The 144,179-nt window shown below is 38.1% G+C and overlaps 2 protein-coding genes across 7 annotated transcripts; one reads left to right on the top strand and one right to left on the bottom strand.

Moving 5' to 3' along the window:
* Positions 1-41,416: 41,416 nt before the first annotated feature.
* On the bottom strand, positions 41,417-103,860 carry METTL25 (methyltransferase like 25). Of its 3 annotated transcripts, none has more exons than XM_074574340.1 (12): positions 103,590-103,860; positions 97,554-97,718; positions 92,540-92,640; positions 86,424-87,056; positions 83,691-83,835; positions 64,519-64,613; positions 62,088-62,117; positions 60,890-60,963; positions 58,130-58,223; positions 44,281-44,355; positions 43,589-43,660; positions 41,417-42,017 (listed from the first exon to the last, which is right to left on the bottom strand). In XM_074574340.1, the coding sequence occupies exons 1-12, from the start codon at positions 103,840-103,842 to the stop codon at positions 41,919-41,921; spliced, it is 1,836 nt and encodes a 611-aa protein (XP_074430441.1). In that variant the 5' UTR covers positions 103,843-103,860; the 3' UTR covers positions 41,417-41,918. The 3 variants fall into 3 exon arrangements, 2 of the variants coding, with proteins under 2 accessions (XP_074430441.1, XP_074430457.1); XR_012585436.1 differs by lacking the exon at positions 41,417-42,017 and adding an exon at positions 51,434-51,590 and having other exon boundaries at positions 43,601-43,660; positions 103,590-103,842; XM_074574356.1 differs by lacking the exons at positions 41,417-42,017; positions 43,589-43,660; positions 44,281-44,355 and adding an exon at positions 45,674-45,820 and having other exon boundaries at positions 103,590-103,842.
* Positions 103,837-124,935, top strand: CCDC59 (coiled-coil domain containing 59). 4 transcript variants are annotated; one of them, XR_012585442.1, is made up of 6 exons: positions 103,837-104,110; positions 105,299-105,524; positions 107,786-107,885; positions 110,451-110,633; positions 114,564-114,610; positions 123,933-124,935. XR_012585442.1 is itself a non-coding variant. In XM_074574379.1 (5 exons), exons 1-4 carry the CDS (start codon positions 103,981-103,983, stop codon positions 110,610-110,612), a joined length of 618 nt encoding a protein of 205 aa, XP_074430480.1. In that variant the 5' UTR covers positions 103,837-103,980; the 3' UTR covers positions 110,613-110,633; positions 114,564-117,206. The 4 variants fall into 4 exon arrangements, 2 of the variants coding, with proteins under 2 accessions (XP_074430480.1, XP_074430472.1); XR_012585441.1 differs by lacking the exon at positions 123,933-124,935 and adding an exon at positions 114,808-117,206; XM_074574379.1 differs by lacking the exon at positions 123,933-124,935 and having other exon boundaries at positions 114,564-117,206.
* Positions 124,936-144,179: the final 19,244 nt, after the last annotated feature.

The raw sequence follows: 144,179 nt of genomic DNA, 5'->3' as shown, positions 1-144,179 counted from the left end.
AGAGCTGGGTGTGTTTTCATGAGTCTCAGCCTCATTACAAGCTTTCAGGAATGTGCAGGAACTGCTAAGGTTTCTGCTACATGAAACATTTTCCTATGTCCCTGCCCAGGAGTGGGCGAACATCTGGATAGCAAGCGACAGTCTGTTCAATCAGGGTGTTGGGCTCTTGGGCCCTGTAATGGAGGGTGGAGAAAAAGAACCCTTCCGGCTTTGGCATGGAGCAATGATGGGAACTGACATTTCAGGACATTTGTAGACTCAGTAAGGACTCTCCCTATCTATTTTAGCTCCTTGTCAGGACTTTGTCCTTAACTGGGCTGTCAGCTTCTCACAGAAGATGTGCACCTCTGTGCACCATTCTCCCACGGGAGCAACCTTCCTATGGACTAAGAGACATGGAAGAAAACAGTTAGGATAGGCCCATAAGGGAACTAAGCAAGTGGACAGGTATGAAAGTCTGTCCTGGAGCCTGGGATGGACATCTGCATGTCTAAGTCCTGTTAGAGCTGACAACAGAGCACGGGACTGCTATTGGTGCTGGGGGTTGCCTCATGGACCAAAAGTGTGCAAGCAGCTGCCTCAACACATCATTTCTGCCTTGCCACTGTGGCCACAGAACTTGGCACTGGCCAGGGCAGTGAAAGACAAACTAGAGCTTTGGGTACAAAGAGCCCTATGGCAGTTTGGTGATAGATTGTTCTAAAAACATACTTTAAAAAAAATCTACAATAAGTTAAAAACTTTACCAAGTGTTCCTATACTGACAGTACTGACTGGTAAGTGTGTCAGAAGGACTGCAGTGGGATTCTCACAGAGCTGGGAAAGGGTGTGAATCTGGTGGCCCTGACAGAGAATGGCTGTAGGTGATGACAGAGGAAGAAAATCCCTGTTTGCTGCAGCTGGAGAAGGACAATGATTTTAAGAGTCAGGGACATTCCAGGTTCATCTGCAGGTGACCAGTAGGCAGATACTTTGCGTCAAATAAATACAAATGATTGCTCAGAAGATGAATCGACCTCAGGAGCTCACACAAAGAGAGGGGAAGAGTCTGAGACTGTGCAAAGGCTAAGGCTTAATCATTGCAAGACACCTCAGTCTGTACACTTTCCCAAAGAGGTCCTTGATGAAGACCCCACAGTAGAAGTCCCTGTAAAACTAATGGTGGGAATACAAGGTAGGGACAATGAATTAATCAGAAGTATTTTACTGCCAGATTAAGCTTTTATACAATGCTAAGACAGCTGTCAATCAAATAAGAATGTCATTCATTTGTTGTGTTTCATGATATAATGAATAAGGTGTTATTGGTGTGACTTCAGAAGGCTGCAAAAGAGAAATGCAGCCTAAATCCAATAATGTTCAAACTAAGATATATAAAGGTATAAATTCAAAATGCTAACCAGAAGGCTTTGGGAACTGGGGAAAAGGAAGAAAAGACAAACGGAAAAGAAATAGGATAATCCTCTGCAATCTCATAGTGTGCCCTAGAGTTTAGTTATAAGAAATAAAAAAAGCAAAGTCTTAAGAGAGATGTATCAAGGCTAAGGTGTACCTGCCAGGGACAGAAACAGCGAAGAGCTGCAAGTCATCTGGAAGAGCGCTATACAAAGTTATCTACCCTCCCAGAGTGAAACTGGCTGAAACAACTCCCCACTAATCCTCACAGTGTCTACAATGGTCACAGGTGGTCACATAGCGGGGTTTTTTTTTGCCCAAGCTGGTTTTGAGCCAGTTTTGATGGCAGCACCAACACTGCTAGGCAGTAAGCCTGAAGGCATGGTCCACAAATCCCTGTTGGGCTTTCAGGACACAGATGGTTTCCTCATGAGCACGTGCCTAATCAGCCAAAGTCAGTAGATGCACAAAGCCAGTACTTAACAGCAGTGAAGTTGGACACCTTGCCCTCCCCTTGCCCCCAGCCAGAGATGTGCAAGTCACTGAAAAAGGAAGGAGGGCAGAAGTCCCCCAAGAGCAAAAAGACTTCAAGCTAGAGCAGAAGCAGGGCTACATCTACTAATATGGCTAGAAAACATGCAGGTAATAGATCTTGATATGCTTAAATCCATTCTCAGGTTCTGAGGTTTAAGTTACAGATATGATTCTGAGCTTGTGTCCTTCCTGAAAAGCCTGGACCGGTATTCAGTAAATATTAAGAAGGTTTCCTTGCAGAGGTGTAACCGTGGCTTTGCAATACCTGGATAATGGGGAGTTTTGCGATGCCTCTGTGAAGCACTGACTTTCTGATGCTCTCTGAGGTTACAGAGCTCTCCAATACCTCTCATAGTAATTCTTTTCTCAATAGAAGAGTATTATTCTGTACTGCATCAATTGCCTGAGGCTATGCAGACTGAAAATACAAGACTACCCTTTGTGCAAGGAAAAACAGAAATGAAAGAAGAAATTTTTGAGACAGTTCTTTCACTGCAGATTCTTTTATAACAGTTTCTTGACAAACCAAAACTGACCATGAATGTTGGAGACCTGAGATGTACACATCTACACTGGCATCATAGATGAGACTGCAACATAATGTTGAGGTAGGCAAGCTAACTTTAAATTAAATAGCTGAGATACTGGAGTAGCACTGAGAGTGAAGAATCATCAGCTTCCAAACAAATCCTTGGCCAAGAATCACCAGACTCAGAGGAGGTTAGAATAAAATTAGCATAATGGACCAGTTTTGCATTGAAGTTGTTTTCCTTTACTATTTCTTCACATTACAGCCTTATGTACGCAAACCATCATGCTCACTTTTACTCTTCTTTGTTCAAAACCTCCAAATAAATAAGAACACTGATTTACATTCATTAGGGATGCAACCTAGTTTTCTAACCTTTATTTTTCAACAGTCACTGGAGCTACTTCAGTGTAACTGAAGGATTGGTGTTCCATCCCACCACTCCCCAGCCCCTAAAGCCCCATTTCCTGCTTCTTTGCTGTGGCATTCTCACTGGACCCGTAAAGCTGCTTTCTTTAGTCCCAGAGAGATATCATGCCAGGCCTGTTCCCAGGGCAATCTGGTGCTCCATGGCTGTCATAACTGAGGCATGGCTGGTTCTGCAGTGCGGAGTCACAGTATCAAGTCGTACCACCCATGTCAGATCAGGCTGCATTCTCCAGAGCGGTGGCAGCCCTTGTCACTTCGTGGTTACTCCCATAACTAAGACTTTTAACTGAGAAAACAGAACAGGCTTGAAAACTGAGAACAAAGTGCATTTGTTTCATCATATATAAATAGTGTCATGTGTAATAATCAGATAATGGGTATAACAATAACATGAATATTATTTGAGAAACTAATTTTTCAGCCCATCTGTGCACTTTATACTAGCTCAGTTGCTTTACTAAATTTTGCTAAGATTATTATCAATTTGTCATTTCTTAAGATGACTGCCGTGACACAGGAGTGGATACCTAGGTCAGGGGAAACTCATTCTCTAGAGACTATAAGAAAATGTCTGCTAATGCAGTCCACAGTTTCCACAGACTGTAGTATACCTTCACTGGGAAAGATGCGAATTAATGCCTCAGATTACCCTCCACATGTTCAGGAAAGGATGATTCATGCAGCTTATCTAAGTTCGGCTCCTTGCTCTCCAGGATCACTATTGCATGTGGAAAGGGATTCACAGTCATAGAAGCAGTTCCACATATACTTTCCTTTCCTGCCATTGTTCAAAATGCCTGTGCTGTGTTCTGCTCCTCAGGTGGAAAAGGCTTGCCTCAGGAAATGTCTGAATACAGCCAAATAGAAACCAAAATGGGAGTGGAAATTAGGTCTATGTCAAGGAACTTTTCAACTGTCTTTCCTGTAGCTCATCAGCCTGACAACCAAAAATTTAGAATAAAGACCGAGTAAGATAATCACAGAAACTTTATAAGGTCTATTAACACAGCAACTCAGTCAGATCTGCTGACGTGAAACAGCTGGAGGTGCTGAAGCTCTTAATAAATGGACCCTCCTGATGAGATTTACAAGAGCTCTTGATCTGTCATCGTGCTGGTTGCATCTGTCACTTGCACCTGGTATAAATATCTTAGTTAGCTATCACATATCGCTTTCATGTGGTCCAGCAGGACAGCTGGAATTACTTCACCTTTGTGTTGAGGCCTTTAATAGTAAAATCTGGTTTATAAGATTCACTTGTGCCATTGCCAGTGTTGTTTAGTGCTGAATTCTACAACAGTAGGTCTGCAGCGGTCTCATCCACTGGTGGCGCTCAGCTCACAACCAGCATTGTAAAATTGATCTGTGTTTCTTTCCTCCCTTTTACAGGCTGTCACATACAGAGCTGGTTCTAGGAAAGGGGATCCTCAGGGGACCTATTTAAGCCATTATCTGAAGGCTGTATTTTGATTTAAGCATTTTATATGCATCTCTCTGTGGACCACCGGCATTTCACAGGAGGCCATTCCTTTACAGGTGTTAGGCTAGATCAGCATATGACCTGAGATTTCCGTTATATATTATCACTTTCTTTATTCTGATGTGACTGTCACTACAAATATGTGATTGCTCAGGGGCTTTTATCAAATATCAGTACCCTGAAGCAACAAAACTGCTCAGTTTCAAAACCATAGCTCAGCCTGTGTCAGCTTGACCTCCTTCCTCAGAGACAGCTCTGTCCCCCATCAATGTCCACACGAAAGTCAGGAGGCTGGTGAAGTGCCTCTCACTCAGCTATGATCCAAAGGAGAGCAGCTCGGACAGGAGCAGTCGCATAACTTCACCAAGACCAGTAGTTAGCACTACTGGGGTAACTTTCTGCGAATGGAAAAGCACACAGTTGTCAACGTGACCCAAGGTTTGGTCCTTTCTGTTCAAGGCTTTTTCATGCCGTTTGAGAGGTTCTCCACAAACACAGTTGGACTGTCCAGTTGGACTGGACCACAGCTTGTTATATGGTACAATATTGTGAACTGCCCACTTTAATTTAAGCAGAATTAAAATTGAAGAGCTTTTATTTCCACGTTAAAAATAATGGTATTCACTTCTAAATCATAATTTCTCACTGAAGTTATTTGCCGCAATGTATGATACAACTGATTTTTAATACTTGATGCAGATCCTCAAAACAGCAACTTTCACAAACTTATAGCAAGTCTCCTGGTCTCTGATTTTGGGAGAGTGACATTACCATGATTTTCTCCCCAGATTTATGAAGCACTTACAGTTTAACATAACAAAATTACCAGGCATGTCACTTGCAGTCGAGTAATCAATACAATCCTCTATAAAGCACAATCGGTGGATCTAAATCACCTGCACCTCTCTCACTTTCCTTTGAAAATTATATTTCAGATATAATATTTACATCCTTGCAAAAATGCTATTGAAATTCTTTATCTAGAAATATTCTCAGACAAATAATTTTTCTGTAATGTGTCACATACTAGGTCAGAGTCTAATGGCAAAAGATTAAAGGCATTATTCTTCCAGGTGAATAACGCCCTTATCACGTTCCCTTTTCCCATATTCATATGCCCTTAATATGCCTTTAAATTTATGTTCCCTCAACAGAAATTACTGATTCAGTCCTCCGGGTAGTATTATACACCAGTCTTTGACAATGAAGTGCTGAATTTTCCCCCTCATATTGAGTTTTTTCTCCTCTTGCTTCCCAGTTTGAATTATTTCAGTGTCTCCTGTCTTCCTGCACGCTAGCTTAGTGAAGTCAGAAAAGGGATTTGGGGGTATTTTTGCTTCTATCATGCCTTGTTCTAGCTTTCCTTGTTCTTTACTTGTCATTTTCTCACCTCACTGTCTCTTGTGTACATGCATTCAGGTATTCATTTTTATTCACAAAGTGAATCCTTTATTTTGCCAGGGGAAATGTGAAGAGGAGTTTGTGTCAATGAGAATAACATCTTTGGTATAAACGAAGCATGGGGCAAACAGAACGGGAGGAAGGGGAAACTGAAGAAAGGGGCAGCCTGAAGCAAAGGGTGAGCTGTGAAGGGAGACAGCTGCTCCATGGAGGTGATGGTGCACATGGGCCAAGGCAGATTGAGGACAACCAGAAGGGGCAAAGGTGGCTAAGGCTTGCTGGCTTCTGCTGCTCAAGGAAAAAGTGGCAGTGGCTGGAAAGAGCCCAAGGAAAAAGGCGGGATAGCTGGAGGAGGTGGGGAGAGGGAAGAGTGATGACAGTGGGCTTGAAAATCTCCCGCTAAAGCTTTTGGCTGTGGAAGGGCCTGACTAACCCCTTCCATCTTCCCACTCGCATGGGCTGATCCTGGCGCCCTCTTCCAGCTGGCCTTTTGCACTGGCCGGAAGTTTTATTGAGATGAGTACTCTGCAGCTTAAGCCTTTTCACGAGTAATTTAAATTTAATTTTCAAGATGTCTTCCCCTTATCTCTCTCCAAAGAACATCTGTGAAAGAGTGAACAAACTCTTTGATGTATGTTTCATTAGGAAACCTACTCACCTCACAGTCAACATCAAAGGAAAACATCCATAAAAATACAAATGTCAGTGTAATGAGGCCCAACAAAAGTGCATCAAATAAGACAGCTTGGGCCACAGGTGAACTAAAGGAGGAAAAAGGAAGAGGGAGAGATGTAATAAAGCACTCAAGCATACATAGAAAACATGTGCAGCTCAAAAACCTGCATGCAATAAGTCTTCAAAAAAGGAATATTTTGCATCTTTACTGAGTGTTTCCAAACCACTTGAAAATGATATGTGATGAAATAGAAAGGAGGAAGGGGCATCCGTGCTCAAAATGATTATAAAGCTGACAATCTTAAATCGCTATAGTGTTGAGAAGAGGAGGAAAAGAAGTCAAAGAAAGAAGAAATTTTTCAGAGAAGATATTCCGATTACTCTTTTAACTAACCATACCCAGTTTGCAAAAGTTGAGAAAATAAATGAGCTAGGACCATTTTCATGTCCAGAACCCAAGCAGGATATTGTGGCAGCCTGCAAGTTTAACTTGTCACTAACAAAAATTGTAGGAAAAGAGTGAATATTCCCACGTGGCCCCAGAAAACCTAATGAAGAAACCTTAACAATGAAAAGTTACAAGAAGTTAGCCTTGACAACATGTTTCATTTGAATAAAATAAGAGACATTCATATACTGGAAAAACTAATAAAATATTATTAAGCAGAGCGCCAGCTGTGAGGCTGTTCTTTCCACAGTCACCTGTCTTTTTGGCGTGTCCCACTGAACTTCTCCAGAATGTATATGTAGTAATTCTTATATCCTTTTATTGAAAAGACGAAAAATAGATAACAGGGTGACTTCTAAAATGTAGCTCTATGATATCAGTTTGAGGATGAAGCAAATGAAACAGAAGCATGGTTACTGACAAATTTAAAATATTTTGAGTAAGGGTCTATTTGAAAAATATGCAAAACCTGTTGTTACATGAGCAAATTAACCCTTAAATTGTATTGACTGCATAAAGCAGAAAGAATGCATCGGTCTCCTTTCCTTTGACCATGCTTGTATGTCCCAGCTCCTCTAGCTCTTCATCATTCAAGGTACTGTAGGTATCTCAACTGACAGCAGTTTTCCATACTATAAACCTCAATAGTGTGTGTGTGTTCTCTATGTAACCAGTATAAATAATAGTCACAACAAGCAAGAGTAATAACAATAATTATAAATTAATTAATCCTTTAAACTTGGAAAGAATTTTGCCTTTGAGAGACAAAAGATAAACGGAGAACTAATGACTTTCTTTTTTACTGAGCAGAGCAGGGGTGGTCACTTATTAAAGCAACATGTTCAACGGCTCTTGCTGAACTAGTAAGCCTGGCAAACTTTAAGAAAAGAATATTTTCCCAAACCCTCACAAATCTAGTTAACTTGTTAAAAATGCTTTCTATAAAACACGTATAGCTCCTTATCAAAATGATTTCAAAGTGAATGCATTCTCTGGAGCTTTCCTCAATACCTATGTAGAAAAATACTTATAGTCTAAAAGATTCCAACTTAAGCCCCTTTATCCATGATTTCAGCTAGAGGATAAGAGCTCTTCAGTATGCAGTTTTCCTGCCATAGAAACTCAATGATGAAATGTGATGGCAGGGAGAGCGGTTCTGTTGTGTCAGGAAAGATTAAAATGTGAAAAGCATAACTATCCTGAAATCTTTTGAAATCTGGGTCTCTCTTAGATTTCTTTTTACTATTGCCAGGAGATACTTCCGCACTGAGTAGCTGGCTTTGACGTGGGATTCAAATGGGACTTTGGCTCATGCTTTCTAGGGCTTACACCAAATGCAGTGTGCGTTCTTTCTTAGGGCGATACCGATGGCAAATTAGTATAAGAATATGACTTCTGGAAAGTACTCCATTCCAGCATTAGAACATTGCCGGCAGGTTCGTTCACTCTTTACAAGGAAAACATTTTTTACCGAACATTAGTCCTTTGGATAGCCAGGCTTCCTGATGGTGGAGTCACCTTTTTCAGCCACACCATATGGGCTGCTAAAAGGGAAAAGGCACCTTCCATGCCTTTTGGTTTTTCTTTTGTTTTTTGTTTGGTTTGTTCTTTTTAATGACCTGTCTCCAAAGCACCATGAAGGGATTTGGTTTCATAGGATTTCAGACCAAAAAAGGAAACTCCAGAACTACCTGGTCGAGTCTCCTTTGGATCTTGCATTTCATGTGCTTATCCCTGGGTCAAACTCAGTAAGTGCAGCTTAACACAAGCCTATCTTCCAGACACAAATTGCTCTTGTGTTTACGACTTCCATTTTGCTGTCACTTGCTTCATATCAAAAGAACCACAGAATAAGAGTGGATTTCCATATGACTCTTGCCTCCCTTTCCTAACTAGAAGAAAAGATCATAAGGTGACAGTCATGTCGAAAACCACAGATGAGGAGATGATAAGTTTTTAAGTGTAGTTTAAGGAAGTGTCTGTCTTCTAATTCTATTCACAAACCTGCCTAGCACTAAACCTACCTATGTTGTGGACCTGAATTAAAGCAGTCAAAGTCCAGGGACTTCATGGAGTTCTTCCATAATACAAGGGATTTGTTTTATATTTAATTTTGCAGAAGTTATTTCTAGTACCAGTCGAAAAGAGAATAAGTGTGAAAGAGGGGAGTGTATGCAAACTTAGCACAAACATAGCAAACAAAAATTATTATCTTTATTATTCTAATCATCTATACAAGACTGGAGAGATGAGCTAAGTATGTCCTATAGAAATGGACATGGAAGATATCAACAAAATCAAAATCAGCTGACAGCAAGGGTGCAATTAAAAGACACTACCAAGAAATAGTTGAATAAATAGCCACTGTTTTTAAAAAGGTGAACACATAGATAAAAAAGTCCCTTTCCTATCTAATGCACATGTTTAATGTTGTCAAGAATACAGATTTTTTTTCCCAAGGTCTAGTGAACTGTAAGGGTTATAAGATTAGGTTCACAGGTTTTTCTGCTTGCCCTGAGTAGCTAGATCATATAGAGGTTTCTCTGGGGTATTTTCACTAGGAAAACAAACTCATGATGGATCCAGGTATTTCTTTATAAGCAATATCCATTAACAAAGAGCATGCTGTCACGCAGGTTTGCTCAAAAGGTTTTTTTTTCTCTCTCCTCTTCTAGCTTTTCCTCAGAGCTCTGCGTTTGAGCCTATTTCATCTTCAGATTTGATCTTCGACTGATTCTTCGGTATTTATTATGCTTCTTTCTTCCCTTTGTCTCTCTCTCTCATCACAATGACAGAGACAGACAAACACGTGGCACGTGACAAACAGGTACACAGAGCTGTAACTGGTCCTGTGTCTCTCCCTTCTCTCCCTCCCCAGCCCACACCTCTTAAATTCAGACTCTCCTGGACCTGCCGAAAATAGTCTTCCATTTTTCTTCTTTTGTTAGAGGAAAAATGAGGCAGCTGCTGACCCTCTCATTTACTCAAAAGAGGGCATAATTTTCCTCCCTGAATGTCTCAGCGTGGCAATGTGCTGCCCAGCATCCCCTCGGTGCTAAATGCGTTGCTTCGCTTCTGCGAGCTAGCCGTAACTTCAGGAACCTCGACTGCACTGCAGTTTCTGTCTGATGCTAATTTATTAAAATTATTAAGAAATTGGGTTATTAAAATAAGCCGTGTTATGTCTTTTTAAACAAATATGTTTAATCTTAGAGAAAAAGCTGGTTTAAGATAAAGATAACGTGATAATATTAAGATGAAGGTATTCGAGCTAAAAAGAACCAGAAACCACCATGTCCTTATCTTATGTAAATGCTACTTTGTGAAAATGCGCTCAGGCTTAGTCTGACTTAGCCTGTGTAACATTTCAGCTGTTATATTTCAACTGTAATAACAAGCAAAATGTAATCTTAACAGATCTTATCAAATCACCACAATCCTTCCACACTCAAGGACAAAAAATCTCATCAATGTTATGTTCTCTATATGTAAGGGGTTCTTTTGGGGTTTGGGACTTCTCTCTTCCCTTTCCTTTCCTTTCTGAAGGAACAAGAAGAGTATTTGCTAAGAAATAGCCCAGTCTATGTTCCTAGGAGCCTAAGAATTCTGTCTCCTTGTGGATTACAGCTGGCAGCTGTAAGGTGTAAAGTTTTACAATTTACAGTGCTGGGATTTCTTCTTCTTTTTAATCTCTGCTACTCAAAAACCTTTCGTTTCTTGGCGAAACGTGAAACTTTAGATTGCTAGTTAAACAGAATGTTCTGCCTGCAAATATTATAATGTGTATATGGGCTAGAGGGAATGTATAGTAAATGAATGCAGGATGCATTAATATTGTCTAGTTTGGGGAGAAAGGGTAAAGCTATAGTAAATTTTAAGCAGCTACACGAACTGTCATAAGGATGAAGGATCATTTCAGATGTGAACTAAACTTTTTCTATTTATAGAAAAATTCTGTTAGAGTCAGTGTAGAATTAGCATACACTTTTAGCAGAACCGACATATTTCTCCGTTAAATTCTTTATATTGATTGTAGATACCGTTATAAATTATTTCTATAATATTTTAAAATACTAATTTTATCAGAAAGAGTAATTTAATTTCCATGGCATTCCACTGCATTTGTCTCATTAGATTCATAATAATTATTTTTTAAAAATTATGTTTTACAACAGCTGGACTACATCATCCCCTTCTGTGCTACAGTCCTCAGAAGAGAGTTCTAGAAGAAGACAACTTGATGAGGACCTCTTTGCTCTCCCACTGGAGGGCCCAGGTTTTCCTCAGTCCAAAATGGGCACAGCACTATTGATTTGTTCAAATTCTGAAGCAGCTGACTTTGTCTATTCCTGCTTGCTTTGGCCTCAGGCAAGCCTTCTGGCTTATTGGCAACGTTGCTGTATTGTACCTGCGCTGTATGGGATTTCCTCTGGCTCTGCCTGACCCTAATAAAAGCCCAAAGAGGCAGAGCAGAAATAATAATACCAGAACCCTAAAGCAATTGTGGCTAGAATGGATGCTTGCCATTTCCCTAAGCCCCAACCAATTCTCCTCTCCTTTAGCCTTGTCCTATCTTTCTTTAATCCCCACCTAGGAACCATGTCTCCTCTTGTCAACCCTGTCAACAAATGAGCGTGTAGGACAACCCATCACTTAAAGAAGAAAACCTCTGTGTGGAGATCCCACATGCACACAGTAGGTATCCAATCAGAGTTTTTCAGTGGAAAAACAGACGTGTTCCTCCCCCTTCCTTTTTTAGGAGAGAGATCCCACTAGCTAATTTCTACAAGTCTAAACTGATTGTTAACAGACTTTGCGCTGATCCCAGCTTTACCTTCATTTAAAGGAATGTTTCAGCGGCGTGCAACCTGGGGTTACTGCAATGGCCAAACAAAAAACGCTGGAGACAGGGGTTCAGAGAAGCTGAAACCAAACTGTTACCAGCCATTAGGTTTTGCATCCGTCTGCTCTCAGCCGTAAAATAGATATGAAGCAGCCACTGTCTTTGTTAAAAAACGTCACTCACAAACCGTTTTTAAAATACCTTTTGTAAATTAGCCGTGGCTACGAATCTCAAAGTTAATCTCTGTGTCTCTGCAACCACTCCCTCAAGGCTCCTCACTGCCGCGTGCGTGGTCACTCCCTCCTCCTCCTCAGCCTGACTGCTGAGCTGCTGCGCCAGTGTCAAAACACAACCTAACCCAAGGACAGAATTTCAGCTGTGCTTGCAATTTCCTTGTCTTTATGAGATGCAGCCACACCTTGACTTCAGTTTAAAGCTAGAACTGCTCTCATCTTATGCTCGTTTAAAAAACCTCAGAGAAGCCTCATCAACCAAAAGAATTAGAAGAGATAACATACAAAATGCTTCACTCCAGTATTTTCAGAGAACACTTGGACAACTTAGTGTTAACAACATTTTCGTGGCTATTGAATTTAAATTATTGAATTCTTCCCCCTCAAACAAAACATAATGAAAACAGTATATTGGACATTATACCTTAACAACTGGCATAATATCAAAATCAGGAATTATTGCATAACATAAGACTAAAGGAAATAAAGCGCAGCTACGATGATTTAACCTTCCTTTCCTACTCGTTGTTTCTTAAAATTGCCAAACTCATTTTATGTAATTTTAGGGGAAAAATTCTTTCTGTGCTCAAACTACTCAAAGTTACTCAAAACTGTTGAGTATGTGTTTCAGTCCATTTACATGGTACCACAAAGAATGTTCTAATGTTGAAATAATGACTGTGAAAGGAGAATAATAAAGGTTTAATACAAATGTATCATCCATGCAAAGAATAAGGTTGAAATTGCAGTTCTGTTAAGTCAATAAAGCTTCTATTGACTTCGGAGTAGCTCAAGATGCCATCCTATTCATTTTATAAATAAACCCAAATGCTTTTTACCGTTGTTATGGATGTGACAGCAGCAAAGCACAATTTATAATGGAAGGTATGAAGGCATGAATTTTTCCTATAATTTGTAGATATATTAAAGTCCTATGGTTACTGTTGTCCTTTATCTGAGAACTTCTACAGACTGTCCATGGAAATATCCAAACGCAGCTGAGTACATCACGGTATCAGCAGGAAGTTGTACACTGTTCAGAAGGCAAGATACAATGGGAGAAGTCTTAAGTTTTAAACTTTGTGAGCATATGTACTAGTGAACATAGTTTCCCCTCTTCTTCACCAGCTGGACGGCTATACTTAGCATCACGCTAGTTCATATATTATTTGTAATTGTGCTCGGCATGGAGCTTGAGCTTTGCTTCAGAGCTAAAATGAAACATTTGGATTTCACTTTATTATTAAAGAGCTTTAAAGGGCACGGATCAGTCATTTTACAATTTCTTTCAGAGCACTGGACAAATTACAGGAACTAGTACAGGATGATTAGTTAAGCAGGGTAGTTTTCAAAAAAGTTTCAAATTAATGGCAAGCATCTTGAAATGATTATTAATTACAAATACTTTAATGTTTGTATTCTTTCTCCTGAAGTCAGTTTTTGCTGCAAGCACTTATAATGTTCCTCCCACCATATGCGGCCATTTGCTCTCTAGAACTCTTCGAGTTTTGGATCGGTCTGAGCCAACGTTATGGGAATTGATGCCCAGCCCAGTTCCTAGCAGAAGTGCTTGAGGCTGGTGGAGCTGGGTGCATGGTGACCTCTGCTGCTTGTGCAATGCTATAGTCATAGAAGGCTCCATAAAAGCAGATGACTGCAACAACTATACGTGTTTCACTGTGGAAACGTAGACAGAATACTTTTTCTGCAATGCTAGCTTGGGCTGCTTTGGGACAGTCTCAGATAACCATCTGCACAAGTCACTTGAGTCTAGGAAAAACAGTGTATATCAAAGGATGTGTGTCTCTTACAAACTTATAATGGCGCTATATAATTTCAGTTGAAATGCTATTTATTGTAACTCCAGATGTTTGGCTGCTTCTCCCGTTTACCAGGATGAACACTTTGCATATTAATTGAAATACACTATCTGTCATTTCATTTTGTGCAATAAATTTGCATTTAATATTAATTTCTAAATTATAAATGCCAAGATTTAGCGTGCTAGGAAGTTTTTTCTCTTTGCAAAATGCTATCAACACCTCAACAGCAACCCGCAGATCCTCCATACAGCCCTCATTCTTACTTCACAATATTACCATAGAAAGAAAATTGTATCAGTACAAAATGAGGAGACCAAGGGTCTGACCCAAAGTAAGGTGACGTTGGCCAGATCCATGACTTGCGCCCACATATGTTCTGTTGTAATTTTTAGACTTTTATTTTTTTAAAAAAACTGAAATGACAGCTACATTACACGATAGGAGTATCCCCATCAATATAAACAGTAGTACCATTTCCATCCTCTTCCTGGAACAAAAGAATTTTCCCAGGCTACCTTTTTTTCTCATCCAGTTAGTAAAGCTATTTATATCCTTTCCCCGAAGGTATGCTTCCACCCAATGTTGAGCCAGATTCAGTGGCTGGGACTGTGACGTTTGTCTAGGACCCTTTGATAGATTCATGGTTAAAAACCATGTTGTATCTCTTCCAGGCAGTTTTTATGTCATACAAGGCCTGGACAATGTCATTTGGTGTTTGGTAGAGCACCAGAAATAAAAAGAATTGGATAAAATTCGGTTCAAATCAAAATATTGTGAAGAATTGATGTTGCCTTTAAATTCCCAGCTTTGACGTTTGCCAGCTTTCTTCTTCTACCTGTTCCTTTCCCCCTTTTAAGAGACAAAACAGAAAATCAAGAGAGCCAGGGAAAGAAGGGGAAAAAGACAAGAACATTTCTAAATCCTGAAACTCCCAGCCTGGCTAAGAGCCTGAGATGCCTGAATGTTTCCACAACTTGGCTGCAGGTTAGTCCTTCATCTGTGCTTTAGCTTCAACCCTACTTCATCCAGTACAGAATAATGCTCGAGGATTACAACAAGGGCACCTCAAGACTCTTGTAAGACCCCAAAGGAGGTTTCAAATGTGCAAAAGGGTGTCTGGAACAAAGCTGCATCCCACAGATGATTCCAGGCTGCTCATGGTTCATGAGCCCTGGCCCTGCGCGTGCTGTGGCACAGCCTGCTCAAGCTGTGTGTGCTATGGCACAACTGAGCGACCCAGGGATGAGAGCACATAGAGACAACGTTTCAAGGTATGTACCATACCCAGAGCTTGCTGATGGGTTTGTTCGCTTGATTGGGTGTGGGGTTTTTTTGGAAAGAAAGTGTTCACAGTAGGGGAGAGATAAGGAAATGTTTCCTTTAGAGAACCTGTAAGGAGGTTTTAGTGGAAGAAAGGAGTGTTTTTTCAGCACTTTTTTCTGCCCACAGATTTGGTATGCGCAGGGTGTATCACATTGTGAGACTTATAGGAGAAAAAAAGGTGTTTTGCCCCAGTACAGAGGTATAACTGAGAAGAAACTGCTCCCACCGAGATACCTTCTGAGCAACAGCTGAAAATGAAAACTGGCCAAGAAATCTTGTTGTATTCAAACCTATCAGAAACATACAGGATCACGACTAGACGATAAATAGTCTAACCCGGATACAAAGCAAAATTATGTATGATTGTTATTGCCTCCGCCTTTCAGAATACAAGCCAAAGTTCTTTAGAGCTTTCCATGTAACATTGTACAAGTCAATGCAAAAGCACTGCTCTAAGGCACTGCAGTTACTTTTGATTAATAGGCTTAAACCAGGAAAAAAGCCCAAGCTTGGGAACATACAGTTATAATACAAGTACTCATTGTTAAATTCAACAAAGAGGTTTTCTTAAAGAGAATTTTAACTCACTTTTAAATAAAAACACTTTTAAAATAATAATTTAAAAAAAAAAAAGAGATAGCAAGACTGTTCCTGCTAAGCTTCCCATTCAGACTTCTTCAGGTCTGCTACTGTTTAGGCAATGAATATTCATGAACATAAACATGATTTGTAACATCTGTATACCAGTGGTAGAGTGTTAGCAAGACATTTACACTCCTTTGTTTGGGATATATACATGTACACAAAAAGAGAAACTTTGCCTTGTGATCTTCTCCAGAGATGATTTCACAGTCCAAAGTCTGGCCTTAAAAAATCATAATGTATATCATATGATTCTGCAGAAACAGAAATGGAAGCAGAGTGTCTCTCAGCCCACAGCCAAACCTTTCTACCTTGCCAGAAAACAGAAATAAAAGTTTAGCCTGTGAATCCCTTTAGCAGCCTTCACTCCTCTTAAAAAAATAAAAAAATTAAAAAAAAGTAGACTGCATCTGGGTTTGTCAGTACACACAAAACTCCATCTTTTCAGTTAAAATTCCCCTTATAGATGTAATTTCTGTATTTCAGTTAGCCTAGCTGAGTTAGATGAGGTGGCGGGGCTTGTCACATGAGAAAGTCACACTGATTTACTCAATCATTCTTTAACCCATGTGAAGTCTATTATTGCAGCTTCCCACTCCTTGTTTTGCTTCATCTTAAATTAACTCAAAATTGTAAACTTAATTCACCATTTTAAATTAACTCCTACCCTTTTGTGACAGGTTCCCACAGGTTTAAATTTGTACTTTCTGTTAAACTAAGAGCCTATCTAAATGGAAAGTTCCTCGAGGTAGAAATCTAATTTAAACCAATTAGTTAACAATAGCTAGGAAGGGTTGTGCAACGCTTCATAGTGTGAGGTGTGTTCTGTGATGAACAGTTCTAATAAAGACTAAGAAAACAACCACCTGTGAACCGACCGCAGTATCTTTCTGGGCATCTGGTTCCCAGCTAAACCTCTTAGAAAGTTTTATCATCTAGATAATATCCTTCCCAAATGTAGGCGTGCAGACACATACCACAACATCTCATCTGCTGAAGGGTTATTTAAAGCTACCTGTACAGAACAGCAGAACAGCATCTTGGCTTCAACACACTTCCTTACCTTCTGGTCACTTTGTTCCTCTGCAATGTTTGCATGTAAAAGCAGCATAAATAATTTCGATAATTGTTTTCCTCCAACTTACCACTTCCCAATTTTTCTTTTCTGGGCTATAATAGAGAGCAAAGAATTACATATTCATGTGACACCCAAGTTTCATAAATGGGAGTTAAACTGGTCTTGAGTGAGCTGCATGGCTCAGGTTCCTACCCAATATAGAATTCCTTACATGTAAGTCACCCAGCAGTTCAAAAGAAGATCTAAGATTCAGGATTCATGGAAACTGAAATGTACGGAGTTATAAAATACTGGTGGCAGAAGGCACAGGATTACAGAATAGTGAAATGCCTTTTATCACTTGCCTGTGTAGGATGCAATATAGTCTGTGATGCACCAAAAGGCTTCCATGAGCGATTTGAAGATGTACTGCAAATGTATGTCCGTGAGATAAAAAGCAGTCTCCCCGTGGTTGTTTTGTTTGATTTTTTTTAAACCAGACTGTGCCTTGTGTTATTGTGGTCTGCTATGTGATTCTGCAATCAACGTATCCAACAGTCTAACCAACTTCTTTGGAAGGAGAATTCTTTATTGAGCATTAGTCTTTAACCAGTATCTGAAGCATTCCTCTTCTGGGATGAGGGCTGTTGCCAATGTGCTGAAAAACTCTATTAAAAATTTCATCTGTCATATTCCTAAATCTTAATCTGAGAAATTGTCACATTCAGACACTTCTCAGTCAGCATGAAACCAATCCATCTCAGTCTCTGTATAGATAAGGTAGGCAGGCTTGAGTGGAACATTACGTCTTTTTCTGGTCCTTAAGTGTTGCTACATACAAAATACAGATTCTTTGCTAGATATAACTACATGCTATGAAGAGTCAAATGGCTCCAGTTATCCTACTGTGTCCACATTTCAGATTGACTCAAACCTCCTCTTCTGGAAAGCCTGTAAAAGAAGGATTAATGGCAAATAAGAAGCTTTAGAAAACACAGACATCTGGAAGCAAAGATATCATAGTGGTGTAAGCCACAGTGGAATAAAACATTTGTTTAATTCAACCTTTATACTCAAAAGCCATTCAATAGGGAAAGAGAGCCAACAATTTAATGGCACACATTTGTTTATGTAAGGTCTGCTGTGCAGAAGAGCCATCCAATTTAGTTTGCAAACTCTCCAAAACAGCAGGTGCTGGGTGTGCTGAGCTGTCAGAGCACCCAGTTCCCGGGGGTAAATACACGTCATCACTCACATAATCCTTGCACCTCTTCTCTCTGGCTGATGACCTTTGTCACCTGCATAAGCCCCTTCTTGCTCAGCCTCCTGCAGCAGTGCCAGGAAGGAAACCAGCAGCACTGATTCCATAGGGATGACCCACGTCTACTCCCCACTCCTGCCCAACACAAATCCTACAGCATATCTCATCTGGATGTGCAGCTGCTGCACTACAGCAATAGCTGGCATAGGTTGCCGCAAAAATTCAAGTGTGGATATGCAGTAGTGTTAATATAAAAAGTTAGTAATTTTGAATATTGTGAGCTATTTTACTGGTGATGTTTACATTGTGCTGATTTTAATTTCCCACTCAGCAGGTTGAAATACTTTCTTCCAGACTGTCTTTCTCCTTAACTGTATAAGTCTGTTTCTAATTGAAGCTGGTATTAAAATAAAGTGATTTCTTTTCCTTAATGTCATTTCATGCAGTGCATTAGTATTCTCAAACATCTTTGCTTGTACAGTAGCATTGTCAATAGGTAACAGAACAGCTGTAAGGACAATATTTCTTAGCATCCCGGCTTGCAACCAGCACTACACCATAAGAATAATCTCCAAACTCGTGTGTACAATGTGATCCTTTAGTGAAGAACAGGTTGAGCTCAGTATTTTGTAGACTTTCTAAAAATGAAAAGATTTTATCTAGTAGACGACTTGGTAATAGAAGGTACATTAGAACATCAATAAATCACACTGATGGATGGAACCTTGTCATTTAACTTGTACTAAAGTTAAATCCAATTTAACTGTGTGTATAGACAAGGTTTGAGAGACCAGCTGTGAATCACCAAATATTGGTCACAATTCTCTAATGTAGCGAGTCACCTTCATTTACATTCAAGTCAATATGAGTCAAGAGTATTTAACTCTTTGCAGAATTGAATGATATGATAAAGGATTATTATATTAGGAAAGAAAATTAACTGTTGCATAATAGCCAGATATAGGAGTTTCAGGGGTTTAAAACTCATGAGTCTTTTCAAGAAGATTCAATACCGCCTTGCATCTTCACTATAACCCCTTTGATTAGGACATATTCCTATAAAAAAAAAATCTTTATTTACTGTCAGAGACATAAAAACACTCCTTTCCTAAATCCAAATCAAGGGTGAGGAACAGCAACTCTTTTAGTCATTGCTGCTGAGTACTATAAGATTATGGATCAAAAGATTATGGCCATTCTGGCATCCTTATATAAAGAAATAGAGAAACAACTGTGGAGCAACTGTGGAGCTTGGTACGATAAACAAGCCAAAAAAATCTCTTTGCAAGGCATCTTTACATATATGAAAGAACCACAGCAGAGTCTATTTCTTTTTGAGATGAAGACTGACAAACTAGAATCATTCAAGGTTTCTTCTTGCAAAAGATGTCTGTCACACAGCAGTCCTACAGCAGTCAGGGAGCATCAGCTCCAGTCTCATAAAGCCAATTGCAAGCTTATGATTAATTAAGCTAAACTGTAATGTGTGTTTTCAGGTTGGGAGGGAGAGAGGGTACAAATACACAAAAAGAGGAAGGATACAACAAAATTGCGTAGGGGGAATGTTGGATGGGCAGCAATTTTCTAGACTGAAGTTTGCAACAGAAGTTAGCAAATTTCCAGTGTAAGAGTGCAACATAGACATAAAGTCTCATTTCCTTTGTTCAAAATCCTCCCAGCTGATTCGACACTTTTCTTCTTATTTATTTAATTAGAAGGAAAAAAAATTAGACTACCAATAGCAATTAAACAGTTTAGCAACCTAAACAAGTCCTACTTTACCTGAGAGAATGAGATTTTTTTTTGTTCAAGAAAAGTATTTCATTCCAGAATATAACAGAAGCAGCAAGTGGTAAAAAATAACAAGGTTCAAAAAGTATTAGGACAGGCTGTAAATGATTTGTTATTTTACACTGAGCAATGACAGGTTTCTCAAAAGCTTTGAGAACTTCCCAGTAAATGAAAGCCAAGTATCACGCACACAGAAACCAATGTACTGTAACTTATCCCTCTCAGCCACTACATGCTTCAAACCATGGATGGAGTCAATTTAGCAGAATTTCTGAAAGACTGAAACAACATCTTCCTGAGACTTTATGTACACCGCACACTTCTAGGGTAGCACATGGTTAAATTATAAAATGTCTCGGTGTTACCCATTTCTTTGAGAAACAGTGCTAGAAGGAATGTGGTACGTTTCCATTGTAAAGGCTCAAGAATCTCTTTGTTTTTTTTTACTTTGCTGAAAGGACAGTCCTCACCCTCACTGTGGGACTGTGGGACCCAGCCTGCAAGGAATGAGTTGCAGCAAGAAAAGTCTCTTCTGCTGTCAAGCCGTCGAAAACCTTCTTTTGGAAGGAAGTCAAAAGTGCAATTGATAAATCAGATAATGTCACGATCTCAGTAGAAATGTAATTGCCAGTCTTCTCTGCTGAGTAAAAAGTCCAGTTTTACCTCCTTACACAAAGACATAGTGAATAGATTCTCCCCTCCATAAACTGGTTTCTCACAGAAGTTCAGCTGAGATTGCTGTAAACTAGAAAAAGTAGCACATTCATTTAGAAATTATTTTTAAATTTCCTCTTGCTTCATTCCCCTTCCCTTCTGTAACATTTCTATTTGCATGAAAGTCTTTCACCATCTCTTGAGAGCTATTCTTGGGCTTTATCTTTCCAGAAGTGCTTATATCACATGCTAATTGGCTTAATTAACTACAAGTCATAGCTCCAACAAAAGCATTTCCTATCTAGTCAATGTGACCATTAAAAAGTGATTTGCATTACATTTGGAGCAGCAGACATTTAGCTTGTGAAAAGGGCTAATGAAGCATGTGTTCTGGGCACACAAATCAGGTGCTAGAGGTGTAGAAAGCAATACACAATTCCTTTGCAGAAGTAATTTAAAAGACTTTAACTACTTGTTTTCCCATAAAGACTGATATAATTTTTTGCAATGATAAAATAATTAAGAAAAATGGAGAACATCTTCCTCAAGCAATTTGACAATTAGAAGAAAAAACGCAGTTGTTATTTGTAGTAACTCACAGAAGTGATTCGGCGTATACTAGGCCAGAAAGATGCTCTGTAAGTTATATTTTGAAAACAGAATTTGGCAGGGCAAGTGCAGCGTTCAAGTGTTGCTAATGACCTGCAGAGACAAATCTGCACAAACACAGGGCTCTGCTCTTATGTTCAGTAACGATGCAGCACTGCAGACACCAAAAAAGGGCACTGTTTCAAGTGAAATTTAGGTCACGTATAAGTGCCAATATACAAAAATATAATCTTGTAAATCTCTGCACAGCTGCTAACAGACCTTGGACTTGCTTAAGCTCTGTAGGCACTCTTGTTTTCAACACAGACGTTCCATCGATATCTGTAGCTCTTATTCTTGGCATGTGAGTATGTATTTCATGTTGGCAGGGCTGAGCAGCATTGCATGCGCCTGGTGCTAGATCTAAATTAGGATTGGAGGGATGGGATTCAGAGCCCCCGCCCTAGGCTCCGGCACTGGTCTGGGAGGCGTTCTCAGAGCACATCTGAAATGTTTGCACTCCACACAGCATGCAGGTGAAGCAGGAAACTCTTCAGAATATGGCCGGCAGAAAGAAGCGTTTGATTGTCTCTCCCTCCTCTTCTCTTTTTGCCGTTGTTTTGTGGTTGCTGCAGCCCTGCAGATGTGAGAAAAGCTAGACTGAATTCTCCCCAGCTCCTGTGGGACTCAAGCATTCTGGCCACTCACCTTACAAATGGAGACTGCTGTGTCTTCTTCACCTTAGCTTGTATCTGACTTCAGAGTGATCCCTGCTTTGGGGGTTGACCTCCAGAGGTTCTAGCCTAAATTATTACATGATTATGTCATCTGCTACTTGCATTTTGAAAAACAGCAGTAGCCCTTGCTAATTTTCTGCAAGAAAAACTGTACACCTATGTTGGGATGCGTATCCATAATGAATAAGGGGTAAATATGAATAAAGAATAAGAAAGAATAAGGAAAGTAAATCCTGTCCATGGAGTTTTCCCACTGGTGAGATGTAGATTTTTCTCTGTGTAGATGGGTGTATGATTCTGGCACCCCTTAACTTTCTCAGTTACTGCTTTGGCACCCAGACCTCCTAAATTTGTTCACGAGCCAAAATTTCAGTCCCTAAAATTCAGACATGACACCAAGAGGATTGCCTCTGAGGAAAGGGAACTCCAACTCTGTCTGCTCTGGTACCAGCTAATGCAGCTCCATTTCTCACAGAGGTCCATTATTCAGCAAGTCCTTCTCCAATTTTGCAGTGAAGTCTGGCAGAGTGCTCTTTCATTCCTGCCCCATTTCGAGCCGAGCAGCAAGCCGTGAACCAAGTCCCCGTGCCCAGAGGTTACGGCTCTGGTTATAAAAGAGTTAACAGAAGTTTTAACTTTCCACCTCTCTTCTTCCTCAGTTGAACATAAACTGAAAATCATGTTAATCCAGCAGAAAATTTCAAATTATTGCCCAGCCTACCTGTAAACTATCAGCAGAGTGTGACTAGACTGGAGATCATGTCTTTATGAATAGGCGGCAGCAAGAGGATGTAGGTTCAAGCTAAACTCTGAACGAAGCAGCCCTGGCGCGGTGTTAGACTGTGCCAGCCATGATGGTTTCAGGGGCTGCTCAGGGTGCCAGGGTGCAGTGGGACACCCGGGGTCCCGGGGTGGCAGGGCAGGGCCTGGCGCCGGGGCCTGTCACAGCCCCAGCCAGGCTCAGGGCAGCTGGGGGACACCGGGGCACCCGCAGTCCCGGGCCTTGGGCACCTCCATGGTGCTGAGGCCTGGACATGGGCCTGCGGGTGGGCCTGGCTTAGCAGGGCCCATGGCAGGGCGGGGCAGGGCAGGGCTGTGGGGAGCTGGAGACTGGCCCTGCTGCGGCGCTGGTGGGGCAGGGGCTGACAGCCCTGGGGGGCTGATGTGGGGTCCTGGGATGGGGACAGGGTGAGGGGAGCCCTGGGGAGGGGGTCAGGACCCTGAAGACCCTGAGACAGGGCCATGGACGGTTCCAAATAAGAAAGGATGGGTTGGGGTTGTTTCTTTCAGAGCAGAAGAGAAGTTAGCCTCTGGCTACAGGCTTTCCAAACCTTCTACCCAGGCCCGAGCTCTCCCTTTTCACTAGAATGAAAAATAAACAGACATAGTTTGAGAGATCATGTGGACATGTCCTGTGACAACAGCTGTTGCCTGTTGTAAGTTTACCCCCTCATACATACAAACGGATGATCTTGTCTTAATCATCTTTGGGCAGTTCAAAGGTTTTTGCTCATAGCCTCATAGCACCTTAGGCCAGGGTCTTTAACAGTTTTTCTGACGCATTATTCAGATGTGCCTCTTGCATAGCCACCTCAAACACCATGCTTTTAATCCCTGCAGCTGTAGAGACCAGATTTCCCCTTGGCCATTGGGCATTTCACTTGGCCAGTGTGGCCCAGCTGCAGCTTGGGGTTGGGGCTCTGAGCGCTGAGCAGGCACAGGCTGCCCTGCTGACCCCCACACGCCGCTGGCAGCTACAGGAGACCGATGGCACCTCACAGGGCCTTGCAAGGCTTTACCTCGTTCATTTGTGTGTGCTTTACCCTTCATTCTTTGCTTCTGTTCCTTATGCTCAATTTAAATTGGGGGGTTTTAGATCTGTATCATCTTTGGAACTGTCTGGAACAATACAGAGCTTATGGTCTTGCTCACATGTTTATTTCTGCCGGCTGAGAGGTCTTGTGTGGATCCCTAACAGTAAGCAGAACTTTGCTGGAGGTGTGAACTGTCAGTTCTGCCAGACCTGGCATGTACTCCTTTGAGAAATACATTATCTCCTGGAAAGCATCCTTAAAATCTTCCTCAATATTTTGTTTCTCTCCAGAATGCATCTTCTCGAGAAGATAATTTAAAAGAAGGAAAACTTTTTTTTTTTACAGAAATTGTGAGGTTTCCAAGTTATTTTTACCTTCATACTTAGTTTTCTTCCTTTCTTTATAGGGGAAAGATCATTCCTGTAAAAACCTCAATCTAACCATTTAACTTCTACTAACTGTGGCTTTCCTTTCAGTGATAATATCATGGTTTCTGGCAGCACACAGTCTTGTGCACCTGTGTCCAACTTAAAATGAAAAAATGTTTTGTTGGCTTTTTGACTGGTGGATAATTCATTTTGTGTTGCAATGATGTCCAAAAATTCCTTTTTCTTCATTCTCTCTTCAGACTCTCCTGGTACTGGTAAACTCTTAGAAAGTGATGTAATTACTTACAGTTACTTACTGCATTTTCTTCTGAAGGCTAGGCATTGTTTTGTTTATTGCAATGCATGGAACTATTTCATGTATGCTGATTTTGATCTCCACATGCTTTCCTTCTCCCTTATTGCGGTAATTATGTTGGAGCCCCCAACAAAAGAAGGACATGGACCTGTTAGAGTGAGTCCAGAGGAGGGCCACAAAGATGATCAGGGGGCTGGAACACCTCCCGTAATAAGACAGGCTGAGAGAGTTGGTGTTGTTCAGCCTGGACAAGACAAGGCTCCAGGGAGACCTTATAACAGTACTTAAAGGGGCCCTACAGGAGAGATGGGGAGGGACTCTTTGTCAGGGAGTGTAGTGACAGGACAAGAGGTAACAGTTTTAAACTGAAAGAGGGTACATTTAGATATTAAGAAGAAATTCTTTACTGCGAGGGTGGCGAGGCATTGGAACAGGTTGCCCAGGGAAATTGTGGCTGCCCCATCCCTGGAGGTGTTCAAGGCCAGGCTGGATGGGGCTTTGAGTCTCCTGGTCTAGTGGGAGGTGTCCCTGCCCATGGCAGGGGGGTTGAAAGTAGATGATCTTCAAGGTCCCTTCCAACTCTAACCATTCTATGATTTTAATTCATCTTCTTTCGCATCTTCTGCGTCAAAATTGCCTTCACTTCTTAGAAGTAAAAATTTGAGTAAATTTTTAAAGAGTTGAAACTGGATCTCCTTTCAATTACTGTCTTCTAATTCGGACTTCAAACCTGATTTTCTCTGTAGAAACTTAACCTCCAAGATTTGAAGTGTTTCAACCCTCTGTAAATCAGAAAGTTTTGTATCTTCTCTTTTCATTCTGTGATTAAGAACACCTCTCATTTCATGTAACATGGAGCAGAGCATTCCTCCAGGTCTGTGGAAGAGTTTCAGAGCCTGCTTTCTCTGTGTCATTGTTTGTGAGGACAGTCAAGTTCTGCTCAAAGTACTCCGCAACTCTCTACGGTTTCAGATATTTTCAAATCATTGTATTTATTATTCAAGCACTTTTTTTCAGTTTGCTTCCCGCCTGGCATCCTGCATCAATTAGGAATCATAAGAATCAAAGCGCTTGACAAATGTCTGGTTTAGGCTGTAATATCTCAGTCATTAACACTTGATCGATGTATTTCCAGATCACCCAGTAATATACTTTTGATCCGGATCAGGTGTGGGCACACAACCACTGTTCCGTAAAATTAGGAGCACACAACTTGGTGTTAATGCTGTCTTTAACACTGCGGGATTTTTGATCTTGCACTGTAGGCTCTAAACCTGGCTTTAATGTGTAGTCAGACCATGACCTCAGTGCCTGAGTTGTAAGCTAACAGCCCGGCGTAACGTGAGCCTCAGCAGAACACAATGCATTCCCTGTGGCTTTCGCAAGGGCACCTGAAGTGTATAACTCCTCACCAGTTTAGGTGAGTTACATGAAGGAACTATGGTCAAAGACGTAGATGTGCAACAGTGCATTTTCGTCCATAGTCAATGATATAGCATCTCCTGATACTAAATTTAAGCCTTTGTTAAATTTTTTGATTTTCTATTATGTTTTTCATCAGTCTGTCAATTTCTTCCCTGCCTACATGTTTCAGAGTCCGAAATCGCATCATCACAATAAGCTTTGGGTCTGAACACCAATTTAAATATACATTTAATGAATGTCAGTATATATTTTAATTGACTTTCAAACCCAAATACTTGAAATGCACTTTAAATATTACTAATTTACTCTTTCCTGTGAGGTATGCCTTTAACTTATACTGTAGCTTTAATCTATGAAGTCACTGTTGTAGACAGGGAGAAAGCTGCAAGTTAACGAAAGAACATTTTACTTCAGAAATCCTGGCATGAAAAGGTGAATGTAATTGTCCTCAAAGATGACATGTTGGAGGAGAGGGCCTATTTCTTCTTTGCCTCTTCTTCACAGAACAGTTTGTTATATTCGTCTTTATTCTCTTATTTACAAAAGAGGTGTGGAAATGTATTTGAATATGCTTAGGGTCAGAATATGGGAGGAAACACCCTATGAGCATATTCTTTATGTCACTGTGAATTCCAGTACTAACCTTATTTCATAATTTGTGAAAGTCCTCAGTGGTTGATTGGGGGATTGGGAAGATTTGAAAACTGACATTGTGGAAATTGCTGTTTTCAGCTTCGACAAGGGAAGTAAAACTTACGTAAGACGATACACTGGGATAGAGACATAAAAATATGGGTCTGGAAAGACCTTTGAGGGATCATTCAGCCCATTTGTTTCTAGAGGGTGAAGGTCACCTATTAGATTGGATATTGAGCTTACCCAGAGTTATGTCGGCTCTGTGCCAACTTATCACCTTCAGTGCCAGCATTTTTGCGCAAGAGCATCCCAATGCAGGGAAGCCTGAGTGCCCTTGGATGCACAGGCAATGGATTCAGTGGTGGATGAGGATGAAGGAGTGGCAGTCTCATGGGCGGAGGGAAAGTGGCAAGCAGGATGCAGAGACAATGCTGAATTGGAAAAGGGTGAAGTGAGCACTCGTCCCATATTAGTGCTCATCTTCCCACCAGCTTTGTGCTCGTTACTGTATTCATTGAAAGGCTGTATGCTGTGAGTCACTGTGGATAGGGCTGGAAGAAAATCTCATGAAATATGGGAAGGGAGGTGTGGAACCCTGTGCCTTTGGAGCCAGACTGCATATAGAGACATGGAAAGCCTGGGGGGTAGCATAAAAAAAGCTGATTATCTATGATGATCAATGATCTATCACACACATCACTATAAAAATCATTCTTTCCATCCCCTGTTAGATGGTCCTGCAACATCTCCCTTCCTTACTCTCAGAGGAGAGCTCTGCCGATTTTCTCTGAACCTTCACAGGTATTCTGCCTGAATTTTGGGGAGAGAATCTGTGGATTTTGAACAGGAAACTTTCAGTTTTGAACTAAATCCAGGGGCAAATGCTAAAATTTATATTCTGTGGGGAGCTAAATGGATTTCTGAGGTCTGCAAGCTTAGAAGGCTGGAAAATTACCAGAAACCTGGCAAGGTGACGTCGTCATCATTCTGTAATTACAGTGGTATAACATAACCTAAGCTTTCTTGAGGGGAAAACAACCCATACTGATCTTGTACAATAAGCCTCTGTCAAGCACTTCCATTTTTGGGAAGCTACAGTGTAGATGCTGCTTTGAACTGGAGTAAGTCAGGAGGTTAACAGAGGGCTCCATGGAACCTGAGACCATAACTGAACAAATTCCAGTGGACCAAGAGCAACCTCTAGTTCAACACTTTGAATTCATAATTTTCTTTTCCAGTAGGACTTTTAAAGTGCAGGTAGGACTTTAAAAATATATAAAAATACCGCACATGGTTACACGTACATAAGCACAAATGTGAAGTCTGAAAGAAGGGAAACCCAGGAGACAGAATCTAAGCTTCTTTTCCTGGCGCATGCAAGGATTTTACTTTTCTTTTAAGATAACTGTAACATTCCTTAGTTAATATGGAGGGAGTGACTTTAAAAGTTGATGCCTTGAAGGCTTGATGCTCTGACATTCGAAATTTCTTTTATATGGTGAAAAAGAGACTGTGCCAACGGGTTGATTTTGTACTTTCTTCTGCTTATCATGGCAATAAAAGGAGCATTTGTATTAAAAAAAAAATCCTTAATTTAACTCTATGGGAAAAATGTATGAGAACTCGACTAGATTGTTGATAGTTGTTTGTATTAGAAAATGTGCTGTTGTCCCAGCTACATGCTGTATAAGAGGCATTAAGGAAAATTCCTTATATTTTCCACTGAGTAAAGGAGGTTTTGTTTATACGTCACACAGAGAAGAACTATGTCCTCATCAATTCACTTTTTCCTTTTCCATAGGCTGTACAGGAAATCCTGGACTGGTAGGAATACAGGTCGGAATGCTGATTATTTGGCTGGTAATTAATTTTCATACCAACAAAGGAAAATCTAAAAATATTTCAAGAAAACGCTTAACAAATTCTTAAAGAACAGCATGCACACAAAACTACATGAAATGAACATCTTTCATAAGGTTCAGAAAATCCCCTGCAGGAGGAACCTGAACTGAGGAATTCAACCGCTTGTCTCTGTTTCCCCAAAAAATTGCAAAAATGTTTGTATCTGGTCAAAACTTTGAAACTCACATGTATCTATCATGCATCCTTGGTAGAAGTGGTTATAAAATATTACCACAAAGATTCTTGTCTACAACTTGCTAACATGCAACGCTTCATACATCAGGAAAGTCAAGGTGACTTTCCTGGTGCACAGAAGTTTTTTAGCACAGGAGAAGACAGAGCCAGAGACCCTGTGAACTCCATCCCTTTCTTCCTCTGCCACTGTTTTCTGCATTGAGGTGCAGCACTATGAAATCACATTTGGCAGTTTTCCTTGAAATGCCAGTACTTGCAGTCAGGTGGTTACAAGAAAATCTCTTCTACTTTTTTAACAAGTATTGCCCGACTTAAACAGCGACTGAGCTGAACCATGCAGTTCAGATGCAGAAGATACATTAAAACAAAGAAAGAAATAAATAACGTCTTTGTTCTCACCATTAAAATTATTGACTTCTGAATGCCTGATAGTCAGAAAGAGAAGGTAGGATGGAAACAGTCTCTGCTCAGACGTGAGGGGGAACAGCTCCTCCCTGGGTGTTTCACATTGCTGGCGCAGAAGGGCAATATGAAAGGACTCTCGCATGCCCAATAAATACAAAAAAAAAAAGCATACTCAGATGCTAGGCCTGGATTTGTCACAGGAGTTATTAGGAAAAACAGCAGACAGAAAATACATTTGAAGAAAACCCAACAGGCATTTTCAACACTGCTCCTTCCCTGAGCATTCCAGTATTAAAATAGGCTTGCATAAGGGGATGGGAAATGGGAAGAAAAAGGCTCCTGAGGTTATTATGTAATGACTTTTAGATTCATGTTAATGAGTGATATAATGGATTGAAATTGAGAAGAGATTCCTTGCATGGCAGTATTACCTCATCGCATATTCAATAGAGAGCAGTGGGAATATTTACTAAAACAATGCAAAAAGACAAGGTGACTTTCTTTTCCAGGAATCAAAAAATGAAATTGAAAATGAAAATAGAGAGACGTGGGAAAACTTAATGGAAACATTACTACGACTTTGCCTAAATTGCGACTTTGATCAAATCCTGACATATTTATAAAAGCCATGAAATATACATCTACACACAGTAGAATCAATGACAGAAATTCATTATTCTGTGCTATTCAAAGCGCCGTGCTGCAAGGTATGTATTTATACACCACGACAGTACAAGCACAATAATTTTTGTAAATCAAACAGTTATATTCAAGCAGATTTCAGTCAAACTTGTTTCTTCACATCTTTAACACCCACTGAGTTGGCTTAGAGTTTTCCCATTAGAGATAATTATTTGTAAAACTTTGTGTGTGTTGAGCATACAATGTGTAAAAATAGATACACTAACTGGAAACAATTCTCGTTTCCATTCTGCTCAATTATTTTGGTTTACATTTGCTGTGTTCCAAATGGTCAACATCTTTTTTTCATTAATTAATTAAATTAGTCTTGCTTTTGTTTTCTGTTCTAGCTAAACAAAGTCTAAAAAGTTTCCATTGTTGCTGTTGCTGTGTTTCCAAAACATCCCATGGTATGTCCAATTCACTATACATTTGGCTATTTTTCGTGCGCTTGCTTTGCATGTTCAGCCTGCATATCATGCAATGTTCTTTCTGGCATCAAATGTCTGAATTTCCTTCCTAGCCTCTCTGCTATTGGTTCATAGCATACTAATTTGATCATGGTATGAATATAAATATTAAATGTGTATATTACACATACCAAATTTATCTTGCAGAGAAGTCTGGGGTAAATATGTTTCAGAAATGTTTACTTTAACTATTGATTTTATTTTTAAAATTATATTTCTTTGGCTTTGTTTGTGCCTATTTTGTGTACGTGTTCCATAAATACTTTCCTAAATGATCTTCATTAAATGAGTAGTTACAACTGCTAATTTTGATCAGATGCTCTAATAGTTGCCAGAAATATAGTTCATCATTTATATTCCATCATTAATCCCTCCCTTCGATTTCCCATTCTTGCTGTTCTAGCTCATGATCCTCTAAGATGTTCCCCACTTATTTTTCCTACAATGAAGTGCCTCGTGACCCAAACCGGACTGGAGCAGTGAGGCTAAGCAGATGAACCAGCGTCTGCAGGAACAGATCTTGCCTTGCTGCAGAAATTACCCAGTCAGAAAACAAAGCCGTGGAAAATGTAAATAATCATTCCATACCATTTGTGAACCATCTGCAGGCCAACAGTTATTCCCTGAAGAAATTAATGTATATTTCAAGACAACAAATACGAGAGATAAATATGATCTGCTAGTACAATTCACATCGGGGGGAACTCAGCAGCAAGCAAGGAGACAGAATCAGGTAGGCATCTTGCAGGCTGAGTTTTAACTCTTCAAATAAGGTTTAAATTAGATATAAGTAGTTCATGTATTTTATACCTAGGAGCAGAATTCACATGAACCAAGTAAAAAGTTAAATTAATCAATTAATCTGTCACGATCTTTTTCTGTTCTTCTATGTGGCACATACACACTCAATGAAAAATATTCTTTTTATAAAGAAAGATGACATTCAGTCCAGAAAATGGGAATGCTTTGTATTATTCTTCTGATAGTGTTTACTGAAGCATGCTTGTTTTGTTATGGGAAGCAATTTATTACGTGTGTGCTTTTTAGGGCATCTTCTTAGCAACAAATTGCAGAGGCAAAAAACCTGGCATTTTAAAACCCCAGACGAAATACAGAATTTTTCAGGAACTGAATGTAAATGCTTCTAAAATCACTTTCAACAGAAGATACATTGATTAGACACAAAAAGGATGGAAAACAACTTCAAAATATTACTAGGGCTGTAGCTAACTTTCATGACAAACATCAGGGATTTCAGGTTTTCATTGGTAAGTTACATCTTACATAAAACTGCCTGTCTAGAATAATCTGCCTTGGATTTTGGGAGAGCAGACCACTGGAATTCGTGTTGCTCAGTACATCACCGGTTTGTTTCTGTAAGCCATACAAATTGAAGGAAGTGACTGCGTACATTGGCATTGGAACTTTGTAAGTCTAAAAATGTTTGTAATAGGCACAGATGTTCTCAGCATCTACAGAAGAAATTTCAGATTTGTTCTCTGCATGAAAGCTTATTTAGATTACTTGAAAATATATGTTGCAAACTTTTACTTCAACTGGAAAATGGTACTTCTCTCCAACACTCCATAATCACGCAACTGAAGAAAATAAATCAAAAAGAACGGGTGAAAAGCCCATGGAAGTTAAATATTAAAGACAAAAATGGCATTTCTAATACAAATGGATAGTTTCATGAGAAGGTGATGCAAGAGCGAAGGTCAATTTTTGAAAAGCACTTTAAAGAACATTTCGTTTTGAAGAGGACTGTCAGAATGCAAAGGTAGTGATAATGCAGACAGTGTACGTCCAAGGTGTTTTTCTGCCAGCAAAGGGGGATGTTTATGATTTATCACACATAATCATACTCACCTGTCAGTACACAAATTGTGTTTATTTATTTATTTTTTGGTTTAATAATGTCCTCTAGGCAACCTGGGAACGATAACGTGCATTGCAATGTTCAACGGCAAGCCTGTGAAGTCGCTGTTCAAGGGAAGCGCTCTAAGTCAATAAGAAAATGCTCAGAACAACCTGGAACAGTTCATCCCGCTGTGTTGCAAAGCACACTGTCACTTCTCCTAGAAGACAAAGTGAGCCCTGCAACAATATTCTTGGGAAAGAAAATGACAATTAGGGAAAATGAAAAAACATCCATTCTTTGCAGTGAAAACTTAGCAGATTTTAGTCAGTATTTTTAATTTAGCTCCTAGAAGAGGTCCACGCACATAGTTTACTTTTGATAACACATGGTACGTGTGCCTTTCCAGAAAACGTCATTGCACTTTGCACGTTGAGCTCTGGCTGTCACTGCTGATATGCAGTAGTGCTTATATCCTCCCCCAGCCTTCCACGAAGGCAGAAGAAGAAAGTAAGTAGAAGAAATATGAAGGAAGCAAGAAAAGGAGAATTAATGAGAAACAGTCTCCAAAATGAAAACTGGAATAAGGATTCTTAGATCCGTATTTCCAAATGGATACACCAAAGCATGTGTATTCAGTCTGAATCCCACCCACTTCTTCCAAGAACAGAATTGTTTTCTGATATAACACTTTGTTTTAGTTTTAGTGATGGAAAAGAGATCTGATACTCATACCTGGAAAGGGTTCTAATTGAAGGTATTTGAGTAAGACAACGAGCCTTTAGATCAACAGATTTTTTTATTACGGTGTATTGTTGTTTCTGTCTACAGTGTTTAACTATTCTCTCACCAGCTGGACCCAATCACTTGCATAGAGAGAAAATACAGAAAAAAACCCACATTAGCAGGTGAGTATGTGAGGTCCTCAATCTTCAGGACCTTAACAATTGCACGCTAAAACTTTCCTGGAGTTGAAATACACAAGAAACAAATCATCCTCAACACGAGCTGAGGACAAGCATAGCTTGGAGAAGTTCGCTGTAGAAGAGAACAGTTCCCCAAATGACTGACCACTCCACTGGATTAATAAGGCTACACCCTGCAATGACTGGACACGTCAGGTACAAATCAGGCTGACTTCCACAATTGGAATCACCCAGCATTTGGTGGCAGCGTCTCCCAGACACTAATGATATGAAACAGCTCTGCAGGGGCCATGCTTGACCTGCTCATCAGCCATAAGCATGCTGCAAGCTACTCATCGCTACCTTTAGACAGTGAGAGAAGACTCTTTGCCCAAAGTGCTTGAAGGCATAACACAAGCAGTGGGTGAGAGAAGAGAAGTAACAAAGCTCTTCCTTCTTATTCCTCTAGACCATGCTCAGACTTGGTGCTCAGCGGATACACGTGCTCCTCCACTGGACTATGCCGGAGCACAGCCGTACCAGGGCAGCACTTCACCAGAGTCAACTGGCGATGCTGCAAAGCATAGAATTCATTTGGGGTAATACCATACTAACAGGCTTATGTGGCCTCTGGGATGCAAGGTAGTAATATTACAGTTTTACATGGTATAAAGTGGATCAGTCTTTCCTTTCCCGAGCTGAAGAACCAGAATGTAAAGCTGGTCCCAAACCTTAACTGACTAAAAAGCAGTGAATTAAGTTGACGTTAACTTCTGATGACAAACTGGTAAAGAAACTAAGTGCTTACTGTGAACCGTAATCTTCTCTTGCATGTATTCAGATTTGTTTTGGCAGCTGTTTTTATGGAGAAACGCTACACTAATTACCATACCACAACACTCCTATTTCATTCAATAAAATTGTAAAATACTAATGTGTAAAAACATGAATGTTCCTAGATTTACTCTTCTGGAAACTTAGGTACAGTTTGCCAAGGAAAAATAAATTAGCAACATATGAAACTGCAATATTTCAATAATACACTAGAAGTGAATGAGTAATTGCGATACATTTTACACTTAATTAATTTATGTTCTCTTAAAGCTAAATGCTAAATCATAACAAACAGGAAAATTTTTTAAAATTATTCCCACTGACAACCTGAAATATTATTTTCATTCTTCACTGAGATCCTACCTCCAGTTACAAAATTGTTACAATATTTTCCTACTGGAAAATATTTTCAATAAAATCACATTTAAAAAATGTTTTCCGTAGAAATCCATTCTGAAAATATATCTTAAATGGAATTGTAAAAATCAATTCAAAATTTATGTCTCTCAGTCTACATTTATAGGTTCTGTATTGAATTCACGGTCTGTGCCGAAAGAGTTACTAATTAACATTGCTTTAACACATAGTTCATGAATAAGGGATGCACTGCCTGGAAAGTGCTGATAGAGATGGTTAATTGGGGAAACATACCATTTATATAAATTCAATTATTTGTTTTACAATGTTCTATAAAATTTCTGCACAGAGGAAGGGAAAGAAGGGAAGCACAGATTTACAGTGAAATCTTGCTCTGAAGATATTCTGTTGAAGTACTGTAACAGAAGTTGCTTTTTGAAGAATTAAGGCTAAATCTTACTTTCCTTATTCATAAAACCAGTTATAATAGAGTTCATGGGAATTTTACCATTGGCTTCAGTGAAAGTACAGGCTGTGACACTTGAGTTATTTTTAGGAACAATAAGTGCCATTTAACTCCGTATTACTGTAATCAGTGCTCTCATTGTTAAGGAATCAGTGAGTGGAGCAAAGAAAATCCTGAGAGTTTTAATGCATTAAAAACATACTACCTGAAATAAAAAATAAACAAAAAGCCAGTTGAACCTTCTCTTACTATATGTCAGGAAGATTTCAACGATGAACCACTGTTCACAATAATTTCTATACAGTTCCACTTTGATACATATAAATAAAGGAAGTGTAAACAATCTCTTTGCCTTCACAAATGTAAATTTGGAACTGGCTTTGTACAAAAGATATTTGATCATCCACACTGTCTTCAGCAGATGCTTTTGTATCCAAGCCTGCTCCCATGGAAATCAACAGAAATTTGCCAGTGACTCAAATGAAGACACCCCAGGTCTTCACTACGTAAGTGTATGGAACGGACTGTTTCATATTAATATCTGCTAATGTTTTATCTATGGACTTTTTGTATCATGCTGAATGCTTGGAATTGTTCTTCTTTTCTATATAGACAAAATTACAATTATTCAAAGGACGTGGACATCTTTAGAAAAGTGATGATTTCTATTTCAGTGCTATTTAAATGTCTGATTTGAAATGATCTTTTCTCCATAACTCATGATTTCAATAACTGATGTTTAGATAGATGACATTAAACTTGATTCATGTGATTAACTAGTGGAATTGGAGCGGTTATCCAAAGAATCACCTTTTGAACACATTTGCTACATTTTCTCTCACTTCTGCAATACTGTTTGAGGATAAGCATAGGAACAAAGTGGTGCTTCTCAAAGTTTTTTATTTGAATACCTTCTTTTTCTAAATAAACTCAATCAAATTCAGTTTACTAAAAAAAATGTTCAACATCACTACAGAAGTGTAAATTTAAAAAGATGTGTGACTTTTTAAAAAAGCAAATGAGCAATTCTCTAAAGCTCTTGATGGCCAGACAATTTTTACTTAAATCAAGAACCTGTCTAGGGGTAGTCTTAATGATATGCCTTTTCACCACATGACTCTGTTCTGTTACTCATATTCTGAAATTAAAGCTAAAATTTCAGGGAGAGTAAGTGTTTATATTTTTTAATTTGCTTTTATTGACAATTTGAAATCATAAACAGCATAGCAACAATTTTGCTGAAATCACTCTTATAACCCTTTCTAGCTACTAACAGTCTGCCCGTAAATAAACACTGAAGAGCCTAAAATTGATAAAACTTGGTTTATGTGCTGTCCATTGAGTATTTTGTGAGTTGTGTTCTGTGAATGGATACCCATGCCTTAGACCATAAAAAGGTTAGCAAATGGCACATTTACCCAAGTCGTGTACAGCTCATTCTACATGTTTTAACATCTGTGTGTCCTCTTGATGACTTCAGCCTTTCTAAGACTAACAAGTGAATTTAGGATTTATAGTTGAGAAACAGCATGGCTGCTTCTGCCGTCAGTCTTTATTCATTACTCTAATAATAGGAGGTGTAATAAACAACATAGATTTACAACTGTACACTTTAATTATTGTTTCTGAAGGTTTACGTAATCAGGAGAGGTGATTGCTGTGCCTTCTTATTTGGAAATTTCTCTTTTGGTGCCAGACACTACTGAGTTATTCAGTAAGCAGGCAGCTTTGCTCTTTTCATCAGTGATTCATGAAAGAGTTGACAGTTGGTGTGTTAAGGCAATCTGAGCTCCAGTCTAACAATCTGATTTGTTGGCTCAGTAGATTTACTGCATCTTGATTTTCTTGATAAATTCCATGTGAAGCCCAATACCAGCTGCCGTGACAACATCTTTATCTCCGTGAATAGGTTCATATCGGTCCAGATGCAAAGAGAACGAGACTTACCTAAAACTGAGAATTTTGTAATGAACACTTAAAAGTTTGCACAGGTTTCACATGCAGAGTTTGTTGATCCCCAGATAAACTATAGTTAAATTTGGAAGTGATACTTTGCTTTTGGACAGTCTTTGTTAGTTTTAAACAAAGATATTAAATAATTGTATCTTGTTAGCAAGTGTTACATACGAGAGGAAATGGAAAGTCCTTCCTTACTGTACATTGACACCGTGACTGTAATTGCAAAAGACTGAAAAGAGAAAATTTATTGATAGACTATTAAAAAAAAAAAAAGCAAGCATAGACCAAAACTATGGACTATACAATAGGCACAAAATAAACATTGTGTAGAAAATAGCTTGATTTCCTGGGGTGAACAGTATATCAGATTGTTGTCCTAAAAATGTTTTTCACTTTTGCAGCTAGTTCCGAGACTGTTAGGCAAGTTTACAACCTGAATCTCCTGTTTACTTGATGAAAGTTCATGCTTTCCGGCATTTCCATTAAATAAGATAATTACATTTCTTCCTACAGTTTATAAAGAATAGTAATATACTTTATGGTTAACTGCAAATCTTTGAGATATTTTGGCCATATAACCTTGCCTATGTGTTTTATATTTGTGAGTTTAGCAAATTCTGGCCAACAGTGTGCCTCATGATGTAACCTGTAGATACACTGTGCTTCCCTACCCAAGAACACACTTATACAGTACAATCTCAATTTGTTCTAAATTTCATTGGTAATCTAGAAATCATTTTCTGATTTCCTTCGAATCCACAGTTCTTAGGAAAAGATGGTACATAGTAGGATTCCACTTGGATAAAATAACTTAAAATTACCTTAAAATCAAAAAATAAATAAATCTAGAAGTAGCTCCCACTCATAGCAATTAGTTGAAGTCATTGACTGTTTTGATGAGTAACAAAACTGTGTTATGAGAAAGGTCCACCTATGGAACACAAACCACAGGACAAAATTTTGTAGACCTATGTAGAACTAATGACAGTCAGTATTAACTGAAGTAACTAACAGACTGAACTGAGTGAAGAAGGCTGTTAAATGGATTTCAGTAATGATTTCTGGAGAAATCTTTGAATGTTTAGATGTACCCATTCTAAGAGTTCTGTTGCCTTTCAACACATGCAGAGAGCAGAGTGTCATTCTATTGCAGATTTCACAAACAGCATCACTGGGATCACGAGAGAAGTGTCTCTTCCTCTCCAGTCTGATAGAGACATTGCAGACAGCCTTGAGGAGGATGCAGGTGTACGCTGGCATCTTCTAACAGTTTGGGGCAACAGCATGTTCTAACAGTTTGGGGCAAATCTTCATTACATTGGTGGGTTTCCTTGGATGTTTGAGTTTAATGATAACGTCCACTGGAATTTCTGTGAAGAAAATGCCTCAGAGGTCTTAAATCAAAAGAGACTCCTGAAGAGAAGGTATTGTGCATATTATTTTTTAATAACTTATGCCTCTCAGGCTGTCTGGTGCTTATTAATCTGTCTGACCATCAGGAACTAATTTTAAGGCTTTAAGGGAGAAAGCAACAAGAAGCATAACTGCAGTGCAACTTCTCTGAGGCATCCTAAATTTCAGAAGGATTTTACTCTTTTTCTTAAAGTACCCTGAAATATGACATTGAAAAAGATAACAACCAGGGATAAGCAAATTCAGAGAAACCAACTTATTCAGCAGTTGCCTGGAGATACAGAATATAGAGCCACCAAACTGAGTTGGTTATTTCAGATGGTGAGGGAACTGCAGCTGGATCCCAGAGAACTAGGCCATGTTCCCATATGGCAGGAAGCACGGGAATTTTGGAAACTGCAAAATTTCAATGGATCTCAGAAAATAAGGAAAATAAAGTCACAGTCCTAAGGGTTAGGTGGCCAATTTAAATGTCTGGGCAACTATACTTCAGTTCTGATTTGATTACGGACACCGAATATTCTTCACGCCTCGTAGCTTGACATGGATTCCTCTCTTTCAGAGCATATGTATCAGCAAGAAGCAGGACATACATCAGTAAGAAAAAATGCATGGGATAAAAAGATGCAAAGATGCTAACAAAGACTGAGCATTCATCTGCTTCCCAGAGAAAAGGAAGTCTGAAGCACTTATAGCTTATAGAAAGCTTATAGGAAGTCTGAAGCACTTATTGCACTAAGCTGGCTATTTCACATGTGAGCAGGGAAGACTTTCTTGGTGCTGGTCCTGTTTTGCCGCTTGCCCTTAGTATCAGTGGTTTCCGGCAATATAATGACGCAGGACGGTGTTTAGGAAAAAAGTAAAACTGAACCTGCAGCTACTGATAGGAAAGAATGCTCCAGTTAACATGCTTCCCCTGTGCAGATTTTACACCATCGTAGGACATACAGATTTTTGAGTCACAAGATTTTAACTCCATCATGACATAGCAAAAGCATTTTAACTCTAAGCAGATAGTTGTTGTTTTAACGGTAAATTAACGAATAATGTCAATGAAGAAGATAATTTGTAATAAAAAATACTTAATATTTAATCAGAAAAAAACTTGAAACTAAAATTCCAGAAACTAAAACAGCGCAAACTTTTCTTTTTTTTTTTGGGGGGGGGTGTTCCAAGGCATGAATCAGCACTACGGAATTAAAATTTATTGTCACAAAAGCAGGCTTGGAGAGCTTAGGGCTACAACATACTCTTGGATATTAAGGTTGCATACATACCCTGCATATAGTGTTGTTCCTCCATCCAAGAACAGGTTTCAGCCCTAAGAAAAATAAAAATAAATAAACCACTCCAAATCTGCTACTGAATGCATATGTGTGCCACAAAGAGGATCAGGCAAACACCTGAGGGAAGGCAAGTATTTCCCCTGTTCCTTACGGAGCATATCAAGACAGATAGCCCTCCATCACACTGAAAGAAAATGGAGATTCTTTTCTATCAAAAGACTTGATCATATTTAGGATATGGTTTACATTATGGAAGAACTTCTGGCAATAACCATGAAGAAAAATAGTTTTATTCACCCTGATTACTGTCAGGGATTTTTCCATTATGTAAACAATAGCTCATAGGTATTCAGGCATCCAAAGCTTCAAAACAGCTTTGAGAGCAGACAGCAACTGACTCTGCTGAATGTAAACTCGTCATATAAACCTCTTGATAGTTATTATTCTAAGAAGCACATCCCCTCTGTCTTTGCCTGCACAGACTACAAAGTACGTGAAAAGTACTGAGAGACCCTGAGAAGCTGCCGGTGGGGGGGCCGGGGGGGGCGGGGGGGGGGGGGGCATGCAAATTTATTCAGCCCTTTTTGACTCAGTGGAAAAGCACTTGGGCTAATCCTAGAGATGTGCTTGTTATTCTAAACTGTTGCAAATGTCCTCTTAAGGTAGTCATAAGGATTGAACTTTGAATTTAGATAGCATTACACACATTGAAATATCACGCAAAATTAGCAATAGTCTGTGTACCCTATGCAATTTCAGCTGTGTTCAAATTAAACCGGGTGGGGCTTGCCGAAACAAGGATTTTTGGGCCATAACAGGGTACTTTTAAGTACTTGCTTTCAGTAAGAAACTGTGCTTTCTTTGTTTGGACATCTTATATGCCTGGTTTTTAGCGTTTGGTCTGAAAAAGCCGAAGAATCAATTCATGACACAAAAAAGGCAATTTCATCCCCAAGTATATTTTTCCAGCAGCATTTAAGATTGGGATGACAACGCTCCAACACTTCACTATTAATTAGTCATCATGTCTCAGCAGAACATAATATAACAAAACCTATTTTTCTAAGACTTTTGATCATCTTTTTTAACATCATGTACTTTAGATTGACTCTTTATATCAGATATTACTGTTTTTTTTTTCTTCCAGATTTCCTTGGAGATTAGGAAAGGATTTTATTTCTTTTGATTCCTCTCTTGGGAAAAGAATCTACCAGCTTGTTAGTTTCCTCAGTACTCTCTATATAACAAAAAGCGGCATATACAGAAGGCCTCATTTTCTTCTTAGCTCTATTCCAAAGATGCTGTGAGCACCTGCAACTTCTGCTAATTTCCTTGGGTACTGCAGGTGTTCAGCAGCTCTAAGGATTGAACGTACTGGGACCAAACAAATGTGAGAAGCTTATACTGGATCCATGGAGCTAATAAGGACTGTGAGTCCTAAAATAGACAGCAGTGAACTTACACCACCAAAAAAAAAAGGTATTTCTTCTAAGTGAACATAACAAGAAAGATGTGACTTGTTAGAAAAAGACCTTACTTCTCTTTTCCTGAATGGCCATGTTCACAAGCTCTCATTATATGTTGCAGACTGAAACAGAATAAAATTTGCTCCTACTCACATCTGAATCTCAGCCTGATTCCCATGACTATTACTGTCACTGTATAATTAATACAAAAATATTTTCTGTTATTCTCATCTTCTGCCCACCAAAGTTGCCATTCTCCCCTTTTCGTCTTTAATGTTGCATTTTATTATTTATTTGTTGTACTTTTTTTCTGTGCGCTGGTAGTTAATTATGTTTTATATATGCTGGAAAATTCTAATAAAAGCACTAGGACTAAGAATAGAAACTTTTCTCTTTTTTAATTGATGGAAAATCTGCAAGTTTAATTAGGCAACCCATTGAGATAAATGCATCAACAAATAAATTTCCCACTCATGAATGCCGTACAGCCAACGAGAAACTGCCGAGCAAGTTTCAATTCATTTGGGTACCAAAGTATTTATACCCCACACATTTAGCCAGATAATAGCTTTCTGATACAACTCAAGGATTACAGAGTGAACCCTGGCAGGGCAGCTGACTCTTAAGCACTGGGAAATCTCCCACTGGATTAGAGCACACACATTTTTTTCTTTCAGCATGACAGGCAGACGAGTGCATGCCAGGAACGTTCCTGAAGGAAGAAGGGGTTAATACACAACTGCTCTTTGCAGGTGGTTATTATCTAGGCTCTTCTAGGTTGCTCTATAAATAAGCTGGTCCCGATGACCTGCAGAACAGGGAAGTACAGAGATCCTACTTAGTCTACCAACCTCTTGTTTATGGTGCAGGTTATTTTCCTGTTTCTACTACGCACCATCTCAATCTGGAAAAGGAAAAGGCGAGGCTAGTCTGAGACTGCTGATGCCAGCCGCTGGTAAAAATTGAGAAGGTATGATCTTGTGATTAGAAATATCAAGTGAAGGAGCATTGATACATAGTATAATGCCTTAAAAAGAAGAAGCATAAAAATTATTTTAAAATAATAATCACATAATATGGGTCGTAACTTTTATAATAAAACCAGATGTTCAACATTGTTTAATAACTGACATAAGGAAGCAATGGTATTTATAAAGGAGATATTTATTTCTCATGATTCAAAGAGGCATCGCACTTTCTACTTTTGCAGCTGAAAAGCAAACAGTGTACTTGAGGAATCAATTAAAAATAACAGAATAGAAGTGAGGAAACAGCAGCATCAGTTCAGAGGTTTCAACCTATCTGCAATTTGCTTCCACTTAAGAACATGACTGTTTCTTCAGAGCAATAACTGCATAGCATCTGGGGGATTTCACGGGATCAAATAACTTCACAAGTCCAGACCAGGCAATGTTGTCCTGTAAAATGATATATGAATGAAGTACATAAAAATGTGTTTGACTTAAGAGCTAAGATATGGTAATAGGTCCCCACATTTTGAAATACAAAATTGAAAAAAAAAATTATCCTTAATGCAAAGCAGGAAAAACACTTATCTAACAAGAAAATCATGGAAAGTTCATTGTGAAAAAAAGGACACATAAAATAGGATGTATTTTAAAGTCATTAAATGATTTCTGGCACTATCAAATGATAGCTTACCACCCCCTTCATCAATAAAGCTTTTTTTTCAGTTGAACTAGAGCAGAGATATTAAGGATCAAGTCCTACTCATTTTATGCAGCACATTCTAGTACTGAAGCTAATTAACTGACTTTTCAAATTAATCAGGCCAGCTGGATCTGGTCTTCATGTTGCATATGGCTTTTATCATTTCTGTTTTCTCTTCGTAAACACATTTTGTGAATCAACCAGTACAAGATTAAATCAATGAGTACATTACATTTAGAAAAGGTAAATTAGTGCTAAATGCATCAAGTCTGATCTCCTGTCTTGGAAATCATACAGATCTCTATGTGATTTATAACTGGTTGGCATTTGGGAAAATACATCATTATTTAAATATTTCGAATTGCCTCTCTGTAAAAATATCAGAACAAAAGCATACATTTACTACAACTCAGTTGTTCCAAGTGTACTGTGGCAGAGAATAAATTGAATTTTTACTTATGATAAAATGGAGCTGTTAAAATGAAAGGTTTATGGTGGAAAACCAGAGCTATTCACATGAATGGCCTTAAAATTTATTTCAAAATTCTATTTTGACTGTGGCCCAGAGCAGAAGCTGGAAGATGCTACTATTTCCTCCTAGCAAATTATTATTTGTCTGGAAAATGTTTACTGGTGCAGAGAAAGTATGACTGCTGCTTCTGAGTTAATCAGGCCAAGCTCAAAATTAGTGTTAGCAGAAACACTGTAATATAAATCATCATGGAGTAAATGTAGTAGCATTTGCTTATTATATCCCAGGTCTACACTTGTAAAATATATCCAGGCTGTATGTTAGTCAAATGTACCTCAGTTGACCCATACAGTTGGAAAAAGTGCACCCTCTCTCATCATTGATCTTAATTAAAAAACAATAAAAGGAAATCATAAACATTCTGGATGTAATTCAAGATTTCTTGAATTATATGTTCTAAAACATATTCATTGGAAGGTCTAGCATGTACAGCACAATGTTTGTTTAGCATTTCCAATATTCTTTTGAATTATTAAGTATCTCAATACGTTGTATAAAATGAGATTTGTTGCATATTTAATTAATTTATTTTTTACTGTCTATTGACTAGTAATTACCATACAATTAAAAGAACATAAACTTTACTGTTGCCGCTTTGCTGAAAATAAAAACATCTGCTGGGCATATGTTTATACTAAATGGCATGAACGCTTATACTTTGGCAAATATGATGAGAATAATAATTCTGCAACAGAGACTTTTGGTCTGCACAGTAACAAATTGGCTGAAATAGTCTCATTTCACTGATGTAGCCTTTAGGTATCATAAAATATAATGCAAAAATACCTGCTCCTTGAGGTAGCAAAGACGATCCAGAAGTATCAAAACTTCTATGCAGGGAGCCAGAACAACCTTCAGCTGAAAGAAAGATTATATGCTATAATGACTTTGGGAAAGAGAGACAATACACTTCCAAATGGCTACGCTTCCACAGAATAATTCCAGGAAGGTCAATCATTTTCTAGCCATTCTGTTGTACAAATGTCACCTTGCCAATTTTCCCTGTGGGATGGACATCTTCAAAACAGATTATATTAAAGATCAAAAATACATGGAATGCCATAAAGCCAGGAAACTATGTTATTTAGTTGGTTTTGAGACACTGTCCAACAAGAAAATGATATTATTTGAAGCAGAACAATTTTAAAGAGGGAAATCATGAATTTTAACAAAAAGAATTTTTATGAAATAACTGCATGGAGACCAGTCTAGGTTTAAAAGGAGACGGACATTTCATTTTCCAGGGTAATAGTCCCTCTTGAAAAAGAATCTTCCATGTGTTTGCTTTATTATTTTACTGAACACCTAATATAGTTTTGGAATAGGATACGCTCCAAAGTTTGGAAGGGGGAGCTGCTTTGTTTTTGAGATTGCATACCACAGCGTAAGACAGTCCACCGCCACATAAAGCTTAACAGGGCTCTGTTCCACACTAGCACATATATACAAGGTAATAGTATTAATCCTACAACTTTTACCATATTAAATGCTTCAAGCTCATTCATTCTGTGCTTGTATTTTTCATAGTAATCCATTATACAGCTGTCTGGGAGCTGCAAGAGATTAAAAACAAACAAAAAAAAGATATCACAGTTATTCTAGTTACTTTTTCAAGAGAACTTTAAAATGAAATATTTTTTTCCTAATTGAAAGTCACACTACAAAATGAAATCCGTGTTTTGTTTTTGAAATTAGCACTTTCCTAAGGTTTATAATAATTTTCCAATAGCTGTTTCTCAGTTCTCATTTACAATAACTGTTCTTCAGACAGCATTTTGCACTGACATGAAATACTGAGACACATTCATTATTCAGAAACCTCTAGCCATTCTTAAATGAGTATTACACAGTAAAGTGGAGATAACATTCTCATTTCCATTCCCATATATCTTATCCCCTCCTCACCCCCGTCCCCAGGAGATTTATTTAAATAGCTGAGGAGTGGATTCTGGGGTGAGAGCAACATGCTTCAGTCCAGACTCCTGGATCTATGGTATTTCACAGTACAAAACCTACTGTCAGGTTGTGGAAATAATACTTTGCTTCTCTGTGCCTCAAGTTACCAGTCTTTAAAATAAAACTTTCTCTATTTACTTTGAAGTACTATATGTTCCCCTCTCCTTTTCCCAATCACCTGACGCAACACTGCCAGCACTGCCACTATGACTGTAAATGCTGCGGTTTGGGGCTGAATTTGATACAAAAGCAGCTCAAGAACTTGACTGAGCCAAAAAGCCCTTCCCTTTTCAGCCCTCAGTGGCCAGTGCACCACAGCAGGTAGCTATAGGTTCTCTATACGGCAGCCAGACCACAACATTTTCCAATTTTTAAAGGTCATGATGTCTCTACCCTTCTGCTGTCCACGGTCCCGGACGCTAAACAAGACAGCTGAGCTGGCCACTCAAGGAACCTGTCAGAGGAGTGGGAAGTAGGTTTGCAATGTTATTGGTGATGGAGGCTGCTCGAAAGAGCAGACCTGAAAGAGCCTGATGTACTTCAGTATTGGGAGTCTGCAGTATGGCTACTCTGCTGTGGCTGTGGGAAGAGCTAGTCCACAACTTAGCAGAAAAGTAACGGTACCGACAGACATGTAGATGTGGCACTTAGGGACATGGCTTAGTGGTGGACTTGGCAGTGTTAGGTTTACAGTTGGACTTGATCGTAAAAGTCTTTTCCAACCTAAATGATTCTATGATTCTATGACAAAAGACCAGTGAAGCTTTAGTGTTTAATAAGTTTTTGCTCACTTTTATTAGAAAAGTCATCTGAGAGCATGTGGCTAATCCAGTTGCAAAGAAGTAAAATATCAGCCTAAAATAGGGAAACTAACTAGAGAACATTTTCACAAATATAAAGTTTTCAAATCAGGTATGTATTATCAACTTCATCCTAGGATGGCCAAGAAGGGAATGAAGTGACCTCAAACCATTACTCATTGTTACTGAGAAGTTCTCAAAGATGGTATGTCAGATGGCTAGTCGACGTGTCTTTTATTATAGTCAGTTCAAATTCAATGCACTGAAAAAAATGGAACAAATAAAGAATTTAAAAACACTGAAAGATAAGCAGATGAGTAATAGTCAACATGGATTTGTCAAGAACAAATTTCAAGTCAGTCTGCTTCGCTTGTAAGGAGGGTGAAGGGATTCACAACAACGAAAAACAACTGGTTGCCATGTATTTTGATTTAAGCAAAATTTTTGACACCATTTCACATAAGAATTTTGTAAGCAAATTTAAGAAACAAGGTTTAGATTGAAATATATAAAGCGAGTGAAAACTGTTTGAATGACCGTAACCAGAAAGTAGCTACTAATGCGCCTTTGAACAACTGAAAAGACCTGCTGACTGGAGGTCCATTACCAAATGCAACACTTTCATTAAGAACTCAAACAATAGAATAGAAACCACATCAATTAAGTCTGCAAATGTGCAGCAGGAAAGCATTGCTAGAACTTAAAATAATTTTCAGAAATTGGAGCATTGCTTAGAAAAGAAGTTTGAAACGCTGTACAGAAAAAGCAGAAGGGACTACGCTCGGGCAGAAATGATCAGCTGTTCAGGATGGGGAACGCCAAATGGCAGTCTGGGAGATAAAGCAGATCACAAGCTGAGCAAGAGTCACAGTTGTGCTACTGCAAAAAAAAGCAATCACCGTTCTGCGACACATATGGGAGAGCAGCCTGCAAAGTGCAGGAAGCAATCCTTCAACTCCCCTTGGCAGTGGGAAAGCTCTAGCTGGAATCCTGCATCCATTTTTGGGCATCAGATTTCAAAGAAAGAAATGAACTGTCTGAAAAAGCCCCGAGAGAGAAAAGAGATCAGAGATCTAGAAAACATGACCTATGAAGAAAGACTCAGAGAATTGGAACTGGTCAGGCTAAATTAGAGAAAATTGAGAGTGGGCACAATGACAGTTTTTACAAGGCTATCACCAAGAAGCAGGGAACAGTTTGTTCACTGTGTCTACAGTGGATAGGATAAGAACTAATGGGCTTGCATTGCAACAAAAGAAAATTCATCCAAAACCTTGAAGAAACTTTCTCTCTTTGAGGTTAATTAAGGACTGGGGAGGTTTTCAGTCTCCACCACAGGAAACTTCAAGAAGATTTGACAAATATTTTTCAGGAATGACACAAAATTCTAACGCTGCCTTAAAACAAGGGGATGGGTCAGAAAAACTTTTGTAGTCTTTCAGTCATATTTTTTTAATTTAGAAAGTACTTTTTCACAATTACAGACGCAAGGCTGAGTAGCTGATCTGGCAGTACTAATGTGGACTAATAGGACTTTTTTAGTCTTGTTGCTATTTTATTTCCAATAAAGCTGTGCAAATATCTGAGGGTGGGTTTGTTTTTTTATTTTCTTCCCCTCCAAAGAGTCAAACCAACTAAAACATATCAGTTATGAGATAAACAAAACAAACCTCTGCCCTATAAGCTTTTCATTTCAACTGTGAATTAAAAGGGTTTTAGTATAACGGATTTTTGAAATTACAGGCTATTTGGAATTAAAATGCAAAGATCTGTGTTTGTAGAAATGCGATTCTGCTTTTGCGTCCTTCATGTTCTCCATTTTTCAACACGAAGCATTCAAATTAAAAGAAAACAAGTTGTGAAATGTTCGGCAAGTAAAAAGCCAGGTCAAAAACATCTCTTGGATGTTAACATACTCAAGTACTGAGCCCAAATGCTTTTCTACTCCCTCCTTGCTCATTACACATTCCGACTGAATGCATCCTGCTGTCACGGATAGATTAGGTACTATTCCAAACTGTGCCTCAGTTAAAAGTTTGGTGAGTGAACCAATTGAAAGCAACAGCCCAGCTGGAAAAGAGAGAAAGTGTTGATAGAAAAGGGCATGAAAAGGGTAAGTGGTAGCTAGCCAGGTGGTCAACTTACTGGAGGAAGACTAAAAACCGGATAACATTGGCTTTGTCTGAAACTGGACCAGCTTGCCACCTGGCTTCAGTTCTTAAAAGGTACCAACACAACCTCCAGCTGTCCTTCCAAGGTGACGTAGGAGTAAATTATTGTTTGCATTCTCAGGTACAGAACTGCACTAACACATGCAAAGCAAGCCCCATTTAGCCACTGGAGTTGTCCAGGCAACTGTTCTCTGTGTCTGTGGAGGGTTGACACACATTTGTGTATCCAAAAAAAATTCTTTAAATACATGCAGTGAAGTTTTTTTCTTACATTAAGATGGTGACACTATGAACTTATGGCCTGAGTGAAAACGCATGAAAAAACCCACATACATATATCATATGCTTGTCTTGATAATGATTCTGCACTCAAAGATCTAGCTTATGCTACTGATATTCAAGTAACCTTCAATACATACAGAGAGGTTTTGGCCAGTATTTCTTTGCTGATTTAGCTACCATGTTTCCTGGTCTTTATCAGGTTGTGAACAAAAGCACCTCCTCCCTTTGCGCTGTGATGGTGGCGCATGCTTTCTTTCTAACTAATTTCTTTGTGGATTGGTCTGGCCGCTCAAATAACTGAAACAACCAAGAGGAACTAGAGGGTAGGAAGGTCTCCATTGAGTTAGCTATAGCTATCCCACATGCTGGAGGTGGCACTAAAACTATACCACAGGCCAGGCTCATCTGTTGTGAACACCAGGAGGCTGCCAACAGAGCCCGGAGAGCGGGTGAGGTACCACACGCCTGAGCACACCCAAGTTAGGCTGCAATCCCACAAACGCCGGCTGAAAAGCGAACATTCGGGGACAAGGTGTGTGACAATCAAGTGATACCGCACTTAACATTTCTCCAGAGAGTATTTTGTCAGAGTTCTGCCTTTCCCCAGACTAAGAGTATTGTGACTGAACAAAAGTGTCTTTTACTGTCCAACGCTGCACGGGCCCTATGGAGGAGAGACAGAGCCTAAGGATGCTGTTCCACAGCCTGTTTAAACAGATGTAATTCCTCTTTGCTGCCTCCAAGGGACTGCCTTCCCCTGCGCTGACTGCACATTTCCATGTTTCCGCTCTCTTCTTGTACTAGCGTTGTCATGAACGCCAGCATGAGTACAAGAAAGCAAGTAAGGACAACCCTTTTAGCAGAGCAGTGTCTTAGATCAGTTCAAAACACTTGGGAGACCGTACCATACCGCAACTTTTTATGATTTTCCCATGACTGAGGTAGTTAAAAATAATGTAATGTAATGCAATACAGTGTAAAATACTGTAAAACAGACAATGAAATTACTGAGGAACTTAAGTTTACCTACAACTTTGTTTAAAGTCCATTTCAAATGAATGCAATCTATATTATTTATATCTAATTGAAATAAAAGTCACATCTCTTAAGATTCCTTGTCAGACTAAGATGTTATGCTACCGCAATTGGGATAGTGTTTTGTCTGTTTGAAAAACAATTATACTTGAAAACAGCATTACGCACATACACTTTATGGGCTGTAATACAAGTGCTACCTGAGCCTTCATTTAGTATTTCCCTAACTAACAAATGAACCGGGAAATCTGTGACCTGAAATTCCTTCTGTCCAAGAAAACAGTTGAGAAAGTCAACTCTCCAACAATTGTATAATGCATTAGGTGTGTAAATTCATTTACTGCCTTCATTTTTTGACTGTTTAGACTCAGTTAATTGCCATGTTAGAATTCCTGGAAAGCAGCAAGTATTGTTTTGGCTCTGGCTCCATGTTTGCCCAATGGCTATACACAATAAAAAGCATCAAAATTAGAAATAATCCAAGCAAAGACCAGAAAAGTTTGAGGTATTCACTCTCATTTAAAGATACAAACACTGAATTTGTGCAGGGTACACATCAAGATTATAACAAATCTCAGGTTAAAAATCCCCCTCTTTACCAATTTTTGCAAAAATTCTCATTTTTAGTTCCCAATATAGTTGTATATATTCAGGTTAGTTCATGTCTTAATGTATTACACAATTCCACTACTGACAGTTCCCCAGCCTTAAGTATGTGTTTTTCAACACTTTTTAAAACAACAGTAAAATTCAGCCACACAATTATATTCTACCTTTTACTTCCCTTCATTTGCCAACTGCATTTTATGATATTCCTCTAGTCATTGCTGAGGAGATATTACAAGTCAAGGGACACTCTACGGCAAGCTAAGAGAAGCCCATCATCTCCATTTACCCAATGTCATCTTTTCTGTCTTACTGAAAGAAGTCATTGTAAACCTCAAACAGCCCTGTATGAAACGCTGACCAAAATGATGGCTGCATTTTTTCTCATACAGCAATTCATCATTGGTTCACATTATATCAATATTTTCAGGCCAGCGTGAAAACAGGATGCATTATGTGATCTACAGAAGCTCAGAAAGATCCAGTGCAGATCCCACAGGATAGGTGGCACAATCTTACTGCATCACCAGTTAAAAGATGTATCTTTATCTCTTTCAGTATCCCCCCTGGATGGCTTCCTAGAAGCACTGTGGTTTGGGAGGATTAAAGAGGTGAAGGTTGTAACATATTTAGTCAAGGTGGGCATATTATTAGCTTCATAACAGAACAGAGTGCAATGGTGTTTTTAAAAGACACTGATAAATGCCAAAGAAGAGGGGAAAGTGTCTTAAATGTTTCGTTATAGCAAAAGAGACAGTCATACTTTTTTCATAGTAGCAACAGTGTCGTCTACCTTAATAATATTTCACTTCCAAGAAAGTAGCTTCTTGCAATGCAATTTACCTGACAGAAATGAAATAAAAGAAAAAAAGAGGACCATCACAAAGTTCTCAGGAAACATTCTGGTGGCACTTAGCATTCTTCCAATAAAGCTATTTGAAAACGAAATTCGTTTAGTTCATTGGTATCTCAAATAGCATACCACACTAAAACTTAAATTATGAATTTGCCACTAGTAATTCTGTAGTTAAGACTCAATTTTCAGAAAATGAGAAACATTACAGATGAGAAACGAATAATATATTCAGCCATTTGAGCCTAGGAAGAATAAGAAATCCATTTGGCTAAAAAGTTCATATTGGTGCTGAATTTAAACTTAGAAATTCTTCACTCAACCAGTCCTTTTGGATAGATTTAGAGAATCCCATGCTCCTTTGGTCAAAATCTTGTAAGGTCAGTAAATCAGAAATTCATAGGAAAAACTAGTTTTGCCTGCGAAAATTTAAACATATAGTCTATATTAAAAGTCGAAAAAGTAAAGATCAGTCTATTACTTCAGAATGTTCTCACATGGCCACGGAAACCTCATTAAGCATTTTCTAGGAAGGATGGAACTGCCCAAACACCTCCTTTTAAAAAAATGCAGCTCCCTAAATACTGTAATGCAACTTATCCTGACAAGCTCCATGAGGAAAGAGGCTTTTTATCTTGTCCCAGGCTCACTTGTTCATTTAATTACAACATTGCTTGTCAATGATGTGTATAGAGCAGTGTGTCTCTTAATTATATGGTTTAAAATTATGAAAAAACATGCAAAACATTCTGCTCAACGTATTTTGACATAGTTGTGTTCAAGTTCAATGATTCAGAAGAACATCAGAACATCCAAAGCACAGCTGGTGTAGGACCAAACTAGGAAATATACGTGATAATTTGCAAATGGTATTGTACAAGAAGCACAGATGTGGACATGGGAAGGAATATCCTCAAAGCCTACTCACCATTACATGAGTAGAACACGATTAGGGACTAAAACCAGGACAGCTCATGACACAGGTAGGACTGAGAGTCAACATGGGAGGACAGGGCTTCCACCTGCACATTCCTCAAAAGGACCACAAAGCTTCTAAAGGCTTGTAAGAAGGTTCCTGGTTTGGTCTGGAAAGGGGGAAAATACGACCTTAGGGATGGATCCCAGGAAAATCAAGTGGTGTTTCCAAACATTTTCCCAGCCGCTCACTGTGAAACTATTTGCAAGGTGCATTTACCACTGCATTCTCGCAAAGCATTTATGTGATCAGGACATCTAAATATCTTAGGAGAAGTCTTTGAAAGTCGCGTCTTTCAGTTCTTGGCTTTGCAGTGCTTTAACTAAAGCATTTCCGTCTAATACTATAGGAATCTGAACACAGCAAATTGGAACTATTTTTGTATTAATTTTAAAAAGACCACTATTATGTAAATAAATGCAAGCAAGTATAATTTATGTCTGCTGAAAATTTATTCAGGACTGAGCCCAATATATTAAATATAGATTTAGCTAACATGAATAACTGCCTCAACTTAAAATAAGAGAAGACATCTCCTTAAACCATGCTCATTCTGCCATCTGAGCAATTATAAAAAGGAAATATATATTAAAAATGCGGTTCTAAACCAGTGATAAATCACTGTAGCTTGTAATACAATCACATATATATGCTCCAAGTGTAAAACCAGTTACTTTTAAAATTAACATGTCCTTAATTTATTTTTAAAAAAGCCAACAGCACCAGTTATTTTATTACTGTCTTACAAAACTCAGGCTTTTGACTTTATTTATTGCTTGATAGTTATAGCACCGAGAGATCACTTAGCTCAGCTACTTAGTTTTTGGGCTTTACATGTATGCTAATGTTATTGTTAGTTGTTTACTTCATCAAAATGAAAGGAAAAAGTCACATATGCATGTTCCTGTGTTTTCTTAAAAAGTGTCACTGTTTTAAAAAAATAACTACTGTTACACAAAACATGTATCAACTATTCACACTAACTATATAGAAAGTATCCAAAGACAAAAGAAAACAAATTTAGTCTGACAAAAAATAACTAATTAGTGAAAAAAATAAAAATTATATTTTCACACAAATTTTCATTTCGGTATTATCTACCAGGTTTACCATCCAAATTAAATATTCTGGAGTTTGCAAAACAAAGCCAATGTAGCACATGAAAACCATATAGAAATTCCAGTAAAACTGAAGTAGCAAGCCCAATGTATTTCAGATCGCTTTGGATTTATTTAATTATATAAAAAATGCAAGCATAATTCTTGTAGGAAAAGGATTATTTTATAAATGAATGATGTGTAATTATTTCAGAAATTCTTATAAAAATAAGACAAAATTACATAAAATTAATTATTAATTCAATATTAATTATAAATAAACAAAAAAGTCTTGGTTGTCGTAGAGAAAGAAAGCACTAACCCATTTATTTAATTAAATATACTTCTAAATACATAACCTCTGCAGAATATACATGAAGTTATTGCTTATATCTAAATTTAGATCCATAGCTACATCAAGGCTTTGAAATATTTTGAGTCTAACATTGATAGAGATAATATATCAAATATCAAAGTTGTTTAAATTACTTTAGATGATAAATGAGCCTTTTACTGGACATGGATTTCTCTTACTGTGTTATTAATGTAAATGCCACTGTGATGGGTACAATTCCAGTCACAGATGGGTCTAGTGCCCTTTACTGACTGGCCCATTGAGACCTGACAGCTGTAAATCTTTTTGGGATGCTCTACCTGAAACATAGGATCCGAAAAAGACAAATGGGCAGCAGCTGTTTTTAAGAAGTCTGGGTTAGAGCAAATGGCGACGGTGGAAACTGAGCATTCACCATCTGCTTGCTGTTGCAGATCTCATCTCAGGTTGTTAGATGGGGCACCAGTGAAATAAATGACTGTTCTTGGGAAGAGCCCCACCAGCTTCATGTTAAGGGCAGACACTTGACTGTTCAAAACTGAAAAACACCAGTCACAGGAGACTTGGAAGCTTGGTTAAACACAACCAAGTAAATCTGCAACAATGCACTCGCTGACAGGCACATAAACTTCTCTTTGTGCATGAAAGCTTGAGGTGACCCTACCTTTGAAATTGCTATTGTAGCTCCCCAGCATATGTCTACATCTGAAAGGGTTAAGTGATTTACGAAGTATTTTGACTAAGACAAAGTAACTACCTTATATGCTATTAGCCCATAGCAGTAACTATAGTGTGAATATAGCAGGAGATGAAATCAAAGTGAATAATAGCTTTTCTTTGCGGATGTGTCAGGAGTGTTTCCAGCCCCGTATATCTTCCTGCAATCGGACGTGGCATTAAATAGCATTCTCCCCTTATTCCCAGACTTCACTTTACATGAATCCTGGCCAACTTCTCTTTGTTAAACAGCTCCACCCGCTGAGGCTCTCACTTACTAGCAGAAATGGTTTCCTAGCTGGGTCACGGATCCCCAGCTCTGCCAGACACACATCCATCCAGGCTTTAACCTTGTAATCACTTTCCCCTTTTAATTACCTTAGAGTCATACACTATGAAAGACCTTTTGCTAACCTACCCCACTAACTCCAGCACACCAAGCAATTTAAGAAAGTTTTGTGGTTTTTTCTTCAAAAACTCTAGAAATACATAAATGCTTTTGCAAGGACATTTTGCTGTGGCAGTGCCGTTTGTAGCACTTATGGTCTTAAGCAACAGCCACGTGTATTAATAAAGAAGCTTCATTTTAAATCCACCTGCAAGGTGGCTACAAACAGAGCTGAAACACATTCTGCTGAAGAGGAAGGAGCGATTGCTCTCGCTGGTTGAAAGAGGCAAGGTTAACAAATGTAAGCGTGGCCAGCTCCCCTAGCAGAAAGAACAGGGATGAATGCTTCATTCTCTCAAGTGAGAGTCCCACAGTCGTGTTAAATTAGGTAAACAGTGAATAAAAGGGGAAAGAAATCTTCTGATAGAAAGAATTTCTCTCCCATCTGCGTGACACTGAATGCTCTGCCCATACAACGTGGAATGTATAGGAACAGAGTGAGCAAAGGAAACAACCAGGAATAAAATGTTGCCTTGGTGTGCATCCACACCAATGACTGAAGCCCCGTGCAGGGAGCCATGGCCCACAAAGCAATTCCATTAGTTCTGGAGCTAGAAGCAATATAACCTTACCTGTGAAGCATCAAGCTCACACTAAAAGACCTCTCTCTGCCCTCACGAAATGAGAATATTCTGTCAGACATTCAGTAGTCATGGTGTATGTCTCAGCTTTACTATTGAGGAGGAGAGATGTGTGAAAGGAACAGTCCAGTAACAAAGTCAGAAGAAAAATAGTTCATTTGCATCTCCGTGTTTAACCTGGACTTGACAGGTCCTTCCACATTGAAAAGAAACACAATGGAGGAAATTATTTTGGCTAAGGTAATAGGAAACTTCAGTCCCTGAACAGTAACTTGTAACAATGAAGGGGACTGATAAATGCTTTTTCTTTGTAGAAAAACTATTTTACTATTTTGTCTCACTTCTGATTGATTGACAATCTTTTCATAAAGAGTCTGGTTCTTATTTCAAATAAGCAAAGATCTTCACATCTATTTCAAAAATTAAAAGACAGAGGGGCTTGTTCACATGAAGAATTGGTAGGATTAAAGAACAGTACAGATTACTGAAAAACAAGAACAAAAATTAACTTACTGATTGGATATTTATACCTGATAAGAGTCTTCATCAGTTCTATAATTAGCAAAAGGCACGCACTTACATACATTAGTACCAAGGCAGGTTAGGTGTCTTATGCACTTGCACTCTTTATCCTACCTCCACGTATTTCCAGACTGGAAAATGACTGGATTGCACCAGTGCTACCCCCTGAACAGGAACAGAGGCGTTGGTGTCTATAAAGGAAGCAGCTGTGATGCTCATCATGAACCACAAGTTTGGAAGGACATTTGTGTCCTACAGTCCAGATTCAGCCTCAGTGATCAAAACCATCCATGACTTTATCATACACGCCAAGCTCCCAAACCGCGGCAGTGACTCCTAAAAACTTAGCACCACTACCCCTCTACTTCCCAGTACATTTATTATCATGCAGAGATTAAACTCTCTTCAGTGTTCTCATAAGCACAGTAAAGGACCTGAGACTCGCAGTTTTCTGACTTACGTTTTTTAAAAAATATTTTTCCACATGTAAAACAGAAACTTGTATGCAAACAATTTTTTCTCACACAGTGTTACTAAGTTTTAGCTGTTTTTTTAACGTCACCTAAATAAATTTATGCATGAAGACATTGATTGCCTCCTTTTTTTGTGAATGACAGACACACTTCGGATTATTCTGGAAGAATCCTTCATATATGCTTCCTCTCGCCTTGTATGCCTCCCAAGGCATCAGTTTTTGGCCACTGCCGGAGACAGAGTAGACATTTGGTCTATGCAGTACAGCTGCTCTTTTGTTCATTTTTAAAAACAGAGCTAAAAATCAAATTCTGCATAAATTTCCCTTTGGTTTTTGTTGTCTTTGAGAGCAAATGTTTAGGCTTCATCACATTTTTAGCTATGTAAGTATTTTTTTTCTGAAGAGAGGAATTTAACACATTCTGCAATATTGTGTGGACGTAGTGCTGACTCCACCATGAAAACTGCAGTGTCAGAACCACTGTTGAGGGAGCAGTAACAACTTTCCTCTCAGTAGTATCAAAATAGCACAGTTTTGTGCCGCTGCAAATTTCAACATAGCTGGGAAATAAAAAATAATACCGTTTAGATCAGCATAAAAATCAGTCTTCAGTATGCGGCCAGCTGTGCATAAAAATGAGGAGAAATATAAGCAAAAATGAGCATTTACTTGAATCGGGTCTTTAGCAACCACACAAACATGTGCAGCTTGAAGTAGTGTTGACAGACATCTTTCTCTCAGGGCAACTTGCATTTCTTCAGACCTTTTCTAGCAAAAGGCGGCCTGTCTAAAATCAGACATATTGACACAAAATTTCTATGCTTACTGGTTTTACAGAAAAGAAAGTATAACTCGCTACCAGCAAAGTTTAATCAATGATTTAGTAAACTGATTATTGCACAAACAACCCGCTATTGCTTTGGGATGACTGCAGACATACTGAGGAAGACACCATTTTAGCAGTTACTTTCAGCTGGGGTTAATGCATGATGTTAGTGCCTTTTTGTACAGAGAAGCAAACAGCTAACTCAATTTGCGAAGAGAATTAAATATAATCCTTTTAAAAGACAGTGAACTTCAGGCATAAGTCTTTTTCTTAATGCTTATTTTCTTAAAGCATGATTCCAATGTCATTTGTGTTTACTTGTTTTTTGGGTTTGCATTTTTCTCCTAGTTCATGGTTTGATGTGCCTGGCAAATTTTAAGTGATTTGACATTTTGACTACAGATTTTAAGCACTGCTTTACCATAGACTACTACAACATTTACCTTAAATATTTCACGTACTTGCCACTCCTACTTTTTTGATTTGTACTAATTTTTTTTAATTATCAGTCTAATAATCTCTAACATCGCACAAACTGTTCTCAGAGAGTGGCTGTGACCTTCACACAGTCATATTCCATGCCTAATGCTATGTTGCCATCTGTTGACCAATTTAGCAGTTGTAGTACTAGGACAAGAGACTCAAGAATGTAAAAAAATCTCTGGAAGTTTTTATAAGTTTAAATCTCAATTTTTTATTTATTTTTTTTTGTCTATCTAGGAAAGTTATTTAAAAATCTTGATATTTATCCTTAACATTTATTAATTTAAATAAAAAAAATAGTATTAAGCCTTCAAAGATCTTCAAAGTCTACTTAAGGAAACTGTCTAAAGACTAAAATAAATTGGAAATACTTTGGGAACTATATTGTAAGGGAAACACACTGCATGGATGGAATTGCCTATCTTGCTATAATGTTACATTTTTCAGTTTCAAAAGGTGTCCAAAGGGATCAAGACAATATTGCTGCAGAAAAAATGAAAATAAAAAGGGGTCAAAGCATTTACTATGTGATTCATTATTCGTGTTTTCTTGGATCACTTTCAGTTTAAACTTAAGTACAGACAAAAAAGTAACATGTTTGTACAGGATAGTATTTCAGCCAGATTTAAAAGGGTGCAAGAGTTACTTTTATCAGGCTGTAGAGTATCAGTACAGGCAAGAAGTTCTTCATGCCTGCTTCACTCAGCATCTCAAACGTCTATTTACCTCTAAATGACAGCATGTATAAAATAAAGTATGTATTACATTTTTTTTGCCTCAAAGGAGATTTGTAGGATTAACTTCAGAAATACTGGAAAGGCTTAAAAAAATTCTGACCATGAGCACCACAAAAAAGGATTTGTTTTATATAAAGTGATTAGAGTAAAGTAATTTTAAAACAAAATCTTTTAAAGAATTTATATATGGAGGTCTATTTTGAAAAAAATGTGAAAAACCACAACTTGGATATGGTTGGGTTTTTTTTTAATACATAAAATAAGAATGGATTTGCTCTATTACTATTAATAAAAATGAGAATGCATTATATTTTTACAGCAATATACAAACTAAAACAACTCAGCAGCTTATACATTGCATTGTGATGCTGACTTCAAGAACTTACATGGATATAAAGATTTCATGCAGTCTCTATTTAGTGACTCACCTTTGAATCATCCAGTTCCAGCTTTTTCAGAGACTTTCTGACATAATCTATGAAGGAGGATGATTTGGAGAAAGTTTTTCCAACGTGTCGATCACTGCAAATAAAGCATTGAGATGCGGGCTTTTATACATCCAACAACATAAATTTACACACTGCTAAATTAACTTTAATTAAATTTTTAATTCAGGACAAACAAATAAGCTACTACTGCCAATTTTGTAACAATTTTCCTTTTTTGCCCTTCTACTTAAAACAAAACAAGCTAGCTAATACTTCAAGAAATTTCTAGATACAGCAGCCGTACAATTGTACTATGGTTATAGAACAGTTATTATTTTACCTAAAAATCGGAGAGTTGAAGGTTTCTTTTTAATTTCTTCCTAATATTTTTATTTCCCTATGAATGACAAAATTCTTATTTCCACTGACAGGTATTTCCCTCTATACTTCTATAATGCTTCTACAATTTACTAGAATGCTGCTGTAATTTATTTACCATTAACCACTGAACTGAGCAAATGCCAAGCTGGAGTAAAAGTTCACTTTCGCTTGCTACCTTGTGTTCTTATCCTCGCAACTTTTATTTCACTAAGTGATGCCAGAATTTTCTCCTGTTTACAACTCAATGGCCTACTTTTGAAGCCAGCCAAAAACGTGGGTTCTTTCAGAAAACATGTTAAAATAATGCACGAAAATTTAAAAGACACATAGGAAGACTGAATCCTAGCAGGCCACTTACATTTGTTCTCTGTGTTTAAAATATCTTGGAGAGACAACACGCAAAGTTTTTGTTAGTCTGAATTCGCTTTCTTGACTGTGTCTTAATGTAATTCCTCTCCCAGCTGTGCAGTGCAGGAGTTACATTTCCAGCCCCAGTAGCTGTTTGTGAGTATTCAATTACTTAAAAGGAAATACACTTCCCCCCCCGTGAAATACTAACTAGAAATATATTTGTTAAAAATTTCCCCCCTCTCTAATTCTTAGTGAACCCCTTTCTCCTTGTGTAAGGATGAGCATTGACATCTACTGAAGTCAACAGAGGGACTTCGCTCAGTGGCAGTTCTAACGCCGTTTAGCTGGCAGGGATCCCCACGCATGGAAAATCAACAGCCACATGTATTTTTAAAGAAAGAATTAATTTCTGTAGTCATATTTAATGTTCAGATGCATTTAAACATTTAGGCTGATGCAATCTGAAAATCAGTTCACGATGATGCTGTTACGTCCCTCTTTGTAAGACGGGCACCTGCCCTCCTAATCACAAGCTACAGGGGGAAAGATATTGCCTGGGTCTGGCTGGGATGGAGCCAACTTCACAGCAACCCCGGGAGTGCTTTGGATTTGTGACGAAAACAGTGCTGGGAACACACCGATGTTTCAGCTATTGACAAAGAGTGGTTGCACAGCCTCGGCCCCCCAGGGAGTAGGCTGGGGGTGCACAAGAAGTGCAGGGGGACATGGTCGGGACAGCTGACCCAAATGGGCCATAGGGATATTCCACACCACAGCAATGACGGTGTGTTTGTGTGGGGGTAGTCTTTCCAGCGTAGCCATTGTGGTTATTCCAGAAGTACAATTACTTAATTATTCCTTCAAATTATGATACCTTTAACAAGGTATCTCACACTCTCACACTTTGTCTTTTTTTTTTTTTTTTTTTTTTTGCAATGTAGTAGCCATGCTTTTATGTGTTATATTTTATGTAATTTTAACGTAAACAAGAATTTCTTCTTTCAGGAGTTTGACCTTCTGAAAGGTAAGCTGTCTGGCTCTACATTTAGAAAGAGATTTGGGGATATCTGCATTAGCACTTATTTTAGAACAGGAGTATACTACTGAAGTCAATTTTCTGATTTTGCCCACCTCCCATGCCTTAGTTCACACTGTGGAATAGGATCAGAGCTCAAAAAAATTGGTTATTTTCAAATTAAATTAAACTGGAAGATGTGCTTCTGGATGTGCTCCAAATGCTAACAGGCATACATCCCACAGAATTAGATAAAATCTAATCCACCTACAACTCCAGAAAAGGAGTATAGTGCAGATGTCAGGTCCTCAGCACCAGCTCTCCAAATCACATCCTACAAGGGCGTAGGCACAGGCAGTAAGTAGCTCTTTACAGCCATGATGGCCATTGAGCTTTCAGCAGTTTTTCTCAGGACAAATGGAAATGTCTTTTTGTCTTCTGCAGTATTAAAGCTGCCAGGACCTCTGCAACCCAGGACTGGGTTGACTTTTTCATAGAATCATAGAATAGTTTGGGTTGGAAAAGACCTTTAAAGGTCATCTAGTTGAACCTCCCCTGCAACAAGGAGGGACACGTTCAACTAGATCAGGTTGCCCAGAGCCCCATCCAACCTCACCTTGAAAGTTTCCAGGGATGGCGCATCTACCATCTCTCTAGGCAACCTGTTCCAGTGTTTCACCACCCTCATCATATAAAATTTCCTTATATCTAGTCTAAATCTTCCTTCCTTTTGCAATCGGTTCTCTTGTGAAGATGTGTTTTACCCAAGTATCCAGTACCAAAGAGGACCCATTTCAGAGGACCCACCCCTTCAGTAAAGGAAGCGCAATGCATTTGTGATGTGGATTTAGGATGAACAAATCTATCGTTCATTTTAATACCAATATGTATATACAGTCTGATGAGACTGATTCTTAAGCCCTTCTGCTTTCTAAGAAATACTTTCTCTACAGAATAGACGTGGCAGAAAATCAGAGCTTTGGTTCATATTCTGTGAATTCTGAGCTTCCTACCTTTTGGTGACACCATAAATTTCTTCTATAATAACCTGAAGAACAGCTCGATAAAACAATGATTCTGTAGGCAGCTGCAAAAAATTTTACAACAGCAAGGATTTAAAATTGGCATTGAAATTAAATTCAGAGTAACAAAACCAGTATTGGCTTCCTTAACTACTTATTGTCTTGTATTCTTTACAATCAGTCATAACAGGTTTAAGAGGACAATTTACTAATGTTCTTGCATCTAGTTAAAATTACTTTTTTGGGTTAGATTCTAACATAACCATGAATGCAAGAAAAAAAAAAAAAAAAGAAACCCAAACTCTGAAGTAAAAGTTCAAAGGTTGGCAGAGGGAAAAAGAACAGAGCAAAAATGTACTGATCATGATCCAAATTCTACTATACAAAGTAAATATAACAATTTAAATAAACTGCTTTAAAGACAAAAGGAGTATTTCCCTAGTTGAATCCCCATACACTGTATGTCATGCCGAAAGTACTATGCTTACAAAACCAGAATACACTGAAAACTTCGTGTCTTCGTGTATGAAAGATCTGTTTGCATAAAAATCGTTAATACTTGCCAATTAAAAATTCACAGCAAAATGCATTTACAGTAAAAGCCTACTGGGGTCAATAGGCTTATATATGGAAAGAAGAGGTCTCTCAGCCTTGCCTTTTAAATATTTGCACAGTTGGTGTCCACCATCCCTAAAAGGATAACTTGCACAACAATAATCCAAAGTACGCACAGGGAAAAAAAATACAGGGATTAAAAATGATAACGATGATGTTTCTAACAGGTTCAAGCTTTTGTCATAACAATTTCTTTTTTAACATTAGTTGACAAAACACTGGGACAGAGTGATCCAAACCAGGGATATCAGCAGGACATTTGTACTGTATTTATATATTAGCTTAAAGATAGCAAAAAACATTAGGAAGGGTAGTTAAATGCCTTAAATCTTAAGCTGTGCTTTTTTTCCAGACTCTAAATTGTCAAAAGAAAACAGATTCACTAAGTACAATCACAGCAATAAAAATGTGATTGCATGATGACACATGCTATCTATCAGGATTTGATGTAGTGTATGCTGGTATTTTAGATTCCAGAAATGCAGAAGTTCAATAAAAGGTCACAGATTAAGAGCATTCAAGGGGGAAAACCAAGTTTTATCTTAGAATGGCTAAAATAAACAATATTACTTACCATTTGGCCAACTGCAACTCGCTCCAAAGCCTGTAAGAGTGAAGGAATTAAATTGCTGATATGTTTATTCTTTATCAGAACATTTTATAAACACATTGTATAAAAGTCAGAGGAGATGACATTTTAAACGATTAATGGTGTGACATAACACGAGCTTGCATGCTTTAAAGTGTTAATACCTTTAGGGACTCATAATCAGCTCGCGCCTGTTATTTTGTTTTATTTATAGGAGAAGGAATGACAACTGGCTGTATGGAAACAGATGCATGCAAAATTTGCTTGTTTTTCTTAGTATTGTAAAAGAGGATTACTTTCTATGAAAGCGCTAAAAAGAAATGCATTTTTCTTGAGTCTGTTCCTACTGAAATACTAATTATTCACTTTGCATATTCAACTCTCTTAAAGTAAATATTAGGTCAATATACAATGTCTTTAAATACTTTTAGTCCCTAGTATTCAGATAAATTGAACTTCCGCATGTAAAGTTAAATAAAATAAAAACTTCACAGAGAGTGCACACTGTGCACTATCTTTCACTAGATTCTTCATACCATAAATCCTGAGGTAGGTGTGAGAGTACTTGATTTTTATGATCCATAGTGACAAGGAATGACAAATAATTAGAACCATGGAATATTTTTCCACAGTTGAAAAGATACTGTGCCTATAAAAATTTCTACCGGGTATTAAAGATCATAGTAGAAATGAAGACAAAAATTCAGTAAATTATCTGACACTAAAAAAAATTAGATAACAGCCAAAAATGCCTCACCATTTATGGGTCATTGTCACCTTTAGTCCCCAAACTCCACTACAGTAAATAAGACCGCTTGTCTCTGAATCATCCACATCTCCTTCTCCTAGTTTTAGAACTGATCTTGTATTTCAGACTGTTCCTCAAACACAGTCCAAGTAGTTGCAGTTCCTCCATTCATGGCTTTGACCAGCTATCAGGTTTGACTTCTGCTGTACAAGCTATAGCTGTCATACCGGCATGTATCTGCTGCTGCTTAGAAGATGGATGTGGGTTCTAACATGTATTGTAAGGGTCTCGAACTGAAACTACCATCCAGAACCTTTAGCCCTTGTCACTTTAACCAATTTGAAACATGTAATAATGAACAGCAGCAATAATGCTGAGTGTCATTGCTCAGTACACTCAGTTTCTCCTAGCCAGCCATTACCATAATAACAGTAGAAATATCTAGAGACACGGGAGAACTCTTTGCCTTTCGTGAATGCTTAAACAAAAGAAGTTTTTAAATGCCAAATTTCTCTGATTTCTGTGAAATCTAAAATAGATATATATGGCACGATCAGTACTGTCTCTTGGGGGTCATTTACTTACAAAATTTATCTTCCTACCATTGTTGAAAAACAGCCCAACCTTTTTCTTTCCAAAAGAAATGGAATGGGAAAGGAAATAGCTAATGTGTCAGCTGAGGAAGAATTGGTATTGTATGACACTGACAAGAAAAAGCAAAAAGGCAAATCCCTTTTGGAAAGCACTTTTTGTGGTAAGTTTTACTGCAACATCTCCAAAATGCACAATTTTTTTCTCATACCTTGCCAAGGGTAACACATTTAAGCCTTATGAATACTAAATGACTGTCCTCCTATACTTTCTCCTGATACCATTTAGTTATCACGTTAGTTCAAGTTTACATAACCTTGATACATTAGCCTATACTGAGTCTTTAGCCTATGCTGTTCTCTGTAATGGAGGTACAGAGCTAGCAGCAGAGGCTAGCCAGAACCTGATGTGATTCATCCTGATACCAGAAATTAAAAATTAATAGAGGAAAGGAATAGTGGTCTTCTAGCTGAAACAGTGGTTGAAATTTTCAGTACCTATCTGTTTTTTCAAATTAGACAACAGTTCATCATCCCGTCTTGATGAGGTTAGGTCTTTAAAAGCACTTAATCTCTCGGTGCAATGTTAAAAAGATGTTTCCAGTCTCTTAAGCCACATGGATTTTAGAGCTCTTCTAGTTTTTGGAATGGCAGGTTTGTTTAGGTTTTAAACAGTCAGAACATTCAATATTATGAATCATGTGGGTGTTGGGGGAGTTACTGATTGCAATCCTTCTACAATTACCTTGTTCCCCGCTAAGTCCTTGGCCAAGAACTATTACCCGGAGGGGTTACCTTGTTTAGGTTTCAACAAAGGTTTGGCCTTTCTGTCCACTCTTAAAATACATTTCTGTCAATACTCATTTTTTCATGCCTTCAGCAAGTATAAAATATATAAAGCTGGAAGGTCAATACTATTTTTTTTAGATATAATTCATCATGCTTACAACATTAATGATGTTATTCTGTAGAGTCTTGGATTAAAGTCATGGCTCTAGGATTAGAAGCCAAAAACAATGAATCCTGTAACATCTGGATAAAGCTCTCAGTAGGAAAAAGAAAAGAAGGGGATTCATACCAAGCATGCTGACATTCTAGCATTGCGACCACAGCACCAGCCCTTGTCCTTCAAGTACTGACTCATGGGAAAACCCCACACTTCCTCTGGGGAATCTGCAAAATGGATAAAAAAAAAAAAAAATAGGCACAGCTTTCATGGGCTATTTTTCTCTTACTTACAGAATACACAATGTATTGAGCAAGATGAACAGTAGTTAATGGTAGCAGAAATGGTTAAGTGTTCTAGTCCAGTACCAAAAGCTGTGGTAGTGTTATAAAAAAACGTATTTTCCTCATAACAGATGTTTTTGGTTTATGTCGAATTTCTGATAATTTCACATTTTCCAAAACAATTTTAAGTGAGTGTCTTTTACGAAAATCCACTGAAAAAACAATCCAAGGGACAAGAGAAGATTCTGCAGATACTCATGGCACCCCATGCCATGCCATTAGTCACAAGATGTAAGCCAGACAGTCGTTCACTGTAGCAGGACTTCAGTACCGCATCCCATTGGGTTCTTCTTCTATCATAAACATCTATTTAACATCACACAGAACAATGTGTATTTGTTTATTTCAGTTCTGAAGGCCCGTGCTTTGCTGCGAGGCAGAATGTTTGTTTTCCAGAAGAGAGCAGCTGCAAAGGCTCTTGCTGTTTCTTCATAACACCAAGAAGTATTTGCATCACAATCTGTGCTCAGTTTGTTTCACTATCATTAATATTTTGAATAACAACACAATTCTTCATGTTTAACACTCATGCAAATGCGGGAAAACTAAAGTACAGGGATTACTTTATAGATGTTCATAATACACAGTTTTAAATGTAGACGAACTCTACGTTTTGGATTTTCATTAGTGCATTTGTCAGCTGATTTTTTGGAACGCTGAATAAGAATTACTACTTTCTTTAAAAAAAAAAAGCAAATTGGCTAGGATCCTTGCTTTTTAGCATAGAAAGATGACTTGGGCATATTTAAAGATAAATCAATGTAACGGGGTTAAAAAAAGGACAGCAGAAACACGACTCTTCAAATTTACCAGAAGTCTGAGATACATACATGTAAGTAGAATTCATTTTGTGAAAGTTAAGCAAAGAAAAAGGAAATAAGAAACTATAAATGATCCAACCCTCCTCCCCACAGCGAAAGCCCTCAGTTTTCTAGCAGTAGCCCACAGTCTTTGCTGATCTCTAGAGAGTAACAGCAAGCAGGTAATCTTCTGCAGGCAACCTCACATTTTGCTCTCCTTTTAGCCCTGAGAAATGTCAGAGGCTCTTAGGGGATGAATACTGGTTTGGGGACCATGATTGAAGAATAGGATTTTAATTCTGTCTGGGTAATTAGCAGAAGGAGAAAGAAAATTCCTTTAGATATAAAGATGAAATCTGACAAACCAGATTGCAACTGGTTTCAGCACTACGATTGTACTAAGAATTTGTAAGTGCCTCATGACAAGATATAAAACATTAATTAGCTTCAAGTGTAATTATTGAGTACATGGAATAAAACTGAGTATTTCTACTACAGGGATGGTAGTAAGAACTTACGAAATATATTATCTGCAAAGGAAACAATGACTGCCATGATTCCTATTGTATGATTCATATTAATAAGTCTTTCTAATACATATGTTAAAATATTTCAAAATAAAAATTTGCAAACTGAGTTAGAAAGATTAAATCATTGATTTTTTCAGGTTATCCCTTCTAATTTACACCTTGTCCTCTAGGCAAACTAATCATCCATGCAAGTTAAAGCTGCTACCCACTGAGCTACAATCTCAATATTAGTGCACTATACTCATGCATAATTCTGAAGAATTTATGACACCTTTGAAAAAGATAATCAGGCACAGCACCATCTTCATTTAAATTATCAAAACTGTAAAGGAGGACAAAAAGGGAGGAAAACTTATGCTCTAGCTTAGAATTTTTTGTGTATATCCAAAGTTGACCGCATATCTACAATATTGCCTTGAGTTCTATTTATTTTTCCATATCCAGTCCACTCTCAAGCACACTGTTGACTTAAAAAAATAAATAAATTGTAGGATTAATATATTGCCATACGGTTCATATATTTATCAACTACATTTTAAAACCCTGGAAATTCTGTTAATGCCTGCAACTATTTTTAGATATAGCTCACTAATTAACATATTGTGCTCCTATCGGACAACACAGCAGCTATTCTAAATTATATAAATCTCCAAAAAGATTCAAGCAACATTTTTAGTATGAGTATTCTATGGAAGATTTCACAGCAAGCAGCACAAGCGTTCAACAGTGCATGAAGCAATTACGTTATAATTGAATATAGAGGAGCCAATCAGACAGAATTCTCCTTCCTATGAGAAGTTAACAAAATGGGAAATTCTAGGTAATCATTTGATGAGCTGAACTGAAGCCATGCAGGGGTATAATCCTAGAACCTATCAGTTAAATAGTGATTACTTTACCTCTAAGCTAACCTCTTAAAAAGATGAGATCACACATTATATAAAACGAATTGCTGCAAATATTGCACCAAAATAAATCCTTGCAAAAAATAGTAATTCTGTTATGTTCTAGAACAAAATCTATAAACTGCAATATAATTTTAATGTCGAGGAAGAGAACAAAGAAAGATAATAGATAAAATATAGGAAACATAATAGAGTTAATGCAGCATCATGAAAAATTGTATCCTAGTTCAGCTTTGTGGAACAGGATGTTTCTTTGGAAACCTACACAGTCAAAATATTGGTTAAAGTAGTTTGAAGATACTTGCTGTTATTTTTCAGTGTCCCCAAAAATTGGATACATCTGATTGAATGAGGAAACATTCTCATCAAAATCACCCAGTTACACATAGCAGGGTAAGACAAAGTACATATTACACAGAAACATACAATGCTGAATAAAACAGAAAAGCACAACTCCAGCCATTAGCCACAGAACTAATTCCTATTATTTCCCTCTGACTGAGTTTAGTAACAGTCATAGTTTCATGGAAGAGTTAAACAAGAGTTCAAACAAACTAATCCTGTCCTTACTGTTCTTTTTTGACATTAATGAACATTTTTCTGATAGCCAAAATATCTCCTCTCATAGAAAAGGATTTTAGTAGGAACTTTCCAAATTTTCACCCCTGCTTTTCCATTACAATTTTTTTCATTGGAAGGAAGTTTCCTTTTTCAAAGAAGGAACTTTGTGGGTCTGAAAACACAGGCGGGAGAATCCTTTTACGTATGTGCATACTTTAAGTAATTCCTCAACAGATTTACTAACTCTTCTTGTGACCACAGGGACATCTCATGACTAACTGACTAACTTCAGCGGCTAATTTCCCACTCCTCTAACAGGCAGAAATGCTGTATGCAGAAGCTGTCTTGACTTCAGTTTATTATATACTTGAAATTCTCTGGAGGAGATTAACACTTTGGGAAACAAGTGCAAATACATCCAGATGCCAGCCACAACTGAAAAATATTCATAGAATTTTTCACTCAGTGCTGTCTAGCAAAGGAGAATACAAAGCCTCAGGTCTGTTCTGGTAAAACATTTTAAATTTGAGTAAATGTAAAGTGTCGTACTTTATCATCAACCAAACAAGAATAAATTTTTTATAAAGTATGTCAGATTACCTTTCTGCTTCTTCTGGGAACCCAATACTACTAGTGGTTTTTAATATTTTGTTAGAATTAATTTCTTATTTCTTAACTTAGTCTTGGAAGTCAGACGTCATTTCCTGCCCTCTAATTATTTAGACCTTTTTGTAAGACCTTCATTAAACTGCTCTTAAGTTTTGTAGGGGAATTGGACTTCAGCACTCTCCCATTTTGTGTATTGTTTGTAATACTACAATAGCAGTGGCCTATACCATTTGGAGCACCTGTACTATTTTGAACTTTGTAAAGGATTTTCTCCCTTTCTGTTTAACTTCCAAATGAAAAAAATGGCAATACATACAGACATCTGGTACACAGAAAACATTGTACTGAGTAGTAAAAAAGAAAAATTACAACAAGGCTTCAGGCAAGCCCTATTGTTGTTACCATCCTATTCACAGATCCATTAAGACTTACTGGCTCAGCCCTGTTTCAAAGAAATTTTTTAAGAGTTGATTAACTAACAAAACAATTAAGTGTAGCTAGGAAACAGAATTTCCAAAATAAAGAAGAATGAATGTTTTCTATTTATACTTCCTTTTTTGGTAGTTATAGAAAAAAATATCTGGCAGTAGAAGTAAGATGAAAGGATTTCACTGGCTAATCCTTCTGTATGTGCATAGAGGTTTCCAAGGAAGTTCAAGAGAATGGGACAAGTTTCTCCACTCTCTTTAATATTAGGTCTTACATAGTTCTTCAACTCCAAGTAAGATACTACAATTTCTAGTGTGTTAACATTTAAAACTTACTTCACACAGCTTTACAGCACTATATAGTTTCTATGAAACAACAGGACCAATAGGTTTTACTGTTACTAGACAAATGAGCTCAACTAGGCTTCCATGGGATCTTGAAGTTTCTCGTTTATCTTCCTGTGCTAACATTTAATGAAAATGTATTTGCATTTATGCTTCTCATCTTTTTACTTTCTTGCAATTCCCAACTGTTCAGAACTGCAGTTCCCATTATAACAACTAATTTGTTATGTTTTCCGCTCTTTCTTCTGGAAGAGCTAGTTTTATTGAGATAATGTATTGAACAGTATTTGTTAAACTCATCCTGACAGAAACAATCCAAATTTTGCCACGAAACAATGCCTATCCCAATGGTTAATGGAGAATTTATGAAAAAAATAATAATCAGGGCTTTGCTTCACTTTTCTGACACAGTTTAGATTATTATAATGTCTATTTTGAAATTCTTCATCTGCTCTTTAAAAACAAAGTAACACAAATAAGTTATGAAAAATGGCAAAGTACTATAAAGTAGAGGATTCTGATTTTCTTGAAATGTCCTTTATCTTTCTATTCTACTTTTAAGATTTTAAGATTTTCTAGTATATACATAACAATAACAGAAGAAATTTATTTTCTAGTAATGAAGTTCATCAGATTGTAAATAGCATGTGGCAAAGAGAAGGCAGAAACGTGCTGTCAGTGCACAGGCTGAAGTTCCCACTCTACGCATTGTATTTTATTTAAGAACTCTTATTCTCCTTAGAAAAACAACCACTCCTTATTTCATTCCTAAACTTTATCTTTACTTAGGCAATTTAGTATTGAAATGTTGTGAAACACCAGTCTCTTGAAGTGTTTTGGCATGAGAACATAACTTCAAGAGAAAGAGAGCTTATTCTAATTTAGTGCAGTTATGCTGATTGTACGCCCACAGCTAGAGCTGCATGAAAAGCACTCACATGATAGTTTTTAGTGACAGATACCTTACACTTAATTTAAAAATTACCACTAAGACTGAAATCAGTTTCTGTATTGAACTTCACCTACCATTTCTTGACATTTATTTTAATACAGAAATGTATTAATGATTTGAAATGATAATATTAAAATATTAAGAATTTGAAAAGTATTTCAAAATGGTATAAGCATTATCAGTAGTTTCTAATACCCTTCAGTGAGTTATCATGGCAGTATAATCCTGTCAGTTCTAAATGCTTAAATTTTGTCTCATACCACTTAAAAGCTGCATTGGATAAACATACCTACATCTACTTTTATTTATGAAGTGTGATCAGCATCAGCCCACGTAAAATATTGCACGTAGTGATGTTATCACTTAATGTAGAAGTACTCCTAAGAGAATTTTTATTTCCTTTTTATATTTTCTTGTCTTTTTTTATTACAACAGTCACATCTCCTACTCATTTGATACTATTTTGATATTAACATCTATTTCAGCTGATTCCTTCCGGATGTCTTAGTGTCTCATCTTCGTCTAGCCTCACAGTCTGTACCTTTAATTTCCAAATTCCACTACAGTTATGAAGTATAATTCTTCAATTTCCCTCTCTACTTCAGTATATGACTTAAGTTTTTAAGATGCTTAATTTCCACTGATTCATGGAGCTGTTTTTCAAAGGTTTTATTGATTATTTTTTTCATTTTCTGTATTTCAAAGCATGAGAAACTCGGAGTTCAGATACTTATTAATGAACTTCAGTTGCATTTTTGTACTTCACATCCAGTGCACTTGAGTGTCTATGATCTCTTTCTGCGATCACGAAAGAAAAAGAAAAACATAGATGAAAATAAAAGAAATGCAAGACTATGTGAAGGCTCTATTTTCAACCACTCCTGGGCAGCTAGAGAATACTCAAGACAAAAAGAAACGGAGTGTCAATTGTACAGAAAAAGCACAACTGAGTGAAGATCAGACACAGCTGTCAGTGTGAGGTAATTGTACCAGGACTGCCAAGCACATTGAAAATTCTCTGTATAATTCTACACTTGGCCAACAATGCTTTGGGATTCTCGCCAAAGACATGTAGATAAGGGTAACATGACATGGCACCTAAAACCTGTCTTCATGGCTGAATCCACAAGGCTGGCACGAAGATCTGCTCTTCAGTTATTTAATTCAAAGAGCAACACTTGAGAGGTAACAACCATGGGACTTGTCCTTTCTTGGGTAGTCCCTGACATATTGATGGTCAAGATACAAAGAAAAAGCTATAATAGACAGGACTAAATTATTCCCTTTCCCCTCGTTCTTAATTATCCTCTGTCCCATCATTCCTATTTCCGTATTTGAAGTTGTTAGAAAATCAATGCATCCTTAAGAGTGTATGGTAAATGGTCCAACTGCATCTTTACTCATATAAAAAGCTGTGATCTAAAAAGCCTTGGGAGGATCTCCTTCTGTCTAACTAGAGCCTTCCTTCTTCCAAAGAATATAGCCAGCATTCCTAGAAGTGTAAAACTAAAGAAAATGCAGGGCACATTTGAGAACTGTAAGTGGCATTAAAAATCAAAATCCATTTCCCTTCTTCTCTTTAATTTTTTGTTCTCCTTTTTTTTAATTAATCAGATTCTTTAAAAATATTCTTATTAAAATGTTCTTTGTAGAGAACGGGATTTTTGTATCTATTACTCTGGACACAATAACACACGATTAATAATAGAAACACATCGCCGCAAACTAAAAGGAAACCTAGAAGGGCAACACCAAGTGAAAAATGAATAAATGGTTACTGACAGTTTTATGTCAGTAGGGGCCACAGAAAGGTAGAAAGAGACCCCCATTCTTCTAGACTACTACTTGGAAGGCCTTGAATGACTTACAATCTAGACAAATCAGAGCAGAGTGAGGATGGAGATGACAAGCTCAGGTTCAGAAGCAGCTCAGTGAAGAAGCAGCCTGGTCTCCCAGGAGAAAACAGTGTTCATTCTAGTACTACCAGCAAACCCATGGACTACCACAACAGTTGAGGTTAGCTGCTTTGACAGGAAATTAAAATAAATTCTTTGCTTATGCTGTATTAAAATATTGCTTTTTAGACTTCTTACCTAATTATCGGAAGTTAGCGCTAGTCCCATTAAAAATCAACAAAAGAAACATGAAACTCCAACTCAAACACCCAGCGAATAAGAAATAAACATGGCATATATATAATGTATTAAATACTATGCCGTTTCCAATTATACGACGATTCAAAAAAGAGTAGTCATTCTCCAAACGCACAAACCAAAATATTTACTAGTAAAAAGAACATGATATTCTGGTACTCAAAATTGTAAATATAATATAAAAATTTTACATTTTTGCAAAGTGCTAATTAAAACTGTATTAACTGAAAAGGAAAATGACCCCTAATTTTAAACTTAAATGAGCCGGAAAAAAATCTCATCTTTACTGCTAAACATGTAAATGTATAGACCCTCTTTAGTGCAAAAATATAATGGAATTATATGATACAAAATCCATAAACTGCCCTAAAAATGTATAAGCTAAAGGAAGAGTATTTTTAGATACACTCTATACCGTGATCATATATTTTTCTCAATTTTCTTATGTATAAAGTTATTTTCTTAGATTGGACAATGGACTATCCTGCAGTTATTTTTAATAAACTCCACGCAAAAGAGAGATGAATTTCAACACTGGCAAAATCTGTTTTATGCACCAGACTTGTCTACCTCTTTGACTTAGAGAAAACTCCCACTGAAGCCAATTACTGCCTTTTCTCACTACCAGACATCTCTCTAAGCAGTCAGTTAGCAAGGCGTGACACAAATTTAAAAACGTAAAAGAATGTATATCCTAAATCAGACAAATCCCATTTGCAAAGCAGGAGAAAGAGATATAATATATGCACAGACACAATATGTAGCTATGCTTCTATATCTTTTAATGTAACCAGTAACGTTAACCGAACTGTATTTTATACCTCCTACTTCTAATTCTCCTCATCCCAGTCGTCATTAGCTGGGAAATTTACGTCTTGTCTTAGTGGAAATAGGTCTCCTGTAACAAACATGAGTAAGAACTGTAGTGGATATACCATTATTATAATATATTAGAAGTCTTCTGCATGATGCACCTTGTAACATCCAAGTTGGAATGAACACTCAAAGGTCACACTGTGTATTAGATTTTTCTTACCAAGGCCTTGAAATTGCAATACTCAGTGCAGAATACTATGCTTAAAAGAAACCCCGCTGAAGTAATTCAAATACTACAAATTGTTTAAGCTACTTATATGTTGTAGACTGAAGGATCAGAACATGTACAATTGTTTATTTATGTTGACATTATGCTACAAAGAAGCGTATAAAGGCAATATCCTAAGACTTATAAAAATCAATCAGTGTCACTAAAACTGTGGAAGACGTATTAAATGACTTCCCAGAAACTATTTTTCAAGATGGGAAAAAGTTTTCTGAAGTTCTGTATTTGAAAATGGCCTTTGCTTTCAAAAGAAAGCTTTCTCAGTTTCTTATAGAATCACAGAATCATAGAATTGTCTAGGTTGAAAGGGACCTTTAAGATTTCAGGTTGAAAGATTTTTTCTATTTGTTCTCCTTTGACAAATATGACAATGCACTTATTTCCCTAGTTTGGTATAAAATGTGTAATGCAAGAGATTTTATGTTGAAACAATCCTTTTTTTTCTGTTTCAAAAAAGGTAAATAGAAAATTATTTGATACTTTATTTTTTCAAAAGGCTATTATTACATTCCTGCAGAAGTTACTGAAATAAGCGGTATATTGAACATGTGCAGTTCATCATTTTCATGGTATTTTGTTTCCAGAGAATTCATGTTCGAGTCCTTAATTACTGCTGGAGAAGCAGGCATTAGTTCACAACCCATAAGCTCTTTGCTCTTGACAAACAAAGGCTGACACTATGCACAGACTCTATTCTTACAGACGTCCGGGAAGGAATTACCCTATTCAGACCAGCAGAAAATATACAGCAACGTTGTGCCTCAACGTTATAAATACTACCATCCAAACAGGAGAGTAATCTTGCTTATCAAGGATTTATAGCTCTAGTAATTCTTCTGCTCTCAGTATAATTACTCTTTTTGCACTTGATCTCATAACAGTCATTATTTAAAAAAGTGAAGTTTTTCTCTTCTCAGCTGTGTAATTTTTATTATGTTCTAAATAGTCTGACTCCATTTCAGAACATGAAAGTGCTAGGGTATTATTCTGAATCTCCTTGAGGGAGCACAAGCTATTTAACTGTGTTCTACACCATGACAGAAAAAAACCAGGTTATTAACAGATAACTTTCTTAGGTCAGTAGCACAATTGGCACAGGCAAACAAAACATTTTTCTCTTTCTTTTCTTTCTTTCAGTGGTTGTAAAAGTAAAAAATAATTCTGTATGTTCTTTTGATAATAATTTGTATAATACATATCCCAATTTTTCTTTAATCTAAAATCTCTTTGACCTTTTGCAGACATCTAAGTATCTACAGAATTTCTTATGAGTAGATAGTAGTTTTAGGACTATCATTGTGATAAAGCTATAAAGGATTGCTCAAGGAAACAAAGCATGGAAGAAAAGCTAAACGCAATTCTTCAGCCACAGTGCTGCTTCACAGAAAGAGCTCATCAGATAAGATACCTAAAATTGATGGATCCCTAGAAGAATTTATAGAAAACCAGAAGTTGTAAGCAGCAAAATATTGCCAAGGCCATGTGGCATTCATCCAAAACCTAAAAACAGGTTACAATTGCCAAACTGCAGTGTGCAACTTCTTGATTAAAGCTCTTTGTTTCTAGAGATCTGAAATGTAGGTAATGTAATATTAATGCTTATAAAGAGCTCAAGGGAAAGTCCAGGGAGCTTCCAAACAGGAAGCCTCACATTTATAGGGAGAGAAAGTATTTTAAAGAATAGTCATTGGATATACGAGCAAATACAACATATTTGGGAAGAGTCAGCCTGACTTTCCTAAAGTCATATCTCACAAACAAAGTGGAATTTTTTTTGAAGGCTTCAAGTAACACTTAGACAAGAAAGATATAGTGGGTTTCCAAATGGCATTCAACAAGAGCATTAGAAAAATATCAAAACACAGAACCAGATAAAAAGTATTCCTATGGGTAAGTAATTGACAGAAACAAAAGATGGGAATAAAAGACCATTTTTCACAGAGGACAGAGATCAGCAGCAGAGGCCTAAGGAGACTTGTGCTGGAACAGGTTGTTGATCAAACTCATAAATGATCTGGAAAAGTTAATGGAGAGTAGGACAAAGTTTGCTGATGATCCTAAGGGTAATAAAAAATAGAGCAATTTCTAATAAAAATTAGAGATGAAATGGCATACAAAATTCAATGTAGATGAAAGTAATTCAAATTGGGAAAAATATTAACTTTAAATATACAATGAACAGCTTTGAACTGAGAGCTGACAGATCACTGAAATGATCAGCTCAGTAATAATGATAAGAAAAAATAATTAAGAATTATTAAGGAAAACAGAAAACACTATTATGCTACTATAGAAATCCATGCTGCACCTGAATCTTAAATATTGTGTTTGATTTTGTTTTTCTTACCTGTGATAGATAACAAGTAATACCATCCAAAAAGGTGCAGAGAGGAGTAACAGGATTGTCACAAGTAAGGAACAAGTAATAAGAAAAATTAAAGCTGTGAAACAGATAATGGGGGAATGAAAAATCTGTAAAATCATGAATGGGATGGAGAAAACAAATAGGGACAGATGTGTACTGGCTTTCACACCCAAATTGAAGGGGTATAAAAAAGAAACATGTAGTTAGTGGCCCTAAAACAATTAAAAGGAAATGCTTCTTCATACAACAAGCAGTTGATTTCTTACTGTGACATGCTATAGATCCTAAAAGTTTACAAACATTCAAAAGTAATCTGAAGGATTCAAGGAATAAAAATCCATCAAGGGTTCTTTACTGCAAATATATAACTTTGTTCCAAGAAGCTCATGAGCCAAAACATGCTGGAAGCATGAAAGAGTATTTAGAGGAAGCATTGCTACGTGCTCCCTATGATTTCATACTCTTCTCTATATGCCTGCTATTAGCCTCTATGGAAGACAAGATACTGGAATAGAGAAAACTATGATGTTAACAAATTGCATGATTTCCATGTCTCTGTTATGGAGGCTGAAGCCAGGCTGTATGTTTATTTTGTATCTTCATTCCATTTTGTTATCAAAATATTATTTTATATAAAAATGAATTAGTCTTCTTTCATATCCTGATGCCAATCTGTCAAAAAAGGCCTGAGAACATTATATAAGCAAAGTAGACATTCAAACTATACTCTCAGGTCTACACATGTAGCAGAGAGAGTGTGAGAGCAAGCTAATTCATTAACATATGAAATTGATCTTTAATAGCAAAGCTAAGAACTACAGATATTCATTACCTGTAGGAGTGGAGACAGAAAGAAGTTAGCAAAATTCTCAGCTATTTCAAGGATTTACGAATCTTGAAAAACCCAACTAAACATGTTTCTAATATAACATCATGAATACGATCAAAGTTTGGTGCTTATTTTAGAGTTGGGACTATCTCAGTGGATTTATGCCAACTCAAACTAATCAAAGATCTGTTTCATAGTGTGTTTCAATCAAAAAAATAACGTGGAAATTAGGTCACTCAACTTCTTCATTCTTTAATAAACTCCATTAATATTAATGAAATTACAACAAATCTGTATTCAAAAGTGTTAAGCTTGGATCATAGCCAAAGGACAATTATTTATCTTTAGCGATTCTGAAATCCTAGAGGATTCATATTACAAAGTGATACCAAAATGTTGTATGCGTTTTCCAATACTAGCACAAAGACAGCGTAATAATATTGAGTAAAGATCATTTAAGATTAATAAGTAATTCCAAACAATGATATAAAATTCTCAATAGCATCTTCTGAGATTGTAATTAAATGGAATTAAATGTAATTTTTCCTTCCCCTGAGATTTTCCAGTGGAAAGTAATTCTTATTACCCTCATCAAAATCCTTCACGCACAGCCTACTTTGCCTCTTTGTATACTCCGCCAAACTCAGTCAAGACAGTATAATGAAACACAAATAACCCAACTTGGTTTAGGTCTTCCATGGCATCTATCGTCCAAGACATAGTAGTATCTCAGTTTAGTTCTAGGGTTCCAGGAATCCAAAGAAAGGAGAGGAACTACTTAAACTGCCTTTTTTTTTTCCATGGGAAAGACTAAATCTTCATTGGCTAAAGACTTCACAGTTCCTTGCATTTGCATTTTTCCTAAAAATCCCATCACTAAATGGGATTTTGCCAGGAGGAGTAAAGGGCAGGGGGGTAGAAAAATGTTCTTCCATTTTAGAAAACAAATCACTTGTCATCAAAGTAATTTTCAAAATCCAAACCTAGAGTATGCTTTGGGTACTGTGCATTGCAGAAACCTTGGCTTTCTCAATTATAATCTTTTATTGTGTACACACACAAAATTATAAATGTAAGATAGTTTCACGTTTTAATATATTTTTGCTACATTTACTAATGAAAAATACTTTAATAACTTAAATAGGTCATTTAATGTCTGTAAAACTTACCTAGTTAATATTTTTTTTTAAGTTTCATATTTTTTTCAGGATCAATTTTGATAGAAACATCTGGGGTTTAGTGACTAGTTACCTCTGTCACAAATTCATGGAAATGTGCCCTGTTCAGCAATATCTAAAGATGCCTTGGAAAGGAAATCAAACTTTTTGATCTTTTGCTTGGAAGTGTTTTCCTGTGTTGCCATGGTTTCAGTGATAGCTATTTTAAGACATTGGCTGTGGAGTATCTTTGAAAATATACCTAGGCAACACAGAAATCATCCATACTCTAATACTTCTAAAACACTGACTAATCTTTTCATATTTCAGTGGAACAGAGTGATATGAAGCCATTATGTTTGTGTAAGGAATCCTTTAGGAAATTCAGTTTTGAAGTTTCTGTCCGCTGAATCCCCCTATTCAAACCCTCCTCAGTTTTCACAAATCTGATAAAATTCTCTACATGAATCGTGACTACCCTTTGCATCCCTTTCAGTTCCCTTAATCATATTCACTACCTTTTAAAAGTTGGAGCCTAACAAATGTAGCCGCAGTTTATATTTACCTAACTTGAGAATCTGAGACTTTTACTCTGCTGCAAAAGGTTTACTGACTTCTTCTGGGGTGCCTTATTGACAAGCTACACAGCTTCCAGGACAGCCCTAGAACTCTTCTGCCCAGCATATATCTTCTTCTTCCTAGAGCAGTGACCTGATATTGGAAATCCTTAAAAGAGCTGGAGTTAACGATTTGCAGTACTCATGCTAACCTCAGAAAGCGTTTCTATCAGACAGCTATCATTGAAACTACCTATACAACTACACCTATGTCTTATTTCAAATTATGAAATACCTATAAATGTAGCTCCTTAGCAATAGTAATGCTCATGTGTTTTTTCCTCAAAGCAGAGGATATCATATTGAAGAATTTCACTGTTTTTTAGACTGGTGCCGGTGTGCTTGGTGGAACAGAGGATGGAAGGAAGAGAATCACAATGCAGAAACACATCAATTCCTTTTTAAGGAAAGTCAAGTCTTTTTGAAAATATCTTAAATTTGCAGTTACTGTCTGTTAAGGGATAATCATAGTCCAGCTGTTACATTGCCCCAGAAATGTATTAACTGAATGTAAGACAAAACAGCTCCCAAAAATCCTAAGAATAGCTCCTGAACAGAGGCACAGAGGGTTTTTTAACCTGAAATTCATTAGCAAACTGATTTTTTTCCAGAAAAACTGACATAATGGCTCACTATCTAAATAGGTTTATGTAAAAAATTTCTAATAAATAGTAAAATACTTACTACTCTGATGTAACTGACTATCTGATGCAGTAACAGTGAAGAAAAACCCCAAAGGAATCAATTATACTAATGGCTAAGTGCATTTTATCCATAGAAGAATCTCTGTATAAACAGCCAATTCTCCTTAGAGAAAGCCAAAGTAAAATGTCTTAAAATTTTCCAAGAGCTGTCATAATATTCCTTATTAACTGAAATTTAGTATTTGGTACTGCTTATAACAGCAGTGAAATTTAAAGACAGGTGTTAAAAGTCACTGGCTTCAACTTTTTTTAATTGAATTGAAAATTGATGTTAAGCAGCACCTCTTGGTTATTGTAGTTACTAATAAACCAAAACAAATACTTTCACGATCTTAAGAGTTCAAAATTATTCCCAGCATAATTGGAAATGTGGTCCCATTACAAAAATTTACAGCTGAATTTAGCTTATTTATAGACACACTGAAGTACACTGTATACTGATTGCAATATTCAGGACTGTGACTACTGGCACCTACTTTCATCAGAAATGCTCCCAAAGTATTCACAGTGGGTCCAATGGCAAACTGAATCAGGCAATCTTGCAATACCTTTACTATTTTTAGAATATATGAGAAATGTAAGGCATTAATCCTTGTAGTCAGCTCCTCAGAGACAAAAAAACCCCAAACTTGTGATAGCCAAGGTAATTCAATAGCCTGCCAAAAATAGCATAGTAACATTTTGTTGATATTCTGTCAACTCACCACCTCAGAGTTACAAACACTACGTTAGGCATCAAAACAGGTAAAAATTCTTCCCATGAATATCCATTAATTCCAGTTAATACAAAGTGAAAAAGCAATTTTTCACTGGCCTCAAACAAGTCTGATCTTGGTATTAAATAAAACTTAACTGCCAAACAACATACAGCCCAGCCATCTCAAGTTATGGCAACGCAGCAGCTTTTTTGTGAGCTGGCACATCTACTTCAACTAGGCTTATGAGAACAACCAGCTGCACTTCCATTAAAGAAGCAGCGAAGATGGAAAACGTGCGACTTTGGTGAAAGAGCTTTGAGGTGAACTCGGCACAACCTTGTCCTAAAGGGTGAGCACCTCAGGAAAATAAAAAAGCTTTTAAACTGGGCAAAAAGATAATATAAATATAAAACAGAGCAATAGCATTTTAAAAACACATTTTTAAAAACTTTGAAGCCTCCAAGCTACTAAGTCAAAACAAAATAAGTATAAAATGCTTTATAACAGAAATTGCCACTGTGCCCTCGCAGGCAAGCCCTTGCTTACTGGACTGATTTCAAACAAATAAGTGATCTCCTGTGTTGCAGCAAATTCTGCACAATGCTCTCTACTTCTTAAGAAGATCTTCTATCCATCACTGCAGAGACCTAGCCCTAAGTCTGCATCCTAATATTCTTAACTAGTCTCTCCACATAAGGCTTCTACAGGTCTCTGCAATCTCTGGTTAATGCCTAGATTAGCTAGTAGCTTCCCTGAGTTTTGTGTCAGAGCCATGGTGAGTGAAGGGCTACCTACAGTAGAGACTGTATCAGCCCAGGGACCTCACAAGCAAACTGGAGATACACAAATGCATGTGACCCGATGGGATGCATTTCAGGAAGCTGAGGGAACTGGCTGGTGTCACACGAAGGCCACACTCTTATCATCTTTGAAAGGTCACATCCCTCAAGGGAACTTCTTGATGACAGTAAAAAGGCAAATATCACACCCATCTTCAGCCTAACTTCAGTTCATAACCAATAAGCTTATGGAGCAAATTTTCCTAAAAACCATGTCCAGGCCCATGAAGAACAAGGAGATTGACAACAGGTGGCAGGACTTTACCAGGGACTGACAAACGTTATTGCTTTTTGTGATGCAGTGACTAGCTCCACAAACTAGGGGAAAGCATACTCACAGTTTACCTTGACTTTAGGGAGGCTTTCAGCAAGGTTGCCTTAGTACCTTTATAGACAAATTGGAAAAGTATGACTCAGACAGGTGGACTTTAAGGTGGGTAGAAAACTGATAGGACTCTGAAGCTTAACAGTGAAGCCTGCAGGTCAAGGAAAGTGATTATTCCCCCTTTATAGCGCTTGTGAGAGTAAGAGTATTTAGAGTGCTTCTTTTGGTCCCTCCAGCACACCACACTGACTTACTGGAATGAGTTCAGTAGTGGCAAGAGGACTACAGGGCTGCAGAGAAGGCCAAAGAGGGATCTAACTGCTGTCTTCAACTACTTCAAGGAAAGGGAGCAGAAAAGATTAAGCCGGACTCTCCTTGCAGGTGCGAAAAAACAATAGAGAAAGCTCCAAATTCTGAATAGAATCATACAATCATAGAGTCTTCATGGTTGGAAAGGACCTTTGAGATCATCGAGTCCAACCATACACACACACGAAGAAAAAACCAAACCAAAAACTACAATCTGTCACTAGAGAAAGATATAGATACGAGGGAAAACCTTTGTGGTATGGGAAAACACTGGAATGGGCTGTTGAATCACTGCCATTGGAGATATTCAAAACATGACTGGACAAGGCCCTGAACAACCTGATCTAAGTTGGCCCAGCCTTGCGCAGTGATTTGGACCAGGTGACCTCCAGAGGCCACTTCCAAGATAAATTATGTCATCACAATTCTATGATTTGGTCCATTTTGGAAGCAGTACCAAAATTCACTTGCCTCAGACAGCTTCTTGCTGTCTTCTTCCTGCAGTAGTTTACTTCTTAAACTGAGTGAATTGTTGAATCCCTACCATCTCATTAGCCACCGAGTCCCTAGAATCCTCTAGAATGCTTTGCCAGTTTGAAATCCATGCATAGGCAGTATAGGCACAAGCTATTGTCCTAATTCTTTCCCAGTTTCCCTTTGAAGAAATTTTAGGTCTTAGATATTGTTGGTCCTTGTGCCCTTACCCTTCCACTGCATATTTACGAACAAGCCATATAACAAATGACTTTACCAGGGGAATACAACAACAGCATTATAGATTTTAGAATACGTACCCTCATAGTAATAGTAAAAAAATAGCAGTTTTTTTGAGCATCACTGGAACTACTTATGTGTTCTTTTCCAAAAACAGAATACTGTAATTTCCTTTTATTCTGCCTAAAGATTCTTCTTTGAGAGTAATTTTTATCCTGCAACCTGAGAAAAATCAAATAGCCAGAAATTCCAATGTGCAATTTGGCTTCATTTCCACACTGCTATGAAACTGCAGTATCTCTTACTATCGTGCACGTCCATCTGTTTGTTTGAACTTAGAATAGGTTATCACATCTGATCCTTTGGTGGTGTCTGAGTAACAATAATATAGTAAAGCTTTATGCACTGGTCTGGAAAAAATAATCCTACAGCTAGAACAGGAAGTTGTAGCCCCCTTGCAATAACAAGAAACAACCAAATGTTTCAGACACACAACTGAATAAGTGTCTGCAAAGTTCACCATTTTTTTAAAACCCTGACGTAAACAAGCATTGTAGGGGTTTTACTAATCACACTTAGTGAATATTCCTATAACTTAGGAATCTCGATCATATCTTCTTCTTTGTTTTTGGGGATCATTTGAAGTATTGTGAAATAAGTGAAACCAATATACTGCAAAACCTCTTAAAACTGTTGCAGAGCAAGATAAAAACAACATGAAAAGATCATTAGAACAAGCAAGCTAGCATGTGTCATGGTCAGTCTGGAGTTGTGCCTTTGCTGCCTGAGCAGAGAACTGTTAAAGAGTAGCAGCTGGGTTCCACCTGCCTTTCTGTCCGTGAAGTTCCCTGAAAGAGCTGAAATAAACTTTACCAACCCACCTTTCCCTCAAATTTGGTTGACATGGTGATCAGGTTCTAGGACTTCAGCAGATGGTCATTGAGATAGCTCAGCTATGTAACACTTGTCCCAGGAAAGCCAGCTATTTAGTGATTTTCATTATGCATTAAAAACAAATGAGCTAAATAGAAATGAGTATGTTAATGCATGTGAAAGTGCACACCACATGAAAAAGTAGCAGAATATGCTGTAGAAAATGCTAGGGAAAACACAGCATTTGCATGTTGAAACAGAAAGTGACAGTTTTTAGCTGTAGTCTAAATCTTTTACTATTGTATTATTCTATTTTACACTAGATCACTTTGAAGTTGATATACGGGCAGTATTAAACGAAACAGACAATAGTACTTCTCTAAACACTAGACATCAGAAACAGCGTGAGCTTTCCACGGTAAACCAAACAACCCAGGACTATGCATTCACTCCATTTGTGCACAGACAATCTATAACTTGCTGTTGTTTCAAGGCTGTACAGAAAGGTAAACAATTTACCTTTCAAGTAAAGTTATCAACTTCCTATCAAAAACTGGAAAAACCTCACATTTGGAGGAAAATTCGCCTGTAGTGTAAATCCCCAAATAACTTTCAGGTTGTCTCCACAAAAAAACCTGTTATATATATGTACTGTTACGTAATGTTCTAAATTGGCAATGCCCCAGAGTGCAGCACTCAAATGAGTGTTTTTTTAAAGTAATAACTTACATTACAAGGACTAATTCTTCTCATAGTTGTACATGTACAACTCAACATAAATGGATATTGCATGCAGACAACCAAGGGAAAAATCTGGTACAAAATACTTCAAAAGGATGAAAACATATTGGACCAAAAAAGCCTCCACATTTTACAAGTAAAGTAATGGAATAAAACCAGCTGTATTCATAACCACATAAAAACATTCTGCATTAATATCCCTAATTTCAGTAAGAATATTAGGAATATTGGCACAACAGAAAAGCTACAGGGGACATCCGGGAGTGAATGACCCACATAATGTAATTAAAACCAGTACTAACTAAGCCACTGGAAAGGAACAAACACAAGGAGGTTATTAATTATAAGGTATAATATTCTCAACATGCAAACTGGCAGCCACCAGTTAAGCTCAGAAGAATTACCTTCTTGGTTTTCAAACTGTTCTGACAACAGATGGTAACAGCAGCCGACACTGCAAACTGCTTTGATTTCAGGCTTGGCAGTAAAAATTCGTAGTGTATTTGCAGCAAGATCACCACATGTATGTAGACCCACCATCATACAGTCCTAAGAAGAATAAAAGAAAAAAAAAAATTAACAACAATAAAGCATCTCCCTCTTCAACTGAAGGAGCATGAATAACAACAACAAACTCCAAAACCCAAACATGCTGCAAACAGTTATCGAGCTGTAAGGTTTAAATACACAACTCCATGAGGACTCCTGCTGTTCTGTTCTAGAATTTTTCTATGCATAAAATAAAAAGCTCTTCAGTGTTAAGAAAACATGGTGCATTGCCCCTGTGTAGAGACAGACTGCTCATCGCTTTGTCCAGGTAAGGGAACTATGCATTTCTGCACCCTACCTTCACCAGCCATGAGGAAGCAGAAGTTCAAGACTATGGATAGCAGCTGGTTTATCTGCATGGAAGGGAACATCTCCGTGTTGACTGGACACGGGCCATTTCCTCTTGTTTTTCCTAGCTTTCCTGTTATTACTACCACTGTGACTTTCTTTTCTTACCTCAGATTTACTGCTGCAAATCTGGCTGGACCAATCTATTGCATTTCTGCTACTTTAAATTGCTGAAATCAATATATAAATATAATTTGAAGAGCAGGTTTTGTATTTCCACAACTGTAGTGCTGCCGCAGTGTTGCAGTGCGCCTACTGCTATTCAAAATCAAATGGGCATTTTCTTCCACAACACAAAGTAAGAACTTCAGCTTCAGATGGTCTTGTTCTTCTGTCCATTCTATTTCCTGCTTTCTTTTTCCTCAATTTCCCTTTTCTCTCTATTTCTCCATCCTAATTATCCCTCTTCTCACCACTCATAACAAGATTTTTTCCCTTGGAGCATTATTAGTTGGAATCTACATGGTAAACATGGCATTGCTTTGAATTTCAGCCTCACTTATTAACAAGGTTATCAACAAGAAATTAGCAGGGGCATTGAATTGTGATACCTTTCTATAATCATTTTGACTTTACATGTACATCTCTTTTTGCTGCTCTATATTTGATTTTCTCACACATCTGTATTATATGCTGTATGTATGTGTGAAACAGTAAAACCTCCCCTTTCTTCCTCTGTTTTTTAATTCTTCCCATCCCCCTCGTCACCTTCCACTTTGTGCTGCTTCTCTGTGCTTGCCCTCTCCTTGTCTAAGGATACAAAATTTTTAGGTGGCAAAAGTTCTGTTTGAGTCCAGCTCAGTTTTTAAAGACCTTTTTTCCTATCCGTCAGCCTCAGCTCACCATTCCACAAAGCTTTTTACCCCGTGCAATTACAGAAATAGTGGAACAAGACTAAAGTTTGGAAGCTAAGGGAAGACGTGCACTTGCAAGGGCAGCATTTAAATCCCAGGACAGGAGAAGTCAGAGAGATTCCTGCCCCCGGCTTAGGAAAATTTGAGAAAATAAAATCAATTTATGGTTACAATAAAAAACTGTAAACATTTTAAAAACGATTTCTAAAAAATATGTTATTTTAAAAATTATCAAAATACTTTAAAAAAAATGTGAATACTTCAGAGTATTTTAATTACGCACACTCATCACACATAGTGTGCAGTTCAGTTATTACTGTTTTTTAACACAATGAAGCATTTACCTTTTCTGACAGTAATATTTTGGGGTTTTTTTAATAAAGAAAGGCAGTGATATAGGATTTCTTCTATCTTCTACATCATACAAATTACATGCTAAGAAGATACAAAATCCAACTGTGCAAATGAAAAGGCATATGCTTCATCAGCCCTGCTGCTCAGGGTGTCTTTTGCAGACAGACATGAGCTTGCTCCACGCGTTCTCAGATACTCAGCAGGACTTCTTAGCTCAAGTTATAAGGCCATCAGCACAGACCTGTTGTCTCAAATCAGAGATTAATTACACAGCTGAATATAATAGTTCAGTTACTACTGAACACAGACAAGTTTTCATCCAAGGCTGAATATATCTGCCCAATCAATGTATGTTAGCTCAGGCATAGGAACTAAACAGCCATGCAGCTTCTAGACTCGCGTCACTGTCTTTCGGCAACTGAGCTTGGGCTTGTTTCTGTAAACACAATCCCCATCAGCTAGTGAATTACTAAATGAACTTAAACTAACCATGAAAAGTCGAAATATAAAAATATTATTTGCAAATAGGGCTCTTCACAAACTCTATATGTTGAGTACTATACACAATGAATTCTCCTATGCCTTCAAAGTTGAAATGAAATTACAAATATATAAAACTTAAAAACATAAGAAATTTCAAGAAAATTGAATTTCCAGTGCTTAATATATCCATCCACCTGGTAAATATAACTCTTTTCATAATAATTAGATGTTATCTACAACCACAAGTGTAAAATACCTGAATGTGCTAATATGTATGCTGTTAACTTTGACAAGTGAATATTATCTACCCCATAAATTCTAAAGGCTGCTTTACATATTCAAAATAATCCCAACACATATACTAAAATAGAAAACCAATCTGTATCTGCTAGACACACTTATGCTTACTGGCTGAAAAAACATTATTGGGCCAGAATATTAATTTTCAACACTGGTAGTACTCTATGTAGACTCAGCAAACATTACGTACATATGAAAATGGCAATATAAAGACAACAGTCAATCTACTTCAAATATTAGTAAAATAACCTCCAGGTCTCTTATGATGTCACTGAGTTCTGTTTCTGCAGTGATGCAAGAGGTCAATGGAAAATACAAGTTTGATTCACGCGATTTACTAGCTTTAGCCTTGAGAGATGCCATTTTTCTTTGCTCCTTCTCCTCTTCACAGAGTTCTCCACAGTCAGACCGAGATGAAGAAAAAACTTCTACAGCATCAGCAGGCAGAACATTTAGAATCGCAAGAACCTCTTCAGAAAGTTTGCTCTCATCAGACTGTGTCTGAGACGCCAAATCAACTTCAGTTTGTTTGCTGCTTTCAGATGTACCTATTCCTGTGAAACCACAAGAAGGAGCTAAATCTTGGGTAGTCACTTGGTCCTGATGTTGAAGACTGCTGGTTTTATTTAAGAGCTTTTCAGTGATTGCTTTACAATTAATTTCACTTTGCACTGGCCTGTCATTTGCCTTTTCCGACCTCTGGCTTTCAACGTTTGCTCTTGCGCGACTCTGATATGCTCTCCAGTGTTTCTTCAATTTTCTGTTCCTTTCATGAGCACCATTAGTGGTGGTGTCTGAGGAGTCAATTCCATAAACTTTTAAGTTATATTGCATGGACAAAAATGAACTCAGGTAGCCTTTTCCAGAACCTATATCAATCACCTAAACAATGGGGAAAAAAAATAATGCTATGTTAATGAGCAACAAGATACATTTCAGCCACATGCAAAATAACTCCCTAAAAATTTAAGCATAGATTTAATAATTACCTTATCAGTTATCCCTCCTAATACACTTAGTTCGTTTGCTTTGTTGATCCACCTTGTGCCTTCTAAACACAGAATCAAGTCATAACTGATTTGCTTCAGAAAACAGACACTGCAATACTTAAGCAATGCACATGTCCTGATTCTTCTGGGAAAGACTTTGGTATATTTTTTGACACAGAGCTTACTTCTTTTAAATAAAATATCATAAAACACTAACAACGCAACCTGCCCTTGCTAAACTGGGTCAGGATATAGAGTTATCAAAGCAAGCGTTCACAGTATTTAGCTTCAGACACCTAACTCCCATACGGAAATAAGCATCTTCGCATTCGGTGCCTAACTTAATCACTTCAGATGTGACCTAAAGACAGGTGATACTATTACGCTCTTTTATGTCAGAATGCTTATTTATACCACTTGCACATTCTGTGCAAATGACCCATACAGCTGTGATTAATATAAAGATGCCTCTGTAACAAAACAAAAGGGCTCACATGTCTCATGTGCTTTCCACTGCCTGTTCTGGAGGAAGGAATGAATAGAAGGGTAACTGGCTGACAGCCTAGTTTGTCTCATAGTTGATAACACATGCTACTTCGGTGACTGATACAAGACAGGAAGGAAAACACTATACAGAATAGCAGTAGACGCAAGGGTAACCTGAGCAGCTCAGGTACATAATCACAGCTTTTTATCACGTGTGTTTTAATTTGTAATAAATATATAACAAAATATTTTACAAGAATAGTCAGAGTGACATTTCTCGAAGTAAAGAAAACAATACTGTTCACTTCTGTTCAGGTATCTGCCAAAAATCATATTGATTAGATATAATGGCTTCTTTGTAGATGTTCCTGAAAGTGTTTGATTCAAAAACATCTATGCCTTGTTCTTGGTCTGTCACACATTCACAAGAAAGCTTACACTGATATTTGTAAGTACAAATGGCAGCATACACAACATGTATCCATTTTAAACTCAACTGCGTAGTTTTTACCAGGTAAGAATACTCAGTACAGCAATACTCTTACTGAACTAAGAAAATTAAAGATTTGTACAGCCATGGAATTAGAAAGAAAAATTTCAACCAATGTCACTAAAGACTACGTAAAACAGTGGAGAATACACACTATTAAGTAAAAAGTGTTCATGCAGGCTGCACGTGGCTTTCTCATCTGCACTCCATGTGATATTGCTGCATATTTGCCATCTAGGTACACTATAATCCTCATATTTCTTGAATTAATTCAGTACAGGAGCGAATTTAGTGAAACAGAATTTATATAATCTAAGCACACTTTTTGAAAATGTCATTTATTTGTCACATTTATCACCCACATTCTCCTATATTATTTAAAAGTGAAGAAAAGAAAAGTGCCCAAGGAATAATTTTACCCACTATTTTATGTCACTAATATTACTACTATGCAGAATATGCACACATCCACTTCTACAAGGTTTTTAATTATTTCTGTGAAAGGCAGCATTTGGACACAGAGTCAGCTAGTGAATTATTCCTAACTCCTACGTGTGACCTCTAGTGGCTGTAAAGACAAGCTGCTGTTTGGGTAAGGTTTTTTTAGTTGTTTCCAAGTAAAAAGAAAACAGTAATATATTGTTAAATTAGCACTGGGAGAATAGTTTTAAAACGAAAGGAAAAATTGACTAAAAATAAGAAGGCAATGATCTTGTGCTAAACAAATAGACTGCATTAAATTAATCCCTGCTTTACCTTCCCTTGATTACATAAGGAAAGGTAATCAGCAATCCATAGCGTATCTGCCAAGCATGAACTTTTAAAATGAAATTTCCATGATATAATGAACTCCAAAGGTCTTGTCCACAGTGAGTTGGGTACTATGTTTAAACACAGTTTCTGGCACAGCGCAATCAAGAACTCCGTTTCCAGAAGCATTCCAACATTTCCCAGCACCAAATCACAACTTTAATGGATGCTGAATGCAGAATTATATCATACTTACATTACACATTGCAACTCTCGTTGCACATGCTGCAATTTCCAAGGAAAACTTTCAAAAATACATTAAAGAAAAAAAATGTGCGTTTAAGCAAAGAAGAATCATCACTGGCTTCTTTTCAGAGTTTAATCAAGAACTTCTTTATAAACTAAAGTTCCACTTGTACGATAGGAACAACGCTTGAAAGGGGCAGTAAACAACTGAAAAAAAACCCTTTAGTTAGTTTGCTTTAATGTTTTAATTCAAATTATTAACCTAGAAGTGATTACAGTAGTAATAAAATTTTTGCTTTTATTCTCTTTTTACTGTTTATTATATTACATTATAAAATACTGCGAGAGAGCAATATCCTCTACCACCCATTATACATCATGGGTATGGAGGTGAAATGGAGGGCATTTTTCAAGCAGTCAGTGATCTGTAATATCTGAAAGAAACACCCCGAGGACACGTGCTGTTGTAAAACATGTGTTATGCTTTCATAGCTCTAGATTTTTTAATTAAATGCCGCATATATTTTGTTTTGCGAGAAGGATAGAAAAAAATCAATAAGGAAAAAACTCTCCTAAAAACTTTACAATTCCTGTATTTTTTTAAGTTGAAAGGTAACCAAAACAAAAGGAGTTGCTTTTTAATAACTGAGAAGGAGGAAGGAGACTTTTTTTTTTAATGTAACTGGAAAGCTCTTTTCATATATTAGGGATTTGTAACTTTGCACAAATAAATTTCGTTACAGTGTATGACTAAAATGGAAAAAAAGTTAATATAGAGCAGTCGGCATTTCATATGCAGTGATATACTGCAATAATATTTTTCATTAAATATTACAATTTTTTTCAAAAAATAAACAGAAAATAATCCTTTGTATAAAGATACTCCAAGCCATCGGATAAAAGTGCATAATCACTGGATGAAATTGCAGCATATTGACAGATACTTAATAATGATTGGTTTGAGATTTTATTAGTAACCAGCCACATCAGGACTTAGGTTAGGTCATTAAGGTGGCTCTACTTTTTTACTCTCTGAACATGGGTTTTCCTTTCCTTTCATTCCTGAATCTCACAGGAACTAGTTAAAATCTAAATGAAAATGCTATATGAAACACCCCCTTCCAGCAAATACAGGCAACATTTAGTATTGCATTATAAGCCAATAACACTCTCCTGTAGCTTTTTCACTACATGAAAGTCTTCAACACTTGAATAACTAATACTTGCCTGAAGCAAAACGTAAGCAAGGCAAAAAGTGCGATAAAGATAGAAGAAATTGCTTTCACAAATCTGCTGCTACTATATGTCTATTCTTTACAAAGCGCACCCACTTTGTGGCTGTTGAGGGCCCCCACACTTGTCACTGTGGCTGGCTCTTGGAAGAGCTGCTGGAGAGATCGTCTTCCATCACTGTAAGCGATCACAGATGCTCACAAATTGATTGCCTCTCATCCGGTAATATTTGGCCTTAATTGCAGCGCTCTGTTTACTGGGTAATCCCAGTTGTAACGAGAAGACTGCCTAAAACTTTGCCTTTGTCAGTCATTCCTTACAAAACAGATGGTCAGCATTCAGAGTTTTGATCTCTGTTTCCAAGGATGCCACAGGCCTGACCCCGAACCTATCAAGAGCACTGCATCATTTACATTATCTAAATTAAACACAGTCTGAGCCAAATAATTTCCTAATCAAAGCTCAGCTTCAGCAACTCAGAGCTGAATCCAAGTTTTGGGGTCTGCCCTTCAATCTAGGTACATCTCTACCAGTAAACTGAATGGAGCATGGCCACGTACTCTACCCCCAGCACACGTCTGGCCACACCATTAATTTTTAGCAACCCCTCTGGTGCAGGTATGAAGCAGCCCAACTACCACTCTCCCACTACAATGGCCAGGCACAATACAGGGGACAAGATATACCAGAGGCCACAGTAATACAGACTTGGCCTGCCTAACGGCAGCTATCTCTTCCCCCTTACCCACATCTGATAGATTAATTTTAAACTATGCTTAGAAATATTTACTTAGGGGGAAAAAAAAAAAGGCTCAGAGGGAATATGTTCAGCATAAAATCTGGGCAGATACATTATTAATCTTTGGTTTTAAACAAATATAATGTGTTCTCCACACATCTTTGTGGGAATGAATATTAGGCTGGAGGAAATTAATCTCTATTTACACTTACAGCCTCTTGTACAGAAAGGAGGTGCAGCTCAGATGTATAAAGAAATAAAATGCGGTGTCTAGAGCCACCAGTCACCTACACCTTAAAGCAAGGATGAAGCTACATTAGTTGGTTACTAGCATTATAGAGACTAAAATGATTAGACCAACTCAGTTCTCCCACATACTTAAAAATTTAGTCCCACTGCAATAAATGTCTAAGACATGGAATCTAACAGAAAGTTTCACATTGAAAAAGCTTACAGAAAAATCACGTGTATGTAAACTGATGAAATAGTATTGGTGTACTTTTGTCTAATAGAATGTGAAATACGGTACTCAAAAAAGTCAAGTATTGTTGTGATGTTCGTGTTTTGTCAACAGATCCATAAGTAAACATCTACAAGGTTTTAATGCAAGGGCGATCTAGTGCACTGTGCAATCATAATTACACGTAAAAAACCAAAAAGGGTAAATTACAATCAAATTTGAGAAAGGAATCCTGCAATTCTTCACTATCCGAGGATGAACTTGCCATCTGATGCATGAAATGGCCAGTTCATAGAGTGAGCGCTGGGTGATAATGGTGTTGGGTGTCCAGATCTTATACGTGTTCTACCGAAGGTATTTCATCTACATTCTGCTACATAAATCTCTGCTTAATCTGGTCTCCCTTCAAACTAAAAAGGTCATAACTAAATTCCTAATTGATAGACCTCAATCCATGTTAAATAAAGGTGACCAGCATTAAACAACAGGAAACAATTTAAATCTCTTGTGCCAGAATAAGATGAGCTTTCAAAATTTCTCAGATTTTCTGCTTTGGTCTCTATGCGGCACTCTTGTGTGCCTGACAGAAGGAGAAGAACGAAGTTTTGCTCTCCTACTGATGGTTATGGTAAATTGCCAGCAATATAATACTGAAAAACACAGCAGTACCCATGCATAGCAAAAAGCAGTAAAATTTTTAGCTGCTTAACATACAGAGGATGATTATAATGTCTTAATTTTTTTCATGAGTCATAAAATGATTATGACTCACTGAAAGGCAGCCCCCATGGAACGATACATTTGTAAACAAAACTGTCCTTCAGCTTGGCCCTAAAGGCTCTTCTCTAGCTACAATTATTTACATGAAAAATAAGAACAGCAATAACAGAATATTAAAATGATGTATTCAAACACAATAAGGAGAATACCTGGAAGGTACATGGTAACATACAGTAAGAAATGCCTTCTTACCTGCTTTATACCACAATACTTTGCTATGTTGTCTACCAGCTCTGACATCACCTGCACTTCATGTGATTTCTTATTATTCATAAACTCATCAGTTTTGATACCTGTATCAGATTAAGAAAATAAATACAGGTTAACACAGCCAATAATAATACAGATTTGTGATCAATCAGAAAAAATATCAGCCTAAAAATATCCTGTAGTATTTTTATATTTTCAGGACAGTAATTTTTAACTAAAAACTCAGTAAATCATTACAAGACTAAACTTCTGAATTACAGATCAACTAGTAAAATTCAACACACTGTAAAATTTAGTACAGTTAGTGTAGTTTTTTTAAGATGCAGCATATCCAATACCTGACTAGATATTAGACAATAGCTACTACTATAAAAATGTACTATTTCTTCCTGTTCATTAAAAACTATTTATTTTTGTGCTGTTTATCACATTTACTTTTGCATATATAAGGGCAGGGACAATTAATAATCACACAGTACAGCTTGTTAATTCTGCAGATTTGCTCACAATATCAAGTGGGAAATATCTCAAATAAAAGCTATGAGTGATGCTGGGGAAATTCAAAGGAAGATGCACTTTTATTTTCTTTATTTACCCTATGGATGGATTACAGACCTGTTACATCTGTATTGTAGAAAATCACTCATTTCAGTGTTGCTGGAGAATCTGTTAATGAGATGGAGTCACTAGTGGAGTTAATGGAGTTAACTAGATGGAGTTAATGAGACGGGTTTACTGCTTGCAGAGAACACCAAACACCCATTTTCTAATCTCTACAGCCCCCAACCAAAGGAGAAGCTCCCATGTCGCTTCCTTGGGAGAAACCACACATTTATCTTAGGTGACCAACATTACAGGACCCTTGGCTCTAGTTAAATTGATGGAAATTTTTGTAGATCTGAGTGATGGTAGAAGAAACTGGACTGTTACTGATGAGCATGCTCCTAGAAATCAAGACTTTTCTACGTGACTAGGCAGATTAATACACTTTCCCATTCTCTGCTTTCTGCACAGTATGTGTTCATCTGTCCAGAAACTGATCATTAGGCAAAAACTATGTTCATTCCTTGATCAGATCATGCTGGGAACAGAGCCAAGAGTGTTACTTCTTTAAAAGAGAGTGGGGAATTGAACTGAGCTCATGAGAAACCTAGTGTTTTCCCTGTTTTTCCCCAAACGCCCAGGACCTCTCTATTTCTTAAACATCTGGTTTTTTATAATAAACTGTTATGACAATACTTAAAATCTAATATAAACTCTATGAACTGACAAAAGAAAAAAATAGAGTAAATACTTTTAAACAAAACAAATAGCAGAAACAAGTGTTTGTCATTCCACTAAAGAATCTCCTTAATTTTAAAATTGTGAAGATCTACACAGCGTCCTAAAAAACGGTATTTTAAATGAAAGAAAAAAAGACAGAAAAAAAAGAAGGGAAGGGAAGGGAAGGGAAGGGAAGGGAAGGGAAGGGAAGGGAAGGGAAGGGAAGGGAAGGGAAGGGAAGGGAAGGGAAGGGAAGGGAAGGGAAGGGAAGGAAGGTACCTTTTTTTGTTTATATTTGAACAGTTTTGTGTCTGGATAGGGGCATCAGAAGAAGCAGCAGAATGGGAACAGAAAGAAATAGACATTTAACTTCTTGACAAAAATAAAAGTTGTTTGACTGTTCTCCAAAGCAGCAGTGTCACTTTCAACTACCACCACATATTGCACCTTTTACTCTTTGCTACAGTACAAACTCAAAAGACTGAACTGGGCAACGCTGTGTGAAGTACCATTTCAGAGAGTACTTAAGCCAAATTAAGTATGTTAAACATGGAAGAAATCCAGAAATCCAGAAACAAGACCCAACTTACAAAAGCTGAGGTTCCAGGTAGAAAAATCATAGTTTGCTTGTATCTGCATATATAAAGTATTTATCACCTTAGCTCCTAAAGGTCCTTAAACCCTTTTTAGACTTCTTTTCCTACCTTTTGCAGAATGAACACTCTACTTATATTTCAGCTCAGGAAAAACTATTCCATTTACAGAAAATGATGGATTTTTAATAAATTTTCTGCAAAATTCCGATAGATTTTTTTACATTATTTTGAAAAAAAAGCAGATATATTACATTCTAACAGAAAAACTGTATTTGGGGTTTATATTGCCAAGACAACTACAAATTTGAAAAAAATATGTATACTAGTTTTAAACAAACTGTGTAAATTCATTCTGCTATGACAAAATTACTTTCTTGAAACAAATTACTATATATGTAGATTTCCTTATTATGTGTACAACTGATGCAAGCAGAACAAATAATAATTTCAAAAAACATAAGAAATTTAGAGATCCTGCTCCTTTTCTGATGAAAAAAGAAAGTGCGTTCACAGAAGTACCCTGGATATAACAGAGTAACAGAAAGTTTAATGTTACTAATTTTAGCTGGTACAGCAATGTTGCTTATTTCCATTGTGAACCCCTAGCACAGGTAGTTGTTTTCCATTTGAAAACCTGCTTCAACTCTATAATGCCATTCACAGCTACATCTCTAGATGTGAAGATGAACAAATTGAGGAGAGACTGTTTTTTATACAGGGCTAATGCAGATCTTCCTAAGATCTCCTATGACAGTATGCGGGGGTTTTACATCCCAGCTACCCATGGAAATTCAGATACACCAGATAAAAAATGAAATTCACACTCTACACCAGACAACACCACTTATGTAGAAGTTGCACTGCTATGATTTAACTCCATAAACCAGACTGAGGGACTGCGATAACTGTATGCTAAAAAAAAATGAGGCAGACTGATTCCGTCTGCCTCACGTATTCCAGTATGTGGAATTTAAAAACGTGTTTATTAACAGTCACTGCATGACTATTACCTTGGCCATAAACACACTGCAAAGGTAGAGACTATTCTTAATCCAATACTCAACCCTTGCTTCCTGCATTAGATATGAACCCTGTAACAAGAGAAATTGTCCATGCTGGCTTCCTCCCCTTGGGCCAGGCTCTTCTGGATCCCATGTGCTCAGTGACCTTTGTTAGGAAGCAATGGAGAAAGCGCTTCAGACTCAGAATTTCATTCTGAGTAGTTGTAGGCACAACAAGCTCAAAACGTTTGTGCTTACCAAGAATTCTAAGGATAGCAGTATGTCTACATTAAGATGATGAAGAAGTTAGAGAACTGTACAAGTATGTGAACTGTGGGAATAGGCTCATAAGCATGTTTTTCTTAGAACATGAAAATGTATTAAAAACATCTGAAACATAAATGGAATTATCCTGATGCATACTTCTCTGAATATGAGCAAGGCCATCGTAAAGTTACCAGTTTTCTCAGACTTACACTTCTCTTAACTTGCAAGCTTTAGTATGTCAGGAAATGAATATATCTTCTGAAATACAGAATTAAGTCCAAAATATCTGAAATAGCTTAAAGTTAAAAGATCACAACTTTCATTTGGCAACTTGCGCATTATGAATCCATAATTTGGTATTTTGCTTCTGGCAAATGATTACCAGGAACTTCAGTTAAGTTAATTTAACTGATACTTACTGCCAATTCAACACAAAGGTTTTGAATTATAATACCATTGTATACATTTGGAACATGTTTTATTTTTTCTATGAAGTATAATTTAGAATTACTGCATCACAAATCCAGGCCCCAGTTACCCAACAGAGCAGCACTCCTGCGAAACACAGAATAAAATATTCAGCAATTGTCTTATTCCTAGTGTTCCATTCTGCATGACAAAAAGACAAAAGATTCCTTGCATTTTTGTCTAAGAAAGCTAATCTGGGTGTGAATTCAAATATGAGTATAACAAGGTAGAACTACAGAATAACAGAAAATTTAGTAGGGAATGAGAGCATAATAAAAATGAAAAGAGCTAAGAAGCAAGCGAAATAAAAGCAGCATACAGTTGTCAAACAAGAAAAAAGGGCTTCAGATGAACTAATAGCAGGAGGAAAGAAGCCAGAAAGTAAACCTACAGTAAGACGAATGCACAACAAACCATGAAGACTATCTTAGCTATGGCATTTTAGTAATACTGAAGAAATGGAAAACTGGGGAGTCAACCATGGAAAATGGCAAAATTGGAAAGAGAAAACAGCTGTAGAAAATGGGAGACGCCCAACATATATAATGGTTTTATCGTTTAGGATAAGAAACATCAGAGTTTTAACGTATTATAGAGATAAAACACACTAGAAAGCAAAGGCAGACAGCTGCTCAGTCTGTCTCTGAAAAACTAATGAGAAATCTGAAAGACAGTGACAAATCTATAATGACTGAGGACTCCAGGAAGAGCACATCTTCAGTGAAAATTACAGCGGTCAAAGTAAGTATAAATGCCAGTTTATCATCTGATACAAAAAATATAATCAGGGACAAGACTTTCAGTGTCCAACTTGATGCCAACTTGACAGTGTTTTAATCCCATTTCTTTAACTACAGAAAATGAAATTACTCTGGTTTTAGGACGTGTATTTGGTATTGCTCCAAAACATACAGAATGAATAAAATCTTTTTTTTTTGTGACATCAAACAGTTATTGGGCCATTTTCAGATAAACAGCAAAGCACATATTTAATATTAAACAAAAGATGTTACAAAAAACCCCACTTGCCAGATTTTAGGGTGAGACTTTTAAAAAAACCCAAGAATAGCAACCATGATTCCTGCCGCTCAGGGAGAAGAAAAACAAAGTGAATTAACAAGACATCTCAAATAATGATGTGTCTGCTTGCCTATCTCATTCCCTTTACGACTGGATCTCAGGAAGGGTCTATAAGTACTGAATGCTGTGGTAATTTAAGCAGTAACCTCTGCTTAAATTTTAGCAAGAGAATCCATTTTCTAAACAAAGGCAATGAAGAAACTACCTATGAATAAATGAAAATTGAAAAGCATGGGGGGGGAATGCAAACTACGTTCCAAAACCAAAACTCTGCAGATCCTATCATGAAAAATAAAAATTTAAATACAAATGTAAATATACCTGTTGTTCCTTGATTGTCTCCCCTCAGTGCTTCAAGTAATTCTTCTAATGGGGTACTCACTCCAAGGTTAGACACAGAATAATACTGAGCAGCCAGGGCAAATAAATGTACATCAATAAGCTTCTTAGAATTTTCACAAAACACATTGGAAAATGTGTCATCATCTGTATGGAAAAGAAAAACAGAAGATTTCTGTTAACAAGGCTTAACATCTCTGTAATAGTGCTGACACAGAACGACAAGCAATAAACACACAGTGTCAGACAGAAGTAACCAGTTATTTTGCTTGCATAAGTGGAAAATTTCATTATTTTTCTTCAGCTGTATACCCCCTTCAGAACCGAGGTGGAAAGACCTATTATTATTATTAGTGTACAATCTTCATTAAAATAAGTGTTCCAGACTAGGCTGGATGGGGCTTTGAGCAACCTGGTCTAGCAGAAGGTGTCCCTGCCCATGGCAGGGGGGTTGGAACTAGATGATCTTTAAGGTCCCTTCCAACTCTAACCATTCTATGATTCTATGATTCCATGATTTTAGCAGAGCTACTTTAGTATAATCATCAAGATAATTCAGTCAACATTATCACTTCTCTTTGTTTACAAACTTGCTCATTACGCATTTTCTAGTCACCCCTGTCTGACAATATATACTACTAGATTTTTTAAGAAATACAGCTGTTCAATATACAAAATGTTTTGATTTATTTTGCTTGAAGAAGAAAATTTCAGTTTATTTTTAAGGGAGGTTTGCTCATTTAACTGATTTTAGATTTTCTGGGAATTAAGTGCATTCCAGAATATCTATAGACATTCACAAAATGAATGCAGCAGTCTGAATCAATAAAAACATATAGAAATATTTAGGTTTGATGCAGTAGGAAGAAATCACTAATCTGTCAAGAAAGAGAACAAAGTTTAAGAGATTCGATAAGCAATTATATGCCAACAATTATTGCAAAAGCGATAGACATGAAACATTAAGTAAAAAAAGCAGAGGGATATTTTGACCAGCGATCCATTCAGCAGTTTTGCCAGGTGAAGAAGAAATCTAACTTTCTTGATAAGAAGTGGGTGTTCCACTTTTTGTTTCATTCATATTATGACTAAATGCAAGAATGCCATTGACTAGACAGTCCACTTGCACACAGCCAGCCATCATCCAAAACACAGCAAAACCACTATCTCTCATCTCCTCTGTAAGGAATACATATTATATATCTCATTGGCAACTTTCACAGAACAATCATTGTGGAAATAAACATCATGTGAATTACATGTACAAACTTGCTACAGTACAAAAAGGAAACTATCACCCACCATGCACATACCCATCTTAGAATCATAGAATCATAGAATTGCTAGGGTTGGAAGGGGCCTTAAAGATCATCTAGTTCCAACACCTAGTTCCCTCTAGTCCTACCATTACCCAACATCCTAAAAAGTCCCTCACTAGCTTTCTTGTAGGCCCCCTTAAGATACTGGTAGGCCACTATAAGGTCTCCTTGGAGCCTTCTTTTCTCCAGACTGAACAACCCCAACTCTCTCAGTCTGTCCTCATAGGAGAGGTGCTCCAGCCCTCTGATCATCCTCGTGGCCCTTCTCTGGACACGTTCCAGCACGTCCATATCTTTCTTGTAGTAAGGGCTCCAGAACTGGACGCAGTACTCCAGGTGGGGTCTCATGAGAGTTGAGTAGAGGGGGAGAATCACCTCCCTCGACCTGCTGGCCACGCTTCTCCTGATGCAGCCCAGGATACGATTGGCTTTCTGGGCTGCTAGCACACACTGACAGCTCATGTTGAGCCTGTCATCTACTAGCACCCCCAAGTCCTTTTCTTCAGGGCTGCTCTCAAGCCAGTCACTGCCCAGCCTATATTGGTGCTTGGGATTGCCCCGACCCAGATGGAGGACCCTACACTTGGTCTCGTTGAATTTCATGAGGTTGGCATGGGCCCACCTCTCCAGCCTGTCAAGGTACCTCTGGATGGCATCCCTTCCCTCCAGCGTGTTAGCCGCCCCACACAGCTTGGTGTCGTCGGGAAACTTGCTGAGGGTTCACTCTATGCCATCTTACACTACAGTACCCTGACACTGATATTGAAAATCATTAAACCTATACCGTTGAAGAAATTTATCTTTATTTCTTCCATCTACCTTTCAAATAGCTCACCAAGATCAACAGCATAAGCAAATATTCTGCAGATTAGGAGTTCACAATATTTAGCAACCCAGTCTTCCTTTCACCTTACTTCCTGCTGATCCCACTATATCGCACAAATACAACTTATCCTGCAACTTCGGATCTTTCCTGGGTTAAAGGCCGATTACTGAAATTTGGAGTTTTCTGCTTCTTTGTCAGAACTCATGAAAAGCTTATAAACCCACCACTTGCCTGCTTTCACTTTTTCAGCACCTGACATAAAATATTATCAACTCTCCTTACAAATCTCACTTAAATGAAATTAAATGCAGTAATACCCATGTTCTGTAACTTCCCTGCATTCACTAATCTGACGGAACATGGACAGAACTAGTAGGATCTCATACAAGATCACTGGTATATCGCCTGTAATAACATTCCTACCAAATTTAAATAATTGTCCCAGCTTGCCAACTAAAAGAAAAAAAACCAGCTATATTAAGGTATCTATCTGACGCATGACTTCAAGCTATGCAATGGCAGTTGTCAGACTACGTATTATTTATGAATATTAAAAATGTTAGTTTTCTCAAAATGGTTTTTTTTGGTTGCTCACAAGATGAAACCTAGTATGGCTTTTAACCAGCCAGTCCATACATTTGCAAATAAATCTTCAGAAAGTAACATATGCCAAAAAAATTGGAATTTTAGTACAAACAGTAATTTACAGAAAAATATGAAAATACTTAAACACAGATTTTTCTGTGCCTGTGTCCAATTTACAGCAATGACGTGATAAACAAGATGCAATATGGCAAATGTCAGCTTTTTAATGTATAAAAATATAAACCCATTTTCTATATCTAAAAATGGATCTGAAATTTTCCTGTAGGGTACAACTGAAAACAAGGGTTCCACCCTTTATATAGTCATTATAATAAAGAATCATCTGATGAGTATCTGAAAATATTCGTTGAAACTGATTTATAGAACATGTAATGTAATGTTCTGTAACATGATTATCTTCTTGCATATAATATTGTACAAGAATTGTAATTTCTTGCTTGCTAGCTTCTAAAAATTCAGCATATGTATTTGCCAAAATCCCTATAGTAACATAAAATATTGTGCAGAATAACAGTTTTGTGCCAGTCTGCAACAAAGTTACTTTTTAGTCTGCAGAGCTATGTGAGCATGAACTGACAACTTCACATTTTCAGATCACTTCCGTCAAATGTAGCTTAAGTTTCCCTGAATTTAATTTGGGATGCCTATTAGAACAGACTCTAGAAAATTTTTCATAATAGTTTGGGGATTGTGAATGTATAAATGTAAAACTTCTCAAACTCTTAGAAGGGAAAGGTTTTACCATGTGAAATCAAAACGTCATTTTACACGTATTTTGAGTAAGGTATTTGGGGTACAGGACCACAATGTCATTTGAGCATGCAAAATAAATCCACTCTCATAGCCACACTCCAAAAAAACATAGTTCTATGAATGACAGCATGTTATGAGAGCCTTTTACTACCCATTTCAAGGTAAATATAAATAATGAACATTTAAATATCTGATAATTTTGAAGAACAACCACACATACAGTTAATATCGTAGAGGAATATAAGGAAGAGTCACTTCTGTTTATGTTAGCTTTCAAGATTTCTAACAGTTGGCTTCTGATTTCTGGTGTTACTAAACTGTACTAAAGGACTCAAAGGATGATATTAAGTTTCTCAATCCTAATTTTAATACAGGCTAACATTCATTTTCAAATATGGGTAGATGTTTGCAGGTATCTTCACTGAGAAACTCATATTCTAGTAGGATGTATTTTCATCATGACTGGTTGGACAGATACCATGCAGTCAAACGAGTCAGGCATGAACCACCATATCAGCAAGCACATGCCCATTCGATCATGGCGCCTCCAATTTTGTCATGATACTGGAGAAATTTTGTATCAAAACCTTCCAAATGTTAAATAGCATACTACAGTTTTGAGGCTACAAAAAAAAAGAGAACAATTCTCTTTTTTTAAAAAAGAGCAAAAATAATCCCTGCAGAAACCAAAGAAGAAACATTATATTTTAGCCACAGCATGAAGGCTTCATACCCTTCTAAAACACATGCTTCATTTTAGCCATGAATTGTCTCTTTTCTTCCAGTAATTTCTGCATCAGATTCTGTAACACGCATTTTGAAGGTAGATCATTAAATGATTTTCCGATTTTAAAATCTACAAAACAATACTCTGCCCTCCTGATTCTCTTTCTACTCTACAGGCCACCACTTCAGTGTCTGAATCATTTCATGGGCTTTCCCATAGAAACAGGTAAGATCAGGGTAATTTTCCTTTACAGTTTTCTTTTTGATGACTTCATCTAATAATTAGTTTTGTTCCAGCCTCTATTTGCATTTAATTTTATGTCCCATTGCTCTGATTCAGCTCTGACTCTGACATGACCTGCCAAAAACATTAAGTTTTTCCTAGCTGCTTCCCAAAACTTTTGCTTGCTGACTGTAACACTGTCTTGTTTCCATCTGTCTCTCGAAGTTAATTCATAATCCAGTGTCTTTTTCACGCACAAATAAATTCTGTGAGTTTTTTTCCCAGATACCTCAACCCTTTAAAAATGAGTCTTACAGCTAATATTTTGAAGATCTTTAGATCCAAGAAAGAAACGTTACAAGTGATGTAGCAATTCACAGCTCTTCAATCTCTTTTCAAATCCAAATCATTATCTTAGCTTGTCTTCTATGCCAAGAAGTACACAGGTCCACATGCTACTTTTGTGCACCCTTCCACTACGCTCAGTGTGCTTTCCTGTCTCACGTGTCATTTCACATAGCATTTCAGAGCTAATGCTGGGTGAGAGCTATCTACACCGAATAGGCTTTGGCATGATGCAGGTTTTTCTCGGCTACGTTCTTTGTCAAAGCTTTTACCTTAGTTTTGAAACTGATCTCTTTGCTGGGGCTCCATCCCCCCCAAATACCATACCTTTCAGATGCTTTATCTTCATTTCTGTGCTTTGCCTGAAAGCGTATTACTGGTATGCTTCCCTTCTACTTTCCTGCAGTAAATTCAGTAATACAGTTTCATAGTTGGCCTCCTCTTGAGTTACTTGAAAATTACTAAAAATATGAAGTGCTTCTTAAATAGGTCTTGTCAGAAATAAAACTGCTTTCTGTCTTCCTTTGCCAGACACTCATTATTAGAGATATATAGGAAAGCAGTGTTTAAGCCTTTTCCAGCTGTCTTCCACATTTCCAAAGTTTCAACATTTGGAGGACTTTTAACTGTTATATCTTTCCACTCACGTGGAGGGTTTTGGGTTTTGATTCATTTTACTTCTGTTCTTCAGAAATTAGTCAGAGCGAAGGAGCCTGACAGTCGGGAGTTTCAATTCATTTCTAAACGAAGAGGATGCAGTTTGTAAAATGAGACCAGCATGGCAACTGTCACTACCGAGACCCTCCCAAAGCGCAATTCCTCCCACCTCGGCTGTGCTTCATCTGAACCCTGACGGTGCCAAGCTGCCCTGCCCGAGCTGTGCGCTGCTGGGGCAAAGAGGGCCACGAGAATGGCTTCAAATGGCCCAACAGGATGGGACCGGCGGCAGGAAGGCAGCGGGTGAAGCCGTCGGAAAAAGAAAGCGGCTGGGCGGAGTGGGGGGAAATTCTCCTGTTTTATTAAAGCAAGGACAATAATTCTGATCACAGACCGGAGGGCAACGAGCGAGAAAGAAGGGGTGCCACCAGAAGCGGCCGACAAGGGAGACCCACTGCCGAGCCCACCGGCGGGCCGCCGCACCTCCCTCAGCCCCTCCCCGGTGAAGGTCCCTCAGCGGCGCCTCCCGCCGGGCCCCCCCCCCCAGCTCCGCCCGGACTCACCCCACGCCGCCGCTCCGGCGGCCTCCGCCAGGGAGCGCCGCGGGGCCAGGGGCCCGGCGGCGCGCAGGGCCCGCAGGACGGCGGCGGGGGGTGGCGCCACCAGCCGGTCCCACAGCCCGCGCGTGTACAGCTCCACCGCCTGCGCGCGGCACAGCGCCAGCGCGCGCTCCAGGAACCGCGCCGCGCGCCCCAGCGCCTCCGCCGCCGCCGCCGGCGACAGCTGAGGGGGCAGCGCCCCCGGAGGCCGCGACATGGCCGGGTGGACGGCGCTCGTCTCGTCGGGGCTGCCCTCCGCCGCCACCGTAGGCTACGGCAGGCGGGGTGAATCGAGCGCCGAGTGGCGGCGGCGCAGCCCGGTGACGTCGTCTCCCTGCGCGGTGCCGGGAGGGTGATGGCGGCGGCGCGGCGCGGCGGGACGGGACCGGCGGGGGAAAATGGGCGCGCTGCGGCCCGCGGTCCCCGCCGAAAGCGGGTGTGGAGGCCCGTCTGGCAGCGCGGCGTCGTAGGCAGCGTCCAGGAGGGTGAGCCGGGGCGGGACAGGGGGCAGCCCGCACTGGCCCCCGGCCGCCCTGAGGTGGTGTCATGGCGGGAGGGACGGCGCCGAGGGAGGCCCGGCCCGGCCGCGCTGGTCGCGCCTCTTGGCCTCTCTCCGTGCCTCCGGCCGGGGCCAGGCCTGCCTTCGCGGAGGCCGAGGACCCGTCCTCGCCCGCTGCCTCAGGGGTGGTCAAACCCCGTCATCGGGCAGGGGAGCTCCCCGGGGCCGGTGGCAGCAAGGCTGGTTGGGGGCGGCCTGTGAGAGCCGCAGCTCCCGGACCCCGGGATTGCAGAGCCGGCTCTTCGGTGGTGAGCTGCGGCCGGGTAGTGGTGGCTCTCTGTTTTAGGACTCACTTTCAGGTTTCTCTGATGTTTTCATATCGTCCTTATGTTTTCAGGACGAGGATTTGCATTTTGGAGAAAACAAAAGATTGAGAGGCAATACGGGAAATAAAAAAGAACATATTAACGTAGGAGAAAAAAAAAACACGTTTAACTTAAGATTGATAAGTGGTTATAAAATGATGGAGACTAAAATAGCCCCTATCTGATGTTTCCTTTAAGACTAAATCATTCTATGATGTAGCGTACTTTTGAAGTTGTAGAAAAGCTCTTCCAGAACAGGTGTTGGAAGAAAGTAGCAGCAATAAAAATGCTATTTCTGTGAAAAGATATAGTGGAATATTCATACAGTGATTTAGTGACCTTTTTTTTTCCTGTGGCATTGCAGCTGCAGACCACTTAAGGCAGCGAGTATTACTGTTATCATTGTCATCTTGAGATTATGAAACTGTTTTGGAATCTACTTTGATGTTGCTTATAAAGCTGTCAAAAGTGTGAGAAAAGTGAAATGTTAATACATCTTTTCACTGTATTCAAAAAGTATCGGCAAAGGTGTATAACGTTGAGTGTGCATTAAATAATACTTTTGAAGTGGCATGTTCTCTCAAGGGTTTAGGTGATAATTTTCAGTAAATCTGTACAAGTTACAATGCCACAGTAGGGAACAGATTTATAACAGTGTTTTTTCCTTGAATTTTTGCCTGGTCCTTATTGAAATTAGCACAAATAGTGGGGTTTTTCTATTTTGGAAATAAATGGTCCTGGCAACAATTGAATTGTTTGGTACTGTTTCAGTGCAGATGTTTTTAACTCCCTTTTTCTTACGTTTTCAGGACGAGGATTTGCATTTCGGAGAAAACAAAAGGTTGAGAGGCAATACAGGAAATTATTGAAAAAGAGAAGAAAGGTCCATTCACAACAGGATGATCAGTTTACTGATACCTATCCAGAGCACTTGAAACATCTTTACCTAGCCGAGGAAGAAAAAATGCTTAAGAAACGTCGCAGGCCTCCAGATGATTCAGTTTTATCAGAAGAAAAACTTAATAAAGCAGTAGAGTAAGTTTTTTAAATATGTCTCTAAAAACAAGTAATTGTTTGCATCATTAGAGAAATATTTTTAGATCTTACACTTTACATGGATGTCAGTATGGTGATTTGTTTTACTTAAAAAATGCCATTAGGTCTTAACTGTTTTTCCTAATTGCTTGAAAATTTAAACACACAGCTTTGCTGTGTTTGCATCAGAATCGGAAAGCACGATTGATGATGTTTAGGGCTTGATTCCACAGAAATAATATGGCAGTTACCGTTGTGCTTTAAGGATAAGGTTCAGCCCAAGAGCGGTGTTTGGCCAATTTCTTACAGTATCTACAAAGATAAGAGCCTGTTTTTCAGGTAGTGTGGTTTTGAGTCTACAGAGTTTTCCTTTGAACTGAGTCTCAGTATTTTTAAATGAATGTCACTTTTGAAAGTGACTTTTGCATTATCTTTCTGTTCCCAGTTTGATAAGTTATCTTCTTCATATTGCATTGGTTTTCTGCTAGTCAGTGGAGTTTCTCACTTGCTGGCTAACAGATGGCCAGACAACGTAAACCGTTTTTTCCCTTGTGTGACAGTAATTCCCCCTGAAATCTCGGTTAGGTATGTCAGTAAAATGAAAAGCATAATCAGTCAGGTCTAATGCTATCATGGCAGTGTTTTTAAACAGCATTCAAATGCAGTCATTGAGATAATGCCCTTTTGTCCTCAGTACAAGGAGTGTCATAAGTTTTTGAATTCCAAGGTGTATCTTCTTTCCTGGGAAGAATGCTTGGGAGAGGGGGAAAGGCAGTCGTATCTAAGCCCAGCAGTGGCAGACGGGTAGAGTTTTGTCTGGAACAGGCAGTTAATTCGTGGGGATGTCTGAAATACCACTGAGGGTTTCTTTAGCACCTTTCTTTAAAGCAGAGGGTTTTTTAATTTTGTTTGAACTATGGTCATTGTGATTGTAAACCAGAATTAATAATTCTGCAAAAATGTGACTGTTAATCTGTGAGGTGGTGTGATGCATAGAGCATGTTAGGTAAATTTCATTTTTCTGTGGAATGTAAAATTAGACTTTGGTTAGGTAGTTCTATTTTTAGCATATATTGCAATTAAGTAGCTTTGTACTTGAGACGATGAGGTGTCATTACACAGTATTGCCACAAGGTGGAGGTGAGAATAAAGCAAAGATTTTTATTTTTTTTTTCTCCAGAAGAGAGTGGTGGTATCTACATTTCTAAATTATTTCTTTCTTTCTATTTTCATACTTTCAAGTATGAGCAAATACCTTCTCTTTACTTTTTGGTTGTCTGTCTGAAATCTTGTAGATGATGATGGCTAGTTTTCAACTTTGTGTAGTGTGAGTAATAGAGTAATCAAAAACTTATTCTGTGAACAGTCATTAAATATCTAGCAAGGCTTATATTTTTCAAGTGTGAAATGTCTCCAGTACCACACTGTTTATGTAATGGCTTTATCACGAATCAGAAAAAACTATAATTTAGAACTAAATAACCAGAAAAATTCACTCATTTTTTCTGATAGTAAATGCCAGACAAATGACACTGGTTTTGTTGTACTATTTTCTTTGGTGAATGATACCTGGGCAGTTTTTTAATACTGAAATTTGGAAGGAACATAATTTCAGTTCATAATTTTAGAACATTAAGGGCAATAATATGCCAGCTCCTTCAAGAAGAAACTTTTGGAAAGGCATTGTTACTACTGTGCTTTTTCACCTTGCCATGTCAGCCTGACTTCTCTGGCAGGCAGTCTGCTAACAGCTGGCTGTCCTCGTATCTCTCCAGTTGCATCCATATGTCGGAACTAGAAAGAGATAATACAGCTCTAAGCTAGTGCATTCAGTTTTTCTAGCACTGAAGAGCTCTTATGATGGGGTAAAAAAACCCCATCTTTTAGGCATTCTTTAAATTTCATGAAACATCATCCATGTGAAGATCCAGCAGATAAGGTATATGTGTTACTGAAAGTTGTGTGCATCTAGTCTTTGGTACTCTTGGCACTGGAGGCCTTTAGTTTGCTGTGATTTCATGCAAGCTGCTCATTACTTTACGTGTAATGGTTTTGGTTATCGTGTCAGAGTGGTGCAAATAGGTATCAATGCAGAAGGATAATCCTTCTGAAATCTGTATTTCTAATCCCCCGCTGTAAATACGCAAGAAAAGAGTGAAAGAGTGGAATGCTGTGCTCTCATTCTGCAGTAGCTGTGGGATATATGGTTATGTCTGCTTGGTAATAGTCCATATCTGAAGTACAGGTACTTTTTCTTACAGGTCAGTTACTACTGAAGGGAAATTTAAGAGGAAAACATCCAATCAGAAGGCAAAAGAAGAGTATGAGAAAATAAAGGCTGAGCGTGCCAGGAAGAAAGAGGTAAATCTTAAACAGAGATCTTTCTTGATTGTAGACAAAGACTGAGTTAATCCATTTCTACCTGTCAGTCTTCCATCTGAACCCAAATAGGACCACAGGAGAGGAACACAAGTATTGGTATTCTTTCAGTCTTTTTCAACTTGAGAGTAATATTCAGGCATGCGGGTGTTCAAAGTTATCATTCTCTTTGTTCTTACTATTTTTGTCTTGCAGTTGCTATTAGCAGGATTCTGTTAATGTCAGAAAAATGTAGAACTTGATCTGCATATTCCAGTGGATTATGCTAGACCTCCTAAATATTGTAGAAGGGAAGTAATAACAATACCATCACCTTGTGGTAAAAAATGAAATATCCATCCTATTTCTTATGGTATTACCATAACGCAGTCTTCATTTTACCTTTTTATGTGCTTTGACCAACGGTGAAACAATTCAATAGTATCCATGGTCAGAATCTTTAGTAATTTTTTCTCCTGTTCTAATTTAATGGGACTTATTCTTAAGGATGTATCTTAATATTGTCATTGTTGAATAACTCAGTTAGGTTACTAATTTGAGACATCCTTATTTAACTATTTTTGTTCTCTCCCAGTACATTGTTCATTGCACTGTAAAATGGCACATATTGTAACAATGTAGAAGTTGTGTAACTTGCTGCTGATAAACTAAATTTCAGTAATTTACTGTATAAATATTACATAAATATATAGCTGGATAAAACGTATTATTTCTTCAGTTTAACTGTATTGAAAATTAGAGTAGTTTTGTGCAGGGTTTTTTTTTTATGATCCATGATTCAGGGTGAGTTACACGGTTGTTCAGCTGAGAGCTGTTTTTTGGAATGTTAGATACAGATCATGCTAAAAGAAATGAATGTTATGACCATCTTATTTAGAGGAAACAGGAACAGACAAAACTCCAGCAAGGCTGCAGATTTTCTTTGAGCAACAGATTAGAGTTGCTTGAGGGGAGGTGTTAGCATTTTTGGTATTATTCAAGATATTTAGGCAAAACAAACAGTAGCTAAGTGCCACAGTAACAGTAATGATTTATGTGGAATACTGGTATTGATGATCACATACTTCACACTCGTATATGTTAGCAAACACTGGATTTGCTATTCTTTACTTTGTGAAAAGAAATAAGCTTAAAGGCACAGTTTTGGCCTGCACACTATGTAAAAAAGCTAAGATGTAGTAGAGATCAGAAAAAATACAAATGTAAGTAACAACTGCCTAAGTAAGATGAATGTTCTTGCTTTAAGTAAGCATTAGATTGGTAGCTAAAATGGATGTTGTTTACAACAGTATGCTGAACAGCAGTAAAATTATTAGATAGGAAGTGAATTACAGGTAACTTAGAGTTGATGCTTCTCTGGTTTAAAAGAAAAAAGAAATGAATGATATTAATCATTGTTACAGTAAAATAAATGAAGCATTCGGAATGGAGAGGTGTTATCTTTGCAGTTTTTTTTTTCCCCCCGAAGCGTCTTAGATTTCTATTTAGAAATATTTTCTTGGGTTATTTCCTGTTAATTTTATATTCTACTTCACAGAGCATTCTTACTAATTTTTGTACATCAAAGAAGCTATCTATGCCATGGAAAACAAAAACATCATTGATAAATTATCATGTGTTTGGGCAGTCTGCAGAAACATCTGCCTTTGTGGTCAGCATGGCACTGCATTTCAAAGAATAAGGTTTATGGGAAGAAATCATCTAAATGGACTGCAGCAGTCCTTCAGTCTGATTTGTGATGTCTTGCATATTTTGGTAGGACTGAAGCTAGTTAGCTTGCTTGTTGTGGATGTTTGCCCAAAATACTAAAACTACAACACTAGAGAAGGGGCTGTAAGCTGTTTGATAAAAGCTGAACGTAATATGATGATTATCCATATAGTGTAAGTGCCTCCATTGGTGTTTTGGTTGCATGTGTGCTGTCCCCTCAACGTGGAAAGTTTGTACAGTTGAAAATTTGGTTAGTGTTTTGTTTTTTTTTTTTCCTCAGTAAAGATGGCAATCTGTGTTGCTTCAAAGAGGACAGGTCACTAATAGCTTGGTTTTGATTAAGTTGCCCTAGGTAATGCTGCTTGTGGTGCTGTCCTAGTATCAGAAACCTACCCAACTTCCGTATCCTATCTGCCGTTTCCATGCAGATGTGTCCAGTATCCTAGCATATCTGGATTGGCAAGACACTTAACATGGGGGCCACTAGATCAGACTGTCTCTCTTGCACTCAAGGGAAGAAAGAGGGAAATTTTTGACATTTTGTCATTTAAGGAGAAAAGTCAAGGATCTCATTTCACAGAAAGCAAGTAGTAGATATTTTAGCGACAAACCTTATCGTAGGGTGTTCTACAGAAGAAAATTTGGCTCTTCTCTTGAAGCTTTAGGCAATATAATATGTTTTGATTGCAGTATGCACTGAAAGAGTAATGGTGTTTCTAGTCTCAGTACAATAGCTAATTGCCAGTATATTACAAAAATAAATGTTATTGCTTATACATAGATTCATAATTGTAAAAGGTGTGTAATTATTTCATAACCATGTCTGTTTAATTTCAGGAAGCAGAAAAAAGAAAACAACAAAGAGAAGAAGCTCAACGGTTGTACAAACAAAAGAAAATGGAAGCCTATAAAATATTGTGTAAGAAGACAAAAAAAGGACAGCCAAATCTAAACTTACAGATGGAGTTTCTTCTTCAGAAAATACAGCAAAATACATAAACTTCTGCATACATCTTAATTGTAGGTTTTGAGTTACCTATGGACATTGTATTAAATTACTTTTAATACGTAATGTCTTTTTCCTTCTGTATGACTTTTGTCATCGTCTTGATTTGTCTCATCTGTCCAGTACTGGAGGATATTCATCCTGAAAATACGTATTCTGTGCTGAGAGAGAGAGATCTGATACCATGAAAATAAATGGTCTATATTTCTAAACTTAAATTCTGTTAGCTATGTAATATCCTGAATTCCAATCATCAGAGCCTAGTACCATCTGAACAGGATCTACATAGTGTAAAGCTTTTGTTTTCTACCTCGAACATCTCCTGCAATTGTGACAACTAAAATTATGCTTACCTGAGTAAAATGATATGTGTGACATAACTGATATCTCATGAACTGCCAAGGCTCAGAGTGTGTTTTGTGTGCTGTTGGATAGGATTTGGCACATGAAAACACAAAACATAAACTATACTTGGATGGCTATTCTCATTCTCCACAAAGAATAAAACTTACCAAAGGTCCAAAAATGGTTTGAACGTAAAGATCATGTAGACTTAACATATACTTTGTGCTTGGTGATTTATACTTTGGTGGTTTATTTTGTTCATAAACTAAGTATGATTTTCTAGCTATGACAGCTCAGGTAGATGGGTGGAGGTTTTGGTATGCTGAGTATATCAAGTTTCTAATCTTGGTTCTTTGGAATGCTGTAGGAAAAAGAACTCTCTTAAATCTTGATTTGGAGATGCAATTAGAATCGTAGAATCATAGAATCTTCATGGTTGGAAAGGACCTTTGAGATCATCAAGTCCAACCGTACACACACCAAAAAAAAAACCAACCCCACAAACAAACAACCTACAATCTCTGCCACTAGAGCATGCCCTGAAGTGCCACATCTAGACGTTTCTTAAACACCTCTAGGGATGGTGACTCAACCACCTCCCTGGGCAGGCTGTTCTGGTGCCTGACCACTCTTTCAGTAAAGTAATTCTTCCTAATATCTAACCTAAACCTCCTCTGCCGCAACTTCAGACCATTTCCTCTGGTCCTGTCATACACTTGGGAGAAGAGGCCAACACCCACCTCTCTCCAACCTCCTGTCAGGTAGTTGTAGAGGGCAATGAGGTCTCCCCTCCGCCTTCTCTTCCCCAAGCTAAATATGCCCAGCTCCCTCAGCCTCTCCTCACTCAGCCTAGTGATCTTTGGCCTAATAAAATGAAAGAATTGTTAGTAAGACTAATAAGTCTGCAATAAAGCAAGTTAACTATTTTCCTTAAGTTTATACAGGAGAATACTATTATAGTTCTGCCTTTATCTCAGTCTACTTTGGCAGCCAAGAAATAATACAGAGGTTTTTTTCGGCATATAGTAAATACTATTTAGCCATCAAAGTAAGGAATGTCTTAGAATAAATTTCTCAGGACGTGCTCTGTAAGAATTGCATTATGTTTACCATATTACAGTATTAAACTGTTTACTATATATCATTTAGAAGTTGATGTCAACTGCAAAAAAATCCTTATTTAAAATACATGGGAAAAGTAGTTTTGAATTGTATGACAAGTGCTGTTAAATGAGGAAAAGTTTAGGAGTTGTCTAAAATGTTTCTTGTGTCAGTATCCTGAGGCTTTTTCAACCTCAGCTTGTTACACTTTTTGCAAGGCTTTCAATCCTTGTGCTGTGATGTCATTTAGGAAGAACTGAACACAAGTGATAAGGTAGTGCACCAGCAGAAAATGTGTGAGCTTTTCTTGAAATGGACATATCCGTTTCGGGAGAGAAAGGGAGTGTAAATTTGACATGCTTATTCTGTTCTATACTTTTCCTTCTATATTTTTTGCTGATAATTGCTGTAGTTACCAATTTTGTGTGGCTTCATGCTGAAACATTAAAGAGCAGAAATCTGCCAAGTGCCCAGAAAGTGGGAAGGCAAGTTTTAAGATACACAGTCTGTTTTGATTCTTGTCATTCTAAGCTGTCAGCTTGTATTTTAAAAAATGCGAACCCAACTAGTTGCAATTATTAGGTTTTTCTTTTTTTCAGTAGTGCAAAAGACTTAAAATATTACATTTATGTAACTTGTGAATTCATGGTTAAAATTCTTCCATTTTTTTGTTTGCACGTGCCTGCTACTCTGTCATCCTTTGGCTAAGGAAACGTTAAACACAGGTATTCTGAATTGTCATCTTAAAAAGATGTCTTCTCAGTTGCCATCAGTTCACTTATGTACCTACTGGGCTGATGTTTGCCATAATGTCAGCTGTCTGGAAAGATTTCGGAAAACCTTAAGTTTTAGACCAGTAATTCCAGGATTAGACCAGTCTTAGACCAGGCCATCCTGGATTACTGGTGTCGCTATAGATACTGGTATACAGTCCAAATACCAGTCCACTTTTACATACGGTGTTTAGATGTAGCGCTTTTGGTTGAAGTTTGAATGATGCATTTGAAATCCAGATTTTTTTTCTCTTGTGTTAAACTGAGTGAAAGCTTAACTATCAAAATATTCCATATGCTTGATTTCTTCCTGGAGAATAGGCTAGGTAATATGAGCTAGTAAGTTAATTACCCCCCCGCTTTTTTTTTTCATTCCTCCTTAGCAACAAGAAGTCTCAGCTGTTGATTGGTGGAAAAGAACAGAATTCTGCTCTAAAAAGAAATCTCCATTTTTCTTACTTGTGTTAGTTTCTGTTTTTGTTTAGGAATTAGAATTTTGAGAGAAATTCAGGGTTCAGAGTATCTGTTGCACAGTACTGGTCATTCAAATTTAATCTTACCTCATTCTAACTTTAATTGTTGTCCTTCTCGTTAGTCTTTTTATGTTATCTTTTTATCTGCTTGTTCTTGGTGATAGCTAATGTGAAACAGGCCAGTTTTATCTGATTTTCCTGAAGAGGCAGCTGAAAATGCCTCCCTGTCCCCCCAGTGCTTCAGATAACCTGATCAGACAGAGGACTTAATCAAAAACCAGTGCGGTATCTGCCCTTAGCCCCAGCGTTGCTGGTTTCAGGGAGGAGAGGGAGTTTCTGTCATTCCTCCCCATCGTTTTCTCTCCTCCATGGTTTTACTTGATTCGGAGATAAAAAGGGGCTGTGACTAAATCCAGCTTCTCACAGACTCAGAGACCTTTCTTTCCACCAGAAGTTAATTCGTGGTGTACCAGTTAGTAAAGGAAGAAGTTAAAATTAGGCTTTTCCTCACCCTGTCCTTTGCTGATTACCATGAAGTAGCACTGCCCAGGACAGTCATGAGAAGCTGCCGCAGTCCAGTGTCTCAGCTGCTTCCTGAGCCCATGCTCCTGCACTGTCAGGCCTCTGAAATTAATTCTGGAAGGCAGCGATACAGCAGTGGTGGCGCTGGGTGGCTCAGGGTCATACAGGCAGAGAAGGGAATGGAACCTTCGCTGTCATTTGCGGAGTAGTACTGTGTCCACTGACCCATCTTTTTATGGAGGAGAAAAGTGTGGAGAATGGAAGGAAGGAATGTTTTGAGGAAGGTCTCAAAGATCTAATTGCTTTTTCTGATCTGGCGATCACTAGGAAAATAGTCCAGTAGCAATGATGTGAGTTTATGGAGGCTGCCTGTAAAAGCTGCTGCTTTCAACTGTGTCTTTTAATTTGAAACATATGAGAAGTTAAACTTGTACTGTTTTTTATTAAACTTTGCTCTGAATCTATAGTGAAGATGTTGAAATGTGAAGAAGAGGAGCATAAGTCGTGTTGCCATTCTGTTTTTCTAGTCACACACTCAACTTTTCTCTAGCAGTTTGTTTTCTATTCTCTGAAAGCCTGCAGATCTCAAGTCGTTATGTCTTTATGGTACATCTTCTGAGTAGGGTGAAGTGGAAGGGATAGGGCTGCACAGTTTGAAATTTTATTCTTTAAGTTGGATAGTCAGTGAATGCAGGCAACTTCAGACATCTCTTTTTTCCTTTCATTATAGACCGGTGAAGCTGTGAATCAGAAATAAAGGAGGGAAGAAAGCATCAGGTACAATACATTCATTTTCTCTTTTTGGTTCTGGGGAACAGAATGTGACGCTTCCCTTGCTCCTTTTGCAGATAACTTCTTGTGAAATCATAATAGTAACTTAAATGGACCATCTCATTAAGCTGGCTTTGACAGTACAGGGACTTTCTCACCCTGTACCCATCTCAAAAGATTTATTTTTTTTTTACTGCTAATAGGAGAAATGTCATGGTTTGGGCTGGACTGGCCACTGAAGCGAACGACAGATGATCTACCTCAAATCAGCACAAAAAAATAAAACAAAAACTTTCATCTGTTAAGGTACTAAGGCTTTGGAAATGTGGGACAATGTAGACTTTGGATTTTTTTATCTTTACAGTCTGATAAATTATGCCTATGCCTGTACGAAGAATTAGATAAAGAACATGAAGTTAAAAACCTGATTGTAATCTTAGTGTCTTATTTCTGCTTTCACAAAGTATTGTTTTAAATTATTAATCAAAGAGTTTAGAAGCAGTTCTAAATGGATTAATGGACAGAAGTGTTGTGACCATAAGAAAAATGGAAGGGCACTTCATTTAGTAAAATCAGCGAGGGCAGGACAGAGCTCCGAAATACGTTTCCATAGAATTTTTACTAACTCGTGCATGCCTTTTGGAAAGTGCGGAGTGGATAGCTGATAACGAACTGAGTGCCATGCAGCTCGCTTGCTGATTTTCCTCTAAAGAAAACCTTTATGGAATGTGAAAAAAATTCTAAAGTAGTTCATTCTGAACTCTTAGTAAAATAACTGTTGCTCCATTCATAAAGCTGCTGTGTAACTGGACCTACAACATGCTGGTTGTTCTACCTTTTGTATATAGGTTTGTCACGAACTTTGTTGTCTTCTATGCAGTTTTTAATTGCTAGCAATTTGGATCGTTATTTTCAAGTCTAGGTTTATTTATACGTTTTCCCACCCACATTTGTATTTATTTTTGTAATATCTTGATATCAACCCAGTTGAGGAAACACATTATGTCTGTTGACAAACTATGTTTGAGGATCCCACTTTGCAATTTAAAAAAGAAAATACACATTATAAAAATAAACTAAGCTAGCTTAATGTTTTACTGACCTATTCAGTCCACACTCGCTCACTAGATGATATGAAGTGGCACATAAATTTAAACTATCTATATGCAAAAATATATAACTTTATTTTGTCTGCTAACTGCCGTGAGACGATTTGTGTTATGAAATGCCAAGTGCTACGAGCAGAAAGGTGTGTTTCCCCAAGGAGAGTCCCTGGTTTCTGCTTGCAGTGGGTGCTCTGGGGCCGGAATCATGGATCTGCAGATTAAATGGTTACAGCTGTGCTGCACCAAACTGCTTATGAGGTGCAGAGCGGGCTAAAGCACACCCCATTGGTGTGCTTCCCGCTGCATAAATGCTGTTCTTTGGGACGGAATGAGAAACAAACACCTCTGGTTTTGACCCTTGATTGTTGCCAGGTTATGAGAGCTGATACGGTGTTTTAAGGTGTCCTTCTAATCTAAGCAACAATTTATTTTGAAACAACAACAAAAAAAAGAGTAGTACTATTTGTTACATATATACACAGCATTGAATGTAGATATCTAGCTACAAGGACGGTGCTAAGAGAAATGATAAGTTCATCTAGATAAAGTTATTTTACCAACTCATGTAGTTTGTTTTCCTCTGCGTTACTGGAAACCTGAAGTCAAAAGTAACAGCAGGCTACAGCTAACTGGTTCTTTTATGTACTTTTTAGCATGATGACTGCTTTTATCAGTTATGTTCAAATATCACAGGGGATTAAGGAGAGTTCTAGAGATTAGTAGTTGGAGTATGACCTTTTCATTTAGGTCATGTGCTTCTATTTATTGTGACTTTAGTGACTAAGCCCATTTCTTCCTGAGACCTATGCAGTAGCTAGAAATTTTATTAGTAAATGTGCCCTGTGTGATGAAATCATACAACTCGTGTTCTTAGTTGGGAAGTCCACAGAAGTGGACAGAAAGGGATTAATCTGCTTAATCAGAAGTGATTTCAGACATTGCTGAGGATGACAGAAACTACAACATGGGTATGAATAGGAGTCGTGCTTCTCTAGCTGCCAGCAGGATTTCACTTTGAAGTAGCTGTCACTAATAATTTGGGAAGCGGTGAGCAAATAAAAGCATTATGGAAATAAATGCAGGTATGGATGCTAATTGTTCTGTAATACCCATAAACAGTACAAGTGTTGAGACGTAGGAGTACAGGAGTGGCTGTAATGTAGTAGTCTTGTGCACTGAAGATTTGACACCACGGGAGGTCTCAAAAACAACAGTATGGTGCAGTTTTTATTGTCCAATTAAGTTAGATCAAATATAAGGTAAAATAAAAAAATACACCTTTTTTTTTCAGAATAGAATCCTAAGTTGAATACTTAAGAATGAGTTTTTTAATTTGTTCTTGTGTTCAAGGGCCGGTTGTAGTTTTGTACGTAGTGGTATCCACCAGACCACTCAGGCTGGCACTGTTTAATGTCCTTTCCCCAAGAGCTGCGTCCACCAATTGAGTCTTTATAATTAAAACAGTCTTCAGGCTGATATAATTTATGGTTCCTACCTACGCCAGTTTTGGGTTTGCTCCCTGATGACAGGACTGCTATATTTTTGTTGAGGATTTTCCAGGGAGGAATGGAAGTAGCTGCCCTCCACAGATGGCTGGCTCATTGGCAGGAAATTCATCTGGTCTCAGCATTTAGGATTTACTGTGCACATACAAACTCTGCATTCAGTGCATACACAGTATGTCTGATCTGGCCCAGGCTCATCAGATTTATGGCAGGAAGCTTTACAGCTGATCTGTGCAGATATTGAGCATTTGAAGCTTCTAGAAGCTTTACTGCATGTTTACATACATGGCAGAAAATGAGCTTGCTCAGCATCCGTGATGGTTGGCAACAGAGTATTCGAGTCTGCATCCAGGCTGCTGGGTGTTTGAGAGTTACATGAAAACATTGGGTTATCAAACTTCATCAGACAACACTACTGGATACAAAACGTCCACTAACACCAAATATTTAATAACCCTGTCTGTTAATAAATTACAACCAAGCTTATTTTTCGTAAGTGCAGTAGCGTCCTTTTCCAGTTTGCATCTTATTTTCTGATGACAGCTAAAAAACCCACAACATTCTGCACTTGGGATCACAGAGCATATATCTGCTGGAGGTAGGACGTCTCCTCTCAGATATAAAGCTGTAATATATGATATTTTATGTTCCACTATAATCATTAATGTGTGTTTTTGTCATCTCAGAGAAATATGCTGTAATGTAATTTCTGCTTTTGAGTATAGCATATACATTTCATTCTCCAAAGACAATGCAGTGAAAACTCTTTTTTATGCTGTTTTGATTCCTCCAAATAATGGCCCGTCTGTAGAAATTATAGGTGTAAGAAGCATGATTTCATGCCGTGTCACAATTTGTACTGATATTTATGTTTTTTTCTGCTACTTATTTCATTTTGGGTTTTTTTTTTCCATCTTTTTTCCTTACAGATAGCATAAATAAAACTGGTACCTTAGGTGTAATGAGGTAGAGTTCCTCTTAAAATAATCTGGCATGCATTAAAATACATTTAGTGGTTGATAAACCAATATATATTAAAATATCAATTTATTCAAAGTGTGATTTTTATGATTGTCGTATAGGTGTCAATGTGTTGAATTGCACTGCAGATTTGAAAAAAACGAATAAGTATTTTATATACACTGTGCTCAAGATTAAAGCGAAGGAAAGGGGATATAAATTACACATCCATACCCACACATAGGGATCTGTAGGCACTGGTCTGATTTGCAGGCAATTCCTTAAAATGGTCATTTTCGATTTTTAAGGTATGTCATCTTGTCCAGGTGGTAGTGATTGCTGTCATCAGCATTAATTTAAAACCAATTATATACATCATTCTGTGGTAAATTCACTTTCTGAACATGCAAGTGTATTAGCTGTTCCTTCTCCATCCTTTTTTACAGTATTCTGCTCTGAAGGCAGTCTGTTCTTTAATGCACGGACATAATGTGTGGAGGTACACTGATAAATTGCATTTGCGCTGAGAGCAATAAATCATGCCAAAAATGGCAAGTGCTTTGTATTTAACAAATATTTTCATTGGGAGTGTGCAAAGAGGACAAAACACAGTTACAACATACACAGGAACATCTTCCACTCCTGTATCGTACTTGGTAGTAGAGCAAGTTGAGACCAGCCCTGAGGAGAAGGACTTGGGGCTGTTGGTGGATGAGTAGCTTAACATGAGCCATCAATGTGCCCTTGCAGTCCAGAAAGCCAACCACATCCTGGGCTGCATCAAGAGAAGTGTGGCCAGCAGGTCGAGGGAGGTGATTCTGCCCCTCTACTCTGCTCTGCCGAGACCCCACCTGGAGTACTGCGTCCAGGTCTGGAGTCCTGAACACAAGAAGGACATGGACCTATTGGAACAGGTCCAGAGGAGGGCCACGATGATGATCAAAGGGCTGGAGCACCTATGCTATGAGGACAGGCTGAGAGAGTTGGGGTTGTTCAGCCTGGAGAAGAGAAGGCTCCAGTGAGACCTTATAGCAGCCTTCCAGTACCTGAAGGGGGGCTACAGGAAAGATGGGGAAGGACTCTTTATCAGGGAGTGGAGTGATAGGATGACGGGTAACGGTTTTAAACTGAAAGAGGAGAGATTAGGTTAGATATTAGGAAGAAATTGTTTACTGTGAGGGTGGTGAGGCACTGGAACAGGTTCTCCAGAGAACTTGTGGATTCCCCTTCCCTGGAGGTGTTCAAGACCAGGTTAGATGGGGCTCTGAGTAACCTGGTCTAGTGGGAGGTGTCCCTGGCCATGGCAGGGAGGTTGGAACTAGATGATCTTTAAGGTCCCTTCCAACCCAAACCATTCTATGATTCTGTAAATTGTCAAATTTTCAGCTGCATAAGTGGGCTCCAGCCTACATCCTCACTTCCCATCTCTGCTCAGAAAAAGCACACTTAGGAATGGGCTTCATCTTAAATCAGCTTGAAGTTAATCGTACAAAATAAGAGAAACTAAAAAGGAAAATAAAAGGCTACCTCGTCCATCTTCTGCCCTCTTATGTTGTTCGTTTTCTTTTTTCCTTGAGTTGGAACCTAAGTCTCATGATTTGTATATATTTCTGGCAGTGTGCTTTTCATTACCTCACACCTGACTGAACCATAAAAGCAAAAGAGCAGTGACGTGGTATTTGGCAGGCACATTAAGAGCAGTACCATGCTGGAAGCTTTCTGAAACACACGATTTTTGAGTGCGTTGTCAGAAGATGTCACAATTAAGCATATTTCTGTGGAAAACCTGAGCTAGCACGGGCAATAAATAGCACGCAGGAGGAATTTTTAATGAAAGTTTTATATTTCAAGTAAATTCTGAATATTGCTCATACCCTCACCCTTCACAACTGCTGAAATCCTAAGGTTTTTTGAATAGAAGGTGGGCCTACACGCTCTATATTCTCTGTATATGATGGAAATGAAGACTGTTTCCCAAATTTCTTGGTTCTGAAAGGTAGAAGTACTTTGCAAAAAATAATATACAGGCACAACTTTCGTAGTAGCAGCCTTAGTTTTTAAATATTTTTAACTTTCTGAAGATTCTTGGGCTGTATTGTAGACTCTTTCACAATAAATCATCACCTTCCTTGGATTTGGATTCGCAAAATAAAAACACGGGTATGGTGAAGTTTGAATATCTATTATTTAAAGAAAAATTCATGACTGAAAAGGAAAAAAAAGTAATCAGAAGTGAGCTTAACCTGAAACTATAGTGTGCAGGTAAGACTCGTATTTCTGTATTTCCGGAGAATGTCATTTGGCAAGTGTGAAAATAAGCTATCTCTGACCTTAGACAGCTGTAGACAGCCCACAACACCACAAAACGAAACAACAAAAAACCAACCCAAAAAGCAGGAATATCCAGAAGCATCTCTGTCAGTCAGTTTGCATTAGATGTCTCTCAAAAAGGTGTAGTCTCCTGAGAATTATGAACTTGATACAGAAATGATTCTTTGACCTGTGCTCTAAAAAATGTCAGAGTAGATCACTAGTGTACGAGATGTTTGCAGTTTGAATTATTATCTAATATGTTTGGGGTATTATTCCTACTCCACCCAAATCTAATTTGTACCGAACACTGCAGCCTTTTGCATCTGTTAACAGTTGCAGATTAATTACAGACTGAAAAGCTTTTCATTATCCTTTAATTTCATTGTCTTTTAGCTTCAGTTCTATGGTAGCATTAATAAATCGTAAACAGTTCTTCGCAGATTGTAGCAGGGCTATTGTATGTGAAAGAAGAGATTTATTCTGGAGTGGTTTTGGTATTAGCTGTAAGGAAGATGCCGTTGTTAAAGTGATGGGGGGTCAGAGAAATGTATTTTCTACTTCTCTTAGCAGTGTGGAGGATGAGATCTTGGTCTTCGTGGCTTGGGACAAAAGTGTGTCCCTAAACTGTGTTTTCTTCATTGATGTATTAAGAATGCACTTCCTCATAAACCTACGTTTTTTAAGGGAAGTGACACAGTAAAGTTGAGGGCCCAATGGAAAAGAAAGGGATGGAAGGCACAGACAAGTGGGAGAACTGGGGCTTTGAGCAGCCTGGTCTCATGGGAAGTGTCCCTGCCCAGGGCAGGGGGGTTGGAACTAGATGATTTTTAAGGTCGCTTTTAACCCAAACCCTTCCATGATTCTATGCGTGTTTCTTAATGTAAACAATATTCAGAACACAAGTTCGGATGAACCACTGTTTTACAAATCCAGTGCATACATGTAATGAAATAACTCATGTAAATTAAGAGAAGTTCACATCTACATAACTTATTTTTTTTATAAGCTTTTTAGGGTATATATCCAGGATATTACTTTCAGCTTATAACAGGGATGCCATTGCAAGTAGCTAAATAATCTCAATTGGGAAAAAAAATTTAGAAAATACTTTTCCTTAGTTTAGTGTTGAAAACAAGTACTACAAAGCAAAGGGTTATTTATTACCAAAAGCCACTGTTGTAATCTATTTTTTATTTATTTTAAAACTTGAAGCTAATTTCAGTTTTTTAGATTTAAAAAAAACCCAACCCACTCTGAAATTTAAGTTTTCCCTGGTGGCAACTGGATTTGGATGTTTCCCAATGACTGTTTCTATAGCAACAGCAAGCATATTATGAAGATAATTTAAAAACATTTTTAAACATCTCACATTTGTGGTTATGTAGCTTCAGAAGGTAGTATCAAATACCTGTTTACGTTTCAGCTGAGCCACTCTGCAGAAAAGATGGAAAGAAATAATTTGCAGCACCCATGCCTCCACTGGTACTGCATGTGTGCGAGCACTTTTCAGGGGCTCTTTTTGTTCTTGGTTAAGAAAAGCCCACAGGGGGGAGGCATGGAGCTGAATTTCATCGGGAGACGGCAATTCATAGATTAATAAGTGAAAAAAAAAGGAAGGGACATTAAGATCAAAACCTGGTAGATTTGTTTAATGAAGTCTGTAAGACTTGACTCCTAATTGAAGTTGGGCACACCTGCCTTAAAACCCACTGATCATAATTTGAAATTATTTCTGGCATTAGGGGATGGAAAACTTTTGTGAGCTGCTCAGACGTGTCTCTTATTTTTAATTGTATGCTGTCCAGTTACAGTTTTGGCCATATCCGGCTTTAGCTTTGCCAGTTAGATGAAAAATACTGTGACAGTTACATGTGTAACTACTCTTCCTAATCTACATAGAAGGAAATCCAGAAGTCTTGCAGTATTGAGTATATAAATTTTTGGCTCTTCTGAGAGCTAATTGCCAGTTTATCAATATTTTTCTCTGAATAGGGGCACCAAAGCTGAGCAAGGCTAACTGTTCTGCAAGCTATTGTAGGCTGCACAACACCTTGTTTTCCACTACGTTATACCCTTATCCCACGCTCAATAAGAGACTTGGCCACAACCCCTCAATTTCTCGTATGAACTTGCTGCCCAGCTAATAGTATCAACAAACAGCTCTTCTTGCCACAGAAACTGAGCGCGGCAGCAGAAGCTAATCACAGCTCCACAGCTTCCCTGGGCTCAGCTGTCTCCCGCGGGTGCTGCCAGCTTGTGGCTGCAAGTTCTGGTGGCCCCAGTGTCACAGGCAGCTCAAATGCTCTTAGCCAGGCGAGCCTCTGCTGCTGGGGACCAACCTGAAAGGACGCAGAGGGTGTGCCTGCATCCCCCTGCAGTGGTTCAGCTGGAGGAGTTTTCAACTGGGCTGGTGACCTCGCAGGCAGAACTAGGGGTGGAGGGCCAGAAGCAAGCCTGCCGACATCCATTTCATGCATGCACACAGGGATTTTTAATGAAGCGCTGTGAGGTGCTGGGATTTGCTAATCTCTGCCTAATCTGTTTTCCTGAGCCTTGGACACGGTTTCAGCCCAGGACCTCTATCTGTCGGCGGTAATAATAGTGACGTCTGCCACTGGCTGTTCCTCTGTTGATATATCTCAAAGTAATTTTATATGAGGTCTTCTCTGTGGAACTGTGTGGGAAGAAAAAACAAAGTCAAATGAGACCTAGTTAGAGGCTTGACAAATATCCTCATAGTCAGCTCTAGTTAACGGAGGCACAAGTACCACAAGGTCAGACTTCATAATTTTGTCTCTAGATGCCTATTCTGTGCTCTTTCTTCCTAGAAAATGCTTGGAGAAGGTCTCCAGAGGAATTCCAATTAGTAAGTGGAGTCTTGGTAAATATTGACCCATCTGTGAGACAAGTCAGTGCCCCAAGGTTAACCCAAGTGACTGCTGTGCTGCTGCAGGGCTGTTATGGCTCTTCTTTGGCTTGGTTGACTCGGACGTCTTCAGCCAGGCACAAAGGCAGTCTGCAGTCAGGATATATGGCCCTTTAAAGTACAAAGTGAAAATTTATTGGTTAACATACAGGAGATAGCTAGGAGTTAATGAGCTGTTAGTCTAAGCATCAGTGCGCCCACCACGTCTGGTATGAGGAATCTTTGCTGAGAGGCTGGCATCAGTCAGAAGGGGGAAGGGTTGGACGCCACCACACATCCTCTATGCTTCAAGTTGCCGTCTGCCACCAGCTGCATGACACTGACATTTTGAGCCAATGCTTCACAGCTAGTGACCAACCGAACAGACCAGCCTGTCTCACCTCCCTGCTTTTTTTCCCATTAGGACTTTAAGCTTTTCCATGCTGGTGTTTTCTCTCTTGTATCTTTGAGCTACTAATGATGCTGTCTCAACAGTCCTACCCCTGGGTGAGACTTTTATCTTTTCTGTCTCTTTACAGACCTTCTCACAGCACTTTCACAGCAGTCTGCGCCCAGGTTATTCTGCTGTGCCACGTGAGAGCTGAGTCTTGGATGCCCGGTCCACGGGGGAGAGTGGGGGCAGCCTTTGGATGGGTTTATGGAGAAGGAGCCTGTGCACTGACCCAGGGAAACCTGGGCAGGAGTTCATTCCTCTGCAGAATTAAATTAATTGTATTACTGGTTCTAATCTGCTGCTGCTTTTCACAGCCCAGTGTAAATTACAAAAAGACTGGGAATTTTTTGTTGCTTGAAGTCACTCTGGATTGTGGAAGCAGCATTTTCATCCACGTCAAGGTGCTCTGCCCTCAAGTTCAGGAGTGGACCATATGGTGTGGTATCAGGTTCTTCCAGCCCACGTCCAGGACTCTCATTTGTCCTTGCCCCTAACGTTCTTCATTGCCCATTTGTCCAGCCTGCCTGGGTCTGAATTGCAGCCCTGCTTTCAAACGTGACAGTTGGTATCCCATTTTGGTGTCCAGGTCACTAATAAAGATGTTAGACATGACAAGTCCCAGGACAGAGCTTTGGGGTACTCCACTTGTCACCAGCTCCAGGTGGCATCACGTGACCCTCTGAATGCAGTCATCCAGCAGCTTTTTACCCAAGTAGTAACCTGTTTAGTAATCATTTTTTTATTGGGAAATACGCAATGTGTATCTCATTTTGCTTTTTCCCCAGGTAGTCAGTAGGAAAATTTATTGAAAATTTGGGCCCTTTATGATTTTTTTTTGTTCCTGAAATAGCATTGGTAGTATTCCTTTTGTCCTAAATAGACCTTAGATTAGTTTTATTTTCCTTACTGACAGCTATAGAGCTTCCTTTTTATCCTTTAATTTCCTCTATTGATTTTCTAAAATTTCTTATTGATATTCATCTCACTACCTCTTTTTCTGCTCTCTTGAACATAAAAAGGATTTTTTTTATTAATCTGTACAACTCTGTGATGTATACATGTAATAAAAATGAAAATGTAGAAGTACTAATTTATGTGCATAAATTCAGCTCATTTAGTATTACTGAAAATAATGAGCATCATAAAAGAGGCAGTGATGCTCCACATAAAAGCAGTAATAGCTGTTAGACTTGTAACACCTAAGAATCCTGAAGTACAAGAATATTTTCAAGAGTATTTTTTACTGTTTTCTACAATCCACTATGTCGCCCTGGAGAGCCCTAAATGTATGGTATCTAGGGGGGGAAAAAGAGGCCTTTCCACTGAAGATTTTAAAACCAATGTTATCTACTGTAGCAAGATTATTCTAAGAATCTTATATAATTATTTTGGAAATAATTTCATTCATCTCAGTAATATTAGGTCTTGTCCTTCATTCTGACAGATGATGAGTTAGATCACAGTGTTACAAATTTTTGTAGCTTAGTTCCAATGATTATGACTTGATTGTATTTGTTATGTGCAAAATACCTACTGAGGAAGCAGTATCCTTATAATGCTTCCAAAGATGCAGTACTACCCTGGCATGCACTTGCTATTCAGGGATCTTTCAATTCTAGCAAAATATTATAAGATTATTATAACATAAGGTTGTAAAATAACTAGATAGCTTGTTTAGGATATCCGCTACTTTTATCTTGTAGATTAACAATGAATGAAGCCAATCCAGATATTTAGCAGATAAAGCGCCCTTGTGCATTCATGCAGATTTTTTCCTGGCTGTTCTTCCCCTGAGACAAAAAATATATATTATACATAAATTGCGGCAACTTACAAATTCGATTTTTCTCATGAGTTTTGTGGGTAAATGGATGTTTTCCAAGTGAACTCATCACCAAGAGCTTGTTTACATAATTTGATTGACAAATACCTCAGTACAATTACTTACACACCGTGGAAAAGTTCCTGGGGAAAAGCATAATTGAAGGGATTATTTTGTTTGCTGGAGCTCTAACAGTGTTCTAACAACACTGTGTATGTACAACAGGGAATATTTTATGTAACGGTGAGTGTTTTTTTAAATGTCAGGTTTCGTTCCAGATGGTTTTTGAAAACACAGTCCTGATAGACCACTGAATTGTTCTAGGGAATTGTTCTAGGGACAAAAGTTCTAGGGACTGCGGTTTCTTCGACACCCACTCAGGATAATTATGCTTATTTGTGGTTGGAATCCCTAGGTAGGCTAGAGCCATACCTGAGAATGTAAAGTAGCAATTGATGCGGAGCTGGAGTGAGGGACGGTGAAGAGGGCCCACCCAACCTGGCCGTGTAGCGTCCGTCATGTGAAGCATGAAAGGTGGTCTCGGTTTGAACAGGGAGAGGGTAAGCGAGTCACCACCTCAACGCCTTTCTGTAAACTTCTCCCACTTGCCAATATTAAGGGATGAGCATGATAGGTGGGAACAACGCTGTCTTGGCACTGCTCTCTCCTGCGTGGTGTAGACAGTCCTTTTTTCTTTGGACAGCATCCAGCAAAACCAGTCCATTAGCAGGCGGCAGAAGAGAATGGGGCAAATCATAAGCAACTCTCCTGTTTTCTGTTATATCAGTTATTCGTCACTGTTTACAAAATGCTTTATGGAAGCACAATTCAGCCTGCACATTATGCACATTTTCTTCCATTCATGGTGCAATTGAATCTGATATTATATATTTATATCCTGATTGTTCTACCAAAACATTTTAAATAGCAGAATGATTGCTAAGTAGTAGGTAGCAATGACTCTTTTTTCCTAGTGTACCTTCGTAAAATGAATATGAGTATTTTAGGATTATCTGTAGCATTACATGTTCTACAGTCTTCCACATCTCTGCAGATTTGACCTGCAGAGAGAAAGAGAGAGACTAAAAAGACACTACGTGTGTGCGTGTGTGTGTGTGTGCTTGGGTGTGTGGCTGTTTAAAATGTGAAGTTGTTACATACCCAGCAAATACCAAAAGCTTTCCGTTGTCTGATTTTTACCCTGGATCCATACAGTCATTAATCTGTTTTAAGAATGATCATTTCCAGGGAAGTAATCACGTTCTTTACACAGAGGGATGAAATGAAGTTTTAAAACAGATATTAAGAAACTGCTGTAGAGTTGAGGCCGCACCACCACAGTACTTGATCTCCTTCTTTGCCAATCTGTTTTGAAGGCTGCTGTTATTTTTTTCGCTGTACTCGATACTAATGTTGTTCAGATGCTTTTCCTTTTCCTCTAATACTATACTGGATATATTGTTTCACTACCTGAAAATTGGAGGTAAGATTGCTTCAGCTGGGCTTATCATAGCCTGGAATTGTTCTGCTGGAAATCAGGAAAACTGATGTTCAAGACTGAAGATGCTGCTTTTCCACTCTGCTTTTCCACCATCATATGAAGAACTAGTTTGAAATTTTTCTTAGGCTGTCTCTGAGGACAAGTAACTGTCAGACAAAGGCTAGCCCCGGGGGAACAGAAAAAGAAACCAATAATCTTATGTGATGTTTCTGGTAGCTGGCCAATTTTCTGGAGTGAATAGAGTGTTCTTTCCAAGTCAATATCTTGATTATGCTTCTTGATTTGGGGTTTTACTGGCTTCCAAGGCAAAAGAGAAGGAACACCAACTTTTTTTCTACTTTTCCTATAAATAGTCCTTTCCCACAGAGCTTCACGACAGTATTTTCCCCAGAGAGCCTTAAAACAATACATCTTTTTCCAGACTGAACTGCTTCTTCATGTTCCTCTTCCAATCAGCACAGCCTGCTTTCTTGGTCTCTGCCTTTTTTCAACATGGAATGAAGAGAAATCTCTAAGTGATGAAGCAGACTCATTTGAAATCGATCCCTATTACAATTTTAGCTTTGCAATTTACTGGTGCGCAGTCTGATCCTCGCGAAAAAAAACAAACCAAAAAACAAACAAAAAAAAACCCCAAAACAAAACTGAAAAAACAGTGCTGTGAAGTAACCTCCCTGGCTCCAGTCTCCACTGCCGGATCCGCCTGCACGCCTCTTTGCAGACACATGTACCAGGAGAGGAGTCTGCAGTGGCTGTTGTCTCAATGGAAAATCAGACCATTACTCGTAATGGGTAGATTTCCAACAGTGTAAAAGTCATACTAGGTAGCAATGTCCTGTGGAGTCGGCATCTTGTTTATCACATTATATGTTAACATAGTATAACAGTTACGATGTCTTCCAGAAAATAAAGTAACGAAAAATAATTCCATTATTTTTAAACTCACTAGAACTGTTCTATAACAAAACGTCAGGGTTTTTTTTCAGTTTGTTTTGCTAAAAATAAATTTCTGTCATAACGACATAGTAGTGGTAGTAAGTAGTAGTAAAATTACTCAGGTACTTTAATATTTAAAAAATAGACATACACTTAGGTGCGATGATGAGTCATAATTGAAGCAGCTTGTATTAACTTTATTGTATTTAATTGATCACTGGGGTAAAATTTTGATCTATTAAAGGCAATCAGATTTTCACCTTGTGTTTCCAGCATGACAAATTTTCTCCCCCCCCCCGTTTCTTTTGTTAACCTTCTTTGCCCCCATTGCAGTCTTTCATTTTTTTAAAAGATAGAGTTCAGAGATCTGATCTCAAGACTTGATAGATCTTGTGGACCATAGTCCTTAATTTCATGTGTCAGTAATTTTCAAGCTGTAAAGGCAAGCTTGCTAGATCTCCAGATGAGCATATTTTATTTCTTTTTGCTAGTGTCTGAGGATGGTAACACCAACACAGTGCCTCAAGATCTTGCTGTCTCTGTGATAGAGAACACACAACTTTTTATGACCTCAAAGAAAAATGCGGTCAATTCATGTCAAGCCACTGATTTCTCACTACACTCCCCACTTTTCAAATAACCACAGCTAGAGACTTCTTCCTCTACTTGGAAATACCAAGTATCAGTGCACAGGGAGTAAGTAGTACAGCCTGTAACACGCATAAGTCGCCTTCCCTCTGGTGTTGAGGAACAAATGCCTCACCTCGGATGTGCACCCAGGGCCATGTCTTTGAAAGGCAAATCTGTTTGGTGGTGTGACAACGGTACACGAAAGCATTTTGTAGAACCTGCTGCTTTCATGCAGCACACAAAGGGCATTTCAGGGCATTTTGGAAAGAAAATAAATTCCAACAACTCCTAGTTTTGATGCTCGCAGTTCACTTTAGAGGGAGATGAATGAAACTTTCTTGTATCCTTTGTAGAAATGATAAAGTACAATCTTAGCAGAAATCATATGGTTCCAGGTTTCCTTTGCACATCCCAAACAATATTTTCTTGATAGAAAGCCAAAATGTCATTTCAAAGCACTGTTAACAAATGTATAGTCTGAATAAACACGTGTCTCTGCATTCAACCACTAGGTCAGTAAAACATTTACAAAGCTCAGTTCTAAAAAGAAACTGTGAACTTCTACAGAGGAAACTCAATACTTATGTAGTTTCTAATTTTACTATTTCATGTGTTTAAATTCACCAGTGGATTTCATACTAGTGTAAAATGAAGCCTAAGTTCAGTCAAAAATAATATGTATAGGTTATTTATATCCTCTAATGTCATCATTTTTTACTTATTACAATCCTACTGTTGCATTATGGGGGGTGTGAGGAGTGTGTTCTTGTGTCCAGTTGTGGACTACATGAATTTTTCCAGTGATGGCATAGAATACTTTAGAAAAAAAAACCCAGACACACAGATTGCTGCACAACAATATATGACACTGGGGTTTTTTAAGTCATATTTTGTTAGTTCCCTAGAAGTAGTTCATGGAACATCGTGAATGTGTGGGTCACAAGCTGGAAATCAGTCCTTACTATTGACCAATCCTACTCCCAACTGGGGTCTGGATGATAAAGTCAAGTCAGAAGCAGATGAGGGCTGGAAATCAGTCCTTACTATTGACCAATCCTACTCCCAACTGGGGTCTGGGTGATAAAGTCAGGTCAGAAGCAGCTGAGGGTTGGAAACCAGCACCTACAAATCACATTCAGGAAGGAGGGAAAATAAAGAGTCAGGACAGTATTTCAGACCTTTCGCTACATCTTTTGACTTATGTAGTGGTTTCAAAAATAACATTTTGCCCTGATACAGTATGCAGGATTTTCTGAGAAGACGCCATTCAGGTCACCTGAAGCAGGGAGAATCACTTCCAGGTAGGAGGATTTATTTATGGGCATTCACATGAGGATGATAAGGAACAGCGTCTAAGGAAGAAGAGCTGGATACACTCTAGGAGTCCTTCATCACATCGGAAATTAGTCTGGGAAATCTGGGATTGCTTGCAGGGAAACATGTATTGTTTTTTTTTCTGAAGAAGGGAAAGTGTTGGTTCTCTCATACATCCCTCTGCTGATGCTTTACTCAAGACCTTCCTGCCATTTGCATGAGCCTTTTCTCTTTACTAAATGTTTTGGGGGTGTTTTTTGTTGAAAGACCTTGCTGTGCCACTATATGATACTTGACACTTCCTCTCTTTTGGTGAGGCACCTAGCTAAGACTTCCAGGATCCAAGAACCTCATGAGATATCAGGGAACACAAGCTGTGGATGAATTCAGATTTAACAGACCTGAACTTCTGTGCAACTCGTGGTTTTATTCTTAACTAGGAAATGCAGGCGACATTGCAAGCAATACATTTACTGCTCAACAACGGTGTCAGGCTTTCATCAGTCTGAAGTTGTCATAATAAGGCTATCTTCATGCCATAAAAAGGAAGGATTGTTCAGTAATGATATGTGAAGACTGTGAAGAATATAACAATTTCCTACAATATCTTATTCCATCAGGATCACTGCTAGTGTGACCTTTTAAAACCCGTGGAAGGATTTGTTTGGAACCAAATCCTGAAACTGGATATTCATGTATTATGGTATTGCATTTTAAATGGTGATAATAGCAAGCAATGCTTCTTCTTAAAGGCTTTTCTGCTTACATTTCATGATCCAAATGTTTGCGTTGGTTTATATTTTCTCTTGCATTGCCTGCATGTGGAATATTTAGAGAACTAGTCAAAACTATGGAAGCTATGCCATACTCTTCACTGCAATAATGCCCTTCCTAAGAGAGTATTTTCCGGTGACAGAAGCACGTCATTGACAAAGAAGCCTGTATTTTTATAACAAACCTGGTTTGGGCCTTCTTGAGACAATTGCTTTCCTTTATGTGGATTCCTGAAATGTGACACGTAAGAATAAACAACTCTTAAAAACAATTCTCAGCAGAACTTGGGACCTTGCTTAGTAATAAAAAGTTGCATTTTTATAAGGTTGTGTTTCCTAACATAATGTCAGTTCACACATGACTGAGATCAACAGTACTTTCAGTCACTGACTGGGGAACCGCAGAGTTCTTTTGGATGCTGTGTTTTAGGTAAGAAAATACAAAACCATTTCTTCCTGACCTTACCAGTGTTTCTTTCTTAGTGAGAGTTCAAATTATGTCAGATTTAGTCACAGAAAACCAATAGAAGAAATATTAGTAACATAAGTCAGTGAGTTGGGAGTGGAGAAAGAACCAATATAAGGCTCAGTAAGTGTTCTTCACCAAATATACCCTGTTTCCAAAAAGGGGCTTCATTTTAATTATTTTTGCTTCAGATTTCATCCCTTGAATTATGAATTTCTTACAAGAGACTTAAAAAAAACATGTTTCACTTCTCCAGAGAAAACAGCAAACTGTCTCAAATAATGAGCTGCTGGATTTGTGGAATTGCCTCCTTTGTTGTCATGGAAACTAAAGTTATGAAAAATTGAACGAAAGAAGCTGATGATGCCTCCCATAGTTTTCCTATAACTCTTGGAGTTGTTAATGTTGCTTAACACAGATAATTATTTGTAAATACTTTGGAGCAAAGGATGGAACAGTATGGAGTTTTGTTGAATAACTGAATATTTACGTGCATAACTGGAGTATACTAATGCTTGTTAATTAGTATCCTACAGAATAATATTATAAATTGTAATCCAAGTGACGTTAGTTAAAATTTACTAATGAAAGCAGTAGGAACGTAATTCTACAAATCCCTGGGAATTTCCACCATTGGGAATTAATCTCTTTCTAAAGGTTAACTGACAGTTATTCTAGGACTAAAACATTCTTCAACTGTTGTTTCCACAAGGCCAGTGTACAATACCCTTCCAAAAAAAAAGCAATGCACTGTCTCCTACAACACGAGTCACCTGAACAAAATCAAGTATCTATTTTGTTTAAAAGAGCCGTCTTGCGGGATCGGCCCAGCAAAATCCTCTGGGTCAATCAGTCTAGCCAGTTTATAGCTATGGTCTTAATTATACCTGTAACTGGCTTCTGAAAAAGAAATCTGTAATTTAGGGTACTCCCACAGTTCATTAACATGGGCATTTTACTTTGATAATCACCTAGATCAACTTCTTTATTAAGAAGGTATCTTGTATCATCAGGGAAGCAGCCAAATCAGAGGTACTTTGCTCCTGAAATATACAGTTGTTTGCTGGGCATCAACGCAAATCCTAACTCTGGTTTATCTTTTCTTGTTGATTTGACAAGTAATTATCCTCTTTTCTTGGTCACAGGAAACTTTGTAAGCAAATATTAGACATCCCAGTTCTGCTTCCTTCAAGGAAAGCCAGTTCCCAACCCTCATAGACTTCTCACCAAGACTACCAGCAAAACCTAGTTTATTACAGTGGCTATTTTAATAATCTTAAAGTATCTGGGATTTATCCATGGATTCTTTGAAATTATTCTAAGAACTACTACTTAAATAGATATCTACAGCTCTAAAAATTGAAAGAAAGGAGGAAAGAGAAGGAATAGAAGTCCAGACCTAAACACTGGCTTTCTTAAGTTGGTAGTAAGAGTTCTTTCAACCATCTCTTTCAACTAATTTAATATTACGTGCTTTCATTACCTTACAAATCAATACAGTTAGTAGTACTTAAAAATCAGTCATGATGAACCCCACCTTTTACAACATACCAGCTTGTGATACCCCTTTCTGTATAGTAGATGAATGGTTAGAGCACTGGATATATAGCTAACATCTTGGGTTAATTCTCCTCTTCCACTTAAAGTAATTAAAATGTAAACTAATATACATTCTGCGCAAGTCATTTAACTCCTTGTTTAGAGGCTGGGTGAAAATACCCCCCAGCTTTTCTGTGTAAGCTGTGCATTCTGCAGCAATTAACTTATTCTCCTCTTAATGGTGAATGGGCAGCAGGACCACGATGGACCAGGATTGTTTGGGTGTTCCCATGTGAATGGGTAATCCAGGATTTTTACCCTCTACTCCTATGAACAATTGCACTTTTCATTAAAAAGATTTTGAATATATGGCAGAAGCATTTCTGAGAGGAGGACTCCAGCCACAAGGCACACCTCTGTTTTCTGCTTGCTGTGCTAGGGTCTGTGCCTTCCGCCTCCCAGCTGGTCTGGGGACCTGTCTGGCCACCGTGCTGGCAAGTTTGCACTGGCCGTCTCGGGTGTCTGACTCATCCCAGCAACTCTATAAGCAAAGTGTTTAATTCAAAGCTGGTTTTTTTTTAATTCATTTTCAGACACCAGCAAATTAGTATTATAGTACCTAATATAATGCCAGTTTAATGAACCTAAATATTTTATTGAATCTGATCCTTATTTTTTTCTGCTTTGGTTTTGCACTGTTAAGTGATGATATTACTGTTATATTTCACTGCTATTATTCACAAAGGTACTGTTAGAAAAAGCCTATAACTTGTCAGGTACTCAGGTACTAAATTAATGAGTGCCATAAAAATGAAGTAGATAAGAATAGACAAAATAATGCAATAAAATGTGTCATTTCAATTTCTGAATCTTAAAAATAACTTCCATAAACTAAAGATCCGTTGAAAGATATTTTCATGCAGTCCATGAGAATAGGATTTCATATGAAAATACAAATGATAAAATTATAGGTAGTAGATAGATAGATAGAATGATAAAACATAGGAACAATAGTGCAAAAATAAAACTGCTCTCTGTTCATTGTTTATAAAAAGGGTAGGTCATTTAGAAATGAATAAAAAATATACCAAGTGCAAAAGAAAAATCAATTAATATCAATAATAGTTTTGTATTGCTTTCAGAGAAGTCAGAATTTTGCTTTGTAAGGTTCTTTTTTGACTTCACTTTGACTTTATTCAGAGTTGTTCATCCTGATTCAAATCATGCTCAACTTTAACTCTGTCATTGAAACCTAAATCCAGGATTACTTGAAGGACATGTTTGAGTGCTTTCCTTAAATCATACCTTTGCCAGATCTCCTGGTTTAATCACATTGTTTTTCCAGAACCATCTCCTGGGTTTTTGTTGTGTAGTTGTGTAGTTAAGTAAGAGTTTGAGCTGCAAGGTTTTTCTGTGTGTCTTCTTTATTAAGCATCCTGTCTTTATAGAAGAAGATAAAAACTAGAAAATATGGCTTAAAAAGACATAAAGGCACACATTCCAGAAAACAAATAAAAATAACCTCAGACGGTTCTTTTTATAGCTGTTTTTTGTGACCTAGCCTCTTCGAGGTTACATCTTCAGTGATATAGGATCAAAATCTCAAGACACACGTAGGAAACACAACGTTTTTCAAGACAGATTTAATTTTGTTTTAGTGAAAGGAAACAAAAAGCTCCCTAAGTCTTTCATATGAATGCTTTTTTCATTATAAAAACAAGGAAACAAGAATTTTGCTTAACCTTAGAAGAATGAAGACATGAGAAGTGCTAACTCAGGTTATACCCTGCATATAATTTGCACTTTTCAGACAATTTATGAATTGTGCTTGATTTATGACCACATATAATTCTTTTAACAGGATAATAATATCGCTAATGTTAAATGGCTTGGAAATCTCACATTTTTTAGAGATTGAAGGAACAAGGGGGCTTTCAAACATTAACATTTTTGTTAGGACCATTCTACACATACCTTTAAAATACAGTCCCCACAAGGCCAACCTTCTTCTACTCTCCTGTGTTTCTTCTTTAATTGACATAACTTTTTCCACTGTTCTGGGGTGAAATTAAATTAAACATATACTGATACAATTAAACATAAACATATCTCAGCGATCAGCATATCTCAGATGAGATGAGGAAGCTACGTTTAACCACTGGAAGATTTTACAAAACCTCATTCTCCATCACTGTAAGTTTCCAGGAGGTTACCTGAAAGAATTCTTAGCTCTGTATATAATATCTTTTTCAATATCTGCAATTCTGATTCATGAATAATTAATATTTTGAATTCAAGATTTTTTTTTTTTTCTAAAATGCATGCTTTCATTCAAATACTATGTCATATGAAGGAAAAAACAATTAAACCCTGCGGACTGTTGCTGCAATTCTGAAAGTTGGAGGGGATTAATCTCATCCAACTTTCATTTTCTTAAATTTAGGCACCTAGTCTAAGTTAATTGTTTACAATCCCTCTATATCCCATGAAGAAAATAGGTAGTGCCAGCCACTGGGTCCTCTTGCTGTAAGACAGGTGTCTAAGGCAGGACAGATAGTGTGCTTTCTAGCAATTCCTCTTTCTCTGCCCCATGGTTGACTGTGGTGGTATCTGGATGACAAACATTAAGCAGATGGTGGCTAAGTTTTTATTAGTAAAATGAAAGGCAATGAATCTCATTCTGTAATGAAGTTCTTATCGTAGTATTTCAACATCAGGAAATCCAGATTCTGCAAGGCGTGTTTCTGTGCTGTATGCCGGCACTGGCAGCAGCCCCTTTCCTAGCTCCATAGCTCCCCTCTGCTGGCTCTGCGACCTGCTGTCCTCCCCGTGGGCTCCCAGCTCCACCTCTGCCACAGCTTGTGGGGCCATGCCTGCCTCTGCCGGGTGCCAAGCGAGAAACTCGCTTCCTCGAAGGAGCAACTTGCCGCATATCGGGGTGGGATAACACAAATTTGGCTTCTCAGCTGATACTAGTGGTCCCTAAGGAGAGAGGAGAAATTATGGAAGGGCCAAGAAACAACTTGAGGGAAAAAGCCTGAAGAGAAATGGAGAAACAGGAAATGAACAGCTGTAGCAGAAGAAACAAAATGTGGGGCTTATTTGTGCATGCCTAAAAACAAGGTGATATATTCTTCTTCCTATACCATGGAGGAAGAAGCTGTTGAAACAAAGAAGGAGATGTAATTCAGATTTTATTTTTAAGATGGACTTGAGCCGTCTTTGAACAGCCTGGCTTGTGAATAGTTAAACTGAATCTCTTGAATAACCTATAGACTGACATTTGTTTCCATAAATTATTCACTGAATACCTACAAATAACAAACTCATTTGTTGTAACTGGCTTTCAAGCAAAAAAAGGGTGAAATTTTCAATACATTATTCAAACAGCTGGAGTTCAGATATGTTTTTATGTATGTCAGCCACAAATACACTTGAGGTGTTATTAGATGGCAAGTGTGATAAAACCGGGCATTTCCTTTGCATCAAATGTTATTGATTGCTGAGCTCAGAGAGCCATTGTCTGCTGAAAATGTGGAGTATTTGAGCTTTTGCCAGTTTCTTGTTGCTGAGCAACGGCATTTGTCCCTTCCAATTTCTTGTGTGTATGTAGCTTGTACATATGGATTAAACTGAATGTAGAACGAAAACTATCTTAACTATTTAATGACTGTATAAAATATCTCCTCTGTTTAAAAAGTAAGAGATGCCAAGCAGTATGTTTTCTGGATTTTCCTACACAGCTTGGGGTGGGGAGAGGACACGGCTTCCAGGGAGCAGCCAGAGCAGGGATGGGGAGCACAGGCACCAGGGGTTCCTGAGCCAGCCGGGCAGGGGCTGGAAGCCAGGGCTCAGCCCCACCGCCAAGCAATGGAGCAGGTCAGACCCAGAGATCATGGCCAGGCCCAACCAAGGGCCCAGATCATAAGACAGTATCATAGTGATGGGGTGGGTCCAAGGTCCAACCAGGACATCAGGCCAGGGGTAGACATGGCCCCGGGATGGTTGGGCAAGGACATGGACACGGAGATGGGCTGAGGCCAGATCAGGACATGGGCCCATGGGTGAGCTCAGCTCGGCAGGGCCCATGGCCAGGCAGGGCAGGGCTGGAGGGAGCTGGAGACTGGCTCTGCTGCAGTACCGCTGGGGCAGGGCTGACGGACCTGGGGGGTTGACATGGGGTCCTAGGCCATGGGCGGGTAAGGGGAGCCCTGAGGGGCTGACGTGGAGTCCTGGGTCGCGGACAGGGTGGAGAAGCCCTGGTCCCCCCCAAGTCCCTGACAGTTATGTTGGTAAACATCTTTAGTGAGAGTCACTTGTTCTTTCTGCTGTATCTGGATTATTTTATAATAGTGAATTTCTGGTCAAAAAGTAAAGATTCTTTCATACATTTTATGCAATGCTGCATTTTTTGTTTTTCATTCCATAATGACTCTGCAAGCGAAAAAATTAGTACTCATTAACAATGAGCATGTTCTCCAACACTTGGACTGTCAGCAACATCTCACCACCACGGAAAAATGAAAGCATTTTTGTGAGATCCACAGATAGGTAAAAGTAGGATTCACATGGCAGTGCTAAAGATTATTTTGACCTTTTCATCAGTCATTTGGAAATGTCAGATGTTTTCAACTGGCTCCACACAACACCTTTAGCTCCATTAAGCACCTGTTTTCGATCTGATATTTTTTAGATTTTAATAATGAGTTCAAATATATGCATGTTAATTAACACAACAAAAAGTTATTTCCCTTGTATTTCCAAATGGGAAACCTATAGGTAAATTCAAGTTCACTTACATTCAAGTATGAACTCATCAGTGAAACCAGCTTTCAACTCTTTCAGCTCCTATAAAGTCCACAGTGCTTAATTAGAGCATTTTCATAACTCACCGATGAAGGTCAACAGCAAACAGCCTAAGTGTGATGAGAAACAGTCATGCTGGATTGAGTTGCTCATATCTGAAAGTGTTTTGGTCAAACTCCAGTTCATCTTATTTTAGCAGTGGTAACTGGAGTCTTACTGGTGTCAGCAATATAACTTTTGCCTACCAGCTGAAAAAAGTAATTAGTAGTAGTACAGCTGATGAAGACTTCTCTAGAGTATATCTGATTTGATAACTAAAGAGCAACATTGGCTTAAACTTAAATTTTGAAGAGATATTACAGATTTCTATTAAGAGGTAAGGTTGCCCCAGGAAATGCTGGCCATCGTTTTCTCTGTTCATTCAGTGCTGTCTGCATCAACATCTAACTGGTGGCTGCTGTCTCCTTCAAGAATAGCATTACATGTACATGAAATCTAACTTTACAGGAGAACTGTCACAGTAAATAAAGTTAAGAGAAAAAATCTAGTCAGCTGCAAGGTTTTTCTATGAAAATGCCTTTTCAGGGTAAGAACAAGAGATTGCAAAGGATAGGTAGAAAGTGGTGTTTAAACAAATCACAGAATCACAGAATCTTCAGAGTTGGAAGGGACCTCTAGAGATCATCTAGTCCAACTCCCCTGCTAAAGCAGGATTGCCCAGAGCACATTACTTAGGACTGCATCCAGGCGGGTCTTGAAAATCTCCAGAGAAGGGGACTCCACAACCTCCCTGGGCAGCCTGTTCCAGTGCTCTGTCACCCTCACTGTAAAGAAGTTTTTCCGTGTATTTGAACGGAACTTTCTATGTTCTAACTTGTGCCCGTTGCCCCTCGTCCTGTCACTGGGAACCAATGAAAAGAGCCTGGCTCCGTCCTCCTTCAACCCACCCTTTAGATACTTGTATGCCAAATGAAGAACACTTATTTTAGTTTCATGAAACCTGCAAGTCTTCTGTTTTCCATACCTCCATATGGAATAAATAAAAAAGACATGAAAGAATTTCTCATATGCAGCTCATTCATGAAGATGGTTTCTGTATGAAAGATCACAGAAACTTATAACAAATAAGTTAATTATGTATATCTGACTTCCTCAGCCCCTCTCTAGACACAAATATACGTTCTTTGGGTGTATCATAGCACTTGGAACGGTTTCAGAAATTCATTCATTACTAATCGTAAAACTTCCTTCCCTCCTGTTCTAGACTAATGCCAAGAACAGGCAAGATTCAGGTCTGCATCTGTTATCATTTTCTCTGAGGTGAAGAAAGCACACCCAGAGTATCTTTTGGAGGAGGCTGTAACTGGAAATAGAGATTCCGATCTACCCAGTAATGTCCATGTTTTCTCCCAAGATGTGACCATCCTTTGTGTGTGTTAAAGTCATTTTATGTTACTTTGGGGAATATGATTGTTCAGTTTAATGCATGCAGCACGAACTCCTAAATTTTAAGGAAACTGGATTTTTTTAGTGGGGAGTATGAAAACAGGTGTGTTAAAATAACTCTGTAAATACTCCTATTTACATTTCCCTAAAAACAGTATTGTGGTTTTCCTTTTTTTTTCCCTCTGACATATGTGGCATATTGTAGAATAAGTGCAGGTATATCATATGAATTTTATAAACAGCCATTCTGTTCTCCCAAACAATCTGCATTCAGGGTCTCCCAGAATGGAGGTGAGATGTGTAGGAGTTAAGTTAGACAGCTTATCAAGTGGAATAACTTGGTGTAACATTTTATTCCTTGACCATTTTGGCTTTTGATTTCATTTCTTAGTGTCAAGGGTGTTATGTTCTTAGCTATACATATATAAAAATGTAGTTTGCATATGTACTTGGATTTATATATACATGTATGTACATGCATGTGATACACATGATGATCAGTCATGGTCTGGAAATAATTGGCTAATAAGGTTTCTTCATAAACTTCAAATTAAGGCAGTGTCACTATAGCTAATCTATTATAGCCATGCCCTGTTAATATAGATTATTATATATGATTCAACAGCAGTGATTCTACTCTGTAATAAATATAGGAAGACAGAACTGGATAGGATGCATTAGGAAATTAAGCTTTCGGGTTCGTAGGTTGAAACTCCCAGAAACAATAAGCCAACTGGTATTTTTAAATTTTTGTTAGAGAAATGTAACAAATCATCCATATTGAACGTAAAATTGGACATAAGGCTTATCCTAGATAATTCAGGTTAATATTATAACAGAACATTTCTGAAGAAAAAGGGTATGGCTGCTGAATTAATAACACCATTTCTTATGCTGATATGTTGGTCTCATCCTCTGATTTTTCCACAGTGATTTCGTGTGCAGTTACCTGTGTACCAAGTTCCTTTCTTCAACACTAAGCACTTAACAGCAAGAGAAAGATCTGGAGAAGTACAGAAAGTAACAGGGATATGGATATAATGCAGATAATACAAATACTATAATTCAATATTAATAATGATGAAAAGAAAGTTTACAGCTGAAATAATCTCAAATCCCTGCTGAATGCTAGAAGCAGCAGCAACGTTTACCACTGCAACACTATTGCTACAGCTCAAAACTAATAGATCCATTCCATTCTGCAATGTGAGTCTAGCAGCCGCCTTGCTGAAGCCAACTTCTGTGGAGAGTGCTGGAGTTCTGCCTTGATTGCAGATTTATCCAAGCATGGATTTACCTACTGAGTTAGATCAAGCTAAATTAGGATTTACCTAGAAAATTAATGGAATGTACATCTTCCCTCCAGTCCCTCATAACCATTATTTTGTATTGTGCTGCATACATTTCTTGGTCATATGACGTAGAAGCTTCTCTGAAGTCCCACAGGATCTGTATTAAAGGTGGTACTCAGTCACTTGTGACGGCATCAGCAATTGTGCAAGGAGAACTGGAATGCCGCTTACCTGATGCAATTCATACTTGCAGCCAAAGTCATTTTAATTTACTTCAGCTGCTTGCCCAGAATTTGTGCTGAAACAAATAGATTATACAAAGTTCAAAGCTTTATGTTCCGAAATCCATCCAGCTATCAGTCTTATGAAACTAACATTCATATGAATTTGCAAAGCCAAGTGTTTTCTGACAGTATGAATGGAGGTAATGATTGGTGGTGAATATTTTGGTACAGAGTAGGCATCGTTATTTAAATAACTTACGCTTTTTTTATAAGCTTGAATTTGTAACCAGTGTTACTGAAGGAACAGAGTAGAAAGAAGACCCTACTTTAGTTTTGGAGACAATATCATAGAATTCTCTTGATAAACAGAGTAAACTCCAAGCTTGAAAATCATGAAGTTGTTTAACTCCTGTTACAGCTGTAGAAAAGATATTCTGGAACTGTACTTCTGCAAGAGGCCTTCTAAATTCTAACCAAAATTTATTCATGGCCGGTTTGTTTCTATTTCTTTTTATGACAACATTGTCCCTTCGATTAAATAGTTCTTATTCCTCTCCCTTGTTTATTCCCAAAGTGTTTAGAGAGAGTGACTGTATTCCCTCTCAGCTTTTGTTTTGCTAGGCTAAACAGGGCAAGCTCTCTTGACAGATGGTTGGCCAGAACCCAGCCAGGCGAAGCTGACACACCAGCTTCAGAAAGCCAGGAGCACTCACTCTTTGGAGGCTACCTCCAGACTCTAGTGCAACCCATCAGAGCTTTGAGGGCAAATAAACGTTCTCTTGGGCTGTAGGTGTCTCACTTCTTCCCGTTCCCCGATTACCAATACTCCATGAACTATTTTTTTGTTTAAATAATTGTCAGTTAGAAGCTCAAACCTTTTATAGACATGGGAATTTTAATTCTAGTCTGAGCTGACATGGCTGGACTACTTTTGATCTAACTAATTTGTACACCAAAATAAATGAAAGATGAGGAGTCTGAAGAGAGGGCAGTAAAAGGCCATCACGGATCCCAAGTTGTTATTTCACAAGTTGAGGTATGGTAAAATCTTTGCTAACAAACAGTGTTATCGCTTCCTCTATTCAAAATGAACTTTCCCGTATATATATGTGTGGCAGTCACGTTGAGGGCTGCTGTGTTCATGTATTTTCCTCTGCTCCTGAAAAAGAGCTCTTTGAATGCTTATGGAAAACCAGAAGTGTACAGAAATCACTGATAAATCCTGGATATTCCCCTCCCCCCTCATTTCTTTAATATGGACCTGGCAACAACAATTAATTTCTCCTTTCAAGCTGCAAATGTCATGGCCAAAATTCAAACTAAGGTATTTATGTGCTGCCAGTGTAGAAAAGGAATTGCTTGTTTCAGATTTAAAGTCCTTCCCCATCTTAAAAATATTTTGCAGTCATCAAGTGGCTTCTTACCAACGGTGCTGGCTGCTTGTCAACACGGGTGAGGTAATCCCTACATATAGTGCTCAGTTTTAGGAACTGGCTAATCTCCAACCTGTAAAAACGAATAGGTTGGGCCGCTGAAATAGGCTTCGACGTCTTGTTTCTGTTGATCTTACATGGGAAAAATATGGGTTCTGCCACCTATGGATAGTCTTATGACTAAAAAGCCTGGTCAAGATTTGCCCCATGTGCATGTTTTGCTTCTGAAGAAGTCAAACCTAAAAGGAGTGTTTCTCAGGACCAATGATCCATACTTGGCTGCTTCCCTCCCTCCCTCCTGTTGTCAGTGCCTCCCATCCTTTCTTCTTTCCTCCCCCCACCCCCTCCCTCCCTCCCTCCCTCCCTCGATCCCTTCCCTCCTTCCTATCCTCTTTCTATTGCCCGGGTTTCTCTATTTTATCACGCATCGTGGGATGATTTCTGCTGCTCAAATGTTTATATGTCTGAATGAATCAGGGGCGTAATTCTCAGTGCCAAAATATGTCCAGTAGCACATTTTCTTGATTTATTAGGATATATATCATCTACTTACTTTATGCTAAAATTTTCTGTGTTCAGTTTATCAAAGTTGTTCTATTTCAACATAATTTTTCCTTACTTCCCAATTCATCCTATTATTCTTTGGTTTTGTGTTAAAACTGTATTTAAAGGAATTGGAGGAATATGAGATTTGAGAAAATATATTCCATTTGACACTACTGACGTTTTGCTTATATGTTATGTCATTTTCCCATATTTTGTCCTTCATGTGAGTGAGCATGGTTAAATCCTTCAGCACAAACTGAAGCTTTGTTGGCTGTGGATGGACTTTTGGCTTTTCAACACTATTGTAATATGAATAATATATTTATTCATTACACTACCCTGAAAAGAGAATGCTGCCACACAGAGACAGAACTTTTACCTTACGCAGGGGTCAGCTAACTGGGTTTTGCAGCTGTATGAAGTTCCATTTCAATGAGTATAGCTGCAAGAACTGGACCCAAATATGTATTATAACCAATATCTTAGTAAACGTTCTTCATACTATCAATTAAAATGCTGCCATTTTCATCAATAAAATTCATTTTCACAGGAATTCAAACAGCAGTTTCTGTTATGGAGACTTCAATATTTGCGAGTGTAATTTTAAAATAAAACCCAATTTTTTTAAAACAAGCAAGGAAGACCTGCAAAATATCTAACCAGTTCACTTTGAAAGCTGAAATTCTTTAAAGTATAACATGGCATTATCATGTGCATAAGACATTCATTGAAATGCCTCAACTCTTCAGTGCATATGTGTGGGGGTAGGGGCTGGGTGAAAGACTAGTGCAGGAAAGGCAGCTGCTACCGGTGGAGAAGAAGAGGGAGAAAGCAGAAAGAAAAGATGGGAGAGGAGAAAAGGAAGATAAAATATCCCAATCAAACAACTTTCCACCAGCATCTTCAGAGCAGCAATAATGAATGGCCTGAGCTGAGGGCCACAAGAAACTGGGGTTGCTAACCTGCCTGTGTACTGCTTGGCACAGACAGCAAGCAACTCAAAATGATTCCTCACATACAGGTATTCACAATGCCGCCATACACTTACTATTCCTTCTTTAATGTTTCTCTTTGCCTGACTGGATTTCCGCATGTCGTACTCTGCCTTACTGCCATATGGTGCAATGAAACGTAATAGCTTCTTCATAAAGTTGTATGCAAAGCATTCCTTAATCAGCGGAAGGATCACATTGCAGTCTTTTCGTTGTGAATAGCCCTGTCAGTTTCTGGAGGATCATCTAATCTGATTTTTATTCTATTTACCTTGGCGGCAAACACATATTGCATACTGACACCATTTCTTCCCATTTGTGTTTTCAGTGGTTCCCTGGAAATGTTTACCTCCCAAAAGCATACTTTTGCTTTGGTTTTTCATTTCATTTTCACTGTTTTTTTAATCTTGGTTCTTCTCAATTGTAAATTTAACAGTGTGCTAAAGTATTTCAGCGCTTAATACTCTCCCGCGCTGAGGTTTTAGAATTTCAGTGACCAATTCTTGATTATTACAGGTTTAGCACGACAGGCTATTTAAAAAATCAATGAAACCCCAGGAAAATAATGGGGAAATGACTGATTAAATTGAACCATTTATATGTTTCATTTTT

This window comes from Larus michahellis, chromosome 1, assembly GCF_964199755.1.
Source record: "Larus michahellis chromosome 1, bLarMic1.1, whole genome shotgun sequence".
Taxonomy (NCBI): domain Eukaryota; kingdom Metazoa; phylum Chordata; class Aves; order Charadriiformes; family Laridae; genus Larus; species Larus michahellis.
The sequence above is the reverse complement of the archived record's forward strand: the minus strand, read 5'-3'. Positions and strand labels throughout refer to the sequence as shown.

Coding starts and splice junctions, on each gene's coding strand:
- METTL25 (XM_074574340.1), bottom strand. CDS start 103,842: ATGTCGCGGCCTCCGGGGGCGCTGCCCCCTCAGCTGTCGCCGGCGGCG. Junction 83,836..86,423: donor ACATCATAAGAGACCTGGAG/GTTATTTTACTA, acceptor TATTCTTCTTAG/GACTGTATGATGGTGGGTCT. Junction 42,018..43,588: donor TTTGCTACCTCAAGGAGCAG/GTATTTTTGCAT, acceptor ATCATTTTACAG/GACAACATTGCCTGGTCTGG.
- CCDC59 (XM_074574379.1), top strand. CDS start 103,981: ATGGCGGCGGCGCGGCGCGGCGGGACGGGACCGGCGGGGGAAAATGGG. Junction 104,111..105,298: donor CGTAGGCAGCGTCCAGGAGG/GTGAGCCGGGGC, acceptor TTACGTTTTCAG/GACGAGGATTTGCATTTCGG. Junction 105,525..107,785: donor AAACTTAATAAAGCAGTAGA/GTAAGTTTTTTA, acceptor TTTTTCTTACAG/GTCAGTTACTACTGAAGGGA.